General features: G+C 41.9%; 3 protein-coding genes across 3 annotated transcripts; 1 reads left to right on the forward strand and 2 right to left on the reverse strand.

The window, feature by feature from the left end:
- Positions 1-20,620: 20,620 nt before the first annotated feature.
- Positions 20,621-37,515, reverse strand: LOC121462056 (E3 ubiquitin-protein ligase DTX3L-like). The gene is given in 7 exon segments (XM_041673477.1): positions 20,621-20,690; positions 22,545-22,762; positions 23,240-23,752; positions 25,222-25,415; positions 27,528-28,085; positions 35,092-35,523; positions 37,332-37,515. Coding segments are annotated over 7 exon segments (2,169 nt in total).
- A 7,225-nt stretch (positions 37,516-44,740) lies between these two features.
- Positions 44,741-83,869, reverse strand: LOC121462057 (protein mono-ADP-ribosyltransferase PARP14-like). The gene is made up of 15 exons (XM_041673478.1): positions 83,680-83,869; positions 81,974-82,104; positions 80,913-80,946; positions 78,793-79,026; positions 75,620-75,856; positions 71,482-73,730; positions 67,700-67,939; positions 66,931-67,152; positions 62,092-62,146; positions 61,387-61,536; positions 61,065-61,127; positions 60,561-60,728; positions 47,336-47,542; positions 46,633-47,247; positions 44,741-45,327 (listed from the first exon to the last, which is right to left on the reverse strand). Exons 1-15 carry the CDS (start codon positions 83,867-83,869, stop codon positions 44,741-44,743), a joined length of 5,382 nt encoding a protein of 1,793 aa, XP_041529412.1.
- Positions 83,870-90,400: 6,531 nt separating this feature from the next.
- LOC121461851 (peptidyl-prolyl cis-trans isomerase A-like) lies at positions 90,401-90,953 on the forward strand. Its single transcript, XM_041673185.1, has one exon. It carries the CDS (start codon positions 90,427-90,429, stop codon positions 90,919-90,921), a length of 495 nt encoding a protein of 164 aa, XP_041529119.1. The 5' UTR covers positions 90,401-90,426; the 3' UTR covers positions 90,922-90,953.
- Positions 90,954-144,179: the final 53,226 nt, after the last annotated feature.

A 144,179-nucleotide genomic window follows, 5' to 3' on the forward strand; every position in this document is an offset into this window, starting at 1 on the left:
CAGGAAGGTAGAATGATAGCAGCCTTCCTCCAAGGCTGGAGAACAGCCTGACCACAGCTCTGAGGAGATGCCCAGAGGGTGAAGCCGAAGCTGAGTCTCTGCTTGAACAGAAACATTTATCGAGGCAAGTGGTGGTGGTACACACCTTTAATCCCAGCACTTGGGAGGCAGAGACAGAGGGATCTCTATGAGTTTGAGGTCATCATGGTCTACAGAGTGAGGTCCAGAACAGCCAGAGCTATGTAGAGAGATCTTACAGAGAGAGAGAGAGAGAGAGAGGAGAGAGAGAGAGAGAGAGAGAGAGAGAGAGAGAAGAGAGAGAGAAGATTTAAAGCAATTTAAGTTTTTTGCACTGTATTATTGTATTAAAAGAGAGTAAAAGTCTGAAAACAATGTGTGTCAATTAGAAATGTGCAAGAAATTTAGGATTTTATGCGAGCCTGTTCATCATTTATCCTAGCAACTGTTCAGTGACTATTGAATATAAGAGTCTATGTGTTAGAAGATAGTTATTACAAAGTTGTCAAAATATTTTCAAAACTGAAAAATAGAAAAGGTGAAAAGTTCAGATGCAAACAAGAAACACAATAAAATTGCCATTTTGTTTGAATTATTTGATTTCTCCTACACACATGTAATCAGGGAACAACTCAGCTGGCTTCAGCACAGTGAGTGTTTAATGAAGGTTGTGGTTTCACCATGTTGGTCAAAGTGTAATGACGGCTGGGCTGGGTGCATAAAAACAAGGACTTTGCACTTTGACATCCTGGCTGGGAATTGGCTCCTCCAGTTTCTTCCAATGGGAGATTCCTTGTTCCTCATGAGTCACACACAGGCTGAGAGAGTGCTTCCTGCTCCAGGATATTTGACCAACAAAGGTAATGGATCAAAGGGGCCCGGCATGCACAAAACTTTAAGCAAATGTTAGTTATTTTATCATTATGAATGGACACACACACACATATCTTGGCCATTCAAGAACTATGTACACTACGTTGGCTTTGAACACAACACAAAAATCCCTTTCCTCTGCCTGCCTAGTGCTGGGATTAGATGCATGTGACACCATGCCTGGTAAATATCTATATATCTTGGATTATGTGGATGAGATCTTTAATATTTTTCTCTTTCCATCTCTTTGTCCAGCCTCTGTCTTTGTCGAGGTGGGAACCTTCCTTAAACATTAAATCTTCTCTGCAAAAGAAGCTTGGAGAACAGCAGACTTCAACACTGGCACAGCAGACCATGTTCTACTCTGCAAGGCATGCAGGGACGGGGGACTCACAGCTGGCACAGACCTAACACTGTTTTCTGTTTAGCTCATCTCACCAGGCCCTGGTGCCCTACATCCGGAATCTCTCTGGTCCTATTTCTGTGGTGAACTAACCTCTGTTAAAGAAAAGAACTTGCTGTATAGGATAGGGCAGGGTATTGAGGGCTGATGCTGCTGATGCAGGATGTCACCCAATGTTACCTTCATCTTCATACTGTCTCAAGTCCTCCCAGGTCCCTGTGGCCTCCAAGTCTATGTCTTTGGTGGTGCCATTCTCTGTATGGTTCTCCACCCAGGTACTCCAATGTACTAGCTGGTTCTCATCTTGTAAAATATGTTATCTTTTGTTCATTGTTATTTTTCTTCCAACTCCCTTTTTCTTTACTTTTTGCCTTAATGTAATTTCAGAAGGGTAAGACAGAAATAAATGCTTAAGTTCAATTTTTCATTTGACAACTACTTTTGGCTGGTTTTAAGTTGAATAAATATTCTACAGACTCATTTCTGTGGATTCCACAGTATTTTGCAATTGAGAAAGTATGAAAACTTCTATTTGTGTTTTATTTTACACTTTAATTTAAAATTCAATGTTTTACGATACACGCAGTATATGGTATAGGAGATTTAAACAGTAGATTTAGGTAGGAGGAATCAAAAGTGCTACATCAATGGAGGTGGTCAGACATCTGAGGGAAAATCAAGAAAAATGGATTGAGTTTCATTTCCTTATGCAGGGAAAAAAAACCTGTGTAACCCAAAAATCTGCTCTGATTTAGCACCATGAATGCTCATCCTACCATCCTTGCAATGAGGAAAACTGAACACCTTTTGCAACTACTGTTAGGGTATTTCTCATCTTTTGGACCCCAATATCTGTGGTTTCCTACAACAGATGCGCTGAGGAAACTGTGGACTTGCAGATGGATGAGGAAAAACAACCTTCAGCCTCTTTGGCTAGTAGGCACTGTGGTAGTTTGAATGAAAACGACCCCTACAGGCTCCTGGGAGAAGTACTATTAGGAGGTGTGGCCTTCTTGTCTTTGAGCAAAAAATCATTTCTCCACATATTTTATAGTCACCAGGGGATAAAAAAAAGTTTTAGGGTAAATTTTTTTAGCCATCATTCTTTCCTGCCTCTATGGCAAGTTTATTTACAAATCATCTCGTGTAACCATTTGATTTTGTCAGATGACCTCAGGGAAGATGACACTTCCCACTGCAATATTAAGAATAAGTAAGCCAGGTGATGGCCCAACACTTGGGAGGCAGAAGCAGGCAGGTTGCTCAGAGTTCAAAGCCAGCCTGTCTACAGAACAAGCTCCAAGATAGTCATGAAAACACAGAGAAAACCCATCTTGAAACAAACAAGCAAATAACTTTTTCTGGTCCAGCTGGGCATGATAGTACACACCTTTAATCCCAGCACTTAGAAGGCAGAGGCCAAGGGGTTCTATATATTCTGGGCCAGCTCAGACTACACAGTGAGAGCCTATCTCAAACAACAGCAAGAAAAAACTACTTAATTTATTAATTTCTGGTTCACATTTCTGCCTATCCCTTTACACCTACTCCTTTTTGCTAGATTTTTCAAATCATGGTTTCTCTGTGTCACCCTGGTTGGGATCAAAGGCATGTGCCACCACACCCAGCACAGGAGTTTATTTTTAACTTTCCATTATTATTATCAGTGGTTGCTCAGCAGTGAGATGGCATTGAACCCTGCCAAAGTTGGCTTTACAGTTGGTCTGCTGAGCCACCTAAACCTCCTCCTAGAGTGAGAAAGAAATTAATTATAATGTTATGCCATTCAATTTCTTTCCTTGTCTGATTATATTCTCCTAACACCCTCATAAAACTCATCATGACCAGTAACCATGACAATTATCTTTCCCACTGCAAATTAAGTAATTACAATTCCAGCTTCATACAGTCACCCTCTTGAGTTTGATTCATGTGAGTCAGATCATCCTGGGGTTAAAAACATAAGATTCAGCTGCTCAACCTGCTGATCTCAGGACAAGATCCTGAGCCCACGCTCCAAGGTAGTCCAAGGACTTTGATCATTGGAGAACACAGAGAAAACAGCTGGCTGCATCTTCTCTGCTATCTTATTAGCTACACCAAAGGCTAGTGTTTCCAGAGGCTCATAATCAGAAAGCCTCTGAATTTCTCAGGCTGGAAGCTAAAGATCAGCTTGCCTGGGGATAAGAGGGAGTGGGTCTGACTTGTCTCTTAAAGGGACAGAGCATTACATTCCCATCTCTTTTTATAATAAAAAGGCGGGAGTTTAGGCACAATAGGTTAAAGGGCCTGAGTTCCTTCCCTTTTCCATCTCACTCTTAAAGAGGCAGTCTATCTCTTCCCACTTCTCCCCTTTCCCTTCTGTTTCTCTCTCTCTCTCTCTCTCTCTCTCTCTCTCTCTCTCTCTCTCTCACTCTCTCTCCTCTGCTCTTCTCTCCTTCTCCCTCTCCCCTTCCATAACCCACTAAATAAATACCCAACCTCACTCTGCATGGCATGCCTATCCATGTCTCTGTCCTCTGTCTCTTGCACGCCGCATGGCTCCCTGCCAGGGACCAGCTGCCTTCAGAGACCTGTGGCATGGTCTCATGGTATGCCCATCTGTCTGTCTCTCCTCGTGGGACTCACTGCCCCTGGAACATCCCTGCCTGGGATTGGTTGCTCCAGGGACCTACTGCCTGCTCCCACGCAGGGACCTACAGCATGGTAAAATGACCCACTGCCAATTTTTACTTAATCCATTACAGGAAGGTCATCTGTAGGTAGAGGGGAAGGTCTGCATCTCTGCTAATGGGCAGTTTCCAGGAAAGAAGAGCAATAGGATAGGATCCTGAGAGCTAAGAGTGGGTCAAAGTCAGCTATAGAGAAACAGGAGGGTGGATCTGCATAGCCTAGCTGGTGGTTGAACTTGGACCTTCTAGGAGATAATAAATGTATCTTTGTTTGAGTGCTATGTGATATTAACTTCTCAAACTTATACTATGCTAATCTTTGATTCCAAATCACAGAATCAATCAGTTACTTGGATCTTGTTGCTTTGTGTTACATGTTTTTTTCCATGAAAGGCAAAGCTCAGAAATATAGACTATCATCATAAAAATAAAATCCTTGGCTGTTAAAGTTCATGGCAACTTGAGGGCTCATATACAGTGGTTAAAAAGATAGACTCAGTATAATGGTAAAATAAAATGCTGCAGGTTCCCGAGTGGCTGCAGCGGGCAGCAGGCCATGAGACCACACTGCAGGTCCCCGAAATGCAGGCAGCAAGCAGCAGATCTGGAGAGCAGCCAGTTCCGGGCATCTGGTCCCAAGAGCTGGGAATAGCATGGGCTTTTGAAGCCTCCAAGCACAATTCCAATGACACAGGTCCCCCAAGAAGGCCACAACTCTCCCAAATAGTTCCATCAAATGAAGTCTAAGCATTCAAACATATAAGACAATGGGGACCATTCATATTCAAACCACCACACTTCCCCTATTCAATAGCCAATGTGATGACTTATGGAGCAGGTGATCTGAGGCCAGGGCAGGTTGGAGACAGACAGATATGCCAGGCAGAGAGAACTTGGGTATAGAGTTTATTTAGTGGGTATTGGCAAGGGTATAAGGGTAAGAGGGTATTGCAGGAAGAGAGAAAGAGTGAGAGAGAAGGGGGAACAAATAAAGAGAGGAAAGAAGAAAATAGGAAATAGGAGAAGGCAGAGGCTGCCTCTTCAGAAGAAGAAGGGAGGGGAGGGAAGCAGGACCAACTTGCCTCCTTGGGAAAAGGAAGATAGGGAGTGGGCAGAGCTTGTCTCTTAAAGGGACAGGGTACACAGGAGACTGGGCAGGCCAGCAGAATTATAATTATAACATCTAATAAACCTGTATTTTTACAAGTAAAGAAAAAATCCAAACATATGTGGTGAGAGAGAGATGTTGGGATTGGGTCCTGCTCTAAGTTACACCCTACTGTGGACAGGGAGTTTTCAAACTGAGCTTTGTTCTCAGACACTCCATTTACATGCAGTCTTTGACTTCACTTTGAAGATAGTGGGAAGTGTGGACACACACACAGCACCGTTTGTCCCACACTACCCGTGCAGCACAGACAGATGAATAATTGATCCCTGAGAGTAGAAAGTGTGCTACCCTATACACTTATAGGGGATAAATTAGGATTGGAATTTGGACATATTTCAAACATATATGGAAACCAGACCAAAAAATGTATTGGACACACCAGACTGAGGAAAAGGTTTGACTCCCACACATGAATCTCCAAAGAGAGAAATGCATAGCCCTGAGGTGGCAGCTATACCAACTAAGCTGTGATCTGAGGGACTAGTAGTCAGGCAGACTCACTGATAGGCAGACAGATAGGGAGAGGGGCCATGACTAACTAATAAAGATGGAGAACTACCAAGATGTCTGACGTTCTCCTTTCCCTCTGGATCTGAGACAAAAGCCTAAAACAAAGGCCTTGTGGGCCTTTTCTTCTGCCGGTAGGGCTCCGACTGCTGAGGGACTGGTTCAGCACATTCACAGTGGGGACAGGACGAGTGTACACAACAGTGTGGACCCATCAGTCTTCCTGTCTTATATCAAACTGACCAATCCTAAATTAGGAGAAGAAACACTCCAGAGGGTTTAAAAACTCCCAGCCCGCAGTGAGAGGCTGAGCTGTATGTGTGTTTCCTCACCCCTCATAAAAGCCTTTCTTCAAATGCTGATTCTTCTGCTAGCGCAGCTCTCCACCACTGTCTCTCCAACACCACCCAGACTGATGTTGACCCACCCATTGCCATTCAAGCCTTCAGTGGCTTTCACTTTCTCTTCTGCAAGAAAATGTAAACAGGAAAGTTCTGTACTGCTCTTTTCATGTAGATGGTTGTGTCTATAATATGGACAAGCAAAGCTGTACTTGCAGCAAGTTGGCCAGTTTCAATATTGGGATTCTTATCATTGAAATGCCATCTTTTTTGGAGGTCGTGGTGCAAAGCTTTCATAGGAATTTTGGTGGGGAGCAGGGTAGGCGAGGAGGCGGATCAGATGAAGGGTACCCAGACAGCTGCAGATAGTTGGTGCTGTGTTTTCCTGTGCTAGTACCTGCAGATTGTGGGGTGGTTCTGGGTTCTATAAATCCAAAGAAAACTTACAAATGGCAAAGTCTGATGACTGCATTTTTCAGTTCCTTTTTATAGAAACAGTCAGTTCTACAGCTAATCATTCAGATATAAAGAACGGTGATGCAGTGGAAAGCAATAGAGCCTCTGCCAACAGGGATAGATGCCCAACACAGCTTCCACTGAACCTGACTGGACCTCATAGATTTTCACTGTTTTATGGGCAGGGTCTCCCTGTGTACCTCAGGCCGACTTCAAGATTGCTATGAAGCTGAGGGACTCCTCCTGCCTGGAATCTCAGGCTTGCGCCATCATGTGCTGTCCTGAACAGTTTTAACCCATTAGATATGATTCAGTAAGAGGCACAAAGCTAGAGGGAGGTTGATGATAATCCACACAACCATGTGACCTCCTAAACTAATGATTTGAGGGGGGAGTGCATTACTTTTTATTTATGCATGTGTGTGCGTGTGTGTGTGTCTGTGTGTGCATGTGTGTGTGTGCCACATGTATACAGGAGTCCACAGAAGTCAGAAAAAGGCATTGGACCTACAGGAGCTGTAGTTCCATTGAGCCATTTCTCCAACCCCTTAAATAAATGACTTCTAAAATCAACTAAAAGTAAGTGGAGCTTGAAGCCTTAGTAATAAAACAGTTTCTACACAAAAGAAGTAAACAGTTGCTTCAGGACCATGCCACCATGGTGTTAGTGTTAGACAAATTCTTGGTCAAAATCCTGAGCTCTACAATTTCATTACTGTGAAATCTCCAAGAGCTGCACACATATACAATGCTCAGAAGCATAATTACCTTACAGTATCATGAGGATTAAAGACAATGAAGTGCCTGAGCTCCTGACACTAAAAAACAGAAATCTGGGTCTAGAGAAAAAATGACTTGGTGGTTAAGAGCATAGGCTGTTCTTTTTTATTTATTTATTTATTTAGAATTTCTGCCCCCCCCCACTGCCTCCCATTTCCCTTCCCCTCCTCCAATTAAATCCCCCTTCCTCATCAGCCCGAAGAGCAATCAGGGTTCCCTGCCCTGTGGGAAGTTAAAGGACCACCCACCTCCATCCAGGTCTAGTAAGGTGAGCATCCAAACTGCCTAGGCTCCCACAAAGCCAGTATGTGCAGTAGGATCCAAAACCCATTGCCATTGTTCTTGAGTTCGCAGTAGTCCTTATTGTCCGCTATGTTCAGAGAGTCTGGTTTTATCCCATGCTTTTTCAGATCCAGGCCAGCTGGCCTTGGTGAGTTCCCGATAGAACATCCCCATTGTCTCAGTGTGTGGGTACACCCCTCGCGGTCCTGAGTTCCTTGCTCATACTCTCTCTCCTTCTGCTCCTGATTTGGACCTTGAGATTTCTGTCTGGTGCTCCAATGTGGGTCTTTGTCTCTGTCTCCTTTCATCACCTGATGAAGGTTAATATTCAGGAGGATGTCTATATGTTTTTCTTTGGGTTCACCTTCTTATTTAGCTTCTCCAGGATCATGAATTATAGGCTCAATGTTCTTTATTGATGGCTAGAAACCAAATATGAGCGAGCACATCCCATGTTCCTCTTTTTGGGTCTGGCTTACCTCACTCAGGATAGTGTTTTCTATTTCTATCCATTTGTATGCAAAATTCAAGAAGTCATTGTTTTTTACTGCTGAGTAGTACTCTATAGATCCATATATCTCACCAAACTCAAGTCCAAATGGATTAAAGACCTCAATATCAGTCCGAACACACTGAACCTGATAGAAGAGAAAGTGGGAAGTACTCTACAACACATGGGCACAGGAGACCACTTTCTACATATAACCCCTGCAGCACAGACATTAAAGGCCTCATTGAATAAATGGGACCTCCTGAGACTGAGAAGCTTCTGTAAAGCAAAGGACACTGTCACTAAGACAAAAAGGCAACCCACTGACTGGGAGAAGATCTTCACCAACCCCGCAACTGACAAAGGTCTGATCTCCAAAATATATAAAGAACTCAAGAAACTGGGCCATAAAAAGCTAATCAACCCAATTATAAAATGGGGCACTGATCTGAACAGAGAATTCTCAACAGAAGAAATTCAAATGGCCAAAAGACACTTAAGGTCATGCTCAACTTCCTTAGCGACCAGGGAATGCAAATCAAGACAACTTTAAGATACCAACTTACACCTGTCAGAATGGCTAAAATCAGAAACACCAATGATAGCCTTTTCCTGGAGAGGTTATGGAGAAAGGGGTACACTCATCCATTGCTGGTGGGAATGCAAACTTGTGCAACCACTTTGTAAATCAGTGTGGCGGCTTCTCAGGAAATTAGGGATCAACTTACCCCTGGACCCAGCAATACCACTCTTGGGAATATACCCAAGAGAGGCCTTATCATACAACAAAAGTATATGCTCAACTATGTTCATAGCAGCATTGTTTGTAATACCCAGAACCTGGAAACAACCTAGATGCCCTTCAATGGAAGAATGGATGAAGAAAGTATGGAATATATACACAGGCTGTTCTTTAGAGGACCCAGGTTCAGTTCCCAGCATGCATAGCACAGTTTACAACCCTCTGTAACTTCACTCCTAAGGGATGTGACTCCCTCTTCTGGCCTCTGTAGGAACCAGCCACGCAAGTGATACAAAGATACATGTGCACAAAATACTCTTATAAATATCTTAAAATTGCCTAGCATTCCATTCCCACCCTACTCTGCTTTTCTTCCCTACACATTTATCTTCTGAACACACACTGAGTCTTTCTGAGCTGTAACATGATTGGGCCTGCTCGTTGGGGTTTTCTGTCCTGCCCAGTTCCCATAGCTGTTTAGCCCCAAAGAAAATCACACAGAGATCTCTATATGTTATAAAGCTGATTTGCCCATTAGCTCAGGCTACTTATTAGCTCTTGTAGATTATATTAACCCATTGTACTTATCTATGCTAACTACATGTTTCTGTACCTTTTTCAGCTGGGCAGCTCACATCTTGCTTCTTTGGAGTCTGGACAGGAGTGGGAGGAATCAACTTCCTTCTTCCCAGAATTCTCCTGTTCTCATTGCATCACCTCTACTTCCTGTCTGGTTTTCCCACTTATACTTCCTGCCTGGCCAATCAGTGTTCATTTAAAACATGATTGACAGAATACAGACAATTCTCCCACACCACTTCCCCCTCTTTAAAAAAAAACAAAGGAAAATATCCATAGTCCATTTTTTGTGAATATGGATGTAGTATTCCAGGCTACTTTCAGCTGGTTGGGGGTGCTGATAATCTTATGGGGACTTAAAGAAAATTTTGAGTTATTATCAAGTCCTAACTGAAGTATCCTGTGAGTCTTGGTTATCTCAGGCAGCAGTCTTGAACCTGTTCTGGATGAAGAACTCAGTCACCTGAGCCATCTATTCCTGCTGGATATTTCTCAGGTGGTTTTCCTTGAACAAAGCTGATTTTTCTTAACTCTGAATAAATCCACAGCCTCTGGTTTTCAGTGGAAACAAAAGCAAAATCTCTTCTCCAAAATAACATACCCTTTGACTTCAATTTTGAAGTCAAGTCATTTTCAAAATACCTATCTTGGATTAATTCTGCAGCAATTATAAACAAATATCTTTTAGTAGCTGTTGCTCCTTCCCCAGCACTCAAACAATTTAAGGAGAGCATATGCCCGGCACCCTCATGCTACAAATGGTGCCCACATGGATAACTGCATCCACAGAAAGCCCGAGAAAGCTTGGGAAAGACTGCAGTAAAGCATTTCGGTTTTCAGCTGTAGCTGGAAAAAACCTGCACTGTTTTAAAATGCTGACTTTCTGGGCCATCCTGCCAGGGAAAACTCTGACTCTTTCAAGCAGGCAGTCCGACTATGGAGCTATGGACACACTGTTACAGCTTGCTTTCTGGCAAGGACCTTAAAATGACATGGAGTTGTGGCAAAAAATGTGACTACAAGGGGTACTTCCACCATGAGGGTGGAATTTCATAAAGCTAAAGAATGGGCTGGATCTAGTCATCAAAGCCATGGCTTTAATCTTCTCCATATTCCTTAGCAAATTAAAGATTCATGTGGTCAGAAAAAGAGAGATAAACAGTAAAGAGAGATTCAAAGAGGAAGAAAACATCTAAATGGTTTACAGTATGTTAAAAATGTATACAGGCTAAAGGTTAAAGTTCTCAAAGTAAAAAAAAAAGAAAGACAGACAGACAGACAGAAAGAAAGAAACAAAGAAAGAAAGTAGCTGGTTGTGGTGTTGTGGTGGCACACGCTGGTAGGCTTTGCCTGGGAGGCAGACACAGACAGGATCTCTGTGAGTTCAAGGATAGCCTGGTCTATAGAGGGAGTTCCAGAAAAGATATACATAGAACCTGTCTCAAAAAGTGAAAAGTTAAAAGTAAAACTAAAAGAAATAGAGGTTAAAATAAAGCCATGTAAAGATGGAAAATTCACAGAGAATCTTGATACCGTATGCTATTATACTCTCCTTAAATTGTTTGAATGCTGGGGAAGGAACAACAGCTACTAAAAGATATTTGCTTATAAATGCTGCAGAATTAATCCAAGATAGGTATTTTGAAAATGCCTTGACTTCAAAATTGAAGTCAAAGGGTATGTTATTTTGGAGAAGAGATTTTGCTTTTGTTTCCACTGAAAACCAGAGGCTGTGGATTTATTCAGAGTTAAGAAAAATCAGCTTTGTTCAAGGAAAACCACCTGAGAAATCTCCAGCAGGAATAGATGGCTCAGGTGACTGAGTTCTTCATCCAGAACAGGTTCAAGACTGCTGCCTGAAATGATCAAGACTCACAGGACTTGATAATAACTCAAAATTTTCTTTAGGTCCCCAAAAGAGGGGGAAGTGGTGCAGGAGAATTGTCTGTAATCTGTCAATGATGTTTTAAATAAACACTGATTGGCCAGGCAGAATGTATAGGTGGGAAAACCAGACAGGAAGTAGAGGTGATGCAATGAGAACAGTAGAATTCTGGGAAGGAGGAAGTTGATTCCTCTCAGCCCTGTGCAGACCACCGAGGAAGCAGGATGTGATCTGCCAGCCGAAAAAGGTACCGAGCCATATGGCAAAAATAGATCAGAACAATGGGTTAATATAATCTACAAGAGCTAATAAGTAGCCTGAGCTAATGGGCCAATCAGTTTATAATCTTATGGAGACCTCTGTGTGATTTTCTTTGGTGCTTGCTGTCTGTGGGGTACGTACTGGGCAGGACAGAAACCCCAACAAGCAGGTGATCATGTTACATGAGCCATGGCTGAAACCAAGTTTCCTTCTGGCCTGACAATGCATTATTTCACATGATCTAATGAACACATATTGAAGGCCAGCACTGGAGTAAAATCATGACAATGAATTAAACACAGACACCTTCTGTATGATATGGGAGTGGAAGTAAAGGGCATAACAGACAGAAAACAAGTTAAAGGATTAGTATATGTCTGGAAAGGTCCTGGCAGTCTGTAAATGATGTGTGCAAGATGAATACTTTCGTAAACCTGACTAGATGTGGCTGTAGAGAGAAGGAAAACCAGTGAGAGCTGATGAAGAATCCTCCCCATCCTTATGTATCCAGGCTGCTATGATGAGGGAGAAAACATCCACTGTACTTGGTAAGAGCTTATCTATGCAGCATGCCATCGGGTAGGAGCCATGACTGCCTTCCAGAGACAGGAGAACAGGGGTCCCATGAACAAACCCCCTGACTGTCCAACTGCATGCTGGTCACTCTTATCGCCTAATCCAACCAGTCTCTAGTGCTAGCTCAGGCAGAGGTAAGGGTGAGGAGGATGAGGGGGTTTTGTTACCACATTTTCTTTCTTTGTGTTTGTATGTTTGTTTTTTGCTTCTTCAAGACAATATTTTTCTGTGTAGCCCTGGCTGTACTGGAACTCGCTCTGAAAACCAGGTTTGCCTTGCACTCAGGGACCCACCTGCCTCTGCCTCCTGAGCACTGGGATTAAAGACATATACCATTACTGCCAAGCTACCATCACATTTTCGTGGACAGAGATAAATTTTTAAGATAGCAGGAGAATATGTGAGGTACTAAAATGTGGTCACAAGATTGGAAGGACAGTTCTATTAGCAGTTGGGTAGGTGATTTTTTTTTAATTTCAAGATACTTTCTTTTCAGACTATAAAACAACATTAATCTTTGGGCTCAGTCTGTCTTTATTTGAACTACAAATGATTGCTTAGTTGCCTTAATATCACATTTGAAAAGAGAGTAAAAGCCCATATAAAACAAATAGTCAAATAATCAACACAGACAAGGATGACCACTGTCTTCCAGCCTTCCACATTTCTGCATCTGTGTGAACCCTAGTGACTTGGGTAGCTTTAACTGTCAATTTATCTGAAAAAAAGGATTCATGGCTGAGTAATTACCTGGACCAGGTACCTTGGGCATGTCTGGGGGGGATTTTGGGTTGTTAATTTCTGTAGGTGTGTTCATCCCACTCTGGGTAGCACCACTCTCTAGGCAGTGATCCTTAACTGTATTATAAAGCTAGGTGAGAAGCTCGAGAGATTACTCAGTGATGAAGAAAACTTGCTTCTCTTCTAGAAGACCCGGATGTCCTGGAATGCTCTCCATAGACCAGGCTTGCCACAGAACTCAGATATCCATCTGCCTTTGACTCCAGAATGCTAGGATTGAAGGCATGCACAACAATTACCACTTCCTGGCTTAATACATATAACACACACGCACACACACACACACACACACACACACACGGGGATTTTTTTCACGTTATATATATGGTGTTTTACCTGCCCGTATGTCTGTACACCACATACATGCAAAAGGTCTCCTGGCACTGGAATTACAGACAGCTGTGTGCTGCCAGATGTTTGCTAGGCATCGAAACTGTGTTCTCTGGACGAGCAGCAGGTACTCTTAAACACTGAGCCATTTCTCTAGCCCCCAATTTATCCTGCCATACTTCTTTGACAATGGAGTGAGTTCCTTGTTCAGAAGTCACACTGTGCAGAATAGCAAGCAGGACTGCCTACCAGGTTTTGCTCTGAGTTCCTTCCTTGACGTCCCTCAATAGACTATAACTTGGGATTGTAAACTGAAATAAAACTCTTCTTCCCCCATTATTTTGCCAGCTATTTGTCACAGCAATAGAAAAGAAATCAAGACACTTGACCTTACAAAGACACTTCAGAATTAAGAGACCTAGATGAAATGATCTGAACCCCTAACTCGAACTAAATTCTCAGGTGACATTAAAAAGAATGCTATCTGTGCTGGAGAGATGGTTCAGAGGTTAAGAGCACTGGATGCTCTTCCAGAGGTCCTAAGTTAAGTCTCAGCAAACACATGGTGGCTCACAACCATCTATAATGATATCTGGTACCCTCTTCTGGTATGCCAGCATACACACAGGCAGAACACTACACACATAATAATAAATAAATCTTAAAAGAAAAAAATAATGGTATGTATAGATTGATAGCAGTGTAAGCACAGGTGGCGGTGTGGTGGTCCATCCTGCTATCCTGAGCACAAGCCATGTGCAGTGCACTGGTATCCTGCTCTTCCACTTCACGTATTCACTGGCCAAGTCCATGTTGGTCATGACATCACCATGTAGTAGAATATGGGCCTCCAGATCCATCAAAAGTGTAAACAGCAGCAACAGTTGATGCAGCGATTTGCCAGAGCACCCAATCACCCACACGCATCTAAGGCAGGTTACAGTGCCAACAGTCAGATCAAGGCCATCATTTGTTGGTCCCCATATCCTGGATGAGTAATACTGTTCATTTGATTTAAGGCTCTTCTGGGGCAGGGGCTTTATAGGAGCCTGCTTATATAATCCCTCATTCACATAATACTTAAAGCTTTGGTCATTTGTCTTCTCCTCATCATCAGAGCTGTTCTGTTCCTTCATTATGAATTTCTGTCAATGACATTAGCTACAAGTGTGCCAACAAATGTGCCATAATATCTGCCAGGCTCAGCTATGATTCTTACTCCAGGAAATATTGATATGGTTTGATCAAAGTGGTGATCTATTCAGATGCAAGCTTAACATCCTTAGATGCAGGAAAGTGACCACCAGTCTCAAGAGAAGATATTTGCAGGCACTAACCTCAGCTCCAATACCAGAGATGCAGTACATTCAAAGTCTCTGGGTCCTATGACCATTCCCAACAAGGAAGTTGACACCAACAACTTAATAATTAGCTTGCTTGCTCTTTCCAAAAGAATGCTGTAGGGCTTCTTTGCTAATCTACAGCGAAGGATGTGTGGGTAGGTGGGTGGAGGGGTGTGTGTGTGTGTGTGTCTTTGTGTGTGTGTCTCTCTGTGTGTGTATGTGTATCTGTGTGTCTTTGTGTGTGTATGTGTATCTGTGTGTCTTTGTGTGTGTGTCTGTGTGTGTCTTTGTGTGTCTTTGTGTGTGTGTGTGTCTCTCTCTCTGTGTGTGTGTGCGTGCACAAGAGTATAGGGGCCCACAGAAGCCATAGGTGTCAGATGAAAATTGAGTTAGAATTAAAGGTGTTTGTGAGCTGCCTGATATCAGTGCTAAGAATAGAGTTCAGGCCCTGTCAAAGTGCAGTGCATGAGTTTAACAGCTGAGCCATCTTTCCAGCCTGTCTGTGTGTGACATCATACTTACAGAGGTGACAAATGCTCTGGAATCATGTGTGGCCGTCTGAAAAACCAACGTTGTCTTTTAAATGTGCTCCGGTGACTTTCATCAACTCAACCTGACTATCCTAAGTCATTACCTGGACTCCATCACTGCCAACACACTTAAATGATTCTTGCTTCCAAGGATTTGTATGGGTGATCCTCTTGGAGGCTTCTAAGACTCTATAGCAACTATATTTCAGTCTTTCTCCCATGGCTGAGTCTGTCTTGGTGGCAATTGGCTTATTCATTGTAACTCTATGACCCTGGTGTCATATGACTGTAGAAAAAAGAGTAATGGTCCAAGAAAGAGCTCTCTCTCTGTCTCTGTCTGTCTCTGTCTCTCTCTCCCTCTCTTTTCCCCTCCCTTCCTCTAGCCCCCCCCTCTCCAAATTCTCATTACATAGTGCTCTGTATACTATGTTAGTTGGAACTTACAGAGATCCACCTATTTCTGGCCTTCCCTTGCTGGGGTCAAAAGTGTACACTACCCACATTCAACTAGGAAAAGCTTTAATTTTTTTTTCAGATTGCCATGCCATTATGCATGAGTTAAATCCACATAAAAGTTGAAAGAGCTTGGAAAGGAATTCTAGACACACACACAAAATTTAGCCACATTTTATATTTCAGATGGGCTCTGTTTGCTGGCAGCATGCCGTGGCTGCTTTAAGAGATGCTTCTCATTCAGCAGTGGCAAAAAACAAACAAAAATCCAGCACAGTTTTGAAACAGCAGCTTCTGGTTCTATGCTGCCAGCATGAACTCTTTCAAGAGGCAGAGCACTTGAATGTGGTCTTTTGGGCATTGTGCTGCAAGTTACTTGGTGGTAGCATGGGCCAGTTGGTTACCAGAGTTGAGGTAGTGAGCGTGGCTTACACCTGGCAGTCTCAGAGGAAGTGAACAGACCTCCGCAATGTTGGACTGTGCAGAACCAATAGGCAGGACCATGGAGTTGGTCCTATCCATGTCCATTTATCATTTAAAAAAAGGTGCTTCTGGTCAGAAAATAATTACAGATGCTAAGTAAAGACAGATCCAGATTTTTAAAAAAGTCTTAATGGGTCAGAGTGTTGTATAAATATAAGTAGTCTTGGGAGAGAGAAGAAAAAGAATATAGACAGTTATAAGAAGAAGTAAATGGTTAAAAAAATAAAACAAAGTCTTTAAAGAGACAGAGTACAGGCAGTCATAGATTAAAGGAGTAAAGAAAAAGAAGCCACGTAAAGATGGAATATATACAGAGCGTCTGGATTATGTCTATTATTGAATTTTTTGGCTTTGAAGGAGCTAAGAACAGAGATATATTTCATTGTGTGGGCTGCTTAGGTAAACTAACATGTATATTTTAAATGTATCTTTACTTCAAAATTTGGGTCGAAAGAAAAATTGTTGCTTTGGAAAAGGGGCTGCAACAGGTTATAAAGGGAGAAAACCAAACCATTGAGAGATCTAAGGAAAAAGCAAAGAATATGTGCAATATTTTACATTTCTTAAGTGTGATTAATAATACCTGGACATGGTTGGTCACTTAGGTGCTATTGATCTCTGAAGGACTGTGATAAACCAAGGATAGACATTTAAAATACCACACTAATTCATCAGAAATCTTGAAGGACAAGATCCAGCAAGGTCAGACACCAGCAATTCCACTCTGTGAAACTTCCTCCTGTGATCTCTCCAGAAGGACTTCCCTCTGGCCCAATTATCATACTGTCAGGGAGGTAATTATAGAGAACAGGCTTCTAAGATTTTCTTTTATGGCAGTGTGGGACAAAAGGTTTGACAGTCTTATTTTATTTCTGAGGATATACAGTTTGGGGAAAAGTTATCCTACAAAGAGAATACAGAAAAATTCTGCCCAATATATGAGGAATCCACAGCAGGGGAGCATGCTGTCATAAGAGAATCTGCAGTTAGAGACAGCCAGCAATTCCAAAGGCAGTGTTTTTCTATAGACCATGCCTAAGTGATCTTGACCTCCAGTATAAGTCTCTGGTGGGTTGGCCTTCTAAATGTCAGTTGATCTCATGGTAACCTTGTGGATACCATGAGAACCTGGGTTGGAGTGCACCAGGGTCCTGTCACCCTAGCTGTGGACTGGGGAACACTCAGCCTCCCTGGTAAGCAACTTCCTTCTTATTGTTGTGTTTGTTTTTTGAGACAGGTCTCATTAGTCAGGATCACATCCTAGGCTGTCCTGGAACTCACTGTGTAGACCAAGATGACTTTGAATTTACAGAGATCTGCCTTACTCTGCTTCCTATGAGCTTTGCTTAAAACCATTCTCTACATAGGTAGCTCCTCAGAAAGGAAAAAAAACAGAGGGACATTCCAAAGAGGAAATATGCAGGACAAAGACCAGAAGAACAAAAGGACAGTCAGTGTTTGGTAAAACTGATGTTCTGGTGTGGATGGACCATAGGATTTTGTGCTGAGTGAGAGATAAGAAGAAAGCAAAACAGAATAAAAAGTGTTCTGTGGCCAAGCTAGCTGCAGAACTGAGATTTTATTTTTAGGCCAGTGATTCTTAAAAATGTGGTCCTCAGACCAGCAGCCTCAGCATTACTTCAGAATTTTCTAGAAGTGTATTTTCTTGTGTCTATTCGCATACCTACTGGGTCAGAAACACTGGAGGTAGGTAATGACAATCTCTACCCATGTGAGCCCTTTAAAAAAGTATGACATGCACATGCATGTCACATATGAATGAAGGTGCCCAGGAGGCCAGAAAAGGTGCCAGATCCCCAGGTATTAGAGTTACAGGTGATTTTGAGCCTTCAAGAACTCTTAGCCACAGAGGATCAATCCAGCCCTGTATCCAATTGACTCTTACCTATGACCAAGTTTACAAAGCAATATTTGGGCATCAGGAGGCCACCAAAGGCCACCTCATAAAAGAGATTAGATCAGAGTTGTTCTCTCAAACATAGTGAGGGGTCTAATAATATTGCATTGTGTATATGAAGTACATTTCTTAAATTTTTTATTACTTTTATGTGTATGACTATTACCTGCCATGTATGTATGTATGTATGTATGTATATATGTGCATGATGTGTGGGCCTGGAATCCACGGACATCACAAGAGGGTGTCAGGGTCTTTTATTCCCAGCACTTGAAAGGCAGAGGAGGGCAGATCTCTGAGTTTGAGGCCAGCCTGGGCCACAGACTGAGTTTCATGACAAGCTCCGAGAGAGAGAGAGAGAGAGAGAGAGAGAGAGAGAGAGAGAGAGAGACAGAGAGACAGAGACAGAGAGAGACAGAGAGAGACACACAGAAAGATATCAGGAGATAAGCCTGGGTATATGAACTTGGGAAGGAGGTAAAGCAGGAGGGTCAGAGTTCAAGAACATAAGATGAGGCCAGTGTGGGCCACATGAGACCTTGTCTCTAAACAAAACAAAACAAGGACTGAAGTAAAAATAGCATTTCCCCTTAGTAAATATGTTACCTTTGGTGATTGACTAATACTCTCTACATCAGTTTTCTGTTGAAAGACTAGAGCTACTAATTGTATTGATCACATCCACATAAGGTACATGTAGAGAAACTACTCAACAAATGCTTGCCACTATGATCTGGCCAAATGTTTTTATGTGTGCATGTGTGTCTCAGGAAGAGCTCAAAACATGTCATCTGCCATTTTGGAGAGAGGGTGGACCTCAGATCACCAGAACACGCTCTACTAGGGTTTCCTTCTGACAGGGAAACTGCTTACAGAGAACTGTGACATGCCAGACAGACTCTGCAGGAGGTTTAGCTCTTCTTTACTCACGTCCAGGGAAAGGATTAGAAAGACTACAAGAGAGACAACATAGATGGGTGGGATTGAGTCAAAGGGTTAAGAAAAACCAAATAGTAAGACAAAAACAAAAACCAGAACATGCTCCAAAAAAACAAACAATAAAAAATCCACTATATTTCAGGTAACAGTTATTAGAAAATTTTAAACTAAGGCAAGGTTATTTATCCATTAAATGTAAAACAGATCATATTCAAAAGCACAGCATAATGTATGGGGGTAAAATGTGGAAAACATACGTGTTCATGTCTGTGGCGAGTGTACCCTTTGAGGCTGATTCCAAGGATCAGGAAGAGTAGAGCCTACGATAAAGGCCTGGCCAGAGTTTCACCAATACATGTTGGGGTAAGAATGTTTTCTAAATGAATGTCAAAGTCTCTAGTCCTACTTCTGCCAAAGATTTGAGGAGCTCATCTTTTTATATGCTCATCCCTCTGCTGAGTTGAGTCAGGCAACACACACACATTAAGCACCAACTGTCTACTAGATTCTGTATCCAGAAAAATAAGACTTTTCCTGTTCTACTTATTATCAAAGTTTGCCTGACCTCCTGGGCATGTTTCTCACTGTAGGGAGGGAAGTGGGGGTCTCTTCCAGTCAATCCTGTTTTTAAACTTTCCATTTACACAATGGTTTCACTTTCCCATTTACACAAGGGTTTTACTTTTCCAGGCAGAGATTAAAAACCAAACAACTAACATACCACAAGAGAGATGGCCATGGAAAATGATCAAAGGTGTTGGGATAGAACTTACTGTTCTTGGGTTTAAGTTCCAACACCAAAACCAAACCAGCCAAAAGAGGCAACAACAAAAACCCAAACAAACAAATACAATCAGGCATGTTGCACACGTCTTTAATCCCAGCTCTCAGAAGGCTGATGCAGGCAGATCGAAATTCAAGACCAATCTGGTCCACAAAGAGAGTTCAAGAGCTGCACAGAGAGATCATGTATCAAGAAAACAAGCAGCAGGAGAGGGTCTACTAGTTGCCAGCGGTTCAATGAAAGATACAGAAGGTGACTTCATACAGGGCAGCACCCCCAATAGAACACAGGAATGAGATCAGACTTCCTCACAAAAATTTGAAATCCTTAATGTTTTTCTGTCCTAAAACTTTTCTGTCTGTGTGTGTGTGCACGTATGAATGTATATACAGGTGCATTTAGCAGTCAGAGGGTGATGTTAGATGTCTTTATTTCTGTCTTCCTCATATTTGTTTTGTTTGTTTTGAGACAGGGTCTCACTATATAGCCCTGGCTGTCCTGGAACTTGGGCTATGTAGACCAGGCTGGCCTGGGATGTCCTGCCACTGCCTCCTAATTCCTGGAATTAAAGGCATGCGCCACCATGCCCAGATGCACCTGATTTCTTGAGACAAGGTCTCTCAGTGAACCTGGAGCCCATGGTTTTGGTTTGGGCTAGACTAACTAGCCAGTGAGCTCCAGGAATCCTTCTGTCTCCACTCCCCAGGGCTAAGCTTACAAGTGTATGCCATCACACCAACTTTTACATGGATGCTGCGGATCTGAGCTCACCTCTTCACATGATATGATGTCCCCAGCACATGCCCTTCATATTTTGCCTTCCAAGAAAGAGAAACACTCTAGAAATGACCGGCAAGCAGACTTCTGCTTTTATAAGAAACTACATCTACTTAACATGAAAACTGTTATAAAGTTTATTCTACAAAACGATTGAGGCCTGTCCTACTGCGGCCTCCTAACACACTTCTTTTGAAAGTGCACAGACGTCTTCCCAGCGCTGTCCTTACTCAATTCCTTTTGCTTTCAGCTCCTCCTTGACACGTTTCAGGTAATGAGGATCAGGGTAGCCAAAACTGCATGAAGAAAAAGAAATCCTGTTAGCTTCCTCCCAAATAATTCTCAAGAATCTGTACAATAGCCGGGTATGGTGGCACAGGCCTTTAATCCCAGCACTGGGATGGTGACAGCAGTCAGATCTCTGTGGGTCTGAAGCCAGCCTGGACCACACAGTGAGATCCTGTCTCAAAACAACAACAAAATCTGAACAATTTACACTTGAGCATCTAGTATCTGGGATCCAGCATTCTCAGACAATCAGACAGTGACTGGTATCTAGTCACTGAAGTGCCCACTGACTGACCAGCATCTGTTTTCCAGACAGATTGCTTAACACCTTAGCTCATTCTGAGTACTGATGCACATAATGTTATAAAAGCCAAATTCTACAGAGAAGGTAATCATACGATAGTAGGACTTTCAAAATGGGAAACTTGACAAGGTCTCAGGATATTTTTCTTTTGGATGCCACAAGTAGAGGAACTCTGAGATTTATAAAGTATAGTCAGATTTCCTGGGAACATCTCCCACCATCTTGGGACTGTTTATCATGAAGACTTTTTTTCTATCATGTTTCATCCATGTGAGTTTAGCCTCTTTGTGGACTTATGGGAAGATGTGAGTGAGGAAGAGTAAGATGACCTTAAAAGAAACCAAAGCAGGGCTGGAGACATGGCTCAGAGGTTAAAAGCACTGGCTGTGCTTCCAGAAGACCCTGGTTAAATTCCCAACACCCACATGTCAGCTCACACCTGTCTGTAACTTCAGGGGATCTGACAGCCTCACACAGACATAAATGTAGGCAAAGCAAAAACGTAAATAAGAACAAACATTTTTTAAAAAGTCAAAGCAAGTATTCTTAGGATCTACCTTTCAAATTGACCTGAAACACTAAAATTAAATCAACTTGGGCACCATTCATCTTGGGTTCTGAAACCCCATCTTTTGATACATTTTTGGGAGTGGCATAGAAACAAGGTTACTCTGTGTAGATCTGACTGTCATGAAATTCTGTCTGTAGACTAGGCTGGCCTCCAATTAGAGATCCACCTGCCTCTGTCTCTTAAGTACTGGGATTAAAGGTGTGCACCATCACTGCCCAGCTTTGATGCAAAATTTAATAACCAAGTCATACATTATGAATGGCAAAGTAGAAGGTTGGAGGGATCAATTTTTTTTCAAGACGGCCTCAAACTCAGATATCCACCCGTCTCTACCTCCCAAATTCTGGGATTAAAGGCATGTTCTACCACTGCCCAGCTTGAACCAATTTTTTCTCTTTGAAGTTATCATTATAGATTATAATTTTTCTTTTTTCTTTTTTTGGTTTTTTGAGACAGGGTTTTCACTGTAGCTTTGGAGACTGTTTTAGAACTAGCTCTTGAAGACCAGGATGGCCTCATACTCACAGAGATCTGACTGTCTCTGCCTTCCTAGTGTTGGAATTAAAGAATGTGCCACCACCACCTGGCTCATTTTCATAATTAGTGATTGATGTGGGAAGGGCCCAGTCCATTGTCAGTGGTGCCAATCCTGGGCTGGTGGTCATGGGTGGGTATAAGAAAGCAGGTTGAGCATGCCATGGGGAATAAGCCATGAAGTAGCATCCTTCCACGGCCTCTGCATCAGCTCCTCCAGTTTCCTGATTGGTTTGAGTTCCTTCCTCCTCTTCCCTCAGTGTCTCAGGAGATGTAAACCGAATACACCCTTTCTTCCCTGGGTGATTTGGTTATCACAGCAACAGAAACCCTAGCTACGACACTGAGCTAACATCTATTGCTAGAATGCCTTTTCAGACCACAGCCTCAAACTGCAGCACTTAACACCCCTATACTTTGTTCAGCAACCATTGCATTTCAAAGGGCTCCTACTTTCTTGGTCCTCCAAACGTGTATATTTTGTGATGGATGTCATTCCATGTAACAACATCATACACTCCTGGTACTCGAGAGTCTCGTATTGTGAAAATCAGCCTTTTGTTAAAGGCTTCTCTGAGCAGACCCAAGACGTGTCTTCCCTCCTGATTATCAGGCAAGTATGCAGTTCGTCGTGTTCCACTATAAGGCTTTCCTGGGTTTGGGTGCTCATCCTGTATGAGGAAAGGAAAATATTAAATAAAATAATGTCATGCCTCTGAAATTTACTATATTAAAGGTGTATGCATTATAAGTAAAGCCTACTGAAAACCAAAAAGAAAATGTTGTTTTGCTATATTCTGAATAATTCATAGTTCTCCTCTTCAGATTACAGTCGTACCCACCCAACTCCTCCCATCCTGACATATGGTCTCTACCTTAAAAAAAAAAGACATGAAAGTCTAGATGCACAGCTCGACAGTGCTTGCTTGGCATGCACAAGGGGCTGGGTTCAGCCCCAACACTGTTGAAATAGCTGAAAAGACATCCAAGTTCTAAGCAAACACTATGGCCTCTAGCTATTATGTCCCTACCACAATCACTGAATGAGTTCCCGGGAAAATCAGCATCTAAGAGGCTACAGGATGACCCCTTGAGTGCTGGTAACTCTAGCAGAACCAAAAGAAACTCACATTCCCTGGTACACTTACTGTTTGGATGCCACTTTCTATAATGTATTGAATCACAATTGTGCCACAGTCTGCATAACCCGGAAGTGACTGTCTTGAAGTGGTGAAAGTCATGGTTCCATCTGGCTGGTTCCCTTTCTGGATACCATAGGACATCTGACACAGAGGACAGACAGACTTGATTGACAAGGCCTTGGTGATACAAGAGGATCAGAATTCATGCTTGCACTTAAAGAGTACATGTTTGTTGCTAATGGTATCCATGCAGATGGCACAGGAATTTTTGTTATCATTCACCTTCAAGGCCCCAGAGCTGTCAGCAGAGGCTCTGAGAGGAGGTGAAGCTGCATTTGCATCATTCCTGTCGATATCCGTGGGTGTTTCGTAATCCACATTTAATCTCTTTCCAGAAGGTAGGGACAGTCCCATTCTTTTGAAGACATACTGCTTTGTCTCTGGAGGCCGATTAGGCAAACCAATTAAAGTCATTGACTCTTGATATATCACAAAGTGTGTATCTGGGTGCTTTTTTTTAAAGTCAAGAGCACTGCTGCTCTTCCAGAGGACCTGAGTTCAGTTCCCACAACCATCAGTAGTAGGCTCTGATGCTCCTTTCTAGAATAAGTCCTACATGCAGGTAGAGCACCCACTCATACACCTAAAATAAATAAATCTTTTAAAAAGTGCAACAAGATCCCTTATCATGAGGCTCAAAAATATCAGGTGAAGTTCCCCACCAGAGTTAAAATCCTACACCCTGTCTCACAGTACCCTTTCCCGTCCCTAGCTCTCTCCCTTGCTCACTGCCTCCCCACTCCTCTTGCCTCACTGAGCTTCAGTTCCTGTGAGGCCTGTGCATGTGCTTCCCTCAGCTTAGAATGTTCTTACTACAAAACCAGGAAGCCAGAGAAAGGTCTGAAGTGTTCCCATTTTACAGCTGGGCCTGAGTTTCAGTTTTCTAAAAGGACAATGAGGGAGACAGCACATACCAGGCCTGAGGCACCTTCCATAGTACCTCAAGGCACGGACCAAAATGGACAGTTCTGTAATCTCACCAAAACAAACATGCACTGCCTTGCCCAAGTATGCAGCAAAATGGTAAAACTATAACCACAGCCAAAAAAATTGTGCTAATATAACTGTTGCCTACTTAACCAAATGTATTTGAGGTGACCTAATTGTCATTGAAAATCGTCTTACCTGTGCTTAAAAGGAGCCTACCCACTCCCCTTGGGGTCGTCGCCATTTTGTACAGGTGAACGGCCACACATATGCTGATAATAATACTCCTTGCTCTTACATACTGTTTGAGTCTGGGGTCTTCCTTCAGCGTTTCCTCAGACCCCACACTAGGTACTTTAATTTACTCATGTTCTCTAGATGAAGCATCATGGGGGTTTGTCTGTTTACACCCTGTTTAGGATGGTGGCTCTGTCACTGTTCTCATCCTCCTTTATTCTTCCCGCACTTGTCACTGGACAGAATTCTATTATACATCTGTTTACTCTGCTTTGTTCCCCTTACTTGATGTCAAGGCCCTAAGAGCAGTCCACACTGTGCCTGTGCCCCCAGCCCTATGACAGTGCCTGGCACATAACAGTCCCTCTGTATTTGTTGAATGCTTTTTTTAATGGCAGGTGCCTTCTCATCATTTAAGCCTCAGGCTAAATGTCACCTCAGCAAGAAGGTCTCCCATCTTCCCCTGCATGCCTTCACCCTGTACCTCTCTGACGCAAAACTCCTTTTTTATTCTAGCACGCCTCTGTCTTTGAAGTACTTTTCCTCAGTTCATTTATTTCCTTACGGTCTGCAGACCCCCTTACTCACTACAGGCTGCATGAGGACAGGAATCTTGTCCCTGTTTATTCACCTCTGTTGCCCAGTACCTAGAGCAGCATCTGGCTCAAAGCTAGTGCCCAGCTAAGGCTGCTGGTCCTAAAGGGCAGAAGCGGTGACCTAGGGGCAGTTGTAGCAACAGTGCCAGCTCTTCTGTCAACACTCACCTTCTGGACAATAGCATCATCAGAATTATAAACAGGCCCTTTATCGGAGAGGGCTTCATCCGGATACTGTGTCACAGACTGAGGTCGGGGTCTTGGGTCCTCCACTTGCTTTTTCATGGTTTCCAGAAAAATGGTCTCAGGTTTGCCATCAATCACCATTTCATGGTCTCTCTTTTTCAGAACTCTCTCCTTAGCTTCAGGGGAGACATAAAACTCACACATTCACACAGAAATGAGAGCAAACTCACAGATGACCCTCCGTGTCCTCTCTGAGTTGATTCTAGGAACTTCTGAAGACACCAAAATCCAGAGATGTCCCTTATATGCTGAGGACTTTCACACAAGCTATCCATATTCTCCCATGTGCTTTTCATTTGCTTGCTTTTTGTCTATTTGATTTTGAGATATGGTCTCACTATGGAGTCCTTACTGCCCTGGAACTCCCTAAATAGACCAGGCTGGCCTTGAACTCACAAACTTTTGCTATGTCCACATTCAGAGTACTGGGATTAAAGGCATATGCCACAATACCTAGCCTTCCATAGACTTTTAAGAATCTGTAGATGACTTTAATCCATCATACAAAGTAAGCACTCTGGAAATACATATTATGATGTATTGTTTAGTTGGATGAACCCTACGATGTAGGACTACTGTCTAATTTTCTCAGGATCATATCATTCTGTCCTGAAGGTAAGCACTTAAACCAGAAGGTAAACCAGTTAAAATAGATTGAGGAAGACCCTGAAACTGACCTGATTCTCTGGGTTCATCCCTGCTGGAGTTATCAATACAGACTGCTGAGAGTCGGTCTGAACTGGCAGATGAGCACAAGGAAGACTCAGAAAAGCTGCACTGGCTCTAATACAAGACAAGCTGCAATGATGACACCAGACCATGTGCATGGAAGAAGCAGAAACCCACCGAGTTTCCTGGAAGAGTTTTAGACCAGAGCTACGTGGAAAGGAGATGCTACACCTGATGAGCTGCCTTAGCCTTTGCTGTGTGCTCCAGAGTCATGGTTTTGTGAGCTGTGCTGGGCTCTGGTGCTGCAGCTGTCTTTGAGTAATTTCTGCTCCCGTAAGTAAGCACTCATCCATACTCCTGTAAGTAACCTTAATAAAAGTCATTGGTTCACCGTGTTGGGCTTTGGCGGTATCCTTCTTTTGGTCTGTTGTGGGATTCCTATATGAGGTGAGTGGACATGTGTGTTCTGTTTCCCAAGGAAGAGTTTTGTAACCCAGTAAGAACAGAGAACCTGAGCAGTTGTGTATGGCATTCTGGAATAGCAGGTTGTTGATGGGAGAAGGTTATCTGGAACTCAAGAGTAGGCAGCTTAAATTTTACTGCAGAACATCATTTGTTTCTTAGAAGTCATGTTTCTAGTCTGGGCATGATGGTATACACCCATATTCCTAGCACTTTAATGGTAGAGATAAGGATAAGACGATCATGGGTTCAAGTCCAGCCAAGAACAGATAATGAGACTCTGTCTCAAAGAGGTGACAGAAAAACTATGTTGTAATGGTCTTGAATTCTCATTTCTATGACATAGGATGATATTTCCTGTATATTTAAGTTGGGAAACTCCTGCAAACAAATAACCCAAAAACTTAGAATGATTTAAATTATAATAATTAGCTGATTCACAGAAAAGAATACATGACAATTTTCCCTGTGCATCTGCAAGGATTTTTTTCTTTTTTTCTTAGTTTTTGGTTTTTGTAGACAGGGTTTTTCTGTAGCTTCGGAGCCTGTCCTGAAACTAGCTCTTGTAAGCCAGGAGGGCCTCGAAGTTACAGAGATCTGTCTGCCTCTGCCTCCAGAGTGCTGGAGATAATGGTGTGCACCATCACCACTGGGCTTTTAATTTTTTTTAAAGTGATCATCTATTACTTTTGTATTCGTTAGAAACAAGTCAATGGAATCGTTATTTACAACAGAAAGGTGCTTTGGGTGTTGCTCAGTTGGAGGAGCACTTCCCTAGCTAGCACAAGACCCTCGGTTCCTGCTCCAATCCTCATCCCAACTTGCTTTCTCCTCTCAAGACTGTCTGCTGGGAAACTGGGCAACTGGGATACCAAATGGAAACTATCCCTAGGAAGCAGCCAAACCAAGTCAGGGGCTGGGCACATCTAAAGCTCTGTCTTCCACTATGGAATGGAGGAAATCTGTGATTGGCAGCGGCTCCCACAGGCAGTACAATGTTCCCTTGGGCTGTCCTTGGATGCATGAATGGGTCTGTTTGGACACCTACATGACTGCCTTTTACCCAACCTTGGCCCCCTTCAACTGTCCCGACTCACCTGTCCTTTCTAAGAAGTTCACCTCGAAGGTGTCAGGAGCACTGGGACCCACAGGCTGGATACTACACTCCCCGCCTTCTGAATCCCGGCTCTCAAAGTGCTGCTTTATTTTCCTGGCGGCCTGGGGGATGGGCTTCTGGAGCCTCACTTGTAGTGGAGATGGTGGACAGGAACTGGAGGCCATGGCTGTTGGCATCTTGCTTGTGTGAAACTCAGATGTTTGTCTCAGAGATGGAGGTCTAAAGCTTGAAGCCTCAGCTGGCAATTTCAAAGATAAACGTCTGAAGGTTGGGGACTCAGCTGACTGTGTCAAAGATGGACGTTTGGAGTTTAAAGTCTTGGCTGGCAGTGCCCAAGATCGAGGTCTAAAGCTTGAAGCCTCAGCTAGCAATTTCAAAGATAAACGTCTGAATGTTGGAGACTCAGCTGACTGTGTCAAAGATGGACGTCTGGGTCCCGGGTCCTCCACTGGCTTTTTCGTGGTTTCTAAGAAAATATCCACAGGTTTACCATCAATCACCATCTGGTGGTCTCTCTTTTTCAGAACTCTCTCCTTAGCTTCAGGGGAGACATGAAATATACATTCACACAGAAATGAGAGAGAACTTACAGATGACCCCCAGTGTCTTTTCTGGGAAGTCAGTGAACCAGATCAAATTCACTAGGTTCCCCCCTGCTAGATTAATCACTAAGACTGCTGAGAGTCCCTTTGAGACCAGCAGAACAGAGCACAAGGAAGACTCAGAAATGCAGCTCTGACTCAAGAGAAGACAAGTTGCAATGATGACACCAGACCTGTACCTAGAAGAATCGGAAACCAACTGAGTTGCCTGGAAGAGGCTTAACCAGAGCTATGTGGAAAGGGCACTTTCAAACCTGATGAACTGTCTGCAGACTTTGTTGTATGCTCCAGAGTCACGGCTTTGTGAGCTGTGCTGGGCTCTGGTGATTCATCTGTCTTTTAGTCATTTCTGCTCCTGTAAGAAATCCCTCACCTGAGCAGACCTGAACCAGAGAACTCTGCCAGACTGGGAGTGAATTAGCAACCTATGATGTAGCAGGCCTGAGCCAGCAACCTCTGCCAGAGCAGGACCAAGGCAGCAACCTCAGCAGAAAGAGCCCCAAGTAAGCTCTCTCCATGGGAGCAGTCCCATATGACCCCTGGTATAGCAGAGCAAACCACAGGAATGCCAGGCAACCTCCAGGAACACCGAGGGACCAACGGGGTTACTGGAACCATGGTCCTGACTGCACCACGAGGAGCAACCAATTGAGCCTCGGATCCACTGGCACCTGTAAGATTGAGCACCAGAATCGCAGACAGCCCCACCTACACCAATCAGAGGAAAAGATGGGTAGACGAAGTAAGAACACATGCAACACCACAAAGAGAAAGGCAACACCAGTAAAAACTAGTGACCGTACAACAATAAGACTTAACAACCAAATATAGATGAAGCAGAAGAAAATGACCAAAAAAAAAAATAACATTAGGAGAATGTTTGAGGCCCGTAAAGAGGAAATGAAAAATTCCCTCAAAGAAATGGAGGAAAAAGAAAAACAAATAATTGGAAAACATCAATAAATTCTTTAAAGAAAACCAAGAAAAAACTATCAAATATATAAAAGAAACTATTCAAGACTTGAAAACTGAAATAGAAACAACAAAGAAAAGACAAGTTGAGGGATTATAGAAACAGAAATCATGAAAACACAACCAGGAACCACAAATGCAAGCATAAACAGCAGAATTTAAGAGATAAAAGAGAGAATTTCAATCGCTGAAGATACAACAGAGGAAATAGACTCAGTGGTAAAAGAAAACATGAAATCTACCAAAACCTTAACACAAAATGTTCAGGAGGGATGAGACACCAAGAAAACAGCAAACCTAATAATAATAGGTATGGAAGAAGGAGAAGTCCAACTCAAAGGCACAGAAAATATATTTAACAAAAATCATAGAAGAAAATTCCCAACCTAAAGAAAGATAACAGAACATAGAAACAGACTGGATCAAAAAAAAAAAAGAGTCACCTGCCACATAATAATTAAAACGCTAAACATACAGAATAAAGAAAGAATATTAAGAGCTGCAAAGGAAATAAGTCAAGTAACATATAAAGACAGACCTACCAGAATTACACCTGACTTCAAATGGAAATAATGAAAGCCAGAAGGTCCTGCATTATGCAGACATTAAGAGTCCATTAAGGATGTCAGCCCAGACTACTATACCCAGAAAAATTTCAACCACCATAGAAGGACAAAACAAGATATTCCATGGCAAAACCAGATTTAACCAATACCTAGCCACAAACCCAGGCCTACACACAAAGTACTAGAAGGAAAACTCTAACCCAAGGAAATTTGGCTACATCACCAAAACCACAGACAATAGATGATCTCACAGCAGCAAATCCCAAAGAAGTGAAAAATATACAAAATAATTTTACCAACAATGAAAACTAAAGTAACTGGAGACAGCAATCACTGGTCATTAATATCCCTTAATATAAATGGACTCAACTCACCTATAAAAAGACATAGGTTAATAGATTGGATGCAAAACAGAATCCATCCTTCTGCTGAATACAAGAAACAACCCTCAACCTCAAAGACAGACATTGCTTCAGAGTAAAGGGTTGGGAAATTTTTTTCCAATAAAATGGGCCTAAGAAACAAGCTGGTGTAGCTATCCTAATATCTAAAAAAAAAAAAAAAAAAAAAAAAAAAAAAAAAAAAAAAAAAAAACAGACTTCAAGCTAAAATCATTCAAAAGAGAAAAAGAAGGACATTTCATATTAGTCACAGGAAAAACCCATCAAGAGGAAATCTCAGTACTGAACATCTATGCCCTGAATACAAGGGCACCTTTATATTTAAAAGAAACACTTTTAACGCTTAAATCACACATTAAACCCCACACACTAATAGTGGGAGACTTAAATACCCAACTCTTACCACAGGACATGTCTGTCAGACAAAAAATTAACAGAGGAATAGGGGAACTAACAGATGTTATGACTCAAATGGACTTAACAGACATCTATAGAACATTCCATCCAAACATAAGAGAATATACCTTCTTCTCACCACTTCATGGAACCATCTCCAAAACTGACCACATACTAGGTAGCAAAACAAACCGCAATAGATAGAAAAAACTTGGAATAAGCCCCTGTATCTTATTGGATCACCATGGCTTAAAATTAGAATTCAATAGCAACACTAATTCCAGAAAGCCCACAAACACATGGAAATTAAACAAAGCTCACCCCAAGCATCAATGGATCAAGGAAGAAATTAAAGACTTCCTATAATTTAATGAAAATAACCACAAAACATATTTAAATTTATAAAACACAGTGAAAGCAGTGTTAAGAGGAAGGTCCATTGCACCAAATGCCTACATAAAGAAGCTGGAAAAATCCCACACTAGTGAATTAACAGAACATTTGAAAACTCTAGAACAGAAAGAAGCAAACTCACCCAGGAGAACTAGATGACAGGAAATAATCAAATTGGGAGCCGAAATCAACAAAATATAAACAAAGAAAACAATACAAAAACTCATGATTCTTCAAGATAATCAACAAAATAGACAAACCATTATTCAAACTAACCGAAAGGCAGAGAGAGATTATCCAAATTAACAAAATCAGAAATGAAAAGGGAGACATAAATAACAGCAGACACAGAGGAAATCCAGAGAATCATTAAGTCATATTTTGAAAACTATACATTACAAAATTGGAAAATTTAAAGGAAATGGAAACTTCCTCAATAAATATCACTTACCAAAATTAAATCAAGACAAGATATGCAATTCAAATAGACCTAAAGCTGCTGAAGAGATGGAAAGAGTCATCAAAAGTTTCCCAATGGAAAACAAAAGCCACTACCAGATGGTTTCAGGTCAGAATTCTACAAAATTTTCAAAGAAGAACTAATACCAATACTCCTCAAAATGTTCCACACAATAAAAACATAAGAAACATTGTAAAACTCTTTTGATGAGGCTACAATCACCCTCATATTCAAACCAATTAAAGACATAACCAGGAAAGAGAATTACAGACGAGTCTCACTCATGAACATTGATGCAAAGGTACTCAATAAAATGCTGGCATATGGAATCCAAGAACATATCAGAAAAATAATCGACCACGATCAAGTCAGCTTCATTCTAGAGAAGCATTGATGGTTCAACATACAAATATCTGTCAATGTAATCCATCATATGAACCAACTGAAAAATAAAAACCACATGATCATCTCACTAGTTGCTGAAGAAGCCTTTGACAAAATACAACATCCCTCCATGATAAATGTCTTGGAGAGAGCAGGGATACAAGGAGCATACCTAAACATAATAAAGGCAATATACAACATGCCAACAGGCAACATCAAACTAAATGGAGAGAAACTCACAAATACCCCACTGAAATCTGCTACAAGACAAGGTTGTCCACTCTCTCCATATCTATTCAATATAGCTCTTGAGGTCCTAGCTAGAGCAATAAGACAACAAAAGAAGACCAAGGGGATACAAATCAGAAAAGAAGAAGTCAAACTCTCACTATTTGCTGATGATAAGATGGTTTACATAAGCGACCCCAAAAATTCTACCAAGGAACTTCTAAAACTCATAAACACTTTCAGTAATGTAGCAGGATACAAGATTAACTCAAAATAATCATTAGCCCTCCTTTACACAGATGATGATTGGGCTGAGAAATAAATCAGAGAAACATTACCCTTCACAATAGACACAAATAGCATAAAATAATTTAACCAAACAAGGGGAAGACCTGTATGATATGACAAGAATTTTAAATCTTTGAAGAAAGAAATTAATTAAAGAAGATACTAGAAAATGGAAAGATCTCCCATGCTCTTGGGTAGGTAGAATTAACACAGTAAAAATGGCAACCTTACCCAAAGCAATCTACTGATTCAATGCAATGCCCATCAAAATCCCAGCAAAATTCTTCACAGACCTTGAAAGACCAGTACTCAACCTAATATAGAAAAGCAAAAAGCTCAGGATAGCCAAAATAATCCTGTACAATAAAGGAAGTTGGAGGCATTACAGTCCCTGACTTCAAATCTACTACAGAGCTACAGTGATGAAAACAGTCTGGTATTGGCATAAAATCAGACAGGAGGACCAATGGAACCGAATTGAAGACCCAGATATTAATCCAAACATCTATGGAACCTGATTTCTGATGAAAAAATATCAAATGGAAAAAAGAAAGCATATTTAACAAATGGTGCTGCATAATTGGATATCAACATGTAGAAGAATGAAAATAGACCCATATTTATCACCATGCACAAAACTCAAGCCCAAATGGATCAAAGACCTCAAGATAAAGCCAGCCACACTGAACCTTATAGAAGAGAAAGTGGGAAGTACACTTGAACACATTGGCACAGGAGATCATTTCCTAAATATACCCTAGCAGCACAGACACTGAGAGAAACAATTAATAAATGCGACCTCCTGAAACTGAAAAGCTTCTGTAAAGCAAAGGACACAGTCAACAAGACAAAATGACAGAATGGAAAAAGATCCTCACTAACCCCACATCAGAGGTCTGATCTCCAAAATATTCAAAAAACTCAAGAAATTGGTCATCAAAAGAACATGTAATGCATTTTTTTTAAAAAAAAATGTAGTACAGACCTAAACAGAGAAATCTCAACAGAGGAATAAAAAGTAGCCAAAAGACACTTAATGAAATGCTCAACATCCTTAGTCATCAGAGAAATGCAAAATGAAACAACTCTGAGATTCCATCTTACACATGTAAGAATGTCTAAGTCAAAAACACTGATGACTGCTTATGCTGAAGAGGATGTGGGGTAAAGGGAACACTTCTGCATTGCTGGTGGGAGTGCAAGCTGGTACAGCCCCTTGGGATATCAGTATGGTAATTTCTCAGAAACTTAGGAAACAACCTTCCTCAAGACCCAGTAATACCACTTTTGGGTTTATATCCAAAGGATTCTCAATCATACCACAAGGATATGTGCTCAACCATGTTCATAGCAGCATTGTTTTTGATAGCCAGAACCTGGAAACAACCTAAATGCCCCTCGACCAAAGAAAGGACAAGGAAAATGTGATACATTTACACAATGGAGTACTACACAGAAGGAAAAACAATGACATCTTGAAATTTGCAGGGATGGATCTAGAAGACATCATACTGAGTGAGGTAACACAGACCCAGGAAGACAAATATCATATGTACTCACTCATAAGTGATGTTTAGACATAAGTCAAAGAAAACCAGACTACAATTCACAATCCCAGAGAACCTAGACAACAAAGAGGACCCTCAGAGAGACATACATGGATCTAATCTACATGGGAAGTAGAAAAAGACAAGATCTCCTTTGTAAATTGGGAGCATGGACACCATGGGAGAGGGTTGAAGGGGAGGGGAGAGGAAGGTTGAGGAGCAGAGAAAAATGTACAGCTCAATAAAATCATAAAATAGAACCCCCTCACCCATACTCCTGAAAGAAACCACAATAAAAGTCATTGGTTGACCAAGTTGAGATTTGGTCTGTTGTGGACTCCCTATCTGAGGTGAGTGGACATGTGTGTTGTGTCTCCCCAGGAAGAGCTCTGTGTTCCAATAAAAACAGAGGACCTGAGAAGTTGTGTGTGGCATTCTGGAATAGAAGGTCGTTGATGAAAGAAAGTTTTTCTGAACTCAAAAGCAGTCAGCATAAGTTTTACTGTAGAATATCATTTGGTTATTAGTAGCCATGTTTCTACTCTGAGCTTGGTGCTATACACCCAGAAACCTAGCAATTAACTGTAGAGGTGAGGGTAAGGGAATCATGAGTTCAAGTCCAGCCAAGAATACATAGTGAGACTGTCTCAAAAGGGGCGACAGCAAATCTATGCTTCTGTAATGGTCTCGATTTCTCATTTTTATGACATGGAATAATATTTCCTGTAGAGTTAAGTTGAAAAACCCCTGCAAACTAATAACCCAAAAGCTTAGAATGATTTAAATGTACATACATTAGCTGATTCACAGAAAAGAATACATGAGAATTTCCCACAGTGCACCTCCAGAAAATTTTTCTTTTTTCGGCTTTTTTCAAAAATTGATCATATATTACTTTTGTAATCCTTAGAAACAAATCAATGGAATCGTTATTTACAACAGAAAGGTGCTTTAGGTGTCGCTCAGTTGGAGGAGCACTTCCCTAGCTAGCACAAGACCCTCGGTTCCTGCTCCAATCCTCATCCCAACTTGCTTTCTCCTCTCAAGACTGTCTGCTGGGAAACTGGGCAACTGGGATACCAAATGGAAACTATCCCTAGGAAGCAGCCAAACCAAGTCAGGGGCTGGGCACATCTAAAGCTCTGTCTTCCACTATGGAATGGAGGAAATCTGTGATTGGCAGCGGCTCCCACAGGCAGTACCACGCTCCTGTGGGCTCTCCTTGGAAGCATGAGTGGGTCTATTTGGACACCTGCATGGTCTGCCTTTGCACCCGACCATGGTCTGCTTCTGCTGTCCCAACTCACCTGCCCTTTCTAAGAAGTTCACTTCGAAGTTATCAAGAGCGCTGGGTCCCACGGCCTGAACACTGCACTCCCTGCCTTCTGAATCCTGGCTTTCTATGTATGGCTTTAGTTTCTTGTGGCCCCAGGGGATGAACTTGTGGAGCTTCATTCGTCGTGGGGACAGCGGGGAGGAACTGGAAGCCATGACTGTTTGCATCTTGCTTGTGTGGAGCTCATCTGGCTGTGACAAAGATCGAGGTCTGGAGCTTGGAGTCTCAGCTGGCAGTATCAAAGATGGAGGACTGAAGCTTGGAGCATCAGCTGGCTGTGTTAAAGATCGAGGTTTGGTTCTTGGATCCTTCACTGGCTTTTTTGTTGTTTCTAAGAAAATATCCACAGGTTTGCCATCATTCACCATCTGCTGGTCTCTCTTTTTCAGAACTCTTTCTTTGGCTTCAGGGGAGACATGAAACACATATTCACACAGAAATGAGAGAGAACTTACAGATAATCCCCAGTGTCTTCTCTGGGAAGTCAGTGAACCAGATCAAATTCACTAGGTTCCCCCCTGCTAGATTAATCACTAAGACTGCTGAGAGTCCCTTTGAGACCAGCAGAACAGAGCACAAGGAAGACTCAGAAATGCATCTCTGACTCAAGAGAAGACAAGCTGCAATGATGACACCCTACCATGTGCATGGAAGAAGCAGAAACCAACTGAGTTGCCTGGAAGAGGTTTAGACCAGAGCTACTTTTACCTGCTCTGCTGCCTCCAGGCTTTGCTGTGTGCTCCAGATCATGGCTTTGTGAGCTGTGCTAGACTCTGGTTCTGCAGCTGTCTTTGAGTCATTTCTGCACCCGAAGAAACTCCTCATTCCCTCATTCCCACATGGTGGCTCACAACCATCTGTAATGAGATCTATTGCCCTCTTCTGGTGTACAGGAAAACATGTTGTATAGAACCAATGAATAAATTTTAAAGAAAGAAAGGAAAAAAGAAAGAAAGAAAGAAAGAAAGAAAGAAAGAAAGAGAAAGAAATAGTCCCCTCACCCATACTCCTGTAAGTAACCTTAATAAAAGTCATTGGTTCACCGTGTTGGGCTTTGGCGGTATCCTTCTTTTGGTCTGTTGTGGGATTCCTATATGAGGTGAGTGGACATGTGTGTTCTGTTTCCCAAGGAAGAGTTTTGTAACCCAGTAAGAACAGAGAACCTGAGCAGTTGTGTATGGCATTCTGGAATAGCAGGTTGTTGATGGGAGAAGGTTATCTGGAACTCAAGAGTAGGCAGCTTAAATTTTACTGCAGAACATCATTTGTTTCTTAGAAGTCATGTTTCTAGTCTGGGCATGATGGTATACACCCATATTCCTAGCACTTTAATGGTAGAGATAAGGATAAGACGATCATGGGTTCAAGTCCAGCCAAGAACAGATAATGAGACTCTGTCTCAAAGAGGTGACAGAAAAACTATGTTGTAATGGTCTTGAATTCTCATTTCTATGACATAGGATGATATTTCCTGTATATTTAAGTTGGGAAACTCCTGCAAACAAATAACCCAAAAACTTAGAATGATTTAAATTATAATAATTAGCTGATTCACAGAAAAGAATACATGACAATTTTCCCTGTGCATCTGCAAGGATTTTTTTCTTTTTTTCTTAGTTTTTGGTTTTTGTAGACAGGGTTTTTCTGTAGCTTCGGAGCCTGTCCTGAAACTAGCTCTTGTAAGCCAGGAGGGCCTCGAAGTTACAGAGATCTGTCTGCCTCTGCCTCCAGAGTGCTGGAGATAATGGTGTGCACCATCACCACTGGGCTTTTAATTTTTTTTAAAGTGATCATCTATTACTTTTGTATTCGTTAGAAACAAGTCAATGGAATCGTTATTTACAACAGAAAGGTGCTTTGGGTGTTGCTCAGTTGGAGGAGCACTTCCCTAGCTAGCACAAGACCCTCGGTTCCTGCTCCAATCCTCATCCCAACTTGCTTTCTCCTCTCAAGACTGTCTGCTGGGAAACTGGGCAACTGGGATACCAAATGGAAACTATCCCTAGGAAGCAGCCAAACCAAGTCAGGGGCTGGGCACATCTAAAGCTCTGTCTTCCACTATGGAATGGAGGAAATCTGTGATTGGCAGCGGCTCCCACAGGCAGTACAATGTTCCCTTGGGCTGTCCTTGGATGCATGAATGGGTCTGTTTGGACACCTACATGACTGCCTTTTACCCAACCTTGGCCCCCTTCAACTGTCCCGACTCACCTGTCCTTTCTAAGAAGTTCACCTCGAAGGTGTCAGGAGCACTGGGACCCACAGGCTGGATACTACACTCCCCGCCTTCTGAATCCCGGCTCTCAAAGTGCTGCTTTATTTTCCTGGCGGCCTGGGGGATGGGCTTCTGGAGCCTCACTTGTAGTGGAGATGGTGGACAGGAACTGGAGGCCATGGCTGTTGGCATCTTGCTTGTGTGAAACTCAGATGTTTGTCTCAGAGATGGAGGTCTAAAGCTTGAAGCCTCAGCTGGCAATTTCAAAGATAAACGTCTGAAGGTTGGGGACTCAGCTGACTGTGTCAAAGATGGACGTTTGGAGTTTAAAGTCTTGGCTGGCAGTGCCCAAGATCGAGGTCTAAAGCTTGAAGCCTCAGCTAGCAATTTCAAAGATAAACGTCTGAATGTTGGAGACTCAGCTGACTGTGTCAAAGATGGACGTCTGGGTCCCGGGTCCTCCACTGGCTTTTTCGTGGTTTCTAAGAAAATATCCACAGGTTTACCATCAATCACCATCTGGTGGTCTCTCTTTTTCAGAACTCTCTCCTTAGCTTCAGGGGAGACATGAAATATACATTCACACAGAAATGAGAGAGAACTTACAGATGACCCCCAGTGTCTTTTCTGGGAAGTCAGTGAACCAGATCAAATTCACTAGGTTCCCCCCTGCTAGATTAATCACTAAGACTGCTGAGAGTCCCTTTGAGACCAGCAGAACAGAGCACAAGGAAGACTCAGAAATGCAGCTCTGACTCAAGAGAAGACAAGTTGCAATGATGACACCAGACCTGTACCTAGAAGAATCGGAAACCAACTGAGTTGCCTGGAAGAGGCTTAACCAGAGCTATGTGGAAAGGGCACTTTCAAACCTGATGAACTGTCTGCAGACTTTGTTGTATGCTCCAGAGTCACGGCTTTGTGAGCTGTGCTGGGCTCTGGTGATTCATCTGTCTTTTAGTCATTTCTGCTCCTGTAAGAAATCCCTCACCTGAGCAGACCTGAACCAGAGAACTCTGCCAGACTGGGAGTGAATTAGCAACCTATGATGTAGCAGGCCTGAGCCAGCAACCTCTGCCAGAGCAGGACCAAGGCAGCAACCTCAGCAGAAAGAGCCCCAAGTAAGCTCTCTCCATGGGAGCAGTCCCATATGACCCCTGGTATAGCAGAGCAAACCACAGGAATGCCAGGCAACCTCCAGGAACACCGAGGGACCAACGGGGTTACTGGAACCATGGTCCTGACTGCACCACGAGGAGCAACCAATTGAGCCTCGGATCCACTGGCACCTGTAAGATTGAGCACCAGAATCGCAGACAGCCCCACCTACACCAATCAGAGGAAAAGATGGGTAGACGAAGTAAGAACACATGCAACACCACAAAGAGAAAGGCAACACCAGTAAAAACTAGTGACCGTACAACAATAAGACTTAACAACCAAATATAGATGAAGCAGAAGAAAATGACCAAAAAAAAAAAATAACATTAGGAGAATGTTTGAGGCCCGTAAAGAGGAAATGAAAAATTCCCTCAAAGAAATGGAGGAAAAAGAAAAACAAATAATTGGAAAACATCAATAAATTCTTTAAAGAAAACCAAGAAAAAACTATCAAATATATAAAAGAAACTGTTCAAGACTTGAAAACTGAAATAGAAACAACAAAGAAAAGACAAGTTGAGGGATTATAGAAACAGAAATCATGAAAACACAACCAGGAACCACAAATGCAAGCATAAACAGCAGAATTTAAGAGATAAAAGAGAGAATTTCAATCGCTGAAGATACAACAGAGGAAATAGACTCAGTGGTAAAAGAAAACATGAAATCTACCAAAACCTTAACACAAAATGTTCAGGAGGGATGAGACACCAAGAAAACAGCAAACCTAATAATAATAGGTATGGAAGAAGGAGAAGTCCAACTCAAAGGCACAGAAAATATATTTAACAAAAATCATAGAAGAAAATTCCCAACCTAAAGAAAGATAACAGAACATAGAAACAGACTGGATCAAAAAAAAAAAAAGAGTCACCTGCCACATAATAATTAAAACGCTAAACATACAGAATAAAGAAAGAATATTAAGAGCTGCAAAGGAAATAAGTCAAGTAACATATAAAGACAGACCTACCAGAATTACACCTGACTTCAAATGGAAATAATGAAAGCCAGAAGGTCCTGCATTATGCAGACATTAAGAGTCCATTAAGGATGTCAGCCCAGACTACTATACCCAGAAAAATTTCAACCACCATAGAAGGACAAAACAAGATATTCCATGGCAAAACCAGATTTAACCAATACCTAGCCACAAACCCAGGCCTACACACAAAGTACTAGAAGGAAAACTCTAACCCAAGGAAATTTGGCTACATCACCAAAACCACAGACAATAGATGATCTCACAGCAGCAAATCCCAAAGAAGTGAAAAATATACAAAATAATTTTACCAACAATGAAAACTAAAGTAACTGGAGACAGCAATCACTGGTCATTAATATCCCTTAATATAAATGGACTCAACTCACCTATAAAAAGACATAGGTTAATAGATTGGATGCAAAACAGAATCCATCCTTCTGCTGAATACAAGAAACAACCCTCAACCTCAAAGACAGACATTGCTTCAGAGTAAAGGGTTGGGAAATTTTTTTCCAATAAAATGGGCCTAAGAAACAAGCTGGTGTAGCTATCCTAATATCTAAAAAAAAAAAAAAAAAAAAAAAAAAAAAAAAAAAAAAAAAAACAGACTTCAAGCTAAAATCATTCAAAAGAGAAAAAGAAGGACATTTCATATTAGTCACAGGAAAAACCCATCAAGAGGAAATCTCAGTACTGAACATCTATGCCCTGAATACAAGGGCACCTTTATATTTAAAAGAAACACTTTTAACGCTTAAATCACACATTAAACCCCACACACTAATAGTGGGAGACTTAAATACCCAACTCTTACCACAGGACATGTCTGTCAGACAAAAAATTAACAGAGGAATAGGGGAACTAACAGATGTTATGACTCAAATGGACTTAACAGACATCTATAGAACATTCCATCCAAACATAAGAGAATATACCTTCTTCTCACCACTTCATGGAACCATCTCCAAAACTGACCACATACTAGGTAGCAAAACAAACCGCAATAGATAGAAAAAACTTGGAATAAGCCCCTGTATCTTATTGGATCACCATGGCTTAAAATTAGAATTCAATAGCAACACTAATTCCAGAAAGCCCACAAACACATGGAAATTAAACAAAGCTCACCCCAAGCATCAATGGATCAAGGAAGAAATTAAAGACTTCCTATAATTTAATGAAAATAACCACAAAACATATTTAAATTTATAAAACACAGTGAAAGCAGTGTTAAGAGGAAGGTCCATTGCACCAAATGCCTACATAAAGAAGCTGGAAAAATCCCACACTAGTGAATTAACAGAACATTTGAAAACTCTAGAACAGAAAGAAGCAAACTCACCCAGGAGAACTAGATGACAGGAAATAATCAAATTGGGAGCCGAAATCAACAAAATATAAACAAAGAAAACAATACAAAAACTCATGATTCTTCAAGATAATCAACAAAATAGACAAACCATTATTCAAACTAACCGAAAGGCAGAGAGAGATTATCCAAATTAACAAAATCAGAAATGAAAAGGGAGACATAAATAACAGCAGACACAGAGGAAATCCAGAGAATCATTAAGTCATATTTTGAAAACTATACATTACAAAATTGGAAAATTTAAAGGAAATGGAAACTTCCTCAATAAATATCACTTACCAAAATTAAATCAAGACAAGATATGCAATTCAAATAGACCTAAAGCTGCTGAAGAGATGGAAAGAGTCATCAAAAGTTTCCCAATGGAAAACAAAAGCCACTACCAGATGGTTTCAGGTCAGAATTCTACAAAATTTTCAAAGAAGAACTAATACCAATACTCCTCAAAATGTTCCACACAATAAAAACATAAGAAACATTGTAAAACTCTTTTGATGAGGCTACAATCACCCTCATATTCAAACCAATTAAAGACATAACCAGGAAAGAGAATTACAGACGAGTCTCACTCATGAACATTGATGCAAAGGTACTCAATAAAATGCTGGCATATGGAATCCAAGAACATATCAGAAAAATAATCGACCACGATCAAGTCAGCTTCATTCTAGAGAAGCATTGATGGTTCAACATACAAATATCTGTCAATGTAATCCATCATATGAACCAACTGAAAAATAAAAACCACATGATCATCTCACTAGTTGCTGAAGAAGCCTTTGACAAAATACAACATCCCTCCATGATAAATGTCTTGGAGAGAGCAGGGATACAAGGAGCATACCTAAACATAATAAAGGCAATATACAACATGCCAACAGGCAACATCAAACTAAATGGAGAGAAACTCACAAATACCCCACTGAAATCTGCTACAAGACAAGGTTGTCCACTCTCTCCATATCTATTCAATATAGCTCTTGAGGTCCTAGCTAGAGCAATAAGACAACAAAAGAAGACCAAGGGGATACAAATCAGAAAAGAAGAAGTCAAACTCTCACTATTTGCTGATGATAAGATGGTTTACATAAGCGACCCCAAAAATTCTACCAAGGAACTTCTAAAACTCATAAACACTTTCAGTAATGTAGCAGGATACAAGATTAACTCAAAATAATCATTAGCCCTCCTTTACACAGATGATGATTGGGCTGAGAAATAAATCAGAGAAACATTACCCTTCACAATAGACACAAATAGCATAAAATAATTTAACCAAACAAGGGGAAGACCTGTATGATATGACAAGAATTTTAAATCTTTGAAGAAAGAAATTAATTAAAGAAGATACTAGAAAATGGAAAGATCTCCCATGCTCTTGGGTAGGTAGAATTAACACAGTAAAAATGGCAACCTTACCCAAAGCAATCTACTGATTCAATGCAATGCCCATCAAAATCCCAGCAAAATTCTTCACAGACCTTGAAAGACCAGTACTCAACCTAATATAGAAAAGCAAAAAGCTCAGGATAGCCAAAATAATCCTGTACAATAAAGGAAGTTGGAGGCATTACAGTCCCTGACTTCAAATCTACTACAGAGCTACAGTGATGAAAACAGTCTGGTATTGGCATAAAATCAGACAGGAGGACCAATGGAACCGAATTGAAGACCCAGATATTAATCCAAACATCTATGGAACCTGATTTCTGATGAAAAAATATCAAATGGAAAAAAGAAAGCATATTTAACAAATGGTGCTGCATAATTGGATATCAACATGTAGAAGAATGAAAATAGACCCATATTTATCACCATGCACAAAACTCAAGCCCAAATGGATCAAAGACCTCAAGATAAAGCCAGCCACACTGAACCTTATAGAAGAGAAAGTGGGAAGTACACTTGAACACATTGGCACAGGAGATCATTTCCTAAATATACCCTAGCAGCACAGACACTGAGAGAAACAATTAATAAATGCGACCTCCTGAAACTGAAAAGCTTCTGTAAAGCAAAGGACACAGTCAACAAGACAAAATGACAGAATGGAAAAAGATCCTCACTAACCCCACATCAGAGGTCTGATCTCCAAAATATTCAAAAAACTCAAGAAATTGGTCATCAAAAGAACATGTAATGCATTTTTTTTAAAAAAAAATGTAGTACAGACCTAAACAGAGAAATCTCAACAGAGGAATAAAAAGTAGCCAAAAGACACTTAATGAAATGCTCAACATCCTTAGTCATCAGAGAAATGCAAAATGAAACAACTCTGAGATTCCATCTTACACATGTAAGAATGTCTAAGTCAAAAACACTGATGACTGCTTATGCTGAAGAGGATGTGGGGTAAAGGGAACACTTCTGCATTGCTGGTGGGAGTGCAAGCTGGTACAGCCCCTTGGGATATCAGTATGGTAATTTCTCAGAAACTTAGGAAACAACCTTCCTCAAGACCCAGTAATACCACTTTTGGGTTTATATCCAAAGGATTCTCAATCATACCACAAGGATATGTGCTCAACCATGTTCATAGCAGCATTGTTTTTGATAGCCAGAACCTGGAAACAACCTAAATGCCCCTCGACCAAAGAAAGGACAAGGAAAATGTGATACATTTACACAATGGAGTACTACACAGAAGGAAAAACAATGACATCTTGAAATTTGCAGGGATGGATCTAGAAGACATCATACTGAGTGAGGTAACACAGACCCAGGAAGACAAATATCATATGTACTCACTCATAAGTGATGTTTAGACATAAGTCAAAGAAAACCAGACTACAATTCACAATCCCAGAGAACCTAGACAACAAAGAGGACCCTCAGAGAGACATACATGGATCTAATCTACATGGGAAGTAGAAAAAGACAAGATCTCCTTTGTAAATTGGGAGCATGGACACCATGGGAGAGGGTTGAAGGGGAGGGGAGAGGAAGGTTGAGGAGCAGAGAAAAATGTACAGCTCAATAAAATCATAAAATAGAACCCCCTCACCCATACTCCTGAAAGAAACCACAATAAAAGTCATTGGTTGACCAAGTTGAGATTTGGTCTGTTGTGGACTCCCTATCTGAGGTGAGTGGACATGTGTGTTGTGTCTCCCCAGGAAGAGCTCTGTGTTCCAATAAAAACAGAGGACCTGAGAAGTTGTGTGTGGCATTCTGGAATAGAAGGTCGTTGATGAAAGAAAGTTTTTCTGAACTCAAAAGCAGTCAGCATAAGTTTTACTGTAGAATATCATTTGGTTATTAGTAGCCATGTTTCTACTCTGAGCTTGGTGCTATACACCCAGAAACCTAGCAATTAACTGTAGAGGTGAGGGTAAGGGAATCATGAGTTCAAGTCCAGCCAAGAATACATAGTGAGACTGTCTCAAAAGGGGCGACAGCAAATCTATGCTTCTGTAATGGTCTCGATTTCTCATTTTTATGACATGGAATAATATTTCCTGTAGAGTTAAGTTGAAAAACCCCTGCAAACTAATAACCCAAAAGCTTAGAATGATTTAAATGTACATACATTAGCTGATTCACAGAAAAGAATACATGAGAATTTCCCACAGTGCACCTCCAGAAAATTTTTCTTTTTTCGGCTTTTTTCAAAAATTGATCATATATTACTTTTGTAATCCTTAGAAACAAATCAATGGAATCGTTATTTACAACAGAAAGGTGCTTTAGGTGTCGCTCAGTTGGAGGAGCACTTCCCTAGCTAGCACAAGACCCTCGGTTCCTGCTCCAATCCTCATCCCAACTTGCTTTCTCCTCTCAAGACTGTCTGCTGGGAAACTGGGCAACTGGGATACCAAATGGAAACTATCCCTAGGAAGCAGCCAAACCAAGTCAGGGGCTGGGCACATCTAAAGCTCTGTCTTCCACTATGGAATGGAGGAAATCTGTGATTGGCAGCGGCTCCCACAGGCAGTACCACGCTCCTGTGGGCTCTCCTTGGAAGCATGAGTGGGTCTATTTGGACACCTGCATGGTCTGCCTTTGCACCCGACCATGGTCTGCTTCTGCTGTCCCAACTCACCTGCCCTTTCTAAGAAGTTCACTTCGAAGTTATCAAGAGCGCTGGGTCCCACGGCCTGAACACTGCACTCCCTGCCTTCTGAATCCTGGCTTTCTATGTATGGCTTTAGTTTCTTGTGGCCCCAGGGGATGAACTTGTGGAGCTTCATTCGTCGTGGGGACAGCGGGGAGGAACTGGAAGCCATGACTGTTTGCATCTTGCTTGTGTGGAGCTCATCTGGCTGTGACAAAGATCGAGGTCTGGAGCTTGGAGTCTCAGCTGGCAGTATCAAAGATGGAGGACTGAAGCTTGGAGCATCAGCTGGCTGTGTTAAAGATCGAGGTTTGGTTCTTGGATCCTTCACTGGCTTTTTTGTTGTTTCTAAGAAAATATCCACAGGTTTGCCATCATTCACCATCTGCTGGTCTCTCTTTTTCAGAACTCTTTCTTTGGCTTCAGGGGAGACATGAAACACATATTCACACAGAAATGAGAGAGAACTTACAGATAATCCCCAGTGTCTTCTCTGGGAAGTCAGTGAACCAGATCAAATTCACTAGGTTCCCCCCTGCTAGATTAATCACTAAGTCTGCTGAGAGTCCCTTTGAGACCAGCAGAACAGAGCACAAGGAAGACTGAGAAAAGCTGCACTGACTCTAAGAGAAGACAAGCTGCAATGATGACACCAGACCATGTGCATGGAAGAAGCAGAAACCGACTGAGTTTCCTGGACGACGTTTAGACCAGATCTACAAGGAAAGGACACTCTCCAACCAGATGAGCTGCCTGCAGGCTATGCAGAGTGCTCCAGAGTCACAGTTTGTGAGCTGTCACCCATGCTGTGCTGGGCTCTGGTGATGCAGCTGTCTTTGAGCCATTTATGCCCCTGTAAGTAACCCCTCACCCATACTTCTGTAAGAAACCTTAATGAAAGTCATTGGTTCACCATGTTGGGCTTTGTTCTATTGTGGGCTCCCTATCTGAGGTGTGTGATCATGTGTGTTGTGTCTTCCAGAAAAATGTGTTTCCCAATAAGAATAGAGGATGTGAGCAGTTGTTTCTGGCATTCTAGAATAGCAGGTTGTTGATGGGTGAAAGTTATTCAGAACTCAAAAGTAGGCAGCATAGCTTTCACTATAGAACATCATTTGGTTATTGGAAGCCATGTTTCTAGTCTGGGCAAGGTGGTACAACCCATAATCTTAGCACTTTAATGATAGAGGTAATGGTAGGAGGATCATGAGTTCAATGTCAGTCAAGAGTAAATAGTGAGTCACTCCCTTTCTGGGGATCAGATCCACAGGGAATCTGTAGGCCATTTTCAGACCTGGTACCCAGGAGCCTTTGGCTCAGGAAAGAGAATATGAGTCAGAAGCAGGCAAATCGCTAAATTTGAGACAATCCTAGTCTACATTCTAGGTCAACCATGGCTTCATAGGGAAACACTATCTCAAAAGCAAAACAAAAGTTTCAGGTCAGCATGCCTACATGGTAAAACACTGTCAAAAACAAAGCAAACTGGGTGGTGGTGGCACACACCTTAATCCCAACATTTGGGAGACACAGGAAGGATTTCTGAGTTTGAGGTGAGCCTGGTTTAAAAGAGCTCATTCCAGGACAGCTAAAATTGTTGTTACACAGAGAAATTCTATTTTGAAAAACAAAACAAAACAAAAAACAAACAAACAACAACAACAAAAAACCTCTGCTGTATTTCTAAACTAATGTTAAACTCAGAGGGCAATGGCTGACACACACGAGCATGTAACTTACCTTGATCTTTTAAGATGCGCTGAACTGTGACACTCTGTCCTTGAGGGCCCGTGGCAGTGTTTGTCCTCAAATTCACTGTGAAGTCCTGATTATTAATTTTGACAACAGTTCTCTTGTGCTTTGCCTGCCGTGCATCCTCCAACTGCATGGAAGCTATTTTGTCAAAACAGTGTATGACATTATTGTCGATATATCGCCATTCCACGAAAGTGAGGACATAGTCTGCCTGGCTTTTCTTTTCTTTAGCCAATCGGATGCTCTTGATCAGGTTTTCAATCTCATCTCTAGCTCCTATCACATCTCTGCTGATTCCTGCAACTTTAATCACAGGTGTCTTCTGGTCCAGCTCAATGACGATGTTCAGCCTCTCCTGCAGCTCATTCAGCTTCTTGTACTCCTTCTCTCCAAAGTCTCTGACACACTCATCATCACTGCGATAGGATAGCTGCTCCTGGGCGATCAGGTTCTGTATCCAGGAAATCGTGCGTTCCACACTGTCTTCATCTTTGCCACATACCCGGAAAACTGTCTGTTCTATTTTCTTCTCTAAAAACAGGGTGTTCTGTTTGCGGGGAGTGTGCTTTGGAAAGCCAAAAAAAGCTAAAGAGAAAATGAAAAATTAATATTTCTTTTATTCCCTTCATCATCAAGGTGAGGAATATATATTTGATATAAGTGAAGAACTCACAGGTGATCCTAGACAGTAGAGACGGCTGGGGAGGAGCTGGGGAGCCTTCTCTGTCTTTCATGTTGTCATAAAAAACATCCAGGATATGAGGCTGGAAGATAACAACTTTGACTTTCTTCACAGCCCGCACTGATGGTTTCTGGATAAATTCTTCAATGGCATCCATTATGGCTTTAGCAACTGCATCTGGGTCCTGTTGAGAACTTCCTTTAAAACACACACACACACACACACACACACACACACACACACACACACACACAAAAGACAAGGTTAAGATCTACCAGCAAAAGGCTGCAACACAATCAAGGAATTCCAGATGTCATAGGAAAGAAAAATGCCTGGTCCAACTTTAATCTCTGTATAGTTTTCTAACATGACATCATCAAAGAGTTTTGACATCCTAGACACAGTGGGTAGGAGTTTCTGTTCCACGCTGTCCACAGGTCAATGCTCCAGGTAAAGCCCCTGAAACCTGTTCTGATTTGTGACATTCTCATCTGTCCTTTTCAGCTGATCCTGGCTCCCAGGGTCACTCCCCTCCCATCACAGAGTCCAGGTGGCTTTCCTCCCTGATTTACAAGAATTTTCATAAGATCATAAAAGGCAGGAAATAAACATAATACACCTTGTGATGGAGGAGGGTCATGTTTCTATCTGTTGTTTCATTGGTTAAGTAATAAAGAAACTGCTTGGCCTCTGATAGGACAGAAAATTAGGTAGGCGGAGTAGACAGAACAGAATGCTGGGAGAAAGAAGCTGAGTCAGAGAGTCACCATAATTCTCCCACTCCAGACAGACACAGATTAAGATCTTCCCTGGTAAGCCACCTCGTGGGCTACACAGATTATTAAAAATAAGTTAGATCCTTTTTTTTTGTCCCCGGATCATCGGGCTACCGGGCAGCCCTGTTTAGGTACTGAGGAGTTCCATCTGGATGGGTGAGTGTGTGCGATCCAGGGGCAGATTGACCCAGAAGAGACCACAACCCCCCCCCCAGCTCCTGAATGTCTATGCCCCTAATATAAAAGCACCCATGTACGTAAAAGAAACATTAATAAAACTCAAGGCTGCCATCAAACTGCACACACTAATAGTAGGAGACTTCAACACTCCTCTCTCACCAATGGACAGGTCAATCAGACAGAAACCTAATAGAGAAATAAGAGAATTAATGGAGGTAATGAATCAAATGGATTTAACAGACATCTATAGAACATTCCACCCAAATAGGAAAGAATATATCTTCTTCTTTGCAGCTCATGGAACCTTCTCAAAAATTGACCACATACTCGGTAACAAAGCAAACTTCCGCAGTTACAAAAAAATATTGGTAACCACCTGTGTCTTATCAGATCACCATGGATTAAAGTTAGAATTCAACAACAATGCTACCCCCAGAAAGCCTACAGACTCATGGAAACTGAACAGTCAAATAATGAACCACACCTGGATCAAGGAAGAAATAAAGAAAGAAATTAAAGTCTTCCTCGAATTCAATGAAAATAAAGAAACAACCTACTCAAACCTATGGGACACAATGAAAGCAGTCCTAAGAGGAAAGGTCATAGCACTAAGTGCCCACTTAAAGAAAACAGAAAAAGCACACATTGGAGACTTAACAGCCCACCTGAAAGCTCTAGAAAAAAAAGAAGCAGACTCACCTAGGAGGAGTAGAAGACTGGAAATAATCAAACTCAGGGCTGAAATCAACAAAATAGAAACACAGAAAACAATCCAAAGAATCAATGAAACAAAAAACTGGTTCCTGGAGAAAATCAACAAGATTGATAAACCCCTATCCAAACTAATCAAACGGCAGAGAGAGAATATGCAAATTAATAGGATCAGAAATGAAAAGGGGGACATAACCACAGACACAGAGGAAATTCAGAGAATCGTTAGATCTTACTACAAAAGCCTATATGCCACAAAACTGGAAAATGTAAAAGAAATGGACACTTTTTTAGATAAATACCATATACCAAAGTTAAACCAGGACCAGTTGAACGACCTAAATAGACCTGTTAGTCGCGAAGAATTAGAAGCTGTTATCAAAAACCTCCCTGCAAAAAAAAAAAAAAAAACAAAAAAAAAAACAAAAAAAAAACAGAACCAGATGGTTTCAATGCGGAATTCTACCAGAACTTCCAAGAAGACTTAATACCTATACTCCTTAATGTATTTCACAATATAGAAACAGAAGAGTAATTGCCAAATCCCTTTTATGAAGCTACAGTCACTCTGATACCAAAACCGCACAAAGACTCAACCAAGAAAGAGAATTACAGGCCAATCTCACTCATGAATATCGATGCAAAAATCCTCAACAAAATACTGGCAAACCGAATCCAAGAACACATTAGGAAAATTATCCATTATGATCAAGTAGGCTTCATCAAAAAGATGCAGGGCTGGTCCAACATACAAAAATCTATCAATGTAATCCATCATATAAATAAACTGAAAGAGCCGGGTGGTGGTGGCGCACGCCTTTAATCCCAGCACTCGGGAGGCAGAGGCAGGCAGATCTCTATGAGTTCGAGACCAGCCTGGTCTATAAGAGCTAGTTCCAGGACAGGCTCCAAAACCACAGAGAAACCCTGTCTCGAAAAACCAAAATAAATAAATAAATAAATAAATAAATAAATAAACTGAAAGAAAAAAACCATATGATCATTCCATTAGATGCTGAAAAAGCATTTGACAAAATTCAACATCCCTTTATGATAAAAGTATTGGAGAGATTAGGGATACAAGGGTCATACCTAAATATAATAAAAGCTATTTGCAGCAAACTGACAGCTAACATCAAATTAAACGGAGAGAAACTCAAAGCCATCCCACTAAAATCAGGAACACAACAAGGTTGTCCACTCTCAACATACCTCTTCAATATAGTGCTTGAAGTTCTAGCAATAGCAATAAGACAACATAATGGGATCAAGGGGATTCGAATTGGAAAGGAAGAAGTTAAACTGTCGTTATTTGCAGATGATATGATAGTCTACATAAGCGACCCCAAAAACTCCACCTAAGAACTTTTACAGCTGATAAACACCTTTAGTAATGTGGCAGGGTACAAGATCAGCCCCAAAAAATCAATCGCCCTCTTATACACAAAGGATATGGAAGCAGAGAGGGAAATCAGAGAAGCTTCACCTTTCACGATCGCCACAAACAGTATATAATATCTTGGGGTAACTCTAACCAAAGAAGTAAAAGATCTATTTGACAAGAACTTTAAGGCATTGAAGAAAAAAACTGAGGAGTATACCAGAAAATGGAAGGACCTCCCTTGCTCTTGGATTGGGAGGATCAACATAGTAAAAATGGCAATTCTACCAAAGGCAATTTATAGATTCAATGCAATCCCCATCAAGGTCCAATCAAAATTCTTCACAGATCTTGAGAGGACAATAATCAACTTTATATGGAAAAACAAAACACCCAGGATAGCCAAAACAATCCTATACAATAAAGGATCTTCTGGAGGCATTACCATCCCTGACTTCAAACTCTATTACAAAGCTACAGTAATGAAAACAGTGTGGTAGTGGCATAAAAACAGAGAAGTTGCCCAATGGAATCATATAGAAGACCCGGATTTTAACCCACAAACCTATGAACACCTCATTTTCGATAAAGGAGCTAAAAGTATACAATGGAAGAAAGAAAGCATCTTTAACAAATGGTGCTGGCACAACTGGATGTCAACCTGTAGAAGAATGAAAATAGATCCATATCTATCACCATGCACAAAACTCAAGTCCAGACTTTGCCCCACCGCCCTCTTTCTGCACATAACATCACCCAGCCCAGCCTGTCTGGGCACTGGGTCCGAATCCTCGGGGCACCCAAGCGGGCAGGAGACTCTTTGTTTCTATGGCCTGCCTGCACCAAGCAGGGTAGGTGCTTTGTTTGCGACCTGCCCACCAGCACGGAGGCCTGATCTCTCGGCGCCAGGAGACCCAGCGTTGGGGTGAATTTCTGGCCCCACGGCGTCAGCCTGGGAAGGGGAGTTCAGAGGTTCCTTGGCCCCCTAACCTTCTTGAGCTCTCTGCAGGGCCTCCACTTCCTGCATACCTCCTCTTTCTTCCTAGCCCACCCAGCTTCCATACAGAACCCTCCCCACTTTGCCCCACCACCCTCTTTCTGCACATAACATCACCCAGCCCAGCCTGTCTGGGCACTGGGTCCAAATCCTCAGGGCACCCAAGCGGGCAGGAGTCTCTTTGTTTCTTTGGCCTGCCTGCACCAAGCAGGGTAGGCACTTTGTTTGCGACCTGCCCACCAGCACGGAGGCCTGATCTCTCGGCGCCAGGAGACCCAGCGTTGGGGAGACCCAGCATTGGGGAGAGACAACGTTGGGGAGAGCCAGCATTGGGTAGGCAAGGAGACCTGATCCGGTAAATAAGATCCATAAGGGAGCATTTGGAAGAAGAGATGGGTAGACGCCAAGGCAAGAATTCGCCCAACAAGCTGAAAAGCAACATGAAGCCACCAGAAACCAGCGACCTCACAATGGGAGGACATGAACACCTTAATCAAGAAGAAGTAGAAAAGATTGACTTCATGAAAGTGATTGATGCCCTTAAACAGCATGTAAAAAATGCCCTTATAGAAATGGATGAGAAATATAACAGAAAGTTTGAAGAATTGAATAAATCAGTGAATGATACCCTAGAAAACCAAGGAAAAACAATCAAACAGATAATGGAAACGGTGCAAGACTTGAAAACTGAAATGGAGGCAAAGAAGAAAACACAAACAGAGGGCCAGCTGGACAAGGAAAATATAAGTAAACAAACAGAGTCTACAGAAACAAGCATAACCAACAGAATACAAGAGTTAGAAGAAAGAATCTCAGATTCTGAAGATACCATAGAGAAAATAAACACACTGATCAAAGAAAACAGCAAGTCCAACAAACTCTCATCAGAAAATATTCAGGAAATATGGGACACAATAAAAAGACAAAACCTAAGAATAATAGGAGTAGAAGAAGGAGAAGAAGTGCAGCTCAATAGTCCAGAAAATATATTTAATAAAATTATAGAAGAAAAATTTCCCAACCTAAAGAAAGATATACATATGAAGGTTCAAGAAGCATACAGAACACTGAATAGGCTGGATCAAAAAAGGACATCCCCTTGCCATATAATTATCAAAACACAAAGCATACAGAATAAGGAAAGAATATTAAGAGCTGTAAAGGAAAAAGGCCAAATTACTTATAAAGGTAAACCTATCAGACTTACACCTGACTTCTCCATGGAAACCATGAAAGCCAGAAGGTCCTGGATAGATGTACTTCAGAAACTAAGAGACCATGGATGCAAGCCCAGATTACTATACCCAGCCAAGCTTTCGTTCACTATAAATGGAGAAAATAAAATTTTCCACGATAAAAACAAATTTAAAAAATACGCAGCCACAAATCCAGGCTTACAGAAAGTAATAGAAGGAAAATCACTAACCAAGGAGTCCAACAATGACCACAATAACTCAGACATCTAGAGACCCTTCACCAACACAAATCAAAGAAGGGAAAAACACAAACTCTATGACTAAAAAAAATGACCAGAGTTAACAACCACTGGTCATTAATATCACTTAATGTCAATGGACTCAACTCACCTATTAAAAGACACAGGCTAAGAGATTGGATACGAATACAGGATCCAACATTCTGCTGTTTACAAGAAACACACCTCAACCACAAAGACAGGCACCTACTCAGGCTGGGAAAAGGCTTATCAAGCAAATGGACCTAAGAAACAAGCAGGTGTGGCCATACTAATCTCTAACAAAGTTGACTTCAAACTTAAATCAATCAGAAGAGATGGAGAGGGGCATTTTATACTCATAACAGGAACAGTTCAGCAGGATGAAGTCTCAATCCTGAACATCTATGCCCCTAATATAAAAGCACCCATGTACATAAAAGAAACATTGCTAAAACTCAAGGCAGCCATCAAACCGCACACACTAATAGTAGGAGACTTCAACACTCCTCTCTCACCAATGGACAGGTCAATCAGACAGAAACCTAATAGAGAAATAAGAGAATTAATGGAGGTATGAATCAAATGGATTTAACAGACATCTATAGAACATTTCACCCAAATAGGAAAGAATATACCTTCTTCTCTGCAGCTCATGGAACCTTCTCAAAAATTGACCACATACTCGGTAACAAAGCAAACTTCCACAGTTACAAAAAAATATTAGTAACCACCTGTGTCTTATCAGATCACCATGGATTAAAGTTAGAATTAGACAACAATGCTACCCCTAGAAAGCCTACAAATTCATGGAAACTGAACAGTCAACTATTGAACCATACCTGGATTAAGGAAGAAATTAAGAAAGAAATTAAAGTCTTCCTGGAATTCAATGAAAATAAAGAAACAACATACTCAAACTTATGGGACACTATGAAAGCAGTCCTAAGAGGAAAGTTCATAGCACTAAGTGCCCACTTAAAGAAAACAGAGAAAGCACACATTGGAGACTTAACAGCCCACCTGAAAGCTCTAGAAAAAAAAAGAAGCAGACTCACCTAGGAGGAGTAGAAGACTGGAAATAATCAAACTGAGGACTGAAATCAACAAAATAGAAACACAGAAAACAATACAAAGAATCAATGAAACAAAAAGCTGGTTCCTGGAGAAAATCAACAAGATTGATAAACCCCTATCCAAACTAATCAAACGGCAGAGAGAGAATTTGCAAATTAATAAGATCAGAAATGAAAAGGGGGACATAACCACAGACACAGAGGAAATTCAGAGAATCATTAGATCTTACTACAAAAGCCTATATGCCACAAAACTGGAAAATGTAAAAGAAATGGACACTTTTTTAGATAAATACCATATACCAAAGTTAAACCAGGACCAGGTGAACAATCTAAATAGACCTGTTAGTCGCGAAGAATTAGAAGAGGTTATTAAAAACCTCCCTACCAAAAAAAGCCCAGGACCAGATGGTTTCAATGCGGAATTCTACCAGAACTTCCAAGAAGACCTAATACCTATACTCCTTAATGTATTTCACAATATAGAAACAGAAGAGGCATTGCCAAATCCCTTTTATGAAGCTACAGTCACTCTGATACCAAAACCGCACAAAGACCCAACCAAGAAAGAAAATTATAGACCAATCTCACTCATGAACATCGATGCAAAAATCTTCAACAAAATCCTGGCAAACCGAATCCAAGAACACATTAGGAAAATTATCCATTATGATCAAGTATGCTTCATCCCAGGGATGCAGGGCTGGTTCAACATACGAAAATCTATCAATGTAATCCAGCATATAAATAAACTGAAAGAAAAAAACCATATGATCATTTCATTAGATGCTGAAAAAGCATTTGACAAAATTCAATACCCCTTTATGATAAAAGTATTGGAGAGATTAGGGATACAAGGGTCATACCTAAATATAATAAAAGCTATATACAGCAAGCCGACAGCTAACATTAAATTAAATGGAGAGAAACTTAAAGCCACCCCACTAAACTCAGGAACACGACAAGGATGTCCACTCTCGCCATACCTCTTCAATATAGTACTTGAAGTTCTAGCAATAGCAATAAGACAACATAAGGGGATCAAGGTGATTCGAATTGGAAAGGAAGAAGTTAAACTTTCGTTATTTGCAGATGATATGATAGTGTACATAAGCGACCCCAAAAACTCCACCAAAGAACTTTTACAGCTGATAAACACTTTTAGTAATGTGGCAGGATACAAGATCAACTCCAAAAAATCAGTTGATTCTTATACACAAAGGATATGGAAGCAGAGAGGGAAATCAGAGAAGCTTCACCTTTCACGATCGCCACAAACAGCATAAAATATCTTGGGGTAACTCTAACCAAGGAAGTGAAAGATCTATTTGACAAGAACTTTAAGGCATTGAAGAAAAAAACTGAGGAGTATACCAGAAAATGGAAGGACCTCCCTTGCTCTTGGATTGGGAGGATCAACATAGTAAAAATGGCAATTCTACCAAAGGCAATTTATAGATTCAATGCAATCCCCATCAGGGTCCCATCAAAATTCTTCACAGATCTTGAGAGGACAATAATCAACTTTATATGGAAAAACAAAAAACCCAGGATAGCCAAAAAAATCCTATACAATAAAGGGTGGTCTGGAGGCATTACCATCCCTGACTTCAAACTCTATTACAGAGCTACAGTGATGAAAACAGTGTGGTACTGGCATAAAAACAAAGAAGTTGCCCAATGGAATCGTATAGAAGACCCGAATTTTAACCCACAAACCTATGAACACCTCATTTTCGATAAAGGAGCCAAAAGTATACAATGGAAGAAAGAAAGCATCTTTAACAAATGGTGCTGGCATAACTGGATGTCAACCTGTAGAAGAATAAAAATAGACCCATATCTATCACCATGCACAAAACTCAAGTCCAAATGGATTAAAGAACTCACTATCAGTCCGAACACATTGAACCTGATAGAAGAGAAAGTGGGAAGTACCCTACAGGAGATGGGCACAGGAGATTGCTTCCTATGTGTAACCCCAACAGCACAGACTTTAAGGGCAACATTGAATAAATGGGACCTACTAAAACTGAGAAGCTTCTGTAAAGCAAAGGACACTGTCACCAAGACAAAAAGGCAACCTACTGACTGGGAGAAGATCTTCACCAACCCCGCAATAGACAAAGGTCTGATCTCCAAAATATATAGAGAACTCAGGAAACTAGACTTTAAAATGCTAATTAACCCAATTAAAAAATGGGGCACTGAACTGAACAGAGAATTTTCAGCAGAGGAAGTTCAAATGGCCAAAAGACACTTAAGGTCATGCTCAACTTCCTTAGCAATCAGGGAAATGCAAATCAAAACAACTTTGAGATATCATCTTACACCTGTCAGAATGGCTAAAATAAAAAACTCCAATGATAGCCTTTGCTGGAGAGGCTGTGGAGGAAGGGGAACCCTCATCCATTGCTGGTGGGAATGCAATCTTGTGCAACCACTTTGGAAATTGGTGTTTCAGTTTCTCAGGAAATTCGGGATCAACTTACCCCTGGACCCAGCAATACCACTCCTGGGAATATACCCAAGAGATGCCCTATCATATGACAAGAGCATTTGTTCAACTATGTTCATAGCAGTATTATTTGTAATAGCCAGAACCTGGAAACAACCTAGATGCCCTTCAATGGAAGAATGGATGAAGAAAGTGTGGAATATATACACATTAGAGTACTATGCTGCGGTAAAAAACAATGACTTCTCGAATTTTGCATGCAAATGGATGGAAATAGAAAGCACTATCCTGAGTGAGGTAACCCAGACCCAAAAAGATGAATATGGGATGTACTCACTTATAATTGGTTTCTAGCCATAAACAAGGGTCACGGAGTCTACAATCAGTGATCCCAAAGAAGCTAAGTAAGAAGGTGAACCAAAAGAAAAGCATATAGTTGTCCTCTTGGCTATGGGAAGTAGACAAAATTGCTGGGGAGAAAATTGAGATCTTGGTGGTGGGGTGGGATGGGGGTAAGGGGAGATGGGGAGAGAAAAGGGAGAAGGGGAGAATGGGGGGAACTTGGGGAAAAAGGAGGATTGGGATAAAGGAAGGTTGGATAAGGGAGCATGGAAGCACAATTCTTAGTTAAGGGAGCCACCTTAGGGTTGGCAAGAGACTTGAACCTAGAGTGGCTCCCAGATGCCCAAGGCGAGGTCCCCAGTTAGTTCCTTGGACAGCTGAGGATAGGAAACTGGAAATGACCCTATCCTTGAGCAATACTGACCAATATCTTGCATATCATCATAGAACCTTCATCTTGTGATGGATGGAGACAGAGACAGAGACCCACACTGGAGCACTGGACTGAGCTCCCAAGGTCCCAATGAGGAGCAGAAGGATGGAGATAATGAGCAAAGAAGTCGGGACCACGAGGGGAGCACCCACCCACTGAGACAGTGGAGCTGATCTATTGGGAGCTCACCAAGGCCAGCTGGACTGTGACTGAAAAAGCATGGGATAAAACTGGACTCTCTGAGCATGGCGAACAATGAGGGCTGATGAGAAGCCAAGGACAATGGCACGGGGTTTTGAACCTATGTAATGTGCTGGCTTTGTGGGAGCCTAGCCAGTTTGGATGTTCACTTTCCTAGAAATGGACGGAGGGGGGAGGACCTAGGTCTTACCACAGGGCAGGGAACCCTGACTGCTCTTTGGGCCGGAGAGGGAGGGGGAGAGGAGTGGGGGGAGGGGGAGATGGGTGGGAGGAGGGGGAGAAGGGTGGGAGGAGGGGGAGGGAAATGGGAGGCTGGGAGGAGGAGGAAATTTGTTTTTTTTTCTCCTTTTCTCAATAAAAAAAAAGTTAAAAAAAAACAACTCAAGTCCAAATGGATTAAAGACCTCAATATCAGTCCGAACACACTGAACCTGATAGAAGAGAAAGTGGGAAGTACCCTACAACAGATGGGCACAGGAGATTGCTTCCTATGTATAACACCAGCAACACAGACATTAAGGGCAACATTGAATAAATGGGACCTACTAAAACTGAGAAGCTTCTGTAAAGCAAAGGACACTGTTACTAAGACAAAAAGGCAACCTACTGACTGGGAGAAAATATTTACCAACCCCACAAGAGACAAAGATCTGATCTCCAAATATATAGAGAACTCAAGAAACTAGACTTTAAAATGCTAATTAACCCAATAAAAAAATGGGGCACTGAACTGAACAGAGAATTCTCAACAGAAGAAGTTCAAATGGCTAAAAGACACTTAAGGTCATGCTCAACTTCCTTAGCAATCAGGGAAATGCAAATCAAAACAACTTTGAGATTCCATCTTACACCTGTCAGAATGGCTAAAATCAAAAACAGCAATGATAGCCTTTGCTGGAGAGGCTGTGGAGGAAGGGGTACCCTCATCCATTGCTGGTGGGAATGCAATCTTGTGCAACCACTTTGGAAATCAGTGTTTCGGTTTCTCAGGAAATTAAGGATCAACCTACCCCTGGACCCAGCAATACCTCTCTTGGGAATATACCCAAGAGATGCCCTATCATATGACAAAAGCATTTGTTCAACTATGTTCATAGCAGTATTATTTGTAATAGCCAGAACCTGGAAACAACCTAGATGTCCTTCCATGGAAGAATGGATGAAGAAAGTGTGGAATATATACACAGTAGAGTACTACGCTGCAGTAAAAAACAATGACTTCTCGAATTTTGCATGCAAATGGATGGAAATAGAAAACACTATCCTGAGTGAGGTAACCCAGACCCAAAAAGATGAATATGGGATGTACTCACTCATAATTGGTTTCTAGCCATAAATAAGGGTCACGGAGTCTACAATTTGTGAACCTAAACAAGCTAAATAAGAAGGTGAACCCAAGGAAAATCATATAGTTATCCTCTTGCCTATGGGAAGTAGACAAAATTGCTGGGGAGAAAAGTGGGATCTTGGGGGTGTGGTGGGTTTGGGGTAAGGGGAGATGGGGAGAGAAAAGTGAGAAGGGGAGGATGGGGGAACTTGGGGAAACAGGATGATTGGGATAAAGGAAGGCTGGATAGGGGAGCACGGAAGCACAATTCTTAGTTAAGGGAGCCACCTTAGGGCTGGCAAGAGACTTGAACCTAGAGTGGCTCCCAGGAGCCTAAGGCGATGTCCCCAGTTAGTTCCTTGGGCCGATGAGGATAGGGAACCTGAAACGACCCTATCCTATAGCAATACTGACAAATATCTTGCATATCACCATAGAACCTTCATCTGGTGACGGATGGAGATAGAGACAGAGACAGAGACCCACACTGGAGCACTGGACTGAGCTCCCAATGTTCCAATGAGGAGCAGAAGGCGGGAGAACATGAGCAAGGAAGTCAGGACCACGAGGGGTGCACCCACCCACTGAGACAGTGGGGCTGATCTATTGGGAGCTCACCAAGGCCAGCTGGACTGTGACTGAAAAAGCATGGGATGAAACCAGACTCTCTGAACATGGCGAACAGTGAGGGCTGATGAGAAGCCAAGGAAAATGGCACAGGGTTTTGATCCTACTTTATGTTCTGGCTTTGTGGGAGCCTAGCCAGTTTGGATGGTCACCTTCCTAGACATGGACGGGGGAGGGGAGGGCATTGGACTTTCCACAGGGCAGGGAACCCTGACTGCTCTTTGGACTGGAGAGGGACCGGGAGAGGAGTGGGGGAGGGGGAGAAGGGTGGGAGGAGGGGGAGGGAAATGGGAGGCTGGGAGAAGCGGGAAACTTTTTTTTTCCTTTTCTCAATAAAAAAAAATAAGTTAGATCAATATGTAAGAGCTAGCCAATAAGAGACTGGAAGTAATGGGCCAGGCAGTGTAAAAGAATACAGTTTCCGTGTAATTATTTCGGGGTAAAGCTAGCCCGGTGGCGGAACGCAGCCCGCTGCTCATCACTCCAACCTTGAAAAAACAACATGGTCCTTAGAGAGACAATCTGAGCCTCTGATAGATTTTATGCATGTGTTGAGATTCTCCTAGCTATCTCTGGGGACCTGATTCAAACTAAGGTAATTCTAAGGCACCCAAAATTGTAAGATACTTGTTATAGTCTATAATTCTAAGCATATTAGTTATCCTGAGCCTCCAGGATGTCTTTCTTCCCCATACTCTGTACCATTTTTGCTGCCCAGAAGAATTCAAAGCAACCGCTGAGTAGATCCACTCCTGCTTTAACATGTTCCAGATCGTGTTTCTCAAGCCCTCAAACCCACTGCAAGGTAAGACTGTGGAATAGCCCAAAGTGAATGGTAGCTGCCAAAATCACATGACAGGCAGTGTAAAAGTTTCCTGGGAAAGCTGGTTTGATCAACTGAGAGCCCATCTGGATTATCCCTGTTAATGGCGCCTACCACTGGGGCAGGAAATTATAGCAGATGCCTTTGACTAACCTTGAAAACAACAATTGTGGGGACACAGTTCACTCCTCCTGCCTCTGTCCTTCCCATCATTGGGGCCACACGTGCACATAAATGCACCCTGCTCATTTTCTTCCTCCTTAAAGATCCCACAGGCTTTTTTCATTCCCTAGTGGATGGGGTGCCTTGGAGTGAGGAAACTGTCTACTCCTAGGAAAGGTGTCCCTGTCATCACCCAGACCCAGTGAGGACCAAATCCATGGGGAAGTAAACACTTTGTAATGGAGCCTTGGCAGCCTGTGGCTACATACCTGTGCCAATGGCTGGTAGGCAAATGGATGTGTATTTCCTTTGTTCACATTCTTCTAAAACACAGGAAACTGATCTCTTCACATCATTCCCACCAACAACGTGAATAATACTCTTGCATCTCAGTGATCCACCTTCAGTAACTATGTACTCATTGTTGTTGTGCTGAGCTGTGAAACATGAGCAGATTCAGAGTCAGATGCTGACTTGTGCTTGGAGAAATCAAGATGTCTGATTTCATGAGGAAACATTTTATGAATTAAAAGTTCATGAAATACTACATATGAAATATCTTTCTACTTTTAAATTTCGTTCATATGAAATTATTTCATAAAACATAATCTTAAAATGAATACATGGGTCTCAAAACAAAACAAAACCAAAAAAAAAATGATTAATACATTGTCTTCTCAGCCCAATACCCTTTTTTGGGTTTCCTCACTGCCTCCCATAGTCAATCTTTCACTTACAATCTGGCTTCAAGAAGAAGCAGCAGCATTCCTTACCCAAGACAGAATATTCCTTTTCAACACTTGGTCCTGCCCCTTCAAAAATTGCTTTGGAGACTCCTACATGAGAAAATCAAGATGGTGACCTGACCCGAAAGATGCCTTCATGTCTCAACATACCCCAACATAGAGCAGTAAGGACAGAGGAGACATTTTCAAAAATGTTGCTAGTTGTAAGAAAGCCCACTGAATTAACTTTAAAGATGTTAGTTAACAAGAACAAGCCCAAGTCAGCAAACCATTTTGTCTATATAAACATTTCTTTATAGGATCTACCACACTGATTCTTGCGTGAGACAGAATCTATCTCACTAAGTACCTGATTTGAGAATAAACTTATTTGATGTTGAATTGACAATCACATCTGCCGCTTCTTTGGTGATGTCCCCCGTGGCCACTTGGAAGAGGATCGGGCCAATGTTCATTTCGTGTACTCCTAACGTAGGGCTGGAGAGACTCCCATAAAACCCTGCCAAGAGAAAATAAAAGACAGAATTAGGCACCAAGTCATCAGAAGCAAGAATAGCTGAGGTTGCAGGCTGCTCCATCACTGTATTGGCTGCCATTTACTGTGGCTCTGGCTCTGAGCTGGGACAGAAGTATAGTTTGAATTCGGGAGATTGGGGCCATCCTAGGCAACGTGGCAAAACCTTGCTTCATAACAAAGCTCCAGTGAACTCCAAACAAGATGAACTCAGAAACAGAAAGCCACATGTGACAGAGAAGTAAGTGTTGGCTTGCATAGTCTCTTAAAGCCATGTCACATGATCCATTGGAGTTGGTATTCTCATCAAGTAATTAAAAAATCCACTGTACAGATAATTTAATTAGACCCAACTTTTCCTTTTATGCTAAGTCATGCCAGTGTCTTTTATACTCATACGCATGGAATATCCTTTAATTTTCATTTAATAAGTTCCATAGTTTTACTTATCAGAGAAATGACCACTATCATCATTTCCCTGTCATTGAACAGTTACTTGGTAACAATAAATCACAGGTCAACTTAAACACTTTACTGTACCTTGGGTGTCACTTGGATTTCCATGACTTCTTTTGTCAAATTCGTCTGAAAATGCCTGGAAACACAAACACAGTTTTAACCATTATACTCCCTATGCAATCAGTGAGTTTGCGTCCTGGGAGCTTCTAATTCTGTATGCACACGTGTAGTGATATGTATAGTAAAGCTGTTGTGCCTGGCTTTGAATGACATGTTTCAGCAAAGCCTCACTAGGTTTGTTTTGGTTGGTAGAGGCTGAGAATTTGTTTTGAGACTGTTTAAACCTTGAAGGAATGTTGTCTCATTGGAGACTCTGTACTTGGTGCAGAGTTATATAGTTACTTGAATGAAGTAACTAGAGTGAACTACTGTGATCTGGGTGTCAATCTCTTCTATAAGGCTGAACCCCTCTGCTTACTCAGAAATTGAAGACTTGGCATCTTGGCATCTTGGTGAGCTTCTCTTTCTACTGTGGCACCTATGTCAGGATTCAAACAATGTATATACACATGATTGGAAAACAGGAGCCCTCAAACAGTAGTATTTAATTTAGTTCATTATTTTAAAGTTATAAAAAATATACTATTGGCTGGGTGGTGTTGTTTTATGTCTTTATTATATTTAAGTGTATTAATGGTGTCAGTGGAGACTAATCTTTTTCATAGATCTACACAGTATTCTATGTATTAAAGAAAATAAGACCATTTGGGCACTGGTACATGCCTTTAATCTCAGCACTCAGGAGGCAGAGGAAACAGGATCCAGGAGTAAGGGTCAGCCTGGTCTACAGAGTTCCAGGACAGAACAGTCAGGGTTACACAGAGAAACCCTGTCTCAAAAAAACAGAGAGAGGGAGAGAGAAAGAGAGAGAACACGCAACTGTTTCGGGAGGTCCTTCTGCTCCTCCAGCCAATAGCCACTGAGATACCAGCCCATTGGGGCGAGGTCTCTCTCCCTTTAAAAAAGCGGCTACTTCCCAACTACTCTCTTTCTTCCATTTTTTACTTTTAAGAACTTTAACTTTTAGCTTGCATATATTTTTAACACACTGTAAATCATTTAAACATTTTCTTTGACTTTGAATCTTTCTTTTACTGTATATGTCTCTTTTTTGACCACATGAGTCTTTAATTTACCAAGCAATATTGGTAGGACTAAAGCTGTTGCTTTGGCAGCTGGTTCCAGCCCATTCCTTAGCTTTCCAGCCTTGTGGCGGAGGTACTGGCTGTAGCCATCTTTATTGCCAAAAGTCTATGGTGTTTCAAGGTCCCTGTCAGCAAGTAAGCTGCAGCATTATGTCTACAGACAACACACAAGTCCTCTATCTGTAGTCGGCCCTCCTGCCTCAAACTTGAAGAGAGTTGTTGGGTGTGGTAGTACACACCTTTAATCCCAACACTTGGGAGGCAGAGGGAGATTGACCTCTGTGACTTCTAGGTGTGGTAGCACACGCCTTTATTCCCAATACCTGGGAGGCAGAGACAAGCAGATCTCTGAGAATTCAAGGACAGCCTGGTCTACAGAGTTATTCCAGGACAAAGATATACAGAGATTATAAAATAAAAGAAAAAAATAAATGAAATAGAGGTTAAAATAAAGCGCACAAAGATGGAAAATACACAGAGAATTTTGATACTGTATGCTATTATGCTCTCTTTGAGTTGTTTGAATGCTGAGGAAAGAGCAACTGCTGCTAAAAGATATTTGTTTATAAATGCTGCTGAACTAATCCAACATAGATGTTTTGAAAATACCTTGACTTCAGAATTTGGATCTAAGGATACGATACTTTGGAAAAGAAATTCTTCTTTTGTTTTCACAGACGATGACACCCTGTGGATTGCTTCCATCCCAACATGGTATGATAGACTACGCCCACCTGAAGGGTTGCTGTGAACACCTTCAAAAAATCACTTCACTCAACTGCTGACTGAGATGAATCTAGCACACAGATTGTACCCTAAAAGACCTGATTAACAGCACCCCTATTCAGCAGGAAGCAGTTTGGAGAGAAAAAACTGTGCCCATGTTCCTAAATATTGCTTATAAATGTTCTTTTACATTTAAAGGGGGATATGATATAGGTATGAATAATTTGCATTTATATGGATTTTGCTTTAGTGATTTAAATTTAAGGTCAATTTTGTTATATGTATATGTATTTCTGATCTTGATTAAGATATTGTAATTGTGTAGTTCCTTTAAAAATGTAATGTATAATTAGGAAATATAGGTTGCTAAAAGATAATCATCAATAATAGTAAAGCTTGTAGTCATGTTAGTTAGATTTTCTAGAGATATAGATATATTTCAGTTAGATAGGCATTCTTCATATCTTTCAAAGACTGCAGAATATGAATAACTTAGGGTTTTTCATGACAATGAGACACGTCTGCTCCTGGTAGCACCAATCTACTTCAAGAGGAAGATGGGCATCAAAGAGGTTCCTTATGGAGTTTGATAGCCATTTGGGCAAGAAACTGCTCTTGCCTGGACTGTTGCATAAACTGGACACAAAGAACCCACAGAGAGAGGACTGCTGAACTTGCCTAAAGGTGAGATTGTCTTTCAGGGTTCCTGATTCATTAAAGAGTCTGCGAGACATTCTGCAGGACACAGCAGATAGTGACTGAACTGCCTTTGAAATTTCCTGCTTCATTGAAATGTCTGCTGGAAAATTTGGGCCTGTAGGCCGAAGATGGATGCCCCAACAGTACAGAGGAACTTTGGGTGACTGTCCAGGCAGCGAGATGTCTCTGTGATTTCTAGAGTTTTGTAAGTTGCTTACTTCTCATTTACTTAGGTAATATTATATCCTTCTGGAGTCTTTGATGGAGTTGAAGAATAGATAGATAGTTATAGTTATAGTTATAATTTTCCTTAGTTATTATAAAGATAAAATAGATGTAAATATTGTAATTTTTACTTGGTAACTGTTTTGTTATACATAATTTTGCTATGTTAAAGTTAAAGCCTTTCCTTTTTGTTTAAACAGAAAAAGGAGAAATGATGGAGGAAGGTCATTGGTTAATTATAATAAAGAAACTGCTTGGCCCTCATAGGTTAAAACATAGGTGGAAGGAGTAAACAGAACAGAATGCTGGGAGGAAGAGGAAGTGAGCTCAGAGGCCATGCTCCCCTCTCCCGGGCAGATACCATGAAGCAAGCTGCCAGGTCAGACATGCTGAATCTTTCCCGGTAAGACTGATGCTACACAGATTATTAGAGATGGGTTGATCAGGATATGAGAATTAGCCTGTAAAGGCTAGAGTTAATGGGCCAAACAGTGTTTAAAAGAATACAGTTTGTGTGTTGTTATTTCAGGTTTAAAGCTAGCCAGGTGGCCAGGGGCTGAGGCGGCAGGAACACAGCCCTCAGCTCCTACAACAGAACGCAACACATCCCAAATAAAAATTGGGAGACTCAAGTCTATTATACAGGATTCATCCCTAGTCATGCAGACATTCATATCACCGCAGAATCTCAGCACCTCCACCTCCTGTTCATATTGTGTACAGAAATCTAAACTTCTAAAGTAGTTATGACTTCTAGAAAGGAGAGCATGTGCTACAGCAATGTCCCTATCACCTTACACCATAATGTCACAGCTAAGCTATTTAAAAGTATCAACAGCTGGGAAAATGCATACATACTTACAATCTCAGTGTTCTGGAGGCTGATGCAGGAGGAGAGTATGAACAGTCTGGACTACTTAGAAGGAACCTGTCTAACAAAAGCCTAAGCAAACAAACAAACCTTACCATATTTGTACAATCCAAGCTAAAAGATTTGGGAGCTTAGCCTGACCAACTAGAATGTAGGTTCCCTGTGGTTGCTTCCATGAATTTAAAGATAATGTCTAGATCTGGATAATAATGAAGCAGGACCTAAAAATTCCAACAGCCCCATCCACAGGTATCTGTGTGCTGTCACCTTACTGTGACATTGTGGAAACTGTTCTAACACTAAGGTCACATACTCTACTGGATTACAAAGACATGGAGAACAGAAATCAGGTCTTAGAATCAGACCACATTGCCGTAGCTGATGTGACACACTGTGACCGAGGATGAGTCTAGTATTTCTGGTCCAAGTGTCCTAAGTCACATGGGGACGTGTTCAAGCCAAATCCTTCACTCATGATTAATTACATTTCCAGAATGGTGGCTGGAATCACCTGCATCCCATCCCAGAATTTTAGATGATAATGTTATAACTGTGCCCTGATATTATGCATTAATATTTCTATGTTTATATGAGAAGCAACCACATAGGCTGAAAAAACAGTGGGTATTACACTGTGTGAGCCTTACTTATCTGATTCTGATTCAGACATAAGGATGGAGAGATGGAGAGACATTCATGAGACAGCTGTAACCTCACACATTAACTCTATCATTGACGACATAAAGGAATGACTGCATTTCAAGGTGTGTTTTAGTTGTAAGATTATGTTCAAAATGAATTGGTGAATTGTTTAGAGACAGAATCATGTGTCAACATTACATGTGAGAAGATCAAACTCCCAGCCACAGAGCAATAGCAGTTGAATAATAGATAGAACTTCATTGGCTTGGTTTATGGACTTTTGTATATGCTTTAAACTTTTGTGAATAAGAAGTTTTCTTTCTTTTTCTTTTCTTTTCTTTCTTTTTTTAAGCTTCCATTGTGGACTAAGCGTTTTTTTTCTTCTGTATCTATTTTTTTCTTGAAATTTGCCATGGCATATATAACCAGTCAGCACACTCTCCTGCACTGAAAACACATGAAATAAACCTCCTATGAGACCAAGAAGACATAGAAGAACTCAGGTTCCGAACTGGAGTTGGAAAACAGATCAGAAGCAAACCGAGTCTGTACCTGAATGCTTTCGACGTCTTTCGGGTGGAGCAGAAAATGAACTTCTTGTAAAGTTTTTGGGTGGTTTGTGCTACTAAATTTAAGCACTTCTGAAATTATTAATTTAGCAAATTCACATTTAGGAAACCCCAGATTTCCTGTTCCTATTGCTGGAAATCCAATTGATTGCAGAGAGAGTGCCTCGGCAGTTCCTAGACAGTCTCTGATGATGTTTTTCATGATCTGAAAAACACAAAGCACTTCCTTAAATGTCTTCTTTAGAAATGGGGAACCCTAAAAAGTAAGCACTCAGCAGCTTGTCCTGGGAGCACTGTCCACTCTATTGTGCTTTCAACAAAAGTTAGCAGCAGTGTGAGGGGGAAACTGCGGAGAAGAAATGAGAAAGAGAACGTGGACACCCTTACAAGAGCACAGACTCACTCCACCATAAGCAAAGAGGGGAAGCCACAGCCGTCCCAGTCTATCACTGTCTCCCAGCTTCAAGCCCTCACCTTACCTTTCCTCAATAAATGTAGTATATTCCCCCAACCCTTCCCTGACCATCAGTAACTGCTGAGCACAATAACTAACTTACATGTCTAACTATGACCTATATGAACTATGACCTACAAGAAGTCATCTACAACTGAAAAGAAATGGTCATGCTATGGAACTTGCCAAACTCATGATTCTGTCCCAGAAAAGAAGCAGACAGAGATTAGCTGTGGTGTGCTGTAGAGGAGTCCGGAGAGCTACCCCATGTCCTGGAGAATGTAAAGCTGGGTCCTACCTTCAGTGACCATGCACTGTTGTTGACTTTCCACTGTGGAACGACCACATGAAATACGTGGTGGCAGTTCAGGTTACAGCCACTGGTTTGTAGGATTGTGCCTGCCTTGATAGAGACCCCTTGTCCTGCTTCATTCAGTTCCTTCTGGAGTTCTGGCCCGGCCTTTTCCAGTAAGGCCTGAGAAAAGGTTCCTTTGTTGAGTGAAAGATCCAAGGGAACAGAGTTGACAACGACATGGGTCTTAAAGACAAAACCAAACATGCTTTTCAAATTCTTAGTAAAGGCATTCATAAACCATGAGTACGTTTGAGCCACTGTGTTTGACAAAAGGAAGACAACAGTTGTTTGTACATTTTGTGATTAATGTTCAGAGAAACAAAACTCATAAAAGTCAGAGAGGAAACAATTCAAACATCCATTGTTTGGGTAAAACAAATGTATCTTCATCTAATAGGATATTATACAGCCACTAATGGGATTTAATACTGATATATGCAGTACAGGTGACTACTGAAAGAATTCCCATCCTTGAAAGAGACAGGTCATAAAAGACACAAATATATGATTTCATTTATATGAAATCTCAAGAACAGGTGAATCTATATCCAGGTGTGGTGGCACAAACCTTTAATCCCAGCAATCAGGAGACAGAGGCAGGTGAATCTCTGTGAGTTCAAAGCCAGCTTGGTCCACATTGCAAGTTCCAGAACACCAGAGCTGTGTGGTAAGACCCGGTTTCAAAATGAAAATTAAAAATCAAACAACAACAGAGAAGATTAGATGTTCTCTATAGCTAGGAAGGTGGGGTGAGCAGGTGCATAAATTAAGAGCAACTGCTAATGGGCACAAATTTCTTTCTGGTGGGATTAGAGTGCACTGCAGTTAGATTACAAGTATGGTTGATTGTGGTTTCAAACACACACACACACACACATACATACACACACACACACACACACACAAACTCATGTTTACACTGCAAGAATTATTCCTACATGAGCCCCAACACTGAGACCTTCCATGTTCATTTTTACTGAATATACAGAAAACCACTGATGCGCCCACTCAAAGTGTGAACTCTAAGTTATAGAACACTGTTTTAAGAAAAAAGCCATCAATATACAACTGTTAAAATGATGTTTAGCTTTTCTCAGCTTAGCCTGTGAGAACATGCTGCAGCAGCATGTCCAGGTTAAAATGTCCATTTTTGGGGCTGGGGCGATGGCCCAGGAGGTAAGTGCACTGGTTGCTCTTCCAGAAGACCCGGGTTCAATTCCCAGCACCCACATGGCAGCTAACAACTGTCAGTAACTCCAGTTCCAGGGGATATGATGCTCTCATATAGACCAACTTTCAGGCAAAACACCAATGTACATGAAATAAAGATATTTTTTTTTAAGTTTCAGTTGTATCACTGCTGATCACAACATATCAAGAACTGTTCTTGATGAATATTTAGAGACACTTTCTCTTGAAAACAATTCAATCTTGAAACCAATTCAAAGCAAGACAGGGGTACAGCATCTAGTTCATGCCATCGATTATCATAGCCAGCACATCCATCCACCTGTTTGCCATTTAAAGGTTGTAGGGACAAGTGACACCCAATGGTGATAATTTAGGACTTTGATCTTGGTCTTTAAACAAAGCTTTCAAGGTTTGGGTAAAATTTCACTGTAGAGATTGTAAAGATGGCTCAGCAGTTAAGAGCATTTGCTCTTCTTCCAGAGGATGCAGGTTCAGTTCCCAGCATACATGCATGTGGCTCACAACCACCTGGAGTTCACCTCCAAAGAATCTGACACTGCCTTCTGGCCTCAGGACATCCACACACATGTGACATTCTGATGTAGGAGTGTCTTCTATCTATCTGTTGCTTTCATTGGTTAATTAATAAAGAAAACTGCTTGGCCTCATAGGTCAGAACATAGGTAGGTGGAGAAGACAGAACAGAATGCTAGGAGGAAGAAGGCGGTGAGTCAGTCACCATGCTTCCCCTACCCAAAACACACGGTGGTTAGAATCTTCCTGATAGGCCACCACTTTGTGGTGGTACACAGATTATTAGAAATGGGTTAATCAAGATGTGAAAGTTAGCCAATAAGAGGCTAGAACTAATGGGCCAGGCAGTGTTTAAATGTATACAGTTTCCATGTAATTATTCTGGTGCTAAGCTAGCCGTGCAAGAGCTGGGCAGGATGAAAAGCAGGCCTGCTCACCTCCATCACTATAACATTCACTCACTCGGTCACAAACACATACACATAAATTTAAAAAAATGACAGAAATAGATTTTTAACAAATTTTCTCTGTATTATGATGTTTGTTTTCTTTGTGTTGTTGTAATAGCTTTCTTCTCTACTTTTTTTTATAAACAAGGTCTTATAGAGTACAGGCTTGCCTCAAATTCACTGTGTAGCCAAGGATAGTGTTGAATTTGAATTTCTGATCCTGCTCCCTCCATCTGCCTAATGTTTCTTATACAGACAAGTGCCTCCACACTATGTTTATGCAGTGCTAAGGGAATCCAGAACTTCATGCCTGCTAGGCAAATGCTCTTTCAACTGAGTCTCAACTAAGCATTTGTCTTAAAAGCAGAACAAAATGCTCAGACCTAAGTGACATAAAGGGCAGATTTCCAACTCTGAGCCTAATACCACCCCCTGCCCCCAAAGCAGACAGAAGAGTGAGGCAGACATTCCCAGGAGGACGCAGCTACAATCATGCAGAGCTACATGCAGCTACTGGTCAGGAAGAAGGTACTAGCCTGCCGTGCTTCAGATAGCTACAGTTCCAATGAATAGAGCCTGTGTTTAAAGGGTATTAAATACTTTTCAGGAAGAAGGGTGGGACAACAGGTCTCATTATGTAGCCCTGGATGGACTGTAATTCTATGTGAACCAGGCTTGACTTAAACTCACAGACATTTGCCTGCCTCTGTCTTACAAGTGCAAAAATTAAAACCATGTGCTACACACACACACAGAGAGATATACACACACAATCTGGGGCTGAAGGATGAAACAGAGAGAGAGAGAGAGAGAGAGAGAGAGAGAGAAGGAGAGAGAGAGAGAGAGAGAGAGAGAGAGAGAGAAGAAAAAGAGGAGGAGGAGAAGGAAGAGGAGGAGGAGGAGCAGTGGTTGGTCATACCTCTATCACCAGTGTGTGTGTGCGTGTGTGTGTGTGTGTGTGTGTGTGTGTGTGTGTGTGCGCGTGTGTAGGACTGAGATAGGAGGATTACTAGGACATTAGTTTCCTGCAACAAATCCACAAAACGACAATTGTCCTTACATGACTCCCAACATCTGGCCCTTCCTCCTGACCACTCCTTCCACAGGACCCACAGATGGGTTCTGGGAACTGAGCTCCCTCGTCCACTCCAGCACCCAAGGTCACCCTGACTCGTGTCATTGGTTAAATTCCTATCCTCTGCATTCCCCATGCTCTGCCACACCTGTAACTGACAGAAGCCAGCACTAGATGGAGCACACTCGACAGATGGGAAATGATGAAGATGAGGAGAGCCGTGCAGTGTCCCCTACTATGGACCACAGTTACTGGGATGTAGTGACCCATCCCAGAGCCCTTCAGATCCTTACAGACACACCATCTCTACTCCTAAGTGATTTGGGAAGAAGTCCAGTGTCCATGGAAAATGTTTGAAGGCCCGAGTAGGAGGATTTTCCTCAGTCTTTCTCTCCACCCTGTCTTCCTTTGGTCCTCAATAAACCTGGCAGATGCTAGTGACCTCACAGAACATTGTTGGTGACAGGGACACTCACCTTGGCATTCTGCACACCTTCTTCCACCAACCGGATTTTCAGGCCTTCTGGGGACACCAGCCCATAGTCTTGTGCCTGCAGTTTCTGTGGCGTTTTCCCAGGTGGCACTAATTCTAAAGCTTGTAAACCGGAAGGGGAAGCTGTGTGGGAGAGGGTGGCTTTATATGTAGTTTCTACAGCTTTAGCAAAGGCCGTGGCAACCTTTGCAGATATGTCCACCAGATAAATCTTTTTCAAGGTGCGCCTGTCTGGCTGGCGTTGGAAGTTGTCTTTGATGGCAGAAACAATGGTGGCCACACACAGGTTTAAGGGAAAGCCAAAGATTCCAGAGCTGATAGCTGGCATGGCTATGGATTGACACTTGACCTCCTCAGCTAAGGTGAGACTTCGTTCAACAGCTCTCTTCAACAGGCTCACGCACTCCTGGGCCTTATTTCCATCCCACCGAGGCCCTACTGCATGGACGACATGACGGCAAGGGAGCTTGCCTGGTTTTGAGATAACGGCATTGCCAGTTAGGACCATGCCACCCTTTCTCACTATTTTGTCACATTCTGCTTGAAGTTCAGGGCCAGCTGCATTTGAAAGAGCGAGGGCCAGACCTTTAAGGTGTTTTAGATGCTCGTTTGCTGCATTCACGACCACATCGGCAGGAAACCGAGACAGGTCTCCCTGCTGTACAATCAGCGTGACTCCAGGGGCTATGTCCTTCTGTAAAAGGCACTTCTGCCCTTTAAGGCTGCCTTTGTCCTTCTCTGCTCCCTCCTGGAGCTCAATGATGCATCCATACAGGCGTTTGATCTCACATTTGTAATAGGATGCTTTGTCCTGGAAGAAGTACCTAGCACCAGGCTTATCAATCTGGAACCTTTTAATGCAGACTGAATCCCGGATTTGCTTGACCATGTCCATGCACTCTAGAACTTTACTCTTGGAGCCAGTTAGTAAAATGCCTTTTGGTTCGTCTTCCAGCTTAAAACGTGCCTGCACATTGGCCTTTCTTATCTTTGGCCAGAACAGATTCTTATCTGCCCTTAAATACTCGATAATCAACAGTGGTTCTATTTCTACCAGTCTTTCAATTTTCATGGTGCTCTCCAAGAACTCAAAAAGTTGGCCATGGATTTCATTCACTTCTTTCACACAGCCTGCAATGATGACCTCCGCTGGGGTTCCTGAAGTTAATTCATTCTTTATCATAATGCTTGCTCTGGAGGAGTGTCTCTTTTGCAGAGGGTAAATTTTATTTCTCCACACATTGCCTCTAAAAACTTCCTTGTCCTCAACTTCAAAGAGCTTGTAACTTAAAGCGTTGAGCAATTTCTTCTCTGCTTCTGCCAGGGCTCTGAAAGAACAGGCCATCAAAAGAAGAGCTGTACCATTCAGTTCATACGTGGCAAGAATTTTCTGTGCCTCAAAAAGAGTCTTGGAGAATTCCTGACTGTCTACTTGCTGCAGAAACATGAAGACTTCAGAAGGAATCGGGACGTCTTTCTGAGCCATAGAATACACCTTTTCCTTGATGTCACACTTTACTTTATACACATCTGCACGGAATCCCTTAAAGCACAGGTGCTGAGTGGCAGCATCGTAATGAATCTCCACCTCTGGGTTCTCTTTCCGCAGATCATCCAGGAAACCACTCTGATGCAAAAGAAAATGTTTCCCCGGAGAAATGGCCACGTTCTCCTTCAGACTCTGCTCCTCCTTTCGGACCTTCTCCGTGGTGCTGTCTATTAACTCCTTGATTTTCTGGCCGATGTCTTGGACATCTTCTGATTTCCCGGCTAAGGTGAGACTCTCCTTATCAAACTCAATGAGAACCCTGTCATCTCCTACCTCATGCTGTAGGATGTCCCACACTGGCGGATACACTTCAAACACCTTAACTTCGTACTTAGCCTTGATGTCAGACAGCACCTTGGAGGCGTCTCTCTGCCAGGTCTTGATGCTTGGTCTGTGACTGACTAAGGAGGCAGCAGGTCTGACGGTCACTGTGCTGTTGATGTCAGACCATGTTAGCTCGCAGTGACAGCTTCTCATTTGGTCATTTATCTCCTCAATCAGATGATTATTTTTTTGAAAAAACTTCCACAAGGGAAGGTCCAGTGACTCTTGGAAAGATGCTGGAAGCTTGACCAGTGGCTTCTCCTTGCCATACAAGGCTGTGCCCAGAGAAGGATAATAGGGGAAGACAGATAGTGGCCTCCTGTTGAAACTGTGCTTCTTGGCCAGAATGGCGCCTAACACTTTAAAAACAAAATAAGGAAACAAACAAATAAATAAATAAATTACAGTAATCTCAATATCATGCATTTCCAAAGACACAAAACAAAAAAAAAATTTTTAGAGGGCAAAAGTCTCTGCTGTTTGTAGAACTCAAAGGTGGCATTCTCCCGTGTGCTCAGCTGTAGACTGATGCTAACCACAACAAGACAGACTCCATTTAGGGCTATGATGACTTTATACCCAAATTTCTCTACACTGAAATCATGCTAGAATCTATCGTTTTTCTGATGTCACTGATGTATGTGGCATGATAAGAAACAGCCACAAATTTGGACACAAGCATGGGGTTGGCGTTTGTACCAACACAAGGAATAGTTTAAGGGCTGTAGCGATGTCACATTAGTTAAGAGCCCTAGGCTGCTCTTCTGAAAGACCCGAGTTCAATTCCTAGCACCCACACAGCAGCTACAATTGTCTGTAACTCTTGTTCCAGGGGATTCAACACCCTCACATGGATGTACTTGCAGACAAGTACCAATGCACATAAATTTAAAAATAAATAAATAAATAATAAAAATGTTTTAATCATCCGGAAAGGTTATGCTGCATCCATCCCTTACTGTAGAGTCCCAGAATTTAACTTCTATTGGTAACTTCATTTCACAGGAGAAGATAATTCTACCAGCACTCTGTGTCACTTTCTCAAGGGCTTTACATGAATTTCCTGTGTTTGCTCTTGACAGTGGCCTTTGGGTAGAGATTCCATTATACCCATAGATAGAGGTGAGAAAGCTGAGGCTGGGGAAAGTCAGGGTTCTATAAACCAAAGAAAGTATCTGAGCTAATTGCCAGTGCGAGTCAACCCGGATACCATGGTCTTGTTCCTATACCAAATCAAAATCATCCTCACAGTCATTGGAGAGTCCAGCCCCAGAGGTCACAATTTAGTAAAGCCTTCCCCATTATATCTCCCGGTCACCACGTGTACCAAGAAAGCCACCACAACCCACCCCTGACTGAATGCTCACGTTCTCTCTCTTTCTCCAGGACTCTGCTCACTTTGTTTTAGCTATTGCACAAGTGCAAGTAGTATCAGCATGGAAATTAGAATCAATCCTACAACTTGGATTTAAATGGCACCCATGGCAGAAGCATGCTAAAACGTAATACCCTGGTGAAGGACTCCGTCCTAGGGCAGGTATCAGGCCTGAGGGAAGGAATGTGACTTTCAGAGGCCCAACCTCCCACAGGGTCCAGATGGGGGGGACAGCCTGAGTGACCTCCAGCTCAGACTCAGCACCCCCTTAGGCCAAGCACTGCTGAGGGACTGTTTCCTTTCCTCCTACAGCATCCTCTGAGGTAACTCCAACACTACCTCTAGAGATGAGAAAACAGAAGGTTTGAGGACTCACAAAGGTCAGCATGCCAGTGACCTCCAGTCAGGATTGTAACTCAAGTCTGTCAAACTCAAGAACCACTAATGATGTCATCAACAACAGGACTTCCATCTCCTCCCCAGGTTACGAGAAATCTCCATTATCCCGTCTCAGGACAGGGACAGCACAGGGGGAACAGGAACGCTTTCTAGAACTGTACATGCTTCTGAGTCCATCTCTCCCTAAACTTGTTGATTAGAGAATCAATGCAGGGACATAAAACACAGATCTATGGCTGTGAGTACGGCCTGTCAACGTTCCTAGAATGGCGACATTCAGTCACAGGCCGGACTCCTCAGAGACTCTCCCTGTCTCTCATGAGCTTGTGCTGCTTCTCCAGAGCCTGCCTTGCTGCCCTTGTTCTGCACCAAATCCAGATGAATGAGAGATTGGTGCCATTTCTGACAGATTAAGGAATGGCTGAAATGGCCAACCATCCAGGTCTTCCTGGGTGGCAGGCCAAGACACATTACCTTTGCTGTCTGAAAACTCAACCAGCGCCGAGCTCTCTTCTGGGAAACACTCAACCTGGGTGACTCTTCCACCCCCATTGAAAGGGTTTTCAAAGTAGAGCTGTAGCTGGTAGTCATCTATCCCAGGAGGCAGGTTTTCCACCCTAACTACATTTGTTGTTTCCAGAAGTCTCGGGGCAAGCTGTAGCTCTCCGTTCAAATGGTGACCGACACAATCACTAATAAATTTTTTGGTATCTACAAAACAAATACAAAATGAGAAAATTTTGATGACATCTCTATATGGTATGAAAGAAATGTCTTTGCTAAAACCCAGAATGGTGAACTATCCAGTTACTGTATTTTCTGCTACTGAGCTGTTCTTTGGCCATGGACAACCCTCCTGAGCACACTCCTTACAATGCCACCCCTCTCCCCAATTTCTCAAGACCATTTATGCACATTATGGCAGCAGGTAGGAGCCCACATCTACAGCCAGGCTCCTGACTCCAAGCACACATCAAAGCAGCACTTTCAGTTTTATTTTTATGTTTCCTTGAAAAACTAGTCATGAGTCAGGTATTGGTAATCATGCCTTTAACCTCAGCACTTCAGAAGCAGAGACAAGCAGATCTCTGTGAGTTTAAGGGCAACCTTGTTTACAGTGGTAGTTTCAGCACTGCCAAGGATAAACAAAGAAACCCTGGCTCAAAAACCTGAAACTAAAAAAAGAAAAGCCAACAACAAAAGAAAACCAATTAGTCATGTTTTTGAAGTTCCTTTTGTACTTGTATATACAACTGCCTGTTGTCTGCAATGCCCATGTCTGCAATGCCCGTGTCTGCAATGCTCGTGTCTGCAATGCCCATTTCTGCAATGCCCATGACTACAAGGTCCAGTCTCCAATATGGAAGACAGAGATATTTTTGTATTATTGTAATGATAAGAATCAAATTATGCCATGCTCCCCAAATAGGGCTATGTCTACATCCCTCCCTCCTCTATTTTTTCAGTGGATCCTATTTATTTTCATGAATCAGCCTAATTATCTCTTCTAAATTATCAGCATAGGTGATGGGTCTGTCACGTGCCAATTATTGTGCCTGGATCTGAGAAATAAATACAAGTCCTTGCTTGTATATCACTGGGAAGATATGGATCTTGAGCACAGTTGAATTGCCTTTTCGAGCTCCAATAAGGAACAGATAAAACGAAACTGAAACTTGGACAGTATATGGTCTATATATGGTCTCTAATTTGAACACTAAAGAGGGGGTTGCTAACAGATAAGAGGAGGGAGCAGTGCCAGTATGAACAAGCGTGGTGTCCTGTGGAGATGGTCAGGTGACACTGCTGGAGGACACACTCAGGTGGGGACAACTATGCACAGTCCTGTCTCCACCCCTCTCAGGTTACTACACCTGGGAGACAGCCTCTCTTTCATCTCCATTATCAATGACACACATGCCTCCCTTCTCCTCCCAGACTGAGTTCTTCTAGAGAGGGAGCTATGATTTTAGTCATCTTTGTGCCACAGCCCATAGACCAGTACCTGGCCCACAACAGTGGCCATAGTTTAGAAGGAAACTGTCCCTGAGGCCCATGTGTTAAAGTCTTAGTCCCAGGTGCTATGGGAAGTAGTGGATCCTTTAACAAGTGAGGCCTGTGGGAAATGTCCCAGTCATTGATGGGGGAGGTAGGGATAAGACTACCCTGCCCCCTGCCCCCTCTCTTTTCTCATTCTCTCTCTCTTTCTCTCTCTCTCTCTTTATCTCTGTCTGTCTGTCTCTCTTTATCTTGGTCGGTCTGTCTCTGTCTGTGTCTCTTATCTGTCTGTCTGTCTCTGTCTCTCTCTCTCCTATATGCTGCCATCATGCATATCGCTTCAACATAAGCCCCAGGGCAGCAGGGTTAACCAACCATGAACTGAAGCCACCCAGACTGTGAACTGGCATAAACCTCTCTTTTTGGAGGCTGACGACCTCAGGTGTTTGTTACAGTAACAGAAGCTAGCACAGAATGCACTCAAGATTGTTGATCAGTGAACAGACACAAGATCGTTTCAATTTAAATTTCCCTTTATGGGTCTGGAGAGATGGCTCACAGGTTAACAACCCTTGCAGCCTTTGCAGAGGACTGTGATTCAGTTCCCAGCATCCACTTGGAAGCCCGGGACCATCTGTAACTCCAGTTCCAGGGGAATCCAATGCCCTCTACTGGCTGCTTCAGGCACTGTATGCATGTGGTACACAGATACATGCAGGCATGTACACATAAAATAAACAAATCTTTAAATTTCCCTGTTTAATAAATAATAATACACCTGAAATAAAAGTCCTTTATCAAATCCTTACCATGTCTGAGGTACCATCTTACCAATCTTCACAGGAATTTAGGTAAGCATAATTATCCTCATTTTAAGGATGAGTGGGTAAGGAACAGAGAAAATAATAACTTGTTTGGTCAGCTTCATACACCTAGTTAAGTGACAGGGCCAGAATTCTGACCACACCACCAGTGAACTTGACTGACACCCACTGCTGTGCCCTGGGACATGGGGCTTAGATTTGGAAATCTGCCATGTTTTAAGTGGAGCTGGGTCTTGCTTATGACAATGACCTAACAGAGCAGTCATTTTCTTTTCCATGTGTGTGTGTGTGCACATGCCAGTGCATGTATGTGCGTGCATCTGGAGGTCAGAGGGCAATTGTATGAGTCCCAGGGATCAAACTCAGGCTGTCAGACTTGGGGGAAGTGCCTTTGCCCATTCTGCCATCTTGCTGGCTGGGGCACTCATTTTCCCCATTAAGAGGTCTCCCTCTTCTCCACGTGTGTGACCATGAAAGCAGAAGTTTGGCATGGTAACAGGCCAGTCTTAACTCCTCCTGGGGAAGTAGAGGAGGAGTTCAAACTCCTTTACTTGGAATTGCCTGGGACTTTTTATTTCTCCCCATACCCCACCCCACCCACTCAAACAATCATATCATAAAGGGCAGTCTATTAAACAGACCCAAATTGGATCTCAAAATGAATTTGTTCATCTTTCCAAAATCTGAGGGGAAAGCCACCTGTATTGGCTTAGTGGCTTCATTTACACAATACAACAATGTGTCAAACATTCAGAAATGTCCCAAACCCTGTTGTGTGGTGGACAGAAGCCTTGGAATGCAGGGCCTCCCTGGGCCTGGGCTCACCTATAAGCTTCTGAAAGGTAACCACAGCGATGCCAAAATCTCGGATCACTTCCACCTTAAAGTCGGTACTGGGGAAGCCGCTTATATTCTCTACTAGGATGGTCAGCACTATGTCAGTCACTTTCTCTGACAGGTTTTCAAAAGCCACCATGGAGGAAACAGTTTCACATTCTTTGGGGACATCTTCCTTTTTTTCTGATCTGTTGCTGGGAGAATGTGTTGTATCCAAATCATCTGAGGAAATCAGAAATGACAATGACAGGTGTAAAGTATTAAATCGTGGTTCTATTATGTAAATTATCCTGAGACAATCTTCCTCCCTTTCCCATATCTTGGCTAACTATGCTAAAAGGAAACATTAGGTAGTGGATCTTTTGCTTTAGTGAATTAAAAATTAAAATGTAGCCAGGCATGGTAGTGTACACCTTTAGTCCTAGCACTTAGGAGGCTGAGGCAGGCAGATCTCTGCTGTGAGACAATTTTCTTCTACCCTGTAAAGATTTGTTGCCTGTATTGTTTTAATAAAACACTGATTGGCCAGTAGTCATGCAGGACGTATAGGTGGGGTGACCAGGGAGGAAGTATAGCAGGGGCAACCAGAACAGGAAAATTCTGGGAATAGAAAAGATTGAGTCAACAGTCATCACCCAGATGCAGAGGAAGCAAGATGAGAATGCCTCGCTGATGAAAGGACCAAGCCATGTGGTTAACAAAGACAAGAATTATGGGTTAATGTAGGGTTTAAGAGTTTATAAGAAGCCTGAGCTAATAGGTCAACCTGTTTATAATTTCTGTATGCTTCCTTGGGACTGAACAGCTGTGGACCATGTGGGGCAGAAACAACCTTAGTCAACAGATCTCTGTGAGTTCAAGCCAGCCTGGTCTACAGAGGAAGTTCAAAAACAAAGAAAAACAAAATTCTAAAATGTAATACCGTGAGTTTTTGTTGCTCTTGTTGTTAGTAAATTATAAACAAAAAGTAGCATTGGTTTCTTTTCCTTTGTTGTTGTTGTTGTCATCACTAATTCAATTTCATTTGCTTTTTCTGCTCTGTCTTTCTGAGGAAGGGGCATCCTCCCTCATATGTGTCTCTCGAGGACCTGACTGTGATTACAGAACCAAGCTTCTACAGTCAGGGTAGAGTCTTCATCTCTGTGCTGCAGCACACGGCAGACAGCTGAGGCTCATCAGGTGACCACTGCATTAGAGAACTACTGTTGGTCTCCCCCAGGAGCAAAGGTATAGGAAGTGGTGTACATACTCGTGCTAAACAAAGTAAGAGTTTAAAGGTTACATTGTAGCAGCATCAGTGAGGAATGGCTGGCTGGCTGGGTTAGACAGCTTGATGTGTAAGTGTGAGGGCTGGAGCTTGAATCTCCAGCCCCCTTGTAAAGAGCGGGGCATGGCTACATGTGCCCAGTGTGGAGAGCAGAAATGGGCAGATCCCAAGAGCTCCCTGACCAGCAAGTCTGGCCAAAGGGGCAAACCTAGGTTCAGTGAGAGACCCCATCTCCAGGCCAGAAGGCAGAGTTATGGAGGGAAAGAGTTCATTTCCCTAAAACTTAGGTGTCTGCATCTCTTGGTTGCTTTTGCTCACCTTATTCAATATGGTTCTTCATTTGGGGCCCTTTACATGGGTATTATTAGCTGCTCCTTCATTTAAGTCTTGAACAGGACCTGCCCACCAGCACAGCAGGAGACCTCACCCCAGCCCCAGTGCTAGCTGTTTCCTGTGCAATTGAGGAAGGAAGAGCTGGTGCTACCCAGAGAGACACACAGCAAGCATCCACTACAAGTCCTGTCCTTGCTATTACTGTCCACCAAATCACAAGTGTCCATCTCCATCTCTCAGTTTTCTTCTCTCCTCAGCTGTAGATGTCTCTCGGCAGGAAAAAAAAAAAGTCCTGTTCCTCTGAAGGGAGCCTAAAGAGCTGAATGGGTTCCCTCTGTGAATGCTTCAAATATCTCTGGTCGGGACTGGAAAGATGATGCAACTGCAGGTGGCTCCAAGCTGAGCAGAACCTGCCTGGTGTGAATCTAGAGGAAGCTCTCCCAAGCTACCTGTTTAATAAACACACAACTGCCTGGTGAACACCAGAGCTGCCTTAGCTGACACTTACCTTTTCCTGCAACTTCTTTTTTTGTCTTGGATTCCTAAAACCCAAAAGGAAAGACAGCATTAATACACGAATCATTTGTGTTTGTTTGGTTGGTTGTTTTTTTTTTCCCAACTGGTTGGTTGGTTTTATTTATTTCCTTTTTTTTTTTTTTTTTTTTTTTGAGACAAGGTTTCTCTATGTAACTGTTCTGGTTGTCCCGGAACTCACTCTGTAGACCAGGCTGGCCTCAAACTCACAAAGATCCACCTGCCTATGCCTCCCCAGAGCTGGGATTAAAGGCATGTGCCTCTACTGCCCAGCAACTGTGAATCATTTGATATAAAATAAAACACCTCTTGGGCCAGACTGGAGATATAAATTATTTGAAATGATTATGACACATTTGATAATGGGCTAGTGAATGGATTGGAGGCTACATGTCACAGAGTGTCTTCTTGCTGGTCACAATAATCACTAATGAAATGAGACACACACAGAACTGTCCCTTAAGGCAGCTTAGCCCATGGTTTGCCTGACTTGGCACTTAGTTCATGTTTACTGTATGGACACAGTGCACGTGCTTCAGAGAGGTCCCTGACAATCTTCTTCACAGCTGAGGGAACAGCACACATGGGGTACACTGCTGGCCTCAAGATGATAGAAACAGAACAGCAGGCTTCTGGTTATAAAGATTCCAAGACAAAGGGATACAACTTTGACACCCCAAATATATTACTATTAAACCCCCCAGTCTTGACTCTTCCAAAAGTGACAAAAATGACAGCTTCTCCATTGTTTACAGTCCTTGCTCCCTCCAGAGTCCCAAGCTGCCATTCTCAGGCTACTGTGACTTAGGCCCTCATCTACCATTTTTCTTTTTGAGACATGGTCTCACTATGTAGCCTTGGCTGGTCTGGACTCACTATGGAGATGATCAGGGTAGCCTTGAACTCATAAATGACCTCCTACCTCTCCCTCCCGAATGCTGGGATTAAAGGTGAGCACCACCCCACCCAGCTCATCTCCACCATGTTCATCATAGAAAATCCCGCACACCTTGTAATAACGTCCCATGTCCTTACCTTTTCTGGAACTGCCTCTTTAGAGACTGAGGCTTCATCTGGGTCTTTGGGCAACCGGACAGTTAACTTGAATGTCCCTTTTCCTGGCCACACTAACTCATGGTTCCCTTTCTCCAGAACATTCTGCCGAACTGAAACATTGAAAAGAGAACAAAGATTTTAAACCAAATTGGAAGCAATCTTTACTTAATTAGTTCATGACTTCTACAAATTCACCATTGTGAGCCAGCAGCTCAGTCTATCTCCCTAAGCAGCAAGTATGAATGTCACTGTGTGTGCATTATTCATGTTGTAGACGTGTGGGCATAAGGAGCAGTGCACACACCTGATCACATGGAGGTCACAGCAGGACACTGGGCATTTCCCTGCATTGCTCTCTGCCTTCCTGCCTGGAAACATGCAATCTCACTGAATCTGAAGTTTGCCCTTTGGCTAGGCTTGATATGATCTGCCCTTTCCTTCTCTCTACACCAGGCACATGTAGCCCTGCCCAGCTGTTTACAAGGGTTCTGGAGAGTCAAACTCCAGTCCTCCTGCTTATACAGCAAACTATTTAACCCAGTGAGCCATCCCCCTGCCCCTAAACTTACTGGAGTGGTGTTGTTTATTTGTTTATGTTGCTTTGTTAAAACAAGGCTACTATGTAGCCCTGGTTGGCTTAGAACTTACCCTGTAGACCAGGCTGGACTCAAACATACAGAGACCTGCCTGCCTCTGTCTCTCAAGTGTTGGGGTCAAAGCATGTACATGCCCAGATCACTGGTGAAATCAAACCTAGGACAATACGATTCTTGCCCAGGCTTTCTGAAAACCTGTGACTCCACCCTCTACACCACTATCTACTTTTTTCTTTTTGGATCACTGTTGGGTTGTTAACTACAGCCTGGCTTCCTAGGCCTCTTTGCCCCTTCTCTGCCCCAAATGTTTCTCCAAACTCAAGAAGAAAGAGGAGTTGTCTGCATTCTGTGGATGACCCTGGTCTACAAAATCTCAGGTGGGAAGCCACAGGTCTGGGGCTTCCAATCACTCACCTGAGAAGCAAACAAGTCTGGGCCTTCCTTACAGATTGCAGACAGGAGTGGGGAACATTCAGCTGCTCATCTGTTCTGGAGCCTTTCAGAGATGAGGTAACCCCCACCCACTTCCACCCCCACAAAGGCTCAAATACCACAGCCACCTGAGACCACGCTGGGGCAGAAGGACAAAGCAGGAACTTTGTCCAGTCTGTGCCACAAGAGCTCCTGGGCTCCCTCCTCAAGCTCACCTCCCAAAAACACCCCTCCCTAGCTAGAACCCCATGTTGCTAGATGATCCACAGCTCCTCAAGATTCTTAATTCTTTAACTGTACCACTTGAATAATAAAAACAGGAAATTAAGGAAGGAAGAAAGGAAGAAAGGAAGGAAGGAAGGAAAGAAGGAAGGAAGGAGGGAGGGAGGGAAGAAGGAAGGAAGGAAGGAAGGAAGGAAAGAAGTAACTTGTGAAGGAAGGAACATGTGAAGGAGGGAAGGAAGAAAACACAAAGCCCAGGAAGGTTCACAACATCAGGAAGCTCCTGGAAGAGCAAGGGGAACCACCACTCCGGGATATACTTGCCACCCAGATTTGGCCCCTAGGATCTCCAGCTCCCATGACACTGCAGCCCAGTTCTGGGTCTGCCACCTGTAGTCCCAAACCCCACACTGTGAGACCCTTTGTGCCCCTCACCGTCCTCCGGGGAGAAGAGTACCAGGAAGCTAGCCACTGGACTCCCAGGCTGCAGGACGACCTCACACTCCCCTCCACCAGACTTCTTCCGACTCTGGAAGTACATTTGCAACTTTTTGATTAAGGTCTTTGGGGGGTTGGAACCCCAAGACCCCTCCACCAGCAGCGGGAAGGGTCCGGATGCTGCCATCCTGGCTGGCCTGGGAAATCGCAACTGCCAGGTAGCCCAAAGGAGCTCAGAGTTCACTTTGAGTTAACTTCTCTTTTGCTTTCTATTTTCACCTAGCTGTCCCTGCAAACCCCACCCCTCCCCCCACACACACACCCAAGGACCCCGGGCACTCCCAGTCCCCTCTTTCTTCTCCCTCCCTCAACAGAAGTGAGTCAATCCAGCAGAGCTGGCAGTCCCCAGGACTCTGGTCTCCAGTGCACCTTACACAGTGGCTCCCTAGCGGGGCTCAGCCTGCACTTCACCCCAGCCACAGCTGAGCTTTGCTCCATCCCTAGGATAACTTCAGTATACCTGAAATCCACATTGTATGAGAGAAGAAAAGGGGCTCACAAATGATCCTCTGGGGATGCTCCCTGCTCACTTGGAGACCACCTGTCAGAATTTGACCTGGCTTTTTCCTGTTTCTGAGTTCTGTTTTCTCATCTGTGAACACTGTGTCTGCAAACTCCCAGTTTTGAGGAACATGTAGAAGGGACCAATCATGCTTTCGGGGTATACAACACAGGGACACGGACGTGGGGACGCAGGAGAGAAGATAGTAAACGGGTGTTGCTGGAGCAGTAGAGCAGGGGCTCCCAGCCTAATTAAGGGAAGGACAGAAGAGCTTATGGGCAGGTGACATGTCACCTGAAGCCTAAGGAGAATCAAGAAAGGACCTTAGAGGATTGGGGGAGGGGAGACTCTGGGTGGTGACTCACATGCACAGAATCACTAGGGTTGCTGCATGGTGCTGGAGTGGACTCAGCAGAAAGAAGGCTGCCGACCTGCACACTCCAGAGAGGCCTGGAGGAAACGTGGGCTCTAAGCTGCCACTGAAGACAGCATTTTCTAAAGGATATGAAAAGTTTGTCCTGGAGTGGGGCAAGAGACTGGATCCTAATGCAGGAGTGAAGAGGGCTGATTGGGACAGGGATGAGAAGAGCTGGGAACGTGTTTGTCCTTAACATGCAATGAGCGAATGTGTGAGACAGTTAGAGGCTTTGCCGCTCCAGAGCTAGGGCGTGTTGGCCCTCTGTGGGCTCTTTCAAGGACTTGGACAAAGATCTAGGAGTTTTCTACCGATGAGTCCCATTTCTCTGTGGATTACAATCCAACAGGTCACACAACTCAGTGTGAGGCTTGTGAAGATCTTGGTAACACCGAAATGTTTCTGAAAGCACAATGACCAAAAACTCATTCAAAATCAACTGTATAGCACGTTCTTGCTTCTGGCTCAGTTTTGCCTGTGTTGTCTCCTGATACCACTGGAACCTTGTTCTGAGCACACATGCGCACTTTGCAGAGGAGGCCCTCACACCAGAGGACATCAGTGAACACTCTGAAACGTGCACTTCAAATGAGAGACTGTGGTAGGATATGGATTGCAGTTTTTACTGTACACAAAGTTTTTGTTCTTATAGAATCATGTCTTTGTAATAGAAAACAGACTTTTAATGTGTTCCTGCTGTTGTTCTTCAGCATTTAATTATTAAATTAGTCTATATTTGGATTGCATCTTGTGAGAATGCTTGGTTTTAAAAATTGCTGTTTCGGTGGCGCACGCCTTTAATCCCAGCAATTGGGAGGCAGAGGCAGGCGGATCTCTGTGAGTTCGAGGCCAGCCTGGTCTACAAGAGCTAGTTCCAGGACAGGAACCAAAAGCTACGGAGAAACCCTGTCTCGAAAAATCAAAAAAAAAATTGCTGTTTCGGGAGTTGGAGAGAAGGCACCGCAGTAAAGAGAACTAACTGCTCTTCCAAAGGACCCAGATTAGAATCCAGCTCCTGCATGGCAGCTCACAACCCCCTGTAACTCATTTCCAGGAAGTCTAATACACTCTTCTGGTTTCTGTGGACTGTTCATACACATGTGGTACAAATGCAGGCAAAACCCTCAGTATAAAATAAAAATAAATAAAATAAAAGTCTTTCAATGAATTTCATCTTGGGAATTAAGACATAATTTCCTACTATTTCTGAAATGATCTTTAACATGTGTATTTATTAAAACATGCCATTTTATATTGTATATTTAATTCAAAGTAGGGTTCTCAGCATCGACAAAGGCAAAACAAAAAAAAGTCATTAAGTCTGAAAAAAAAATGGAAAATTCCATGTCCTGCAGTACCAAATATTCAGCAAGATTTAGTTCCTTACGTAAAAAAAAACCCACATCTGTTACAGTGTGCAAATTTGCCTCCATTTTTAGTAAATGATAAAATCATATGTGAACTCAAGAACTGTCTTAAAATAACTTTCTTTATGAGTTATTATCAGTAAGTGCTTGGTTTAATAACACATTTTTGTATGCCTGGATACCTGAGGTTGTGCTAAAGTTCGTCAGCTGTCAGCAGTAAAAGAAAAAGTCCTATCTCAGGGTCCTCAAGTTCAGAGACGCTTTGGAGAAAGACAGACCTCGCACATTGCTACTTAATCCCAAAGAACTGAAACAGTGTAGAGAAGGACAGAGACCCACAGAGGAGCATTTACTGTTTTGTGTTTTGTTTTGTTTTCCTGGTCTTCAATAGAGCTGAACTTTAATAAAGTACCCAGGTGTCCTTCAGTTTTCAGCATTCTGACTGCAGATGGTGCTTGCTCACCCAAACAGTGTTGGCCCCTGGTGCATAGGACACACCTGGGTAGGTTAGAGTGCCAACTCCCCCTGACTTTGTCCCTGGATAACCCTAACCACAAAGAAAACCAGCAACCCCTTTCCCAGAAGTTAGAGTTCCAGAGCTGGGCAAGTGGTTTCTCGTTTTTCTCACACTATCAAGTTCTAAGAAATAAAGTCATGTTGTAGATTCGAGAGTCTGAAACAGCCCAAGCAGGCTCAAGAGTCCACACAAAGCAAGTTCTTTATTGAATTGGGCATCACAAATCAGTTGCTCGGGAACAACAGTACAGACTCAGGAGCTGACTGCATCCTTGAACATTCCTTTCAGTGAGTATTTAAGCAGAAAATCTGCAAACATCTGCACCAAGTCACAGTTACATTGTTCCCCAGTCAAGGTTCAGGGATAGGGAACTTTCCTAGGAAGATTTCTTGTGGTGCACTGGTCTTGCCTGGTTTACCCAACTATGGCAGGGGGACTTGCCCACCATACAGATCTCAACTAGGAAGTCAGTGATGTCAATTACCCGGGGAGATCTGGGGAGGTCTTGGGAACTTTATCTTGGCTTCACTCTACTTTTCAAGATGGAAGTCTTATTCAAAATGGCTTCAGTTTGGTTCCTTCTTACAGTCACAATAAAAGTGATATTTACAGTTGAAGTTTCCATCAACACTGGGTCTTTCCACTCTGGGCGACCCCTTAGTGTAATCCAGTGTCAGTCTGCTGGTACAGCAGTCTCTAATAGAGCATCTCCAAACTAGGAGTGACATAGGCTCTCTAATACCCCAGGTGGATGCTGCTGCCTTTGTTACTTTTCCTGTTGCTCTGCTGAGACACCTGATAAAAGCAGCTGGAGGGAGAAGGGTTATTTTGTCACAGTTCCAGGTTGTGTCTATCACAGTGCAGAAGCCACAGAAGCAGGAGTCCTAGATGGCATCAAGATTCAAGGTGGCTGTCACACTGCACCCACAGTCAAGGAGCAGAGCAGGAATGGATGCTAATGACAGCTCATGCTCTCCTCTCAGTGTGCTATTGGATGGACTCTGTGTGCATTGTGCACCACGAGGAGGGAGAGAGACAACACCTATGGGCAGTGAAACAGCACAGTCCTTAGTAAATCAGCACATGAGTGGTGTCGCTGACTTATCAGGCTACCATGATCCTCCAGGCAGCTCTGAGTAGGGCAGAAGCGGAGTTTACAAGCACAAAAACCACAAACACCTGTGCCAAGTCACAGTTACAAGTTTCCACCAACCTGGGACCTCAGCACCAGATCAGGACAGGTCCTGGATTCTTGACCTTGCTGGTATGAAATAAGCATTGTTGACTACAAAACTGCATCATGTAGGCCAGTTTAATGAATTCCCTTTAATATCAAATCTATCCGTTTTTCTTTGGAGACCTCTAACTAGCACATATTACTCTGTCTCAGCTACTTCATGCCACTCTAGTAAAACAGCATGGCCAAGGAAACTCGTTAAAGGAAGGGCTTATTGAACACCAGGCGGCAGAAGGCGGCCGGAACACCGGGCGGCCGGAGGACGCCCAGGGCAGCCAGCGGGACCAACTGGGATAGGCTGGAACCTGCTGGGACCGGAGCGGCAGTAGAGGACGCAGGCTGCTGGCGGCGGGAACCTTCCCAGCAGCAGAAGCAGGCTGCAGGGACCTCGCGAAACACCGAGAACAGATCGCCCCACTACAATTAAACCAAAGAGGTAGGCCTTCGGTTGGGGAGGTCCCTGGCAAAGGAGGAGCCGGGTCCTATTCCTGAAGACCCTTCTGAGGGGTGAGAGGGATCTTGGCCCCCGGCAGGAACCAGGAAACAGAGCAAGGGCATTTTGTAAGAGGAGCCCCTGGCCAGCAGGGAAACCTGAACCAGTTTTAACAGACCCCTTAGATAGCATCGATAGGAGGAGATGGGCAGGCGCCAAGGCAAGAATTCACCCAATAATCTGAAAAACAACATGAAAACACCAGAACCCAATGATCTTACAACAGAAGGTCTCCAACACACTAACACAGAAGAAGTGGAAAAAATTGACTTTTTGAAAGCAGTAGAGTCCCTTAAACAACATGTGAAAAATGCCCTTATAGAAATGGATGAGAAGTATAACCAAAAATTTGAAGAAATGAGGAAATACGTACATAATACCCTGGGAAACCAAGAAAAAATGATCAAACAGGTAATGGAAACAGTTCAAGAATTGAAAACTGAAATGGAAGCAAGGAAGAAAACACAAACTGAGGACCAGCTGGATATGGAAAATCTAGGTCAACGAGCAGAGCCTACAGAAACAAGCATAATCAATAGAATACAAGAAATAGAAGAAAGAATCTCAGATTCTGAGGACACCATAGAGAAAATAAACGCTCTGATCAAAGAAAACTGCAAAGCTAACAAATTCTCATCACAAAACATTCAGGAATTATGGGACACAATAAAAAGACCAAATCTAAGAATAATAGGCATAGAAGAAGGAGAAGAGTCACAGCTCAAAGGCCCAGAAAATATTTTGAACAAAATGATGGAAGAAAACTTTCCCAACTTAAAGAAAGATATTCCTTTGAATATTCAAGAAGCATACAGAACATCAAACAGACTGGATCAAAGGAAAACATCCCCTCGCCATATAATAATCAAAACACAAAATATACAGGTTAAAGAAAGAATACTAAGAGCGGCAAAGGAAAAAGGCCAAGTAACTTATAAAGGTAAACCGATCAGACTTACACCTGACTTCTCTATGGAAACAATGAAAGCCAGAAGGTCCTGGATAGAAGTACTGCAGAAGCTAAGAGACCATGGATGCAAGCCCAGACTACTATACCCAGCCAAGCTTTCATTCACTATAAATGGAGAAATCAAGACATTCTAGGATAAGAACGAATTTAAACAATACGTACCCACGAATCCAGCCCTACAGAAAGTAATAGAAGGAAAACCGCAACCCAAGAAATCCAACATTGCCAACACTGCCTACAATAACTCAGGCATCTAGCAACCCTTCACTAGCACAACTCAAAGAAGGGAGACACACAAATTCTACTTCCAAAAACAACAAGAATATCTGGCATGAACAACCACTGGTCATTAATATCACTTAATATTAATGGTCTCAATTCACCTATAAAAAGGCACAGGCTAAGAGATTGGATACGAAAACAGGATCCAACATTCTGCTGTTTGCAAGAAACAAATCTCAACCACAAAGACAGGCATCTACTCAGAGTAAAGGGTTGGGAAAAGGTCTTTCAAGCAAATGAGCCTAAGAAAAAAGCAGGTGTGGCCATACTAATTTCTAACAAAACTGACTTCAAACTAAAATCAATCAGAAGAGATCGAGATGGACACTTTATACTCATAACAGGAACAATTTGTCAGGATGACGTCTCAATCCTGAATATTTATGCCCCTAATATAAAAGCACCCACGTATGTAAAAGAAATATTACTAAAACTCAAGGCACACATCAAACCACACACACTAGTAGTAGGAGACTTCAATACACCTCTCTCAGCAATGGACAGGTCAATCAGACAGAAACCTAATAGAGAAGTAAGAGAACTACTGGAGGTAATGAAGCAAATGGACTTAACAGACATCTGTAGAACATTCCACCCAAATAGGAAAGAATATACCTTCTTCTCTGCAGCCCATGGGACGGTCTCGAAAATTGACCACATACTTGGAAACAAAGGAAACCTCCACAGATACAAAAAAAAATCAGTGTCCACCTGTGTCTTATCAGATCACCACTGATTAAAGTTAGAATTCAACAACAATCCTACCTCCAGAAAGCCGACAAACTCATGGAAACTGAACAGTCAACTACCGTACCACACCTGGGTCAAGGAATAAATCAAGAAAGAAATTAAAGCCCCGCTTTGCAGATGCCGCTGTCCCCTTTCACCGCTTGCTGCAGCCATGGTCAACCCCACCGTGTTCTTCAACATCGCGGCCGATGGCGAGCCCTTGGGCCGCGTCTCCTTCGAGCTGTTTGCAGACAAAGTTCCAAAGACAGCAGAAAACTTTCGTGCTCTGAGCACTGGAGAGAAAGGATTTGGATATAAGGGTTCTTCCTTTCACAGGATTATTCCAGGATTCATGTGCCAGGGTGGTGACTTCACACACCATAATGGCACTGGCGGCAGATCCATCTACAGAGAAAAATTTGAGGATGAGAACTTCATCCTGAAGCATACAGGTCCTGGCATCTTGTCCATGGCAAATGCTGGACCAAACACAAACGGTTCCCAGTTTTTTATCTGCACCACCAAGACTGAGTGGCTGGATGGCAAACATGTGGTCTTTGGGAAGGTGAAAGAAGGCATGAACATTGTGGAAGCCATGGAGCGTTTTGGGTCCAGGAATGGCAAGACCAGAAAGAAGATCACCATTTCCGACTGTGGACAACTCTAATTCTTTTGACTTGCGGGCTTCTTACCCACCAGATCATTCCTTCTGTAGCTCAGGAGAGCACCCCAGCCCCATCTGCTCGCAGTACCCTGTAATCTCTGCTCTCACTGAAGTTCTTTGGGTTCCATATTTTCCTCATTCCCCTTCAAGTCTAGCTGGATTGCAGAGTTAAGTTTATGATTATGAATAAAAACTAAGTAAGAAAAAAAAAAGGAAGAAATTAAAGTCTTCCTTGAATTTAATGAAGATAAAGGGACAACATACTCAAACCTATGGGACACTATGAAATCAGTGCTAAGAGGAAAGTTCATAGCACTAAGTGCCCACTTAAAGAAAACAGAGAAAGCATACATCGGAGACTTAACAGCACACCTGAAAACGTTAGAAAAAAAGAAGCAGACACGCCCAGGAGGAGTAGAAAACTGGAAATAATCAAACTGAGGGAGGAAATCAACAAAATAGAAACGCAGAAAACAGTCCAAAGAATCAATGAAACAAAAAGTTGGTTCTTGGAGAAAATCAACAAGATCGACAAACCCCTATCCAAACTAATTAAACGACAGAGAGAGATCACGCAAATAAATAAGATCAGAAATGAAAAGGGGGACATAACCACAGACACAGAGGAAATTCAGAGAATCATTAGATCTTACTACAAAAGCCTGTATGCCACAAAACTAGAAAATGCAAAAGAAATGGACATGTTTTTAGATAAGTGCCACATACCAAAGCTAAACCAAAACCAGGTGAAAGATCTAAATAGACCTGTTTGTCGTGAAGAACTAGAAACCATTATCAAAAATCTACCTTCCAAAAAAAGCCCAGGACCAGATGGTTTCAATGCAGAATTCTACTAGAACTTCCAAGAAGAGCTAATACCTATACTCCTTAATGTATTTCACAATATAGAAACAGAAGAGTCATTGCCAAATTCCTTTTATGAAGCTACAGTTACCCTGATACCAAAACCACACAAAGACCCAACCAAGAAAGAAAATTACAGGCCTATCTCACTCATGAATATCGATGCAAAAATTCTCAATAAAATACTGGCAAACCGAATCCAAGAACACATTAAAAAAAATATCCATTATGATCAAGTAGGCTTCATCCCAGAGATGCAGGGCTGGTTCACCATACGCAAATCTATCAATGTAATCCACCATATAAAAATAACTAAAAGAAAAAAACCATATGATCATTTCATTAGATGCTGAAAAAGCATTTGACAAAATTCAACACCCCTTTATGATAAAAGTCTTGGAGAGATTAAGGATACAAGGGTCATACCTAAATATAATAAAAGCTATTTACAGCAAGCCGTCAGCTAACATTAAATTAAACGGAGAAAAAGTCAAAGCCATCCCACTAAAATCAGGAACATGACAAGGATGTCCACTCTCTCCATACCTCTTATATATAGTGCTTGAAGTTCTAGCAATAGCAATAAGACAACATAAAGGGATCAAGGGGATTTGTATTGGAAAAGAAGGAGTTAAGCTTTCGTTACTTGCAGAAGAAATGATAGTATACATAAGCGACCCCAAAAACTCTACCAAAGAACTCCTACAGCTGATAAACACCTTTAGTAATTGGCAGGATACAAGATCAACTCCAAAAAATCAGTTGCCTTCCTATACACTAAGGATAAGGAAACAGAGAGGGAAATTAGAGAAGCATCACCTTTCACGACAGCCACAAAGAGCATAAAATATCTTGGGGTAACTCTGACCAAGGATGTGAAAGATCTATTTGACAAGAACTTTAAGTCTTTGAAGAAAGAAATTGAAGAGGACACCTGAAAATGGAAAGATCTTCCTTGCTCCTGGATTGGGAGGATCAACATAGTAAAAATGGCAATTCTACCAAAAGCAATCTATAGATTTAATGCAATCCCCATCAAAATCCCATCAAAATTCTTCACAGATCTTGAGAAGAAAATAATCAACTCTATATGGAAAAACAAAAAACACAGGATAGCCAAAACAATCTTATACAACAAAGGAGCGTCTGGAGGCATTACCATCCCTGACTTCAAACTCTATTACAGAGCTACAGTATTGAAAACAGCTTGGTATTGGCAAAAAAACAGAGAAGTCGACCAATAGAATAGAATAGAAGACCCTGACTTTAACCCACAAACCTATGAACACCTGATTTTCGATAAAGGAGCTAAAAGTATACAATGGAAAAAAGAGAGCATCTTTAACAAATTGTGCTGGCAAAACTGGATGTCAACCTGTAGAAGAATGAAAATAGATCCATATCTATCACCATGCACAAAACTCAAGTCCAAATGGATTAAAGACCTCAATATCAGTCTGAACACACTGAACCTGATAGAAGAGAAAATGGGAAGTACTCTACAACACATGGGCACAGGAGACCACTTCCTACGTGCAACCCCAGCAGCACAGACATTAAGGACCTCATGGAATAAATGGGACCTCCTGAGACTGAGAAGCTTCTGTAAAGCAAAGGACATTGTCGCTAAGACACAAAGGCAACCCACTAACTGGGAGAAGATCTTCACCAACCCCGCAACTGACAAAGGTCTGATCTCCAAAATATATAAAGATCTCAAGAAACTAGACCGTAAAAGGCTAACCAACCCAATTATAAAATGGGGCATTGAGCTGAACAGACAATTCTCAACAGAAGAACTCTAATGGCCAAAAGACACTTAAGGTCGTGCTCAACTTCCTTAGCAATCAGGGAAATGCAAATCAAGACAACTTTAAGATACCATCTTACACTTGTCAGAATGGCTAAAATCAAACACACCAATGATAGCCTTTGCTGGAGAGGTTGTGGAGGAAGGGGTACCCTCATCCATTGCTGGTGGGAATGCAAACTGGTGCAACCACTTTGGAAAGCAGTATGGCAGTTTCTCAGGAAATTCGGGATCAACTTACCCCTGGACCCAGCAATATCACTCTTGGGAATATACCCAAGAGAGGCCTTATCATACAACAAAAGTATATGCTCTACGATGTTCATAGCAGCATTGTTTGTGATAGCCAGAACCTGGAAACAACCTAGATGCCCTTCAACGGAAGAATGGATGAAGAAAGTATGGAATATATACATATTAGAGTATTACTCAGCAGTAAAAAACAAGGACTTCTTGAATTTTGCATACAAATGGATGGTAATAGAAAACACTATCCTGAGTGAGGTAAGCCAGACCCAAAAAGAGGAACATGGGATGTACTCACTCATATTTGGTTTCTAGCCATAAATAAAGGACATTGAGCCTATAATTCATGTTCCTAGAGAAGCTAAATAAGGTGAATCCAAAGACAAACACATAGGCATCCTCAGGAATATTAACCTTCTTCAGGCGATGAAAGGAGACAGAGACAGAGACCCACACGGGAGCACCGGACAGAAATCTCAAGGTCCAAATCAGGAGCAGAAGGAGACGGAGCACGAGCAAGGAACTCAGGACCACGAGGGGTGCACCCACACACTAAGACAATGGGGATGTTCTATTGGGATCTCACCAAGGCCAGCTGGCCTAGGTCTGAAAAAGCATGGGATAAATCCGGACTAGCTGAACATAGTGGACAATGAGGAATACTGAGAATTCAAGAACAATTGCAGTGGGTTTTTGATCCTACTGCACGTACTTGCTTTGTGGGAGCCTAGGCAGTTTGAATGCTCACCTTACGAGACCTGGATAGAGGTGGGCAGTCCTTGGGCTTCCCACAGGTCAGAAAACCCTGATTGCTCTTCGAGCAGATGAGGGGGGGGACTTGATCGGGGGAGGGGGAGGGAAATGGGAAGCGGTTGTGGGGACGAGGCAGAAATCCTTAATAAATGAATAAATTAAAAAAAAAAGAATAAGTGTTACGCCCAGATCATGGAGTTCCCCCGCAGCCTACCTAGGAGACCAAGTCCTGTATGTAAAAACAAAGAGCCTTTATGTATTAAAGAGGGCCGCTTGTTGGTTCCCAGATGCTCAGCCCTGAAATAATCACACAGAAACTATATTAATTAAATCACTGCTTGAACCATCAAAAAAAATATTATATCTTTCTGGAGTCTTTGATGGAGTTAAGAAAAGTTAGTTATAGTTATAGTTTTCCTTAGTTATGATAAAGATTATTGTAATTTTTACTTGATAACTGTTTTGTTATATGTAATTTTGCTATGTTAAAATTAAAGCCTTCTTTTTTTTTGTTTAAACAGAAAAAGGGGAAGTGATGTGGGAGTGTCATATATCAATCTGTTGATTTCATTGGTTAAGCAATAAAGAAACTGCTTGGCCCTGTGGGTGGAGTAAACAGAACAAAATACTGGGAGGAAGAGTAAGTGAGGTCAGACTCCACAGCTCTCCTCTCGGGAGCAGATGCCTGAGAGAGACACCATGCCCCGCTCCCGGGCAGACACACGCCATGAAGCTCCGACCCAGGATGGACTAGGCTAGAATCTTCCCGGTAAGACCGGTTCTCACAGATTATTAGAGATGGGTTGATCGGGATATCAGAATTAGCCAGTAAGGGCTAGAGCTAATGGGCCAAGCAGTGATTAAAGGAAAAAAAAAGACCTCAATATCAGTCTGAACACACTGAACCTGATAGAAGAGAAAATGGGAAGTACTCTACAACACATGGGCACAGGAGACCACTTCCTACGTGCAACCCCAGCAGCACAGACATTAAGGACCTCATGGAATAAATGGGACCTCCTGAGACTGAGAAGCTTCTGTAAAGCAAAGGACATTGTCGCTAAGACACAAAGGCAACCCACTAACTGGGAGAAGATCTTCACCAACCCCGCAACTGACAAAGGTCTGATCTCCAAAATATATAAAGATCTCAAGAAACTAGACCGTAAAAGGCTAACCAACCCAATTATAAAATGGGGCATTGAGCTGAACAGACAATTCTCAACAGAAGAACTCTAATGGCCAAAAGACACTTAAGGTCATGCTCAACTTCCTTAGAAATCAGGGAAATGCAAATCAAGACAACTTTAAGATACCATCTTACACCTGTCAGAATGGCTAAAATCAAAAACACCAATGATAGCCTTTGCTGGAGAGGTTGTGGAGGAAGGGGTACCCTCATCCATTGCTGGTGGGAATGCAAACTGGTGCAACCACTTTGGAAAGCAGTATGGCAGTTTCTCAGGAAATTCGGGATCAACTTACCCCTGGACCCAGCAATTTCACTCTTGGGAATATACCCAAGAGAGGCCTTATCATACAACAAAAGTATATGCTCTACGATGTTCATAGCAGCATTGTTTGTGATAGCCAGAACCTGGAAACAACCTAGATGCCCTTCAATGGAAGAATGGATGAAGAAAGTATGGAATATATACATATTAGAGTACTACTCAGCAGTAAGAAACAAGGACTTCTTGAATTTTGCATGCAAATGGATGGAAATAGAAAACACTATCCTGAGTGAGGTAAGCCAGACCCAAAAAGAGGAACATGGGATGTACTCACTCATATTTGGTTTCTAGCCATAAACCAAGGACATTGAGCCTATAATTAGGGATCCTAGAGAAGCTAAATAAGGAGAAACCAAAGAAAAACATATAGGCATCCTCCTGAATATTAACCTTCAGCAAGCGATGAAAGGAGACAGAGACAGAGACCCACATTGGAGCACAGGACTGAAATCTCAAGGTCCAAATCAGGAGCAGAAGGAGAGAGAGCACGAGCAAGGAACTCAGGACCGTGAGGGGTGCACCCACACTCTTAGACAATGGGGATGTTCTACTGGGAACTCACCAAGACCAGCTGGCCTGGGTCTGGAAAAGCCTGGGATAAAACCAGACTCTCTGAACATAGCGGACAATGAGGAATACTGAGAACTCAAGAACAATGGCAGTGGGTTTTCTGATCCTACTGCACGCACTGGCTTTGTGGGAGCCTAGGCAGTTTGGATGCTCAACTTACTAGACCTGGATGGAGGTGGGGGTTCCTTGGACTTCCCACAGGACAGGGAACCCTGATTGCTTTTCGGGCTGAGGGGGGGGGGGACTTAATTGGGAGAGGGGGAGGGAAATGGGAGGCGGTGGCATGGAAGAGACAGAAATCTTTAATATATAAATAAATTAAAAAAATTAAAAAAAAAGGAAGGGCTTATTGGGCTATGGTTCCTAAGCAATACAGTCCATGATGGCAGAGTGGAGGTGGCAGGCAGCAGACACCTGGAGCAGCACCTGAGAGCCCACATGTAAAACTGCAAACAGAGACAGAGAACACACTGGGAATGGCAGGATTCTTAAAAATAAATAAATAAATAAATAAAATATACAGGTATGTGTGTTTTTTCTTGATGTATTACTGTGTACCATGAGATTGATGGAGACCTAAGATTCCAACTGCCCCAGACATAAGCACTAATCTATCTGGGCGAGCCAATCACATAAGAGATCACCCATAAGAAGGTAGATTCACCCAGAGCCTTGCTAATGAGATGGGGGGGGGTATAGTTAGCCCTTTGGTAAGATAATGTACTTTTTACTTCCCAGAAACTATACCTTCTGAGCAGTCATTACAGACAGAACAAGAATGAGGCCCTGTGAGGTCTGTCTGTAACTATTTTTCTTCTTTTTTCCTTCTCCTTCTTTCCTCTTCCTCCTTCCCTTCCCTCCTTCTCCTTCTTCTTTCTTCTTCCTTCATCTTTTTCTTCTCCTCCTACTTCTTTTCTTCTTCTTCCCTACTTACCTAATCCAGGGCAAGCACTCTCTAACAATTTAGGCTTCCTAAATCTTTGTCTGAGGTTCCCTCCCCTCTGTCCATGGGGTTGGCTTCCATTGATTAGGTAAAATAGCCTGGCTTTCTATTTCTCTTCTACCTTTCTCTCCAGGGGAGATGTTGATGTTTGTATTGCCCTACAGTCTTCCTTTTAAGCTAAAGCCTTCAAGCTTTCTTCTAAGTCCCATTCTCAAATTCTTTTACTAATGAAACTATGAACTCCAAGAAGGGACACCAATTTCCCTATAACACTACCCATCCAGAAAACATTGCCAAAAATAAGGGGGAAAAGAACATTATTTGTTATGAATACCTACTAAGACAAAATGATGTGGGATCACCCTCTGTATGCTGAAAATATAAAAATATATAGCTAGGCTGGAAAGATATATGGAGAGAATAGGATGAGTCAGGGAGAAAAACTGCAGAAGACAGATGCCAGACACCTGATGGAAAATTACCTGTAGGCCACAACCACATAGCAGTACACAGATTAATAAAAATGGGTTAATTTAAGATATAAGAGCTAGCTAGCAATACATTTTAGTGATTTGCTAAGCAGTGTTTTAATTAATACAGATTCTGTATTCTTATTTTGGGTCTGAGTGGCCAGGAAACAAACAAACAACTTCAGACTATAACAAAATAATGCTTTTTCTTTTTTTGGTTTTTCAAGACAGGGTTTCTCTGTGGCTTTGGAACCTATCCTGGAACTAGCTCATGTAGACCAGGCTGGCTTCAAACTCATAGAGATCCACCTGCCTCTGCCTCTCAAGTGCTGGGATTAAAGGTGTGCACCACCACTACCCAGAACAAAATAATGTTCAACAGATTTAGAAGGTTGAAACATTTCAATGTTATCAGCCAAACACCAGCCATACATTTTCTAAGATAAATGAAAATAGTCCTCAAGTAAAAAGATTTGAAAACACTGTTTGACATCACACGGCTCACCCCATATCTTCTTGGTAATTGGGGTGACTATGTACATTGCCTTTAATCCAAAGGATTATACTATTTTCTCATCTCTGGTGTGAATGTGAATCAAAATCAGGCTTCCCTCCTAGGGGATTTGTGAGATAAGAATACAGCTGCCTTTGACAATTGCATTTCAAAGCAACAACTCCCAAGTTTTTGTAAAAACATTCCCAGGGGCAAAAGTGACCAGAGATTTTAAATGAAAAGGATTTTATAATTCTCCAAAGAATGTGCAGAGAACCAGCACTGACAGGTGCTTAAAAATGAAAATGAAGAAAGTCTCACTCTTCTTTTGCATCTTAGGAAATCAATTTTTTTAATTTTTTATTTGCATTTACTGTATGCAGACATAGAATATATAGGTGTGACTGTGTGAACATGGTCCTGTTACAGACAGAGAACTTGAATTTTATTAAAATTTCTAAATCTTATTTGCATTTGTTTGTGGGTGTGTGTGTAAGAGAGACAGAGATAGATAGATAGATAGATAGAGAGAGAGAGAGAGAGAGAGAGAGAGAGAGAGAGAGAGGTGTAAGAGATCAGAGAACAAATTTTGAGATCGGGCCATCAGGCTCACTGAGCCATATAACAGGTCCAAATTTGAAGTAATTTTTAAATCTCACAAAGTATTAGTTGTAGTGAAGAGGCAGGCAGGCCTGCTTTTCATCCCATCTGGCTCCCACACGACTAGCTTTACACCCAAAATAACAACACACAAACTGTATTCTTTTAAACACTGCCTGGTCCATTATATCTAGCCTATTCTCGGCTAATTCTCACATCTTGATTAACCCATTTCTAAAAATCTGTGTAGCACCACAATGTGATGGCTTACTGTGAAAGATTCAGCATGTCTGACCTGGTGGCTGGCTCCATGCATCTGACCAACTATGCTTTCTTTCTCCCAGCATTCTGTTCTGTCTACTCCACCTATCTAAATCCTGCCCTATCAAAAAGCCAAGGCAGTTTCTTTATTAACCAATGAAAGTAACAAATAGACAGAAGACCCACCTACATCATTTCCCCGTTTTCTGTTTAAACAAAAAAGGCTTTCATTTTAACATAGTAAAATGACATATAACAAAAAGTAATCAAGCGAGAATTACAGTTAAAATATATCTTTTATCATAACTAAGGAAAACTATAACTATAACTAAACATTCTTCAACTCCATCAAAGACTCCAGAAGAATATAATATTACCTAAATAAACAATAAGTAAGCAACTTCCAAAACTCTAGAAATGACAGAGACATCTCACTGCCTGGACAGTTACCCAAAGTTCTTTTGTACCATTGGGGCATGCATCTTCAGCCTTCAGGCCCATAGTATCCAACAGACATTTCCATGAAGCAGGAAAATTCAAAGACAGTTCAGTCACTTTCTGCTGTGTCCTGCAGAATGTCTCACAGACTCTTTCATGAATCAGGAACCCCGAAAGACCATCTTACCTTTAGGCAAGTTCAGCAGTCCTCTTTCTGCAGGTTCTTTGTGTCCAGTTTATGCAACAGTCCAGGCAAGAGCAGTTTCTTGCCCAAATGGCTATCAATCTCCATGAGAAGCCTCTTCAATGCCCATCACCCTCTTGAAGTAGATTGGTGCTGCCAGGAGCAGAAGTGTCTCATTGTCGTGAAAAGCCCTAAGTTATTAAAACATTAAATGTCATATTCTATAGTCTTCGAAAGATATGAAGAATGCCTATCTAACTGAAACTCTACATATCTTGAAAAATCTAACTAACATGACTACAATCTTGATTATTGATGATTATCCATTAATAACCTATACTTCCTAATTATACATTACATTTTTAAATGAACTAAGCAATCACAATACCTTAACCAAGAGCAGAAATACATATACATATAACAAAACTGACTTTAAATTTAAATCACTAAAGCAAAATCCATATCAATGCAAATTATTTATATCTATATCCTATCCCCCTTTAAATGTAAAAAAAACATTTATAAACAATATTTGAGAATATGGGCACAGGTATTTCTCTCCAAACTGCTTTGTGCTGAATGGGCGAGCTGTTATTCAGGTTTTTCATGGTATAACCTGTGTGCTAGATTCATCTCAGTCAGCAGTTGAGTGAAGTAATTTTTTGAAGGTGTTCACATCAACCTTTCAGGAGGGTGTGGTTGATCATACCATATTGGGATAGAAGCAAACCACAGGGTTTCATCATCTGTGAAAACAAAAGAAGAATTTTTCCAAAGCATCAAAACCTTAGATCCAAATTTTGAAGTCAAGGTATTTTCAAAATATCTATCTTGGATTAGTTCAGCAGCATTTATAAACAAATATCTTTGAGCTCCATCCTCAGCATTCAATCAATTCAAATAGAGCATAATAGCATAAAGTATCAAGATTCTCTGTGTATTTCCATCTTTGTGCGGCTTTATTTTATCCTCTATTTCATTTATTTTTACTTTTATGTTTTGAGACAGGATTTCTGTATATCTTTGTCCTGGAATAACTCTGTAGACCAGGCTGTCCTTGAACTCACAGAGATCGCTCAGTCTCTGCGTCCCAGGCATTGGGATTAAAGGTGTGTACTACCACGCCCAACTACTCTTTTTCTTTCTTTCTTTTTGTTTTTTACTTTAAGAACTGTAACTTTTATCCTGCATATATTTTTAACATACTGTAAATCATTTAAAGGGTTTTTTTGTCTTTGAATCTCTCTTTACTGTATATCTATTTTTTTTTCTGACTACAAGAGTCTTTACGAGGAGGGATGAAGCCGTGGCTTTATTTATTTATTTATTAAAGATTTCTGCCTCCTCCCCACCACCGCCTCCCATTTCCCTCCCCCTCCCACAATCAAGTCTCCCTCTCTTGTCAGCCCGAAGAGCAATCAGGGTTCCCTGCCCTGTGGGAAGTCCAAGGACCACCCACCTGCATCCAGGTCTAGTAAGGTGAGCATTCAAACTGTCTAGGCTCCCACAAAGCCAGTACATGCTGTAGGATCAAAAACCCAGTGCCATTGTTATTGAGTTCACAGTAGTCCTCATTATCCGCCATGTTCAGTGAGTCTGGTTTTATCCCATGCTTTTTCAGACCCAGGCCAGCTGGACTTGTGAGTTCCCAATAGAACATCCCCATTGTCTCAGTGTGTGGGTGTACCCCTCACGGTCCTGAGTTCCTTGCTTATGCTCTCTCTCCTTCTGCTCCTGTTTGGACCTTGAGATTTCTGTCTGGTGCTCCAATGTGGGTATCTGTCTCTGTCTGCTTTCATTGCCTGATGAAGGTTAATATTCAGGAAGATGCCTACATGTTTTTCTTTGGGTTCACCTTCTTATTTAGCTTCTCTAGGATCACGAATTCTAGGCTCAATGTCCTTTATATATGGCTAGAAACCAAATATGAGTGAGCACATCCCATGTTCCTCTTTTGGGGTCTGGCTTACCTCACTCAGGATAGTGTTTTCTATTTCCATCCATTTGTATGCAAAATTCGAGAAGTCATTGTTTTTTACTGCTGAGTAGTACTGTTATATATATATATATATTCCATACTTTCTTCATCCATTCTTCCATTGAAGGGCATCTAGGTTGTTTCCAGGTTCTGGCTATTACAAAAAATGCTGCTATGAACAGAGTTGAGCATATACTTTTGTTGTATGATACGGCCTCTCTTTGGGTATATTCCCAAGTGTGGTATTGCTGGGTCCAGGGGTAGGTTGATCCCGAATTTTCTGAGAAACCGCCACACTGATTTCCAAAGTGGTTGCACAAGTTTGCATTCCCACCAGCAATGGATGAGGGTACCCCTTCCTCCAGGACCTCTCCAGCAAAGGCTATCATTGGTGTTTTTTATTTTAGCCATTCTGACAGGTGTAAGATGGTATCTTGAAGTTGTCTTGATTTGCATTTCCCTGATTGCTAAGGAAGTTGAGCATGACCTTATGTGTCTTTTAGCCATTTGAAGTTCTTCTGTTAAGAATTGTCTGTTCAGATCAATGCCCCATTTTATAATTGGGTTGGTTAGCCTTTTACGGTCTAGTTTCTTGAGATCTTTATATATTTTGGAGATCAGACCTTTGTCAGTTGCGGGGTTGGTGAAGATCTTCTCCCAGTCAGTGGGTTGCCCTTTTGTCTTAGTGACAGTGTCCTTTGCTTTACAGAAGCTTCTCAGTCTCAGGAGGTCCCATTTATTCAATGGGGCCTTTAATGTCTGTGCTGCTGGGGTTATACGTAGGAAGTGGTCTCCTGTGCCCATGTGTTGTAGAGTACTTCCCATTTTCTCTTCTATCAGGTTCAGTGTGTTCAGACTGATATTGAGGTCTTTAATCCATTTGGACATGAGTTTTGTGCATGGTGATAGATATGGATCTATTTTCATTCTTCTACAGATTGACATCCAGTTTTGCCAGCACAATTTGTTGAAGATGCTCTTTTATTTCCATTGTATACTTTTAGCCAGGTGTTCATAGGTTTGTGGGTTAAAGTCAGGGTCTTCTATTCGATTCCATTGGGCAACTTCTCTGTTTTTATGCCAATACCAAGCTGTTTTCAATACTGTAGCTCTGTAATAGAGTTTGAAGTCAGGGATGGTAATGCCTCCAGACGATTCTTTATTGTATATGATTGTTTTGGCTATCCTGGGTTTTTTTATTTTTCCATATAAAGTTGATTATTGTCCTCTCAAGATCTGTGAAGAATTTTGGTGGGATTTTGATGGGGATTGCATTGAATCTATAGATTGCTTTTGGTAGAATTGCCATTTTTACTATGTTGATCCACCCAATCCAAGAGCAAGGGAGATTCTTCCATTTTCTGGTGTCCTCTTCAATTTCTTTCTTCAAAGACTTAAAGTTCCTGTCAAATAGATATTTCACTTCCTTGGACAGAGTTACCCCAAGATGTTTTATGCTATTTGTGATTATCGTGAAAGGTGAAGCTTCTCTGATTTCCCTCTCTGCTTCCTTATCCTTAGTGTATAGGAAGGCAACTGATTTTTTGGAGTTGATCTTGTATCCTGCCAATTACTAAAGGTGTTTATCAGCTGTAGGAGTTCTTTGGTAGAGTTTTTTGGGGTCGCCTATGTATACTATCATATCATCTGCAAATAACTAAAGCTTAACTTCTTCCTTTCCAATACGAATCCCCTTGATCCCTTTATGTTTTCTTATTGCTATTGCTAGAACTTCAAGCACTATATATAAGAGGTATGGAGAGAATGGACATCCTTGTTGTGTTCCTGAGTTTAGTGAGATGGCTTTGAGTTTTTCTCCGTTTAATTTAATATTAGCTGTCTGCTTTCTGTAAATAACTTTCATTATATTTAGGTATGACCCTTGTATCCCTAATCTCTCCAAGACCTTAATCATAAAGGGGTGTTGAATTTTGTCAAATGCTTTTTCAGCATCTAATGAAATGATCATATGGTTTTTTTCTTTTAGTTTTTTTTATATGGTGGATTACATTGATAGATTTGCGTATGGTGAACCAGCCCTGCATCTCTGGGATGAAGCCTACTTGATCATAATGGATAATCTTTTTTAATGTGTTCTTGGATTCGGTTTGCCAGTATTTTATTGAGAATTTTCACATCGATGTTCATGAGTGAGATAGGCCTGTAATTCTCTTTCTTGGTTGGGACTTTGTGTGGTTTTGGTATCAGGGTAACTGTAGCTTCATAAAAGGAATTTGGCAATGACTCTTCTGTTTCTATATTGTGAAATACATTAAGGAGTATAGGTATTAGCTCTTCTTGGAAGTTCTGGTAGAATTCTGCACTGAAACCATTTGATCCTGGGCTTTTTTTGGAAGGGAGATTTTTGATAACAGTTTCTAGTTCTTCACGACTAACAGGTCTATTTAGATCATTCACCTGATCTTGGTTTAGCTTTGGTATATGGTACTTATCTAAAATTAAATGTCCATTTCTTTTGCATTTTCCAGTTTTGTGGCATACAGGCTTTTGTAGTAAGATCTAATGATTCTCTGAATTTCCTCTGTGTCTGTGGTTATGTCCCCCTTTCCATTCCTGATCTTATTTATTTGCGTATTCTCTCTCTGTCGTTTAATTAGTTTGGATAGGGGTTTGTCGATCTTGTTGATCTTCTCCAAGAATCAACTTTTTGTTTCATTGATTCTTTGGACTGTTTTCTGTGTTTCTCTTTTGTTGATTTCAGCCCTCAGTTTGATTATTTCCAGTCTTCTCCTCCTCCTAGGCGCATCTGCGTCTTTTTTTCTAGGGCTTAAAGGTGTGCTGTTAAGTCCCCAATGCATGCTTTCTCCGTTTTCTTTGAACTTTCCTCTTAGCACTGCTTTCATTGTGTCCCATAGGTTTGAGTATGTTCTCTCTTTATTTTCATTAAATTCAAGGAAGACTTTAATTTCTTTCTTAATTTCTTCCTTGACCCAGGTGTGGTACGGTAGTTGACTGTTCACTTTCCATGAGTTTGTAGGCTTTCTGGGGGTAGCATTGTTGTTGCCTTCTAACTTTATTCTGTGGTGATCTGATAAGACACAAGTGGATACTGATATTTTTTGTATCTGTGGAGGTTTCCTTTGTTACCCAGTGTGTGGTCAATTTTCGAGAGGGTTCCATGAGCTGCAGAGAAGAAGGTATATTCTTTCCTATTTGGGTGGAGTGTTCTATAGATGTCTGTTAAGTCCATTTGCTCCATTATTTCCAATAATTCTCTTAATTCTCTATTGGGTTTCTGTCTGATTGACCTGTCCATTGGTGAGGGAGGTGTGTTGAAGTCTCCTACTACTAGTGTGTGTGGTTTGATGTCTGCCTTGAGTTTTAGTAATATTTCTTTTACATACGTGGGTGCTTTTGTATTACGGGCGTAGATATTCAGGATTGAGATTTCATCCTGATGAATTGTTCCTGTTATAAGTATAAAGTGTCCATCTCGATCTCTTCTGATTGATTTTAGTTTGAAGTCAGTTTTGTTAGAAATTAGTATGGCCACACCTGCTTTTTTCTTAGGCTCATTTGCTTGAAAGACCTTTTCCCAACCCTTTACTCTGAGTAGATGCCTGTCTTTGTGGATGAGATGTGTTTCTTGCAAATAGCAGAATGTTGGATCCTGTTTTCATATCCAATCTCTTAGCCTGTGCCTTTTTATAGGTGAATTGAGACCATTAATATTAAGTGATATTACTGACCAGTGGTTGTTTACTCTGGTTCTTCTTATTGTTTTTGGTAGTAGAGTTTGTGTGTCTCCCTTCTTTGAGTTGTGCTGGTGAAGGGTCACTAGATGCCTGAATTATTGTAGGCAGTGTTGGCAGTGTTGGGTTCCTTGGGTTGCGATTTTCCTTCTATTACTTTCTGTAGGGCTGGATTCGTGGCTACGTATTGTTTAAATTTGTTCTTATTCTGGAATGTCTTGTTTTCTCCATTCATAGTGAACAATAGCTTGGCTGGGTATAATAATTTGGGTTTGCAGCCATGGTCCCTTAGTTTCTGCAGTATCTCTATCCAGGACCTTCTGGCTTTCATCATTTCCATAGGGAAGTCAGTGTAAGTCTGATCGGTTTACCTTTGTAAGTTACTTGCCCTTTTTCCTTTGCAGCTCTTCGTATTCTTTCTTTAACTTGTATATTTTGTGTTTTGATTATTATATGGCATGGGGATGTTTTTCTTCGATCCAGTCTGTTTGGTGTTCTGTATGCTTCTTGAATATTCAAAGGAATATCTTTCTGTATGTTGGGAAAGTTTTCTTCCATAATTTTGTTCAAAATATTTTCTGGGCCTTTGAGCTGTGACTCTTCTCCTTCTTCTATTCCTATTATTCTTAGGTTTGGTCTTTTTAATGTGTCCCATATTTCCTGAATGTTTTGTGATGAGAATTTGTCGGCTTTGCAGTTTTCTTTGATCTGTGCATTCATTTACTCTATGGTGTCTTCAGAATCTGAGATTCTTTCTTCTATCTCTTGTATTCTACTGATTATGCTTGTTTCTGTAGACTCTGCTCGTTGACCTAGATTTTCCATATCCAGCTGGTCCTCAGTTTGTGTTTTCTTCCTTGCTTCCATTTCAGTTTTCAATTCTTGAACTGTTTCCATTACCTGTTTGATCATTTTTTCTTGGTTTCCCAGGGTATCATGTACATATTTACTCATTTCTTCAAAGTTTTTGTTATACTTCTCATCCATTTCTATAAGGACGATTTTTACATGATGTTTAAGGGACTCTATTGCTTTCATAACGTCAATTTTTTCCACTTCTTCTGTGTTAGGGTGTTCAAGTCCTTCTGTTGTAAGATCATTGGGTTCTGATGTTTTCATGTTGTTTTTCAGATTGTTTGGTGAATTCTTGCCTTGGCGCCTGCCCATCTCCTCCTATAGATGCTATCTAATGGGTCTTTTAAAACCGGATCAGGTTTCCCTGCTGGCCAGGGGCTCCTCTTACAAAATGCCCTTGCTCTATGTCCTGGCTCCTGCCTCAGGCCAAGATCCCTCTCACCACTCAGAAGGGTTTTTAGGAACAGGACCAGGCTCCCCGTTCGCCAGGGACCTCGCCAACCAAAGGCCTACCTCTTTGATTTAATTGTAGTGGGGCGATCTGCTCTCAGTGTTGCGTGCTGGTCCCTGCCACTTGCGTCTCTGCGCTTGCTGGTCCCTGCCGCTTGCGTCTCTGCACCGCCAAGCCCTGGCTTTGATGGCTGGATCAAGCCCATTCCTTAGTTTTCCAGACTCATTGTGGAGGTACTGGCTGTAGCCATTTTTATTGCCACAACTCTATGGCATTTCAAGGTTCCTGCCAGCAAGCAAGCTGCAGCATTCTGCTCACAGACAACACTCATTTAGACTGCCTGCCTCAAAGAGTCAGAGTTTGTCCTGACAGGATGGCCCAGAAAGCCGGCATTTTAAAACAGTGCAGCTTTATTCCTGGTATGGCTGAAAACTGAAAAGCATATGTTTAGCTTTTCATCAACACTATTTAAGTGTTTCATGGCAGGACCTCTTAAAAGAGCTTCAGGTTTTTCAGCTAAAGCTGAGTCAGGCAGCCTTTCTTAGATGAGAGCACTTGCTTGCCTCTAGCAAGCAGAGCAGACCAAGAAATTGCTGCTACCAAGAAGCATGCTTCATTCTATTCTTTCCCAAGCTTTCTCAGGCTTTCTGTGGATTCAGTTATCCACATCTGGGTGTCATTTGTAGTGAAGAGGTGAGCAGGCCTGCTTTTCATCCTGCCTGGCTCCCACACAGCTAGCTTTACACCCAAAATAACAACACACAAACTGTATTCTTTTAAACACTGCCTGGTCCATTATATCTAGCCTATTCTTGGCTCATTCTCACATCTTGATTAACCCATTTCTAATAATCTGTGTAGCATCACAAAATGGTGGCTTACCGGGAAAGATTCAGCATTTCTGACCTGGCAGCTAGCTCCATGCATCTGACCAACTATGCTTTCTTTCTCCAAACATTCTGTTCTGTCTACTCCACCTATCTAAATCCTGCCCTATCAAAAAGCCAAGGCAGTTTCTTTATTAACCAATGAAAGTAACAAATAGACAGAAGACCCACCCTCATCAATCAGTGTCCTTTTGATTTCCATCAAAGCACTACACATATTAAAAGTTATTCTTATTTTGCAAGGCAACCAAGAAAGAAACAATGTACCCATGACTGGAGAGATGGTTCAATTGTTAAGAGCACTGGGGGCTCCTTCTGAGGAATTTTGGTTCAATTCCCAGCACCCACATGGTGGCTTACAGTTCTCTGTAACTCCAGTCCCATGGGATCTGATGCCTTCTTCTGAACTACTATGGTACCAGGCATTCACATATAGCACAGATACATATGCAGGGTAAATACCCACATCCATAATAAAATGATATATAGTATTTTATATCCTTGGGCTCTTTTTTCCCCTTTCTTTTCCTTCTTCTTCTTCTTCTTCTTCTTCTTCTTCTTCTTCTTCTTCTTCTTCTTCTTTTTGGTTTCTCAAGACAGGGTTTCTCTGTGTAGCTTTGGAGGCAGTCCTGGAACTTGCTCTTTAGACCAAGCTGGCCTCAAACTCACAGAGATACACCTGCCTCTGTCTCCAGAGTGCCGGTATTAAAGGCATACAACAATACTGCCTGGCTCATTGGCCTCTTTTCTGAGTAGCATGTAGACTTCCTTTAGGCCCATGGCTAAAAATGATGAATCATTAATTTTACTAGTACCTTGCTAACCAGCAGTCAGCTGCAGTCCATTTTGGGTTGGTCTGTATTTCCATCAAACATAACATTTAATCCTCTAATTTCCCAGGGGTACAACAACAAAGCCAATAAATTGGATAGCTCAAAACAATAGATACTGTTTTTCCCTTTGTCCTGGAATGTGGAACTCCAAACTAAGATGCTGTAGGGTTGGTTCCTGCAGACACTCAAAGAAGAAAACTCCCCTGTTTCTTGTTTCACTCAGTCTTTGGCATTTGTTGGCTTGTAGTTCATCACTCCAGCCTCTGCCTCCTTCATCACAAGCTGATTTGATTCCCAGTGTCTGTACAAATCTCTCTGTTTACAGATTTCTTGTTTCTTAAGGACTCTGACCCTCAGGTTTTTCTATTTTTGTATGACCACAAACAACTTGCAGAGGAATGGGCTTATTTCATCTTCCATTCTCAGGTAACATCCCATCACTGAAGGAAGTCAGGGAAGGGTCCTGGGGGTGGAAACTGAAGAAGAGGTCATGAAAGAGTGCTGCTTACAGACTTGCTCCTCATGGCTTGCAAGCCTGTTTTCTTATACAGCTCAGAACAACCTGCCCAGAGATGGCACTGACCATAGTGAACTGGACAATCCCACATTAATAACTAATCAAGAAAACACTGAATAATAATACTAATGAATTCATGCAACTTCTCTTTAAAAAAAGAGAAAAAAAATACCCAACAGGCCAATCTGGTAAGGACATTTTCTCAGTTGAAGCTATATTGAGGTGATAAAAAGCTTACATGTGGCATATGTTCAAGTATGTATGTGTGTGTGTGTTCAGATGTTAAGCCCCATGTGGAAGTTAGAGGAAGACATAGAATATCTTTCTCTATTAGCTCCATCTTACTTTTTTGAGAAATGTTTTTTTTTTTTCGTTATAAACTGATTGACCCATAACCTGAGGCTTCTTATTAACTCTTATAACTTATATTAGCCCATTATTCTTGTCTATGCTAGCCACATGGCTCTGTACCTTATTCAACAAAGCAGTCACATCTTACTGCTTCTGTGGCTGGTTCACAACTGCAGACTAGGACTTCCTTCTTCCAAGAATTCTCCTGTTCTCATTGACCTGCTTCTACTTCTTGTTTTGTTGTTTTGCCTATACTTCCTGCCTGGCTACTGTCTGTCAAGTTGGGAGTATAGACCCCTGCCCCTCACATCTATCCGAGTCCCCAGGCCTGGTCTGGACTCCAAATCCCAGTAGGCCATGTCCTGACCCCTGTCAGGACCACTCCCCAGGGTATTTAAGTGATCCCCCAAAAGAGAAACACATGGTCTCCCTTTCTTCCTCCCAGGAGTCGCATTTCCGCAGCTTCCCAGTTATCCCTCGGGGCCACCAAAGAGTGCAGATCTCCCATTAAATCTGGATATTTCTTAATTTGGCTTGTTTTGATTTGGCTCGATTGGGAATTTTTGTGTCGGCAGGGAGCTCACTTTAGGAAATATTCCTAACATTTTGGAGGTTCTGCTGAGCTAGGACAGGCCCTTTCCACGTGTCAGGCCATGAGTTGAAAGGCCTCTAGTCTACAATTCAAGCTCTCTATACCATGCTTAAAACTGGCTTCTGGGCTATAGCAGCTGTGTCTTGGTGAGTCCCTATTTTTGTCTATGCTATAGGGTTTTTGGGGGACCCATTCATACTTATTTTTGTCATTTTCAGATTCCTACTGAGGTCGTGAGCTCACACCGGGAATTTGAGTCCCAGGTTAGGGTCAATCCTCTGGCTGAGGCAGAGATCTATTTGTCCCAGGACGCCAGGCATCCAATCTCTGTGGCCCCTTTTGGACCTAAGAGCCATTTTGGAGGATGCTTGCAGTCAATCCTCTGGCTGAGGCAGAGATCTATTTGTCCCAGGACGCCAGGCATCCAATCTCCGTGGCCCCTTTTGGACCTAAGAGCCATTTTGGAGGATGTTCTAAAATGGACTTAGGCCACGTGGTTGGGCATAGACTCTAAAATGGGCACTTACAGTTCAAAGACAGGTCTGCTTTTGCCCCTGTAAGCCTTTTTAAAAAATCTTTTTAAATTGAGCCTGTCCGATACAAATGAACAGAATATATATATATATATATATATATATATATATATATATATATACAAATGAACAGAATATATATACAAATGAACAGAATATATATATATATATATATATATATATATATATATATATATATATATATATCTCCATGGTTTTTGGTCTCTGCGCTCTCACCCCCCCTTAGTAGACAGTCTCTTACAGCACCATGCTGCCAGAGGCACTGGCCCCTCCCCCACTCCCTCAAGTCCACACTTCCCAACCCCTCCTGTGGAGCAACATTCTTTCCCCTCCCTTTCCCAATTTGGAGGTTCAAGGTCAACTTTCACCTTCCCCTTCCCCTTCTATCTCACTGCTCCACTCCTGGACCCCCTCTGTGCACTGGGCTAGTCCCTCCCCTGATCCTTTTCCTCTTCCAAATCTCTCTCAGGTAGGAAAGCAGCTGGGTTCCTTTTCTACTATCATTCTACTTCCTCAGTCAGTACCAGATATTAGGAAAAAGTTAATAAAAAAAAGGTTGAGGATGGTCTCCAAACTCCTATATGGGAATTGGTGAATATGGCCTTTAAAGTTTTTAATGCCAGAGAGGAATCAGCTGAGTCTTCCTGATAGACATAGCTATAACAATCTACAGGCCCAGCCTTAGCAGCTGCCCTAGGGTCACAGGAAGGGGGGACAAGGGAAGCCAACCACAGGGGTGTATCAAGTGTGACCTAAATGGTCATGTGGCACAATATAGCACTACACCTGCTCTGAGGTTGTGCCCTATCTGCTAGCAACCTGGACACTGGAAATCACAATGCTCCCATGCGAGCTTGTTTTCTAGGCCAAGCCACAGAGGTCCAGCCTCATCACCATTGGCAAGTGAAACTGTGCCAACCTTCAAGTGTCTCAGCCTTGCAGAGGATTGATGCTGCCCAGACTTGGTATATCTCATAACCCTCTCCTAGCCTAGGGTCATGCTACAAGTGGCAGGTAAATCCATTACTTTTATTATCACTCAGGCCTTAAGTTTCCCTCACAAATTTCAGCTATGGGGGTAGATGGGACCTGTTCCCCCCCCACTTAAAACTTTGCCACTGCCCTACCATCTTGCAGAACATTTTTTTCTTAGCGATACCAGCTTGCCCAGCACATTTACTGGGTGGAGATATCCTTAGCCGCTTCCCAAAGCTTTGTTCCACTTCTTGAAGCCCCTTTTAACCCCACCCATCTCCAAGATTCTATTTTACAGGTTCACTCCTCCTGCCAGACATGTGCCCAGTCCAACTCACAAGGAGCTCTCCATATACACCAGCTTTGTGGACACCAACCGGGGAAAGATTGGCAGGCTAATTTCACCCATATGCCTACTCATAAAAAAAACGTTATTATCTCTTAACACTTGTGGATGCTTTTACAGGATAGATAGAAGTGTTTTCAGTCTCCAGGGAAACAGCAGTTGCGGTGACTCAAGGTCATGGAGCTCGTGTCAGAAGCTCTCAACATCTCCTGGACAATGGACTCATCAAACAACAACAAACCATGCTCTCCACTAAACTCAGGTTATCTTGACCTTCGCCTGGGGGCCACTCCACATTTCCCTACAGGCCTGAGCCCTTTGGAGTTGCTTTATGGCAGGCCCTTTTTTCTTAACCATCACCTCCCAGTGCAAACTCCTACACTGGTGGGGTATCTACCTACCTCTCCCTCTTAAGGTCCCTTCTCCATTCACACACTGACAGTTGTCTTCCTGTCACCACACCAGTGGACTCTAATGCCCCTAAACCTGCCCCGATCTCCCCAGGGGACAGAGTACTCCTCAAACAGTTAACTCCTAGGTCTCTTAAACCTCAATGGGCAGGACCTCACACAGTAGTCCTCACCACCCCCTCAGCTGCAAAGCTCTTGGGACATCCATGCTGGTACCATCTCTCCAGGCTCAAGCGGGCACCTACTCAAGACACTTGGTCTGTCCGGAAGACAGGACCTTCCACCCTCCAGTTTTACAGGATGCCACAATGAGGGGCAAAAAGGTATATTCTTTATTGTTTGGATGTAATATTAAATAGATTCTGTTATGTCCATTTGAGTCATAACACCTCTTAGTTCTCTTATTTCTCTGTTCATTTTTAGTCTGACTGATCTGTCCAGTGGTGAGAGGGGGAGTGTTACAGTCTCCCACGATTAGTGTGTGGGGTTTAATGTATGTTTTAAGCTTTAGAAGTATTTTTATTTTACATATGAGGGTGCCCTTATATTTGGGGCATAGATGTTCACTATTGAGATTTCCTGTTGATGGATTTTTTTTTGCCTGTGACTAATATGAAATGACCTTCTTTGTCTCTTTTGACTGATATTAGCTTGAAGTCTATTCTGTTAGCTATTAGGATAGCTACACCACCTTGTTTCTTAGGTTTACTTGTTTGGTATATTTTTCCAACCCTTTACTCTGAGATAACTCTTTAAGGTTGAGATGAGTTTCTTGTATGCAGAAGAAGAAAGATTCTGTTTTCGTATTCAATCTGTTAGCCTGTGCCTTTTTATAGGTGAGTTGAGTCCATTTATGTTGTGAATTAGGTCAGTTCAATAACTAACCAGGCCAGCTCAAGAATAACAATTATATTTTCATGGTTATAAGGGGAAACTCATGCTACAAGAGTGAGAGGTCAGACTTCCTATCTGTCCAGCAGGAGCTGCACAAAAAGAGAGTGCACCTAATCTGTCCCAGTTTTCTTCCTGGATTCTAGGTAGCCACACCTTAACTAGGCATGATTGGCTGACAGAGCTTCTTCATCATCTCCTCCTTTTATCTAAACAAGATCGATCCAAACCCAATACAATTATATACAATAGGAACAGATACCAAATATAAAATTACAAACAATCAACATTATTAAGCAAGGAATGCATAACAAAAGTTTTACTAAACATTCTATTTCAAGGAGTCTAAATATTGCATTGAAATTAAGCTTGGCTAAATCATGAGGAAGGTAACTACAATTATCTAATCTTCAACTCCATCAAAAATCTGGGAAGGAAAACAATATTACTTGAGTAAACAGGAAGTGCAATCGAGCAACTTCCAAAAGGTGCAACAAATGACAGAGACAACTTGCTACCTGGGCAATCACCCAAAGTCTCATTTGCAATGTTGAAGCAACCAACTTTGGCTAAGGCCTAACATAACTGACATATCATTTTCAAAGGCAAGAAACTTTTCAAAACTATCTTACCCTGTCTTGGAATGGATAAAACAGTCTTGTTTTATCCATTTACAGATACTATGTATCTCTGTCAGTGGTTGAGGTATGGGCATTTCTTTGCCCAAAGGCCAGTTCTGCCAAGAAGAAAAGCTCCAGGTGGAGTGTCTTGGTGTTCAATATTCCCTCGGGAATAGATCAGTGTTGCCAGGAGCGATTGTGTCTCACTACCATAGAACTCTACGTTAGATTAAATGCCATTTTCTACAGCTTTTTGAAGAGGCTGAAGATTATCTATTTATACTGAATATAATCTCTTTGTATCTAAAGAACCTGATGAGTCTAATTATAAATATGACAAACATGGGTGACTATTGATCTATAATTCTCAATGCTTATTAAACTTTAAGACTAAGACAATAAACAACTGCGCAATAAATGAAGACAATGACCTCCAAATGTAAACAATGTATAAGTATCTTGAGCAGAGGTAGACATGTACACTGCAATATGGTAAATAAATATATATATATATATCAATACATAAACAATATTTTAAACAGAGGTAGGAGCATACATGCATACACTATTCAATATAATTTAACTTTGTATCAATATACAAGAATCTATACTAATATAATTGTCTAAAACTAACTCACAAATACCAATCTATTATCCCATCATCCAATTATCCCTCTTTTGTTGTTCAAAAAGATCCCTGAGCCTACAAAATTCCTCCCTGATCACTCAGGGAGTGATACCAATTATAATCAACCCCTAAATGATGTCCCTAAGTCTGAGGGCAAACTTTGCTAGGAGATGGGATGTTATCCTCTAAAATTGTTTTCAGCTGACATGGGGTCAACATTCTTTCTAGGGGATCCTGGGAAAGTAAAATGATGGTTAAATTCCAAGATTAATGTTTGGTAAAATTGTAAATAGTCTCTGAGTATTTTGTGCAGATCTGGCCAGAATGTTGTAAAAGATGTTCACCATTTCAGCTAACAAAGTTGGAACCATCCTGTGCAGCTGGTATCCAAAACAGATCTTGTAGTAATCCTATCAGTATCATGACATCATATCAACCAGGTAGAGTTGTTGTTGTAGGGCCCCATCTTCTTCCTGGAAACTTCAAAGATTACTAGGAAAAATTATTATTCATTATGGAAAACTTAAGCATTATTTACATAGACATATACAGACATATATATTCAATGAAAGGTGTGATAAAGACAAAAATAGATATGAAGAAAGGCAAAGAAGTTTTATAAATTATTTTTTCCTTCTGTCCCATAGCATGGCTCTTGACATGAGACAGAAACTTTTGGGTTTTTCTCTTAACAACAGGCTTGGAATTAGAGAGGGACTGAGCCAGAGTCCAACTCCTAAGCCAGCTCTATGTGCTTATGAATATAAATAAACAAAAAATATATGTAAACATTGTTACTTATGGAACCTATTAGATTTTCTTGATGATCCATATTGGGTAGTAATTTTTTCCATCTGTCAATATTCAAACATTCAGGGTCCCTTGAATTTTTTGAAGATGAGTGTTTTCCTTCGGAGATAAGAATAGAACCCTGCCCCATCCTATATGTTTTTCTTACCACCTGTATAAATATCATCATTATGGATGAGCTGTCATTTCTCCTTCCCAAGAGGTTCCTTCTCTTCAAACTGGACCTTTATTAATTTTGATGGTATCCACAATTTTTCTTCTCCCATGGAAACAAGAGCAAAACCCCTTCCCCAACACAGCACATCACCTGGCTTCCATTGTGAGGTCAGCACATCCTTAAAATAAACTGGTTGATTTAATTCAGCAGACTTTTCCATTATCCAATGTCTTTCTGCTGCTGATGGCTCTTTCTCATTAGCGTTAAGAAAATTCAAGGTTAATAAAGCACTATGTAATCTATTTCTGGGGGCAATTTCTACTCCTTTCTGTTTGTTTAACATATCCTTTATAGTTAGATTTGATCTTTCTATAACTGTTTGACCTGTAGGATTGTGTGGTGTACCTGTGTCGCATACCGCCTCGTCCTGCAAGGATGATGCGACACCCAGAGCTCTTCTTGCTAGCAGTTTATTCAGGACCTTTTAACAATAGAAGATCTCTCTCTCTCTCTCTCTCTCTCTCTCTCTCTCTCTCTCTCTCTCCTTCTCCTCCTCCTCCTCCTCCTCCTCCTCCTCCTCCTCCTCCTCCTCCTCTCTCCTCCTGGGCAAACCTCTCCCAGCCCTTAAAAAGGCACGGGCCACCAACCCCGGATTGCCACGTGGGCACTGCCCATAGGTCCACGCATATGCAAGCAGCTGACGATCATTGCATGATAATAGCATAAGTCAGGCCTTAGCCATCTCTGGAGTTGATCGCCATCAGATGTGACTCCACGCAGCTCTCTACATACCTGTAACATGTTTAATATTATAATAGGCAAAAAAATGTTTTATTTTCTTAGAGACATAAGCTGGACCATTATCCTTTTTTATTTGTGTAGGTATACCCATTATGGCCATAACTTCTAATAGATGTGTGGTTACTGAATCAGCCTTTTTTGAGCTTAAAGCAGTTTACCACTGAAAACCTGAATAAGTGTCAATGGTGTGGTGTACATATTTTAATTTGCCAAATTCTGCAAAGTAGAACACATCCATCTGCCAGATTTTATTCCTTTGAATACTCTTTTGGTTAGTCCCTGAAGGTAGCAGTGTTTGGTTATAGAAAGAGCAAGTAGGGCATCTCTTTATAATCTCCTTAGCTTGTTGCCACATTATAAAAAAGTATTTCTTTAAACCTTTGCTACTGACATGATATTTTTTTATAAAATTCAGAGGCCTACAGCATGCTTCCAATCAATAATTGATCAATTTCTGCATTACCTTGTGCTAGAGGACCTAGCAGACCTGTATGGGATTGGATGTGTATTATGTACATCGGACAAAGCCTATTCCTGATCATGTCTTGCACCTGGATAAATAATGAAGTCAGTTCTGTATAAATCCAGCAGTTTCAGTATGCGAGATAACTCTTTCTGCATATTGCAAGTCAGTAACTATATTAAGAGGTTCTTTAAAATCCCTTAGCACCATAAGAATGGCATATAATTCTGCCTTCTGGACAGAATTATAAGGGCTTTTTTCCACCTCACTCAATTCATCTGATTTATAACCTGCCTTCCCTGATTTATTGGCATCAGTATAAAATGTATGGGCTCAGGTTATTGGAGCATCACATACAATTCAGGGAAGAATCCAAGAAGTTCTCTTTATAAGCCTATCACTTTTGGGATAGTTGCCATTAATTTATCCCCCAAAATTAGCACAAGCTCTTTGCCATGGTTCATTGCCTTCCCATAACTTTCTAATCTGATCAGTAGGGAAAGGCACTATAATTTCTGCTGGGTCTATGCCTGCTAGTTGACAATGTCTCGATTTACCTTTTATAATTAATCCAGGGACAATTCCACATAAGTTTTTAATTTTTTAACTTGGTTTATGTGGTAAAAAGATCCATTCTAAGATAATATTATCCCTCTGTGTTAAAATTCCAGTAGGAGAAATTCTGGATGGCAATATGGCAAGAATACAACTAAGCTTTGGGTTCACCCTATCCACATGTGCCTCCTGTAATTCTTCCTCAACCATTGTCAGTTCCTTTTCTGCTTCAGCTGTTAATTATCTGGGACTATTCAACGCTTTATCACCATCTAAGGTTTTGTTTAAATGAATTATTAGATCAGGTATTATCCCAACAGTTAGTCGTAGGGTGGAGATGTCTTCTAACAATCTTTGAAAGTCATTAAAAATTGGTAACCGATCTCTCCTAATTTGTGCCTTTTGTGTCCTAATTTTTTGTAAACCTATTTTATAACCTAGATAATTGACAGAATCTCCTCTCTATTTTTTCAGTACCAATCTGTAATCCCTATTTAGGTAAAACCATCTCCTTCTTCTATACCTATTATTCTTAGATTTGGCCTTTCCATGGTGTCCAATATTTTCTCAATATTTTGGGTTAAGCTTTTGTTAGATTTAATGTTTTCTTTAACTGATGAGTCTATTTCCTGTTTTGTATCTTTAATGCTTGAGATTCTCTCTTCCATCTCTTGTATTCAGCTGTTCATGCTTGTGTTTGTGGTTCCTGATCATTTTCTCATGGTTTCTGTTTCTATAATTCCCTCAGCTTGTGTTTTCTTTATTGCCTCTATTTCAGTTTTCAAGTCTTGAATAGTTTCTTTCATATGTTTGATTTCTTTTTCTTAGTTTTCTTTAAGGGATTTTCTGATGTCTTCCAATTTTTTATTTGTCTTTTCCTCCATTTCTTTAAGGGAATTTCTTATTTCCTCTTTAAGAGTTTCAAACATTCTCTTGAAGTTACTTTTAGGTCATTTTGTTCTGCTTCATCTGTATTTGGTTGTTCAGTTATTGCTGTTGTAGGGTCTTTAAGTTTTACTGGTGTTGTGTTGCTCTTTGTGGTGATGCATGTGCTCTTACCTTTTCTACTCATCTTTTCCTCTAATAAATGTGGTTGGGGCTGCCTGAGATTCTGTTTAATAGTCTAGGTGCCAATGAATACAAAGCTCAGATGGTTGTTCCTCATGGTATAGTCAGTACCACAGTTCTAGTTACCCCATTGGTCACTCTGTGTTCCTTGAGATAGCTCAGTGCTCCTGTGCTTTGCTCTGCTCCCTTGGAGTTTGCTACTTCAGGCCTTCTTTGGCCTAGGTTACTGGCTTTAACCTGTTTCTGTTAATCCTGGTCTGGATCCCCTCCTGCAGAAGTCCCTGGCTTGGAGTTGCTCCTGCAAAAGTTTTTGGCTCTGGTCCACTGCCTTGGAGTTCCCAAGCTCAGGTGCACCCAGAACCACATAGGACCTGGCTCAGGCTCACTCCCTCAGAGGTCCTGGACTCACACTTGGACCCGCAAAGGTTCCAGGTTCCTGCCTATCCCTTTTGATGTCCCAGACCAATGCCTGGACTCACAGAGGTCCTGGCTCATGCCTGACCCCGCTGAGATATCTGGTTCCTGCTTACTCCCTTGGAGGTCCCAGATTTATGCCCAGACTGGCAGAGGTCCTGGCTCAGGCCTAGTTCCTGGGAGGTCCTAGACTCACATCAAGACCCACAGGGGTACTGACTTAGGTCTACTTTCTTGAAGGTCCCAGACACATGTCTGGATCCTCAGTGGACTCTGCCTTGGCTCACTGGCTCAGCAGTTATGCCCCTGTACCTGTTCCAATGGAGATTACTGATTCTGGATCAGGTCGCTGTCTCAATCCTGATCCGCCAGTGTCCCGAACTCACAAATATCTTTAACAGCTGTTGCTTCTTCCTTATTCACTGAGGTAGTCACATCTTACTTCCTCTGTAGCTGGATCATGACTGCAGATTCAAGAAAGGGTTTCTGTTGTAATCTGCTGGCCTGGTCTGTCATCTGGGAATCCTGTCCCTTTAAGAAACAACCCTGCCCACTCCCAATCCCCTTTCAATGAGGCAAGAGGATTTCCAACCTCCTCTCCAGCCAGTCTGTTTCTCTCTCCTCCCTCTCTCTCTCTCTCTCTCTCTCTCTCTCTCTCTCTCTCTCTCTCATTCTCTCTCTCTCCCTCTTTTGAAGAGGTAATTACTGACTCTCTACCTTCTCCCCTTCCCCCTTCTTTTCTCTCCCCTCACTCTTTCCTCTTTCTCTGTCCCTGCCTCTCTCTTTCCCCCTTCTTCCATACCCTCCATAACCCCTTATTCTCATAAATAAACTCTATACCCAAACTCTCTCTGCATGGTTTATCTGTCTGTCTCTTACCTGCTGTATTCTCCTACCCACAAGAGGACCCGCCAATGCCTCAGGTCACTCACCTCTTTATGAATGATAACATTGGTGCTGTGAACTCAGCAGGCTATCCTTTGCAGCTTCAGGACTACTAGGGATCCTGTAATCTTCTAACTCTTCTTCTTTATGGTTGCTTTTCCAACTTAAAATCATTGGAATTCTATACCCAACATCAAATGGTAGGTTTCTCCCACATATTTGGCCATGCATTCATGAGTGTGCAATCTTTTGGTAGTGGCTCCCCCATGTAAAAATGGCTTAGTACTGATCAACCACTTGCCTATAGGTGTCAAAGACCCTTGACTTCATGTGATGATGTAGGGGTTTAGTTTGTGCCCCTGGACTTTGTGAGTAAGAACCCGAAACCGGCTTGAACTGTGGTCCATGCTTCCGGGATGGAGCTCAGTATCTGTATTTTTTTTTCCTTACTCATGGAGACTGCGCCAGTCCCAACTCAGACATAGCTGCCTACCATCAGCTTACATTCTCCCAGTGATTGTTCTTTGAAAATGCAGCCTACTTTTTCTTTGTTTGTCTATCTGCTTTTTATTCCTAGTGTGTGATCACACCCATGCTAAACTCTCTGGCCACTACTGGGCCCCTGCTCTGACTCACAGGCTTGGCTCCTGCTCCTGTAAAGGGCACTCTGTTCCCCATCATCCCTGCTCCCCCATGCTGACTCCCACTGCAGCAGCAGAATCTGTCTCTCTTTTTTCCATGGAGCCCTGTTTCTGCCACAGTTGAGCTATAGATGTAAGGTCCAAGTCATGCAAAAATCCTGGGCCTGAACCTTCTACCACTTCCCAACTGTCATTCCACTATTTCTATTGGTAAAATCACCACTGGTACTTCCCAGGAAAGAGGTTCTCAGGTTCTACCCTAGATATGCATTCACTGAGTGGTGCATTCCTTTTTTTAGGCCCAGGGCCCCTATGACCTATGAATCTTTTTTTGGGATACTGTTCTCTTTCGGCCTAGTTCCTCTCAGATGATTGGCCTTTCTCAGCCCCCCGCCCCTTGTCTTGCAGACAAATAGATAACAGCCTCAGCCAGTCATTTATTTTTCTACTTCACCCATAGGAAATAGGCTGACATTTCTAACTTCTACCAGTGAAGAGTTACACCACATGGACAACCATGGCTGCCACCATTTTCTTTGAGCTTAACAAAGGGAGGAGCTACAAACTCATGTGGTTCTGCCCCCAGCCAAAGAGTGCCTACAGCAGATTCTCCACACGAGGTCCTCCCCCAGCCAGCTACATGACCTGTCACCAGCTGTCTTTAAGCCATCAGCTATGCTTTATTTTTTAAAAAATTACTTTTATGCTCCATTCCATTTAATGTATTTGTGTGATAGCTAACCTTGGCAGGGCCCACAGAGGCATTCATTACATTCAGAGACCCACCTGCACTACATCTCCTCCCCTAAAACTGCCAGTCCTCCTTAGCTTTATTCCCTAGAGGAAGGTGAGTGCACTATCTTCCTGTACCACAGCCCCATGACCCAAGACAATGAGATGCAGCCCCACTATGCAGGACAATCAGACACAATAGGGAGTCAAATCAAAGCAGTAAATCAGTTTATTACTGTGAACTCCACTTAAGTGACATCATGTGATACATGGGTACCTCCAGCCAATGAGAGACAGCTAAGAGTAGTGTTGTTGTTAAATTCTACCTTTAAACCACGGTGATCTGATAAGATACAGGAGATTACTCCATTTTTTTTTGTATCTGTTGAGGTTTGCTTTGTTACTGAGTATGAGGTCAATTTTAAAGAAGGTTCCATGAGGTGTTAAGAAGAAGATATATTCTTTTGTGTTTAGGTGGAATGTTCTATAGATGTCTATTAAGTCCATTTGATTCATAACATCTGTTAGGTTTCTTATTTCTCTGTTAAGTTTCTGTCTGGTTGACCTGTCCATTGAGAAGAGTGGAGTGTTCAAGTCTCCTACTATTAGTTTGTGGGGTTTGATGTGCCATGTAAGCTTTAGTAATGTTTCTTTTACATATGTGTGTGCTTTTGCATTAGAGGCATAGATATTCAGGATTGAGACTTCATCTTGATGGAGTGTTCTTGTTATGAGTATAAAGTATCTTTCTCCATCTCTTCTGATTGATTTTGGTTTGAAATCTATTTTGATAGATATTAGGACAGCTACACCTGCTTATTTCTTGGATCCATTTGATTGGAAAAACTTTTCCCAACCCTTTACTCTGAGGTAATGTCTGTCTTTAATGTTGAGGTGTGTTTCTTGTATACAGCAGAAGGCTGGATCCTATTTTGTATCCATTCTCTTAGCCTGTGTCTTTTGACAGGTGTATTGAGTCCATTGATATTAAGAGATACTAATGACCAGTGGTTGTTAATTCCTGTTATTTTTGGTAGTAGTGTTTGCGTATTTCCCTTCTTTGGCTTTTGCTGGTGGGAGGTTATCTGTTGCCTGTGTTTTTGTGGGTACAGTTAGCTTCCTTGGGTTGGGGTTTTCTTTCTAGTACTTTCTGTAGGGTTGGTTGGGGATCTGATTTTCTCATTGAATATCTTTTTTACTCCATCGATGGTGATTGAAAATTATGCTGGTATAGTTGTTTGGGCTTGCATCCTTAGCCTTTTAGTGTCTACAGCATATCTGCCCAGGACCTTCTGTCTTTCATGGTATCCATTGAAAAGTCAGTTTAATTCTGATAGATCTGCCTTTACGTTACTCAACCTTTTTCCTTTGCAGCTCTTAATATTTTTTCTTTATTTTGTATGTTTTGCATTTTAATTATTATATGGCAAAAGGACTCTTTTTTTAGTTCTGTAAGCTTCTTATACCTTCATAAGGATATCCTTCTTTAGTTTGGGAAAGTTTTCTTCTATTTCTTGTATTTTCTATACATTTGAGCTGGAGTTCTCCTTCTTCTATCCCTATTATTTTTAGATTTGATATTTTCATGGTGTTCCAGATTTCCTGGATATTTTGTGTTAAGAATTTGTTGGATTTAGTGGGGTTTTTTTGACCAATGAAACTGTTTCCTCTATAGTATCAACACATGAGATTCTTTCTTCTGTCTCTTGTATTTTGATGGTTATACTTGCCTCTGTAGTTCCTGTTCATTTACCCAGATTTTCCATATCCAGAATTTCCTCAGTTTGTGTTTTCTTTATTGCCTCTATTTCAGTCTTCAAGTCTTGAACTATTTGCTTTACCTATTTGATTGTTTTTTTCTTGGTTTTCTTGGTTTTATTTGAGGTATTTATTAATGTCTTCCAATTTTTTGTTTGTTTTTTCCTCCATTTCTTTAGGGGAGTTTTTCATTTCCTTTTTAAAGGTCTCCATCATCTTTATAACGTTAGTTTTAAGGTCATTTTCTCCTTCTTCTTCTGGGTTAGGATGGTCAAATCTTCCTGTTGTGTGACCACTGGGTTCTGGTGTTGCCATTCTGCTTTTTAGGTTGTTGGATGAATTCTTACATTGATGCCTATCCATCCTTTCCTTCAACTGAGGCCAGCAGTGACTTTGAACCTTGGTCCAATCCTTGCAGTGGCTTTCTGAGTCTTTGGAAATTGTTCTTGCTCTGCTCTGTAATGTCAACATCAGTGTCTTGGGGAGCCACAAGGTCTCTCTATGCCTGCTCTTTTGGTCTTCTCTCCTAGTTCATTCTCTTGTTCCTCTCTCTTGGTTCCTTCAATGTTGTAGCATGCTATGTTTCAGAATTCCACCAAGGTTGCAGGAGGATAGGCAAGTTTGGGGGCAGGATGCGGCTGGTAGCTTGTGGAGTCCAGTGGATGCCAGTAAGTATTAGGACAGCCTGCCACATCCACGGCTGTCTTGCCTATATGACAAAATGCCTCTCAGGTGGTGGCCGTCTCAAAATGAGAAGCTCGTGCTTCTTGGAGCTTGGTTCCAGGCAGTTCCCTGGCAGTCTGCTCGAGTTGAGGTGCCTGATTAGCCTCAACGACCTCGTTCACTTTGTTCCTGGCGATGGTTTCTTGCATTGACTCTGCTATTCTTTCTTCTGTTCTATTTTTCTCTTGACAGAAACTTAATCTGTTCAAGGAACCAGAAAACATTTCCAACGGCTCCTTGAATACTGAGGGAACTGATGTGTCAGTTCCCTCCCTTGATTCAGGCCATTAATGTTATGATTAAGACTCTGGCTTGCTCTCTGGGGGAATTTACAGATATCCTAGAACAGAAAGAGCTTATGATAGGAGATTTGGTAGAAGATGGGCAAATTATGAAGGAAAATGTATGGAATGGCATGAGTTACCATTTATGGAGAGGCTAGCCAGAATAAGAAACCCTCGGTACATTTTAGATAGGAAAGAAAGGCAAGATATTCTTGATAACATGAAGCCAGCCATTCAATATTGGAACAAACCCTGGGGGTGGAATCCTGAAGAATGGTGTTTGGGTTACCTTGAGGGCAGATATGATTTAGGGCCATGAGAAAGCACAGTTAGTTAGTGATGTGAGATGAATTTCAAAGAAAAACTCTGCCCACCTGGCCCTGACCACAAGACTTTCTGAGAATAATCAATTGTCTGTAATCATTTTTCTATGAAAACTTTTATGTCTGCCAACTTCCTGTTGTAATCTCTTAAAAGTAATGCTTGAATTTTAGTAAAGTTGCAGCAGATTCAAATCTCATTAGAGTTGTGTCTGTCATTTGCCGAATCCTGGGTTCTCCTAAGCCTTCACCCCTGTTCTCCCTTGGTCTTCTATCTCCAAGAGAGTCAGTCCATGGCAACATCCTACCTGCAGAAAACTCTCCTGCTGACTGGCTAGAGAAGCCAAGACAGTTAGGAGAAGGGCCCTAGGTTTTGTCCCACTATAGATGTTCTAGGGAGTGGGGTGTCCTACCACTTGGCTAGTCACTCACCTCTTGGTCTCCTCAGTATTGTAGCAAGCTGTGTTTCACAGTTCTACTGTGGCTGAAGAGGACAGGCAAGTTTGGTGACAAGATGGGGCTAGTAGCTTCATGATTGAGAATTTTTAGCAAAATTTCCTGAAATCAAAAAATTTTTCTCTTCATGACGAGAACAAGTATCAGCTGGTCCTGATGATGTGACGAACTTTGGCTCAGGCTATTCGGAGGAATCCAGAAACCAGGTTGCATGTGTCAGAACCTACTTGTGTTACTTCCTAGCTGTGATGGTTTGAAAAAGAATGACCCCTATAGGCTCATGTATTTGAACGTTGGTCCTCAGCTGGTAGAACTATGCGGGAAGGATGAGGAAGTGTGGCCATGTTGGAGAGGGTGTGTTGGACGGGAGGTTGATGAGCTCTGAGGTTTCAAAAGCCCACTATTTTCCCCAATGTTTCTCTCTGCCTCTTGTAATCTCTCTCAGTTATTGCTTCACCTCCCGAATGCCTGTCTGTTTCCATGTTCCCCACTGTGACAGTCATGGACTCTAACCCTCTTGAATCCTGAACCCCATATTAATTGCTTTATTTTATAAGTTTCTTTTGTCATGGTGTTTTGTCATGGCAACAAAATGGTAATTAAAACATTAGCCATCCAAACTTATGGTTAATTACTCAAGTTCCTCAACTTTAAAATGAGGAAATGAGAAATGAGTTAAGACCACAAACAGGATTTGAAAATGATAGGACTCTGGTGGAGAACTTGGGTTGTCAACTTTGACATGCCTGGAAAAGGAAGCCTCAATTAAAGAATTCTGTCCACCAGATTTGCCTTGTGGGCATGTCTGTGGGCAATTTTCTTGATTGCTAATTGATATAAGAAGCCTAGCCCACTGGGTGGTATTGTAGGGTCTGTGTAATCAAAGAGATGAGAGTGGCCGGCCAGGGCACTGGCAGCACTGGGGCACCACCAAAGGGGGAAGTGAAATTAAGGGAAGGGAAGAAAATGAAAAGGGAGGAAATCTGGATCATTCCAAGGCACACAGGCTAAAGGCCCAGCTAAGGGCTGAGGAAGGAATAGAACCTGTAAGAGACAGAGATTATGGAAAGTAATCCCAGGGTGTGGTCTCAGAAGGGAAGCTGAGACCCTTGTCTCTTCCATCTTGCACTTCTTGGCCCTGAGGAACAGGTTTGCTCCACTACACACTCAAGATAGATGTGCTGCTCAGCACAGGCCAAAGCAACAGGGTCAGCTGATTGTGGACTGGATGGAACCTCCAAAGCTAAAAGACAAAAATCCTTTTCTGTTTATAAGACAAGTGGTCTCAGGTATTTGTTACAGTAACCAGAGATGACTGGCCTCGAATTGAAGATGTAAAGATATTGAGAAAGGAGAAAATAAAGCAGAAATGTGATTAAAAGAGGCCTGCCTGGGTTCTGTCACTCACTAATAGACTCCGGGTAGACACAACTTAGAGTAGGTCCAAAAGAATGGAGCTAATTCAGGATGTTCAAGTTGCAAAGCTGCAAGCATCTTCCAGTTACTAACAGGGAAGAAGGAATGTACCCTTTGATCATTCCTTTCCCCAAGACATCAATTGTTACTTTGTACTCAATTTGCCTTACATAACCAGTCCCTCCCATCTGTGCAGCTAAATAAAGAAGAGGAAGCACAGAAGGCATCGGTTACTGGAAGCAGCACCTGATCTGAGCAATGAGAACAGCTGACAGCACAGATAACTGTGAGGCCTGGACTCTCTCTTCAGTTTCACTTCGTGACCAGTTGAACTTCCTTTTAATCAGAAATGCTTTCGTTATTGGTATGAAAATGGTAAGGTTATTGGAATACTTACACAAGCTTGAGAGAGGGATTTCATACTCAAAATCAAATGCATTACAGAAAAGCACCACCCCACCATGGGTGATGACCCCCCAAAGCTGCCTGACTCCCACCCCCACAACCCAGATTCTTTAATTCAATAAATATATTGTTGAAGTCGGGCATTGGTGGTGCACACCCTTCACCCCAGCACTCAGGAGGCAGAGGCAGGCAGATCTCTGTGAGTTAGAGGATAGCCTGGTCTACATAGTGAGTTCTAGAATAGCCATGACTCCTCAGAGAAGCTCTGTCTCAGAAAAACAAAAACAACTACAGCAAAACAAAAACAGAAAACAAAACAAACCACCAAATAAATTGTTTTTACTGTTTAATATTTGGTGTGTTGTGTAAATGTATTATCTGCTTTAATCCATCTGATCCTTAAAACAAAGCAATGAGTAGATCTTTCTTCTCCATCTCATGGATTCGATGGATCTCAGAGGCAGGTGACCAGGCATCTGCTAGTGCTTGAGCCCTCGCCATCAGTCCCCAGAGCACTCAAGCCCTGTCCTACGGTCCCTGAGGAGCAAGGTCAGCGCTCATTCTCCTGAGATTTTCAGGAAGGTAGAATGATAGCAGCCTTCCTCCAAGGCTGGAGAACAGCCTGACCACAGCTCTGAGGAGATGCCCAGAGGGTGAAGCCGAAGCTGAGTCTCTGCTTGAACAGAAACATTTATTGAGGCAAGTGGTGGTGGTACACACCTTTAATCCCAGCACTTGGGAGGCAGACACAGAGGGATCTCTATGAGTTTGAGGTCATCATGGTCTACAGAGTGAGGTCCAGAACAGCCAGAGCTATGTAGAGAGATCTTACAGAGAGAGAGAGAGAGAGAGAGAGAGAGAGAGAGAGAGAGAGAGAAGAGAGAGAGAGAGAGAGAAGAGAGAGAGAGAGAGAGAGAAGATTTCAAGCAATTTAAGTTTTTTGCACTGTATTATTGTATTAAAAGAGAGTAAAAGTCTGAAAACAATGTGTGTCAATTAGAAATGTGCAAGAAATTTAGGATTTTATGCGAGCCTATTCATCATTTATCCTAGCAACTGTTCAGTGACTATTGAATATAAGAGTCTATGTGTTAGAAGATAGTTATTACAAAGTTGTCAAAATATTTTCAAAACTGAAAAATAGAAAAGGTGAAAAGTTCAGATGCAAACAAGAAACACAATAAAATTGCCATTTTGTTTGAATTATTTGATTTCTCCTACACACATGTAATCAGGGAATAACTCAGCTGGCTTCAGCACAGTGAGTGTTTAATGAAGGTTGTGGTTTCACCATGTTGGTCAAAGTGTAATGACAGCTGGGCTGGGTGCATAAAAACAAGGACTTTGCACTTTGACATCCTGGCTGGGAATTGGCTCCTCCAGTTTCTTCCAATGGGAGATTCCTTGTTCCTCATGAGTCACACACAGGCTGAGAGAGTGCTTCCTGCTCCAGGATATTTGACCAACAGAGGTAATGGATCAAAGGGGCCCGGCATGCACAAAACTTTAAGCAAATGTTAGTTATTTTATCATTATGAAAGGACACACACAAACATATCTTGGCCATTCAAGAACTCACTATGTACACTACGTTGGCTTTGAACACAACACAAAAATCCCTTTCCTCTGCCTGCCTAGTGCTGGGATTAGATGCATGTGACACCATGCCTGGCAAATATCTATATATCTTGGATTATGTGGATGAGATCTTTAATATTTTTCTCTTTCCATCTCTTTGTCCAGCCTCTGTCTTTGTCGAGGTGGGAACCTTCCTTAAACATTAAATCTCTGCAAAAGAAGCTTGGAGAACAGCAGACTTCAACACTGGCACAGCAGACCATGTTCTACTCTGCAAGGCATGCAGGGACGGGGGACTCCCAGCTGGCACAGACCTAACACTGTTTTCTGTTTAGCTCATCTCACCAGGCCCTGGTGCCCTACATCCGGAATCTCTCTGGTCCTATTTCTGTGGTGAACTAACCTCTGTTAAAGAAAAGAACTTGCTGTATAGGATAGGGCAGGGCATTGAGGGCTGATGCCGCTGATGCAGGATGTCACCCAATGCTACCTTCATCTTCATACTGTCTCAAGTCCTCCCAGGTCCCTGTGGCCTCCAAGTCTATGTCTTTGGTCGTGCCATTCTCTGTATGGTTCTCCACCCAGGTACTCCAATGTACTAGCTGGTTCTCATCTTGTAAAATATGTTATCTTTTGTTCATTGTTATTTTTCTTCCAACTCCCTTTTTCTTTACTTTTTGCCTTAATGTAATTTCAGAAGGGTAAGACAGAAATAAATGCTTAAGTTCAATTTTTCATTTGACAACTACTTTTGGGTGGTTTTAAGTTGAATAAATATTCTACAGACTCATTTCTGTGGATTCCACTGTATTTTGCAATTGAGAAAGTATGAAAACTTCTATTTGTGTTTTATTTTACACTTTAATTTAAAATTCAATGTTTTACGATACACGCAGTATATGGTATAGGAGATTTAAACAGTAGATTTAGGTAGGAGGAATCAAAAGTGCTACATCAATGGAGGTGGTCAGACATCTGAGGGAAAATCAAGAAAAATGGATTGAGTTTCATTTCCTTATGCAGGGAAAAAAACCTGTGCAATCCAAAAATCTACTCTGATTTAGCATCATGAATGCTCATCCTACTGTCCTTGCAATGAGGAAAACTGAACACCTTTTGCAACTACTGTTAGGGTATTTCTCATCTTTTGGATCACAATATCTGTGGTTTCCTACAACAGATGCGCTGAGGAAACAGTGGACTTGCAGATGGATGAGGAAAAACAACCTTCAGTCTCCTTGGCTAGTAGGCACTGTGATAGTTTGAATGAAAATGACCCCTACAGGCTCCTGGGAGAAGTACTATTAGGAGGTGTGGCCTTGTATCTTTGAGCAAAAATCATTTCTCCACATATTTTATAGTCACCAGGGGATAAAAAAAAAGTTTTAGGGTAAATATTTTTAGCCATCATTCTTTCCTGCCTCTATGGCAAGTTTATTTACAAATCATCTCGTGTAACCATTTGATTTTGTCAGATGACCTCAGGGAAGATGACACTTCCCACTGAAATATTAAGAATAACTAAGCCAGGTGATGGCCCAGCACTTGGGAGGCAGAAGCAGGCAGGTTACTCAGAGTTCAAAGCCAGCCTGTCTACAGAACAAGCTCCAAGATAGTCATGAAAACACAGAGAAAACCCATCTTGAAACAAACAAGCAAATAACTTTTTCTGGTCCAGATGGGCATGATAGTACACACCTTTAATCCCAGCACTTAGAAGGCAGAGGCCAAGGGGTTCTATATATTCTGGGCCAGCTCAGTCTACACAGTGAGAGCCTATCTCAAACAACAACAAGAAAAACTACTTAATTAATTAATTTCTGGTTCACATTTCTGCCTATCCCTTTACACCTACTCCTTTTTGCTAGATTTTTCAAATCATGGTTTCTCTGTGTCACCCTGGTTGGGTTCAAAGGCATGTGCCACCACACCCAGCACAGGAGTTTATTTTTAACTTTCCATTATTATTATCAGTGGTTGCTCAGCAGTGAGATGGCATTGAACCCTGCCAAAGTTGGCTTTACAGTTGGTCTGCTGAGCCACCTAAGCCTCCTCTTAGAGTGAGAAAGAAATTAATTATAATGTTATGCCATTCAATTTCTTTCCTGGTCTCATTATATTCTCCTAACACCCTCATAAAACTCAGTTGCAGCACTCACCATCACCAGTAACCATGACAATCATCTTTCCCACTGCAAATTAAGTAATTACAATTCCAGCTTCATAAAGTCACCCTCTTGAGTTTGATTCATGTGAGTCAGATCATCCTGGGGTTAAAAATATAAGACTCAGCTGCTCAACCTGCTGATCTCAGGACAAGGTCCTGAGCCCACGCTCCAAGGTAGTCCAAGGACTTTGATCATTGGAGAACACAGAGAAAACAGCTGGCTGCATCTTCTCTGCTATCTTATTAGCTACACTAAAGGCTAGTGTTTTCAGAGGCTCATAATCAGAAAGCCTCTGAATTTCTCAGGCTGGAAGCTAAAGATCAGCTTGCCTGGGGATCAGAGGGAGTGGGTCTGACTTGTCTCTTAAAGGGACAGAGCATTACATTCCCATCTCTTTTTATAATAAAAAGGCAGGAGTTTAGGCACAATAGGTTAAAGGGCCTGAGTTCCTTCCCTTTTCCATCTCACTCTTAAAGAGGCAGTCTCTATCTCTTCCCACTTCTCCCCCTTCCCTTCTGTTTCTCTCTCTCTCTCTCTCCTCTGCTCTTCTCTCCTTCTCCCTCTTCCCTTCCATAACCCAGTAAATAAATACCCAACCTCACTCTGCTTGGCATGCCTATCCATGTCTCTGTCTCTTGCACACCGCATGGCTCCCTGCCTGGGACCAGCTGCCTTCAGAGACCTGTTGCATGGTTTCATGGTGTGCCCATCTGTCTGTCTCTCCTCGTGGGACTCACTGCCCCTGGAACATCCCTGCCTGGGATTGGCTGCTCCAGGGACCTACTGCCTGCCCCCACTCAGGGACCTACAGCATGGTCAAATGACCCACTGCCAATTTTTACTTAATCCATTATAGGAAGGTCATCTGTAGGTAGAGGGGAAGGTCTGCATCTCTGCTAATGGGAAGTTGCCAGGAAAGAAGAGCAATAGGATAGGATCCTGAGAGCTAAGAGTGGGTCAAAGTCAGCTATAGAGAAATAGGAGGTGGATCTGTGTAGCCTGGCTGGTGGTTGAACTTGGACCTTCTAGGATATAATAAATGTATCTTTGTTTGAGTGCTATGTGATATTAACTTCTCAAACTTATACTATGTTAATCTTTGATTCCAAATCTCAGAATCAATCAGTTACTTGGATCTTGTTGCTTTGTGTTACATGGTTTTTTCCATGAAAGGCAAAGCTCAGAAATATAGACTGTCATCATGAAAATAAAATCCCTGACTGTTAAAGTTCATGGCAACTTGAGGGCTCATATACAGTGGTTAAAAAGATAGACTCAGTATAATGGTAAAATAAAATGCTGCAGTTTCCCGAGTGGCTGCAGCTGACAGCGGGGCATGGGACCACACTGCAGGTCCCCGAAATGCAGGCAGCAAGCAGCAGATCTGAAGAGCAGCCAGTCCCGGGCATCTGGTCCCAAGAGCTGGGAATAGAATGGGCTTTTGAAGCCTCCAAGCCCAATTCCAATGACACAGGTCCCCCAAGAAGGCCACAACTCTCCTAGTCATTCCCAAATAGTTCCACCAAATGAAGTCTAAGCATTCAAACATATAAGACAATGAGGGCCATTCATATTCAAACTACCACACTTCCCCTATTCAATAGCCAATGTGATGATTTATGGAGCAGGTGATCTGAGGCCAGGGCAGTTTGGAGACAGACAGATATGCCAGGCAGAGATAACTTGGGTATAGAGTTTATTTAGTGGGTATTGGCAAGGGTATAAGGGTAAGAGAGTATTGCAGGAAGAGAGAAAGAGTGAGAGAGAAGGGGGAACAAATAAAGAGAGGAAAGAAGAAAATAGGAAATAGGAGAAGGCAGAGGCTGCCTCTTCAGAAGAAGAAGGGAGGGGAGGGAAGCAGGACCAACTTGCCTCCTTGGGAAAAGGAAGATAGGGAGTGGGAAGAGCTTGTCTCTTAAAGGGACAGGGTACACAGGAGACTGGGCAGGCCAGCAGAATTATAATTATAACATCTAATAAACCTTTATTTTTACAAGTAAAGAAAAAATCCAAACATATGGGGTGAGAGAGAGATGTTGGGATTGGGTTCTGCTCTAAGTTACACCCTACTGTGGACAGGGAGTTTTCAAACTGAGCTTTATTCGCAAACACTCCATTTACATGCAGTCTTTGACTCCACTTTGAAGATAGTGGGAAGTGTGGACACACACACTACACCAATTCTCCCACACCACCCGTGCAGCACAGACAGATGAATAATTGATCCCTGAGAGTAGAAAGTGTGCTACCCTATACACTTATAGGGGATAAATTAGGATTGGAATTTGGACATATTTCAAACATATATGGAAACCAGACCAAAAAATGTATTGGACATACCAGACTGAGGAAAAGGTGTGACTCCCAGACATGAATCTCTGAAGAGAGAAATGCATAGCCCTGAGGTGGCAGCTACACCCACTAAGCTGTGATCTTGAGGGACTAGGAGTCAGGCAGACTCACTGATAAGCAGACAGATAGGGAGAGGGGCCATGACTAACTAATAAAGATAGAGAACTACCAAGATGTCTGATGTCCTTCTTTTCCTCTGGATCTGAGACAAAAGCCTAAAACAAAGGACTTGTGGGCCTTTTCTTCTGCCAGTGGGGCTCCCACTGCTGAGGGATTGGTTCAGCACATTCACGGTGGAGACAGGACGAGTGTATACAACAGTGTGGACCCATCAGTCTTCCTGTCTTATATCAAACTGACCAATCCTAAATTAGGAGAAGAAACACTCCAGAGGGTTTAAAAACTCCCAGCCCTCAGTGAGAAGCTGAGCTGTATGTGTGTTTCCTCACCCCTCATAAAAGCCTTTCTTCGAATGCTGATTCTTCTGCTAGGGCAGCTCTCCACCACTGTCTCTGCAACACCACCCAGGCTGACGTTGACCCACCCATTGCCATTCAAGCCTTCAGTGGCTTTTACTTTCTCTTCTGCAAAAAATGTAAACAGGGAAGTTCTGTCCTGCTCTTCTCATGTAGATGGTTGTCTCCATAATATGGACAAGCAAAGTTGTACTTGCAGCAAGTTGGCCAGTTTCAAGATTGGGATTCTTATCATTAAAATGCCATCTTTTTTGGAGGTCGTGGTGCAAAGCTTTCATAGGAATTTTTGTGGGGAGCAGGGTAGGTGAGGAGGCAGATCAGATGAAGGGTACCCAGACAGCTGCAGATAGTTGGTGCTGTGCTTTTCTATGCTAGTACCTGCAGATTGTGGGGTGGTTCTGGGTTCTATAAATCCAAAGAAAACTTACAAATGGCAAAGTCTGAAGACTGCATTTTTCAGTTCCTTTTTATAGAAACAGTCTGTTCTACAGCTAATCATTCAGATATAAAGAACAGTAATGCAGTGAAAAGCAATAGAACCCCTTTCTACAGGGATAGATGCCCAACACAGCTTCCACTGAACCTGACTGGATCTCATAGGTTTTCACTGTTTTATGGGCAGGGTCTCCCTGTGTACCTCAGGCCGACCCCAAGATTGCTATGAAGCTGAGGGACTCCTCCTGCCTGGAATCTCAGGCTTGTGCCACCATGTGCTGTCCTGAACAGTTTTAGCCCATTAGATATGATTCAGTAAGAGGCACAAAGCTAGAGGGAGGTTGATGATGATCCACACAACCATGTGACCTCCTAAACTAATGATTTGGGGGGGGAGTGCATTTACTTTTTATTTATGCATGTGTGTGCGTGCATGTGTGTGTGTGTGTGCGTGTGTGTGTGTGTGTGTGTGCCACATGTATACAGGAGTCCACAGAAGCCAGAAAAGGGCATTGGACCTACAGAAGCTGTAGTTCCATTGAGCCATTTCTCCAACCCCTTAAATTAATGACTTCTAAAATCAACTAAAAGTAAGTGGAGCTTGAAACCTTAGTAATAAAACAGCTTCTACATATAAGAAGTAAACAGATGCTTCAGGAACATGCCACCATGGAGTTAGTGTTAGACAAATACTTGGTCAAAATCCTGAGCTCTACAATTTCAGTACTGTGAAATCTTCAAGAGCTGCACACATATACAATACTCAGAAGCATAATTACCTTACAGTATCATCATGAGGATTAATGACAATGAAGTGCCTGAGCTCCTGACACTAAAAAACAGAAATCTGGGTCTAGGGAAAAAATGACTTGGTGGTTAAGAGCACAGGCTGTTCTTATTTATTTATTTATTTATTTAAGATTTCTGCCTCTTTCCCCCCACTACCTCCCATTTCCCTCCCCCTCTCCCAATCAAGTCCCTCTCCCTTGTCAGCTCGAAGAGCAATCAGGGTTCCCTGCCCTGTGGGAAGTCCAAGGACGACCCACCTCCATCCAGGTCTAGTAAGGTGAGCCTAGGCTCCCACAAACCCAGTACGTGCAGTAGGATCAAAACCCATTGCCATTGTTCTTGAGTTCTCAGTAGTCCTCATTGTCCGCTATGTTCAGAGAGTCCGGATTTATCCCAGGCTTTTTCAGATCCAGGCCAGCTGGCCTTGGTTAGTTCCCGATAGAACATCCCCACTGTCTCAGTGTGTGGGTGTACCCCTCGCAGTCCTGAGTTCCTTGCTCCTGCTCTCTCTCTCCTTCTGCTCCTGATTTGGACCTTGAGAATTCTGTCTGGTGCTCCAATGTGGGTCTCTGTCTCTGTCTCCTTTCATCGCCTGATGAAGGTTAATATTCAGGAGGATGTCTATATGTTTTTCTTTGGGTTCACCTTCTTATTTAGCTTTTCCAGGATCATGAATTATAGGCTCAATATCCTTTATTTATGGCTAGAAACCAAATATGAGTGAGTACATCCCATGTTCCTCTTTTTGGGTCTGGTTTACCTCACTCAGGATAGTGTTTTCTATTTCTATCCATTTGTATGCAAAATTCAAGAAGTCATTGTTTTTTACTGCTAAGAAGTACTCTATAGATCCATATATATCACCATGCACAAAACTCAAGTCCAAATGGATTAAAGACCTCAATATCAGTCCGAACACACTGAACCTGATAGAAGAGAAAGTGGGAAGTACTCTACAATACATGGGCACAGGAGACCACTTCCTACGTATAACCCCAGCAACACAGACATTAAGGGCCTCATTGAATAAATGGTACCTCCTGAGACTGAGAAGCTTCTGTAAAGCAAAGGACACTGTCACTAAGACAAAAAGGCAACCCACAACTGGGAGAAGATCTTCACCAACCCTGCAACTGACAAAGGTTGATCTCCAAAATATATAAAGAACTCAAGAAACTAGGCCGTAAAAGGCCAATCAACCCAATTATAAAATGGGGCACTGAGCTGAACAGAGAATTCTCAACAGAAGAATTTCAAATGGCCAAAAGACACTTAAGGTCATGCTCAACTTCCTTAGCGATCAGGGAAATGCAAATCAAAACAACTTCGAGATATCATCTTACACCTGTCAGAATGGCTAAAATCAGAAATACCAATGATAGCCTTTGCTGGAGAGGTTGTGGAGAAAGGGGTACACTCATCCATTGCTGGTGGGAATGCAAACTTGTGCAACCACTTTGGAAAGCAGTGTGGCAGTTTCTCAGGAAATTTGGGATCACCCTACCCCTGGACCCAGCAATACCACTCTTGGGACTATACCCAAGAGAGGCCCTATCATATGATAAAAGTATATGCTCAACTATGTTCATAGCAGCATTGTTTGTAATAGCCAGAACCTGGAAACAATCTAGATGCCCTTCAATGGAAGAATGGATGAAGAAAGTATGGAATATATATACACAGGCTGTTCTTTAGAGGACCCAGGTTCAGTTCCCAGCATGCACAGCACAGTTTACAACCCTCTGTAACTTCACTCCTAAGGGATGTGACTCCCCCTTCTGGCCTCTGTAGGAACCAGGTACGCAAGTGATACAAAGATATATGTGCACAAAATACTCTTATAAATATCTTAAAATTGCTTAGCATCCCATCCCCCCCCACTCTGCTTTCCTTCCCTACACATTTATCTTCTGAACACACACTGAGTCTTTCTGAGCTGTAACATGATTGGGCCTGCTTGTTGTGGTTTTCTGTCCTTCCCAGTTCCCATAGCTGTTTAGCCCCAAAGAAAATCACACAGAGATCTCTATAAGTTATAAAGCTGATTGGCCCATTAGCTCAGGCTACTTATTAGCTCTTGTAGATTGTATTAACCCATTGTTCTTATCTATGCTAACTACATATTTCTGTACCTTTTTCAGCTGGGCAGCTCACATCTTGCTTCTTCGGAGTCTGGACAGGAGTGGGAGGAATCAACTTTCTCCTTCCCAGAATTCTCCTGTTCTCATTGCATCACCTCTACTTCCTGTCTGGTTTTCCCACTTATACTTCCTGCCTGGCCAATCAGTGTTCATTTAAAACATGATTGAAAAAATACAGACAATTCTCCCACACCACTTCCCCCTCTTTAAAAAAAAAACAAAGGAAAATATCCATAGTCCATTTTTTGGGAATATGGACGTATTATTCCAGGTTACTTTCAGCTGGTTGGGGGTGCTGATAATCTTATGGGGATTTAAAGAAAATTTTGAGTTATTATCAAGTCCTGACTGAAGTATCCTATGAGTCTTGATTATCTCAGGCAGCAGTCTTGAACCTGTTCTAGATGAAGAAATCAGTCACCTGAGCAATCTATTCCTGCTGGAGATTTCTCAGGTGGTTTTCCTTGATCAAAGCTGATTCTTCTTAACTCTGAATAAATCCACAGCCTCTGGTTTTTTTGTGGAAACAAAAGCAAAATCTCTTCTCCAAAGTAACATACCCTTTGACTTCAATTTTGAAGTCAAGGTATTTTCAAAATACCTATCTTGGATTAATTCTGCAGCATTTATAAGCAAATATCTTTTAGTAGCTGTTGCTCCTTCCTCAGCTTCAAACAATTTAAGTAGAGCATATACCCGGCATCCTCATGCTACAAATGGTGCCCACATGGATAACTTCATCCACAGAAAGCCTGAGAAAGCTTGGGAAATACTAGAATAAAGCATTTCGGTTTTCAGCTGTAGCTGGAAAAAACCTGCACTGTTTTAAAATGCTGGCTTTCTGGGCCGTCCTGCCAGGGAAAACTCTGACTCTTTCAAGCAGGCAGTCTGACTATAGAGCTATGGACACACTGTTACAGCTTATTTTCTGGCAAGGACCTTAAAATGACATAGAGTTGTGGAAAAAAATGTGACTACAACGGGTACCTCCACCATGAGGGTGCAATTTCATAAAGCTAAGGAATGGGCTGGATCTAGTCATCAAAGCCATGGCTTTAATCTTCTCCATATTCCTTAGCAAATTAAAGATTCATGTGGTCAGAAAAAGAGAGATAAACAGTAAAGAGAGATTCAAAGAGGAAGAAAACCTCTAAATGGTTTACAGTGTGTTAAAAATATATACAGGCTAAAGGTTAAAGTTCTCAAAGTAAAAAAAAGAAAGACAGACAGAAAGAAAGAAAGAAAGAAAGAAAGAAAGAAAGAAAGTAGCTGGTTGTGGTGTTGTGGTGGCACACGCTGGTAGGATTTGCCTGGGAGGGAGACACAGACAGGATCTCTGTGAGTTCAAGGATAGCCTGGTCTATAGAGGGAGTTCCAGAAAAGATATACACAGAACCTGTCTCAAAAAGCGACAAGTTAAAAGTAAATATAAAAGAAATAGAGGTTAAAATAAAGCTACGTAAAGATGGAAAATTCACAGAGAATCTTGATACTGTATGCTATTATACTCTCCTTAAATTGTTTGAATGCTGGGGAAGGAGCAACAGCTACTAAAAGATATTTGCTTATAAATGCTGCAGAATTAATCCAAGATAGGTATTTTGAAAATACCTTGACTTCAAAATTGAAGTCAAAGGGTATGTTACTTTGGAGAAGAGATTTTACTTTTGTTTCCCCAAAAAACCAGAGGCTGTGGATTTATTCAGAATTAAGAAGAATCAGCTTTGATCAAGGAAAACCACCTGAGAAATCTTCAGCAGGAATAGATTGCTTAGGTGACTGAGTTCTTCATCCAGAACAGGTTCAAGACTGCTTCCTGAAATGATCAAGACTCACAGGACTTGATAATAACTCAATATTTTCTTTAGGTCCCCAAAAGAGGGGGAAGTGGTGCAGGAGAATTGTCTGTATTCTTTCAATCATGTTTTAAATAAAAACTGATTGGCCAGGCATGATGTATAGGTGGGAAAACCAGAAATGAAGTAGAGGTGATGTAATGAGAACAGGAGAATTCTGGGAAGGAGGAAGTTGATTCCTCCCAGTCCTGTGCAGACCACCGAGGAAGCAGGATGTGATTTGCCAGCCGAAAAAGGTACCGAGCCATATGGCAAAAATAGATCAGAACAATGGCTTAATATAATCTACAAGAGCTTATAAGTAGTCTGAGCTAATGGGTCAATCAGTTTATAGTCTTATGGAGACCTCTGTGTGATTTTCTTTGGTGCTTGCTGTCTTTGGGGTACGTACTGGGCAGGACAGAAACCCTAACATGCAGGCAATCATGTTACATGAGCCATGGCTGAGACCAAGCTTCCTTCTGACCTGACAATGCATTATTTCACATGATCTAATGAACACCTATTGAAGGCCAGAACTGGAGTAAAATCATGACAATGAATTAAACACAGACACCTTCTGTATGATATGATAGTGGAAGTAAAGGGCAGGACAGACAGAGGACGAGTTAAAGGATTAGTATATGTCCGGAAAGGTCCTGGCAGTCTGTAAATGATGTGTGCAAGATGAATACTTTAGTAAACTGACCAGACGTGGCTGTAGAGAGAAGGAAAACCAGTGAGAGCTGATGAAGCATCCTCCCCATCCTTATGTACCATCCAGGATGCTGTGATGAGGGATAAAACATCTACTGTACTTGGTAAGAGCTTATCTATGAAGCATGCCATCGGGTAGGAGCCATGACTGCCTTCCAGAGACAGGAGAACAGGGGTCCCATGTTGCGTGAGGTCCTCCCACTCCTCCAGCCAATAGCTGCTGAGATACCAGCCCATTGGGGCGTGGTCTCTTTCCCATTAAAAAAGTGGCCACTTCCCTCTCCTCTCTCTCTTCACTTCCTGCTCCGTTGGCGACTAGACTCCCTTCCTGGTTACGCAGAGGGCTGGGACGGTGATCTGTAAGTTTTTTCCCCTTTAAATAAATCCCACCCTATTAATCATAATTCCAAACTGATGTGGTGTTGTTTGTGACTTACGCCTTCAGTTGGCGCCCAACGTTTGGTTTTAGAACCTCTCCATTCCCCGCTCGCTCGGCTGCTGGCTGTGAGTTCGGCTTGGCGGGAGCCCTCCCTTCCTCAGCCGCCGCCTGTGCCTTGCAGCGGTGGCCTTGGCCTCCCCACGTGGATTTAAACTCCACAGGCCCGCATAGTCTCTGCCCGCGTGGTTTGCCTTTTTCTGAGTCGTTTTTAAATCTCCCTTGCAAGCACAGCTCTTAAGTGGCATGAACCCGAGCACGCAGTTGCTGAAAGCTGCAACCCCTCAGGGTGAATCTGTCACGTGGAGGCATAAGCAGCTTCCAGTTTGCTCTTCCCTACCCCTGGACTCTGGGTTTCTGGTTCCATCTCTGGAATTGATTTAATTACATTTACTTTGTTGAGAAACTTGCATTTTCCAGTTTTTAACATCTACTAAGGCACTGAAACAGGACCCCGTTTTCATTGCGACTCGGCAACAGTGCCACCTGCTGGATAATAGGTAATATGGCAGTTTTCGTTTCTAACGCAAATTTTACTGCTTTGTTTTCACTAATACAATGGATTAGTAAATTTATATTTACTAATACAATGGATTACATCATACAATGTTTATATGATTATGGGGATACTTTAATTTGCTTGTTACTAGGTTCTTTTCCATATTCTATCATTAAGGAAGAATATGGCACTCCTAAGAACGATTGAATCTTTACAAACTAATAATGAACAGAAGAATATGGCACTCCTAAGAATGATAGAATTTTTAAGAACTAATAATGAACAACTAATTGACAGGATTAAAATTATTGAAAATCAGAGGTTATCTGAACAAGTGGATACTATGACAGACAAAATTGATTCCATATCCAAGGGTATTAGAAAGTTACCTGAAAGGGTTCAGGCTGTTGAATTTGACCTTCAGACTTTATCACAAAGTTTTGATAAGGTAACAGACAGAATGTACCTCCAAGATGGGAATCTACATGATATACAAGAAAAGTTTAAGGAGGACATGTTATCTTTGAAGGAAAAAATTAAAACTTTAGAATCACAAGTGCAGAATGGGGACCAAAAAATTGATACCTCAGTGAAATCACTGGAAATATATACAGGTCAGGAGATTCAGGATTTAAGAGAGACAATGATAAAAAGATTTGAAAAGATTGGAGAAATTATTGCAGCTGGTGAACAGAGTAAGGAGGCACAAGGACAGGATATAATGCCTCCACCAGCTATTAGAACTGGCTTACCCAGGGTTCTAGCAACATACCCTATACTTAATTCTGACAAAGCGTCAACTTCTAAAGGCTCAAATGGAGTCAGAGAAGCTAGATGGATGCCAATAGCAATGAATGATCTGAAAGAAATTAAGCAAGCTGTTGTTAATTTTGGCTTGCACAATGTATATGTAAAGGAAATGATAAGGACTTGGGCTTCTAATGCTAGAGCTACCCCCCATGATTTCCATCAGTTAGTGTCTGCAGTTTTAGATAATGGACCTTCCTTGATGTTTGGAATTTATTTCAGAGAAGAATCCAAACATATGGAACAGCAAGGAAGAGCAAAAGGTATTGAGGTTTCCCAAGATCAAATTCTTGGTGCAGGAGAATATGCTGATCCACAGGTCCAAGCTCTTTATGACGATGAAGTACTGTGTCTATGTCAGCAAGCAGCTTTAAATGCTTGGAATAGGATACAAGATCCAGCAAAAAGGGTTGGATCATATACCAGAATTAGGCAGGGACAGAGAGAACCCTTTATTGACTTTTTGCAAAGATTAATTAAGGCTCTGGACATAGGGGTAACAGACCCAGAAGCTAGACGAATACTTCTGGAATCTCTAGCTTTTGAGAATGCAAACATAGAATGCAAAAAGATAACTGGGCCTTTAAAGTTTAGATCAGCACCTATGAATGAATGGATTCAGGATACGATGAATGTTGAGATGTTTAGCTATAATGATGAATCTTGGGTAGGAGAAGCAATTTCCAAAGCAATGAGGAGACATCAAACTGCCAAGTGTTTTAATTGTGGTAAATTAGGACATTTGCAAAGGGATTGCAGGCAAAGAATTTCTAGGAATAATATCTCTTCTGGGAATGACAAAAATAGGAGACCTCGGCCTTCAGGTATATGTAGTAGATGAGGTAAAGGCCGGCATTGGTCCAATGAATGTAGGTCAACAACAGACAGACGGGGCAATCCAATATCATTGAAAAACTCCTTGGGGGGCCTCTCACAGGCCCCCAAGCCAACAGTGGCCCAGTCATTCCCAGTCACAGTGGAGAACATGCCTCACCAAGAAAATTAAAAGCCCCAATTTCTGCTGTAAAAAGTAATACTGGTCTAAATGATGAATTACGTGTAGAGGATGAGTCAAAAAACCCAGTAGGACAAAGTAAACGTATATTTTGGCAGACTTCTAATAATGATCAAAGACCAAAGCTAAGAGTCTGTATAAATGGCACTTATATTGAAGGCTTATTAGACATGGTTGCGGATGTAAGTATCATTACCCCAGAATCTTGGCATCCAAATTGGCCTCTTCAAGAGGTAGATGTTCAGTTCCTGGGAATTGGAACCCTATCTCGTGTAAAACAAAGCACAAGATGGATTGAATGCATAGGGCCCGAAGGGCAAATAGGAAGACTAAGGCCATATATAGCCAATATTGCCATAAATTTATGGGGCCGTGACCTGCTACAGCAATGGAATACCCAGGTTAACATTCCTGTATTCCCAGGAACTCATAATTCTGGGAAGGATATGATGAGGTATTATGAAAAAAGGTCACCAGCCATTCAGGCTGTACAAGAACATACAGCAAATACCAAACCTTTAGAGGTACCAACAGCCCTACCTTTAAAATGGCTAACTGAGAAGCCAATATGGATCAAACAGTGGCCTCTAGCTGAAGATAAACTACAGGCATTGGAACAGCTGGTGCAAGAGCAACTAGATGCTCACCATATTGAAGAATCAACCAGCCCTTGGAATTCTCCTGTGTTTGTTGTAAAAAAGAAATCTGGTAAATGGAGAATGGTGACAGATCTAAGAGCTGTCAACAAAGTAATTCAACCTATGGGCCCACTACAATCTGGAATTCCTTTGCCTTCTCTGTTACCAAAAGGATGGCCTCTTATAGTTATTGATTTGAAAGATTGTTTTTTCACTATACCGTTACAAGAAAAGGATAGAGAAAAATTTGCCTTCACAGTGCCTACTTATAATAATTCTCAGCGTAATAGGAGATAGCAATGGACTGTCCTCCCACAGGGTATGCTAAATAGTCCTACATTGTGCCAATATTTTGTAAGTAAGCCATTGGAAATAATTCGTAAACAATTCCCCAAGTCCATAATTTATCATTACATGGATGACATCTTCTTATCTGATTCAAATAAAGATACTTTAGAAAGGATGTTTAAAGAAGTAAAGAAAGTCTTGCCTAGGTTGGGATTACAAATTACCCCTGAAAAGATTCAAAGAGGAAATTTTATTAGTTACCTAGGTTACAGAATAAGGTTAGTGAAAATTAAAATGCAAAAGGCACAAATTAGGAGAGACCGCTTAAAGACTCTTAATGACTTCCAAAGATTGTTAGGAGACATTTCCAGTCTAGACCAGCTGTTGGGATAACACCTGATCTGATAGTTCATTTAAACAAAACCTTAGATGGTGATAAAGATTTGAATAGTCCAAGAAAACTGACAGCTGAAGCAGAAAAGGAACTGACAATGATTGAGGAAAAATTACAGGAGGCACATGTGGATAGGGTGAACCCAAATCTTAGCTGCATCCTACTCATATTGCCTTCCAGAATTTCTCCTACAGGGATTCTAATGCAGAGGGAAGATATTATTTTAGAGTGGATATTTATACCTAATAAACCAAGTAAAAAATTAAAAACTTATGTGGGAAAATCTCTGAATTAATTATAAAAGGTAAGCTGAGACTTCGTCAACTAGCAGGTATAGACCACACAGAAATTATAGTGCCTTTTACTACAGAAGAAATAAAAAAGTTATGGGAAGACAATGAACCATAGCAAAGAGATTGTGCTAATTCTTTGGGAGAAATTAATAGCAACTATCCCAAAAGTGGTAGAATTAACCTCATAAAGAGAACTTCTTGGATTCTTCCTAGAATTGTACGTGATGCTCCAATAACTGGAGCCCGTACGTTCTATACTGATGCAAATAAATCAGGGAAAGCAGATTACAAGTCAGATGAATTGAGTAAGGTGGAACAAAGCCCTTATAATTCTGTCCAGAAGGCAGAATTATATGCCATTCTTATGGTGCTAAGGGATTTTAAAGAACCTCTTAATATAGTTACAGATTCAGAATATGCAGAAAGAGTTATCTTGCATATTGAAACCGCTGAATTTATACCAGATGACACAGAGTTGACTTCATTGTTTACCAGGTACAAGACATAATCAGGAACAGGCTTTGTCTGATGTACATAACACACATCCGGTCCCATACAGGTCTGCCTGGTCCTCTAGACCAAGGCAACGCTGAGATTGATCAATTATTGATTGGAAGTGTGTTGCAGGCCTCAGAATTTCATAAGAAGCATCATGTCAATAGTAAAGGCCTAAAGAAAGAATTTTCCATTACTTGGCAACAAGCTAAGGATATTATAAAGAGATGTCCTACTTGTTCTTTCCATAATCAAACACCGTTGTCTGCA

This window comes from Microtus oregoni, unplaced genomic scaffold, assembly GCF_018167655.1.
Source record: "Microtus oregoni isolate MIOR12 unplaced genomic scaffold, Mior012 000023F_ref0000262, whole genome shotgun sequence".
Classification (NCBI taxonomy): Eukaryota; Metazoa; Chordata; class Mammalia; order Rodentia; family Cricetidae; genus Microtus; species Microtus oregoni.

Coding starts and splice junctions, on each gene's coding strand:
- LOC121462057 (XM_041673478.1), bottom strand. CDS start 83,869: ATGGCAGCATCCGGACCCTTCCCGCTGCTGGTGGAGGGGTCTTGGGGT. Junction 82,105..83,679: donor ACTCTTCTCCCCGGAGGACG/GTGAGGGGCACA, acceptor TCAATGTTTCAG/TTCGGCAGAATGTTCTGGAG. Junction 79,027..80,912: donor AAAAGAAGTTGCAGGAAAAG/GTAAGTGTCAGC, acceptor TGATTTCCTCAG/ATGATTTGGATACAACACAT.
- LOC121461851 (XM_041673185.1), top strand. CDS start 90,427: ATGGTCAACCCCACCGTGTTCTTCAACATCGCGGCCGATGGCGAGCCC.